This window comes from Emys orbicularis, chromosome 16 (genome assembly GCF_028017835.1).
Source record: "Emys orbicularis isolate rEmyOrb1 chromosome 16, rEmyOrb1.hap1, whole genome shotgun sequence".
Taxonomy (NCBI): domain Eukaryota; kingdom Metazoa; phylum Chordata; order Testudines; family Emydidae; genus Emys; species Emys orbicularis.
In genome coordinates, this window is record NC_088698.1 from 6,225,654 (window position 1) to 6,343,466 (window position 117,813).

General features: G+C 51.2%; 1 protein-coding gene across 1 annotated transcript; it reads left to right on the plus strand.

The window, feature by feature from the left end:
* Window positions 1-4,031: 4,031 nt before the first annotated feature.
* SCARF2 (scavenger receptor class F member 2) lies at window positions 4,032-91,763 on the plus strand. Its single transcript, XM_065417952.1, has 11 exons — window positions 4,032-4,558; window positions 22,944-23,002; window positions 26,839-26,940; window positions 30,021-30,540; window positions 30,766-30,984; window positions 32,178-32,306; window positions 50,567-50,670; window positions 58,377-58,494; window positions 73,263-73,384; window positions 89,240-89,392; window positions 90,526-91,763. Exons 1-11 carry the CDS (start codon window positions 4,032-4,034, stop codon window positions 91,761-91,763), a joined length of 3,291 nt encoding a protein of 1,096 aa, XP_065274024.1.
* The last annotated feature ends 26,050 nt before the right edge of the window (window positions 91,764-117,813 follow it).

The following is a 117,813-nucleotide window of genomic DNA, read 5'->3' on the forward strand; positions in this document are numbered from 1 at the left end:
TGTGTTCAGCTAATTATCCACCGTAACCCCCAAGTCTTTTCAAACTCACGGCTTCCCAGGATAGAGTCCCCCATTCAGTAAGCATGGCCCACATTCTTTGTTCTGTCATCTGCAAACATTATCAATTGTGATTTTATGTTTTCTTCCAGGTCATTGATAAAAATGTTAAGTAGTGTAGGGCCAGGAACTGAACCCTGAAAGACCCCACTAGAAATACACCCACTTGATGATGATTCTCCACTTACAATTACACCCTGAGACCTGTCCATTAGTTTTTAATCCATGTGTGCCCATGTTATTCTAGTTTTTTAATCAAAATGTTGTGCAATACCTAGTCAAATGCCTTTCAGAAATCTAAGTATATTACATAAACATTATTACTTTTATCAACCAAATTTATCATTTGCTCCATTATTTTGCCCAGGATAGATATCAGCTGACAGGCCTAGAGTTACCCAGGTCAACCCATTTACGCTTTTTAAATATTGGCACAACATTAGTTTTCTTCCAGTCTTCTGGAACTTCCCCAGTGCTCCAGGAGTTATTGAAAATCAACATTAACAGTCCAGTGAACACCTCAGCCAGCTCCTTTAAAACTCTTAGGTGCAAGTTATTTGGACCTGCTGATTTAAGAGTATCTAACTTTAGTAGTTTCTCTTTAACATCTTCCTGAGTTAAAATCAGCCAATGGAGTACATTAGTCAAGAAATAGCAGATACCCATATGAAACAAATCAACAATTCAAAGTTTCTGAGTGTGACTGCAGATGAAACAAAAGACAGTGGGGAATAAAGGAATGTCTAATCATTTTGATTTAGATACTTGCACCACCATATACTCAGAGAGAACTTGTTGCAGTTAACAGAAAGCAACGGTATGCCTTGCAGAGACACAGCAGAGAAGGTATTGCCTGAGCTGCAAACTTTAGGAGCTGATGATCTCAATGGATTTTTGGATTTGGGCTTTGATGAAGCTAGTGCAAAGAGCAGATGGTTTTCCTGGAGCTCAGGCACTCAGTTTTCTGTAAGGCCCCAATTTTCGTCTATGCCCAAGTCAGTGGCTAAAATTAGTTATTAGTAAATCGAGTGAGGCTCCTGCAATTCATAACTGTTGGAGTACAATTGCAAAAAGAACAATGTTCAGCCAAAACATGATCTGTCTGGAACATCATGTCGAAGGCCCACACATTCACGGGCAGTCGATGGGTTGATCAGCATGCCAGCACCGTTATCCCCAGAGTTTGGATACTGCGGAGGAGGCCAAAGGTCAAAACGCTCCAGGAGATGCAAATATTCTGCATCATGTTTTACAACATAGAATTTACCATCTCACTCGGATTTCTGGAGGCACCTTTGCATGAGGTAGTATCAGCACTGCACTACAGAGCACCAAGACGGACGTTCGTGCCAGCCACGGCCAACAATCAGACTGAAAAGGTGAAGTGATGCTTCCAAGACTGGCAGCCAAAGGGTGATGAATTCAACGAACTCTGCAAAAGCCAAACAAATAGGAAGGGATGCTGGCCTAGAGCCTTCCATGTCCATGTTGTCAAGTGACACCACCACCAGCAGGGTTTGCTTCTCTGAAGTCTGGGCTGCCACATTACAGACGGTCCCTGCTTCTTCCATTTGTGCTCTACTCACACAGCTAAATAACAAATTTGGAGCTTGTAATAAAACTTTACTTTCCTGCCTATTTATTTCAACAAATACAACTACAGTGAACTTGGGAAATGACTTAGCTACTATATACTATATTTATCCAATGAAAAACATCATGAATAAAATCTGGCCCCACTGAAGTCAATATGAGTTCAGTTCAGCCAGGATGTCCACCCAAGTCTCCACTGACTACCAAGCTCAGCATGACCCAATATTCTTTTGAAGCATCCAAATGTCATAAGAATACTGACTACTCTGCCTGTGACTGCAGCTACTGGGGGGATGTTCTTTTTCTTCCCTTGCTTGCCCAAAAAACTACTGCACCATCACAGTGAGTATCATAGAATCTCAGGGTTGGAAGGGACCTCAGGAGGTCATCTGGTCCAACCCCCTGCTTAAAGCAGGACCAATCCCCAACTAAATCCCCAAATGGTCCCCTCAAGGATTGAACTCACAACCCTGGGTTTAGCAGGCCAATGCTCAAACCACTGGGTCTAGTTGGCCATGTCAGAAAGGTGTGTTTTAACATGTGTTAGCTAACGTGTTAAAATTCTAATGCAGACAAGGCAAACTATTCTGTTAGCACTTTAGCTGGTCAACCCCCCTGTTAAACCTAAACTTTGAACAGGTGCTTGAAAACTCACCTTTTGTTCACCTAGGAAAGATGAAATCCATTGCTCTGAAGGCCAGAAGGAATCATGATGCTTGTCTAGTCTAACTTGTATAGGTTTAGCACAGGCCAGAACATTTCACCCAATAATGTCTGCATCAGGCCAATAACCTCTGTCAGAACTATGACAGATCTTTTAGAAAGACTTCCAGTTCAGGTAATGGAACAACTTCCTTACGGATTGCCAATGGTTAATGACCCTCACGCTGAAAAACGTGCCCCTTATTTCTAATCTGAATTTCTCTAGCTTCAGCTCCCAACCATTGGATCTCACTGTGCCTTTTTCTGCTAGATTAAATAGCGGTCTGCTATCAGAACTGTATTCCCTACGTAGGTACGGGTAGACCGTGACCAAGTCACCTTCTCTTGGCTAAACTAAGCAGAGCCAGCAGGAGTAGAGAGGTTACTTTACCTCTGTATTTGGCACTGGTGTGACCACTGCTGGAATCCTGTGCCCAGTTCTGGTGCCCACCTTTTAAGAAGGTTATTAATACATTGGAGGGGTTCAGAGAAGAGCCACAAGAATGATTAAATGAGTAGAAAACATGACGTATAGTGAGAGGCTCAGACAACTCCATCTATTTAGCTTAACGAAGAGAACCGTTAAGTGATGACTGGATCACAGTCTGTAAGTAGGAAGCTAGGGACCAAACATTGAACGGTGGGCTCTGCAGTGGACCTGGGAAAGTTATAACATGATCCAGTAGTTGGAAGTTGAAGTTAGACACAGGCTGGAAAGAAGGCATACCTTTTGAAAGGTGAGAATACTTAACCATTGGAACAATTTATCAAGGTTTGGTGACTTCTCCCTTGCTGACTATTTTAAATCAAGACGGGCTGTTTTTTCTAAAAGCTCTGGTCTGGGAATTATTGTGGGGAAGTTCTGTGGCCTGCGTTTTAGAGGAGGTCAGACTAGATGATCAGAATAGTCCCTTCCCTGAGCTTCCCTGCCCTCCCCAGGCAGGTTTGCCAGCCCGTGAGGCTCTTTTCGGAACCCTTTCCAACTTTTCAACATCTTTTCTGAAGTGTGGACCCCGCTTAGACATCCAAGGAGTGTGTTTGCCCTTTGTCACGTTCAGAGTCTGCTTTCCAGGGCACAGTCCCTCTTTGTATGGCTTGGCTTTGACGTCTGGAAAGCGCTGGCTGGCTCTCCTGCGATTCACCGTCTCTCACAAAGATGCAGCTAATGTGGACAGTTTATTTGCATGTTGTCTTGCCCCCCTCCCTCGATCTGCGGCTGGCAGTGACCTCCCAAGTCTGTTCTCCAGCCTAAACTCCTAGACAAAGCGCTTCTTCCCCCCCCCCCCCCCCCTCTGAACTTGTACCTCTCCATTACTGTCGGGTCCCGGCTGCCCTTGCTTTCCCACCCCTGCGGGACTGGCAGGCCACCTCCGCTGCGCTCCTCTCCCTCTCTCTTCCCCACACCGCTGCTGCGAGAGCCTTCCCCTCCGCAGCAACGGACCGGCAGCCTCCCTGTCTCTCTCCCCAGCACGCTTCGGACACGGGCTGCGAAGTGCCTCGCTCCGGCTGCGGCGAGGCTGGGTCATTCTGGAAGTCACCGGGCAAGCCCCGCACACCAGCGAGGTCGGACCGTGGCCCCACTGACCCCCTTCGCCCGCTCGCTAGGAATCGCGGCACCCAGGGGCAGCCCCGCTCCTCCCAAGCGACCCTACAATAACAAACGCCCGCGGTGCCCGGGGATGGTGGCGGCCGCTCCCCGCGCTCTGCCCCCGAGCCCCAGGGGGAGAAGGGCTCGGAAGGGGACAGGGCCGTGGCGGGACAAGGCGCTGCAGCCCGGCCGGGCGCAGGGCGGGGAGGCCCCGGGGCGGGCAGGAGGCGGCGGCTCCGCGTCCCCCAGAGCCTGGCCCGGGATCAGGGGAACCAATGTGGAATTTCCTGGCTGGCCGGGCGCCCTCCTGCTGCTGCCGAGAGGGGCGCGGAGGAGGCGGCGGCGGGGCAGCTCCGCGCTCGCACTGCAGCTTCCGGCCGGGACCCCGCAGGCAGCCGCCGCCGGGGAGCCAGGGCGGCCGCGCTCGGGCCGGAGAGCGGAGCGCGCCGCAGCCGCCCGAGCGAAGGAGACGCCGATGGAGGCGCCCAGGGGCCCGGCCGCCGGGCTCCGGGGGCTGCCTCAGCCCGGGCGGGCTGGAGCGCTGCTGCTGCTGCTGCTGAGCTGGGGAGCTGCCCAGGAGCTGCGTCCCGGCGGGAGGAACGTGTGCGGAGCCACCGGGTAGGAGCAGCCGCGGCCCCACCGCCCCCTGCCCCGCCGCGGGAACCCGGAGAGAGCTGCCTCCTCCCGCCGGAGAGGGGCCCTGCCTTGCGCCCCCCCAGAGGGGCAGCTGGGGGCGAGGGTCCCGCTGGCCCTGAGATCCCCCCCCCAGAGGGGCAGCTGGGGGCGAGGTCCCGCTGGCCCTGAGATCCCCCCCCGAGAGGGGCAGCTGTGGGCGAGGGTCCCGCTCGCCCTGAGACCCCCCCCCGCCCGAGAGGGGCAGCTGGGGGCGAGGGTCCCGCTGGCCCTGAGCCCCCCCTCCCCCGAGAGGGGCAACTGGGGGCGAGGGTCCCGCTGGCCCTGAGCCCCCCCCCGAGAGGGGCAACTGGGGGCGAGGGTCCCGCTGGCCCTGAGATCCCCCCCCCGAGAGGGGCAGCTGGGGGCGAGGGTCCCGCTGGCCCTGGCCTGGCCCCCCGGATTGGGGCTGCTGGGGGCGATCCCCAGTGCTGGGCAAAGCGGCAACAGCTGCTGGGGAGCCCGTTCCGGGTGTGTGTGGGGAGGTAACTGGCCGCTAGGGATCGGCGGCCCCTCCGGAGGAGGTTTTGGGTGGCTGGGGTCCCGCCTGTGGATGCGGAGACGGGGCAGGCTCTAGCTAACGGTCCCCGGCCGCCCGACCCGCAGGCACCTGGCCGGGCAGGCTCTGTGTGCCCCTACATCCGTGCACAGCCCTCGGAACCACCTGGGTCCGCGCGGGGGGGGGGTGTCACCTGAATCGCCCCCACTGCCACGCTCGGGCTGGCCGAGCCTGTAACTTTAGTCGCACGTTTCTCGGCATCCCTGCATGGAGTGCCAGCTCAGAGCTCCGCATGCCTCTGGCTTCCCCTCCCTCCTTCCAGCGAGCGCCGCTTTCTGGAGGATTAACCCCAGCGTGGGCTACGGTTCTCGGGATGCGGCAGCTCCCTCTTCCCCCGGCCAAGCCCGAACCCCGCCAGCAACCGTGCGCCGCTCGCCCCAGCCCGCGGAGCGCCCCAGGGCTGGCATTTCTGGGGAGATTCAGACACCCTCGAGGTTCCGAGGGAGAACACGCAGCCCAAGTGTAACCTAAAACCCAGTGGAAAGGAGGCGCCATCTGCTTTAGATTTAAACTCTTGCAAACAAACCTCCTAGACGAGAGGACTTTCCAATTCTGTGGAATTTCTGCACGAGCCCCCCCCCCCCCCCAATGGAAGCATCTGGGTGGGTTTTTTTTGCAGGACAAAGTCCCTTTTGTGCGGTACTGCGGGGCGGTGGGGTCTGACACCACCCTGCTGGGGTGGGGGGCTAGTCGGGGGCTGGGGTGTCTCGTGATGAGCCAAGGCCCATGTTACCCAACAGGCTGTCTGTGGGAAGGAGAGCAATTGTGCATGTGTAAAAAAGGGCACCATCCTGCCCTGCCCTCTGCTGCCCATGAGTGTACAGTACGTGGCGATTGGTGACTCCTGGCGTGGAGGAGACTGTCTCCTCTCTGGGGTCACTGGTCCACTCTTGGGGTTAGATCGCCCATGGGCTGGAGCAGTAGAGAATCAAGGAGACTTTAATTTTGGTTTGAAATGTCCCGACTCTCCTAGTCACTAGACGAGCTGCGGTGGAGCCCACGGGGGCTGGCACGCCGAGGGTTGGCGCTGTTTCCCCTCCAACTGCCTTGCCAGAGCGTCTGACTCCTCGAGCAAGGCCCAGGAACTCCAGGGAGTTGCTAGAGTCCCTGCCTCGCTCTCCAAACAGCTGCTTAGAGGCCACCACTTCCTCCCATTTGATTGTATCCCTGACGCTGCAGATTGTTTTCACAAGCCCAACTGCTCCACAGCACTGGATTTGAAGCAGGGTCTCCTTTTCAGCGTGCGGCTGGAGAGGGAGGAGGGAAGGGGGGCAGAAGAACTGCCAACAAACCAGACATTCAAGCAGCAGGTTGGTTTGTGGGGCAGGAGCTGAGACCTGCTCTTTGCGGGAAGGAAAAGCCCCTCTCTTTTCTAGCCCCTGGCCTGTGCTGGGGGTGGGCTGCTGCCTGGGGACAGGGCATATATTCACCTTTTGTATCAGGGCTTGTGAGGTCAAGTGAGTCCACAAGCTACTACAGGAACAACACACACCTTTCATGGGCTCTCAAGGGGCTTGGATAATGGGCTCATTGAGCAAAACTTCCCAGCTCTAGTGCCCTCTCCTCAAATTACAGGCTGCATTTTCTAGTGAGACAGTTTATGAACCAGAACAGGCTTCAGATCCCAGCCATGTGCTCACTTAGGAGTTGGCCTTCTTGCTGCAGGGGGACTAGAGAGTTTCACATTTGCTATTTAGGGGGGAAACCCTCCAGTTTTCTGAAAAAAACTACAGAGTATTCCCTCCCCCCCCCCTTCAGCCACCTTCATTCCAAAAATGCAACAAAAGCCAGCAGAAAGACCACATCCAGCCCCTGGTGTTTTCCAGACGCACTCAAAGGGAGGGACTTGCCTGGAGCCTGGTTCTAGGTGCAGCAAGAGAACCAGTGCTTGAGAAGTGGAAACAAAATCCCTTCTCCGGAGCAGGCCAGAACTGAGGGAGCCCTGCCTGGCACCTCCCCACTCTCTGCAGGGAGGCCACGTCTCACCTGGTGCCCTTGCCACCAGAGTGAATTATATTCCACAGGATGCCTTGAACGTGACCCTTCCCCACCTTAGCGCCTTATTCTGGTTCTGCCTCCTGGCGGGCAGGGGACGCAGGGTGGATGGGTAGATGTCTCATTTCCTGGTCTCTACAGTGGGGATAACCACTGGAAGCTCTTCTGGGCAAGACCTGTTTATTGCAGAGCCTGTGAAGTGCCTGGTGCCAGGGGCCACAATCTCAGCTGGAGTTTCTAGGCGCTCCCTAATAGAAATAATAAATACAGTAGGTAGGTTGGGTGGGAGTGTGGGAGCGGCGGAGGGGGGGGGCAGCACCCTGGGAAAGGGACAGCTAGTAAATAGTCATTCTCCCCCACCCACCTCTGTAATGAATCCCAATATCCGGTCTGAAAGATAGGAGAGTTGATGGGGGTGTGATGGCTAGGACAGGATAGAGGGAAGAAGGTGGCTCCTCTTCTTCCAATCCAACCTTCTATCCCCCCTCCATGTTCTGCCCTGATCGCCCACTAACCCTCTGCCCTGCATACCCCGTACCAGTGCCTTGCCCCCATACCCAGCCATCCCCCACTCTGCTGCTGCCCCCCCCCCACCTAGTCTACCTGAGAGGGGCCTGATCTGTACATTTTTAAAATCTACTCATCCTAATGTCAGCGGCACTTAGAAACCCCAAGAAGGAGGCATACATTTCCTGGGAGGTTCCCACCCCTATGCACTGTGGTGGTTACTAGTGGAGTTCCTCCAGGATTGGTCTGGGTACCCATTATTCAGTGTTGTTAGTAATGATATCGGCACAAAAAGTAGGATTGTGACAATGAAATTTGCTAATGATACAAAGCTAGGCATTGTCAATACAGAGGAGGATGGGCAGATTATACAGGAACATCTGGATGATCTTGAAGTCTGGAGTGACAGAAATGGAATGAAATTCAATAGTACAACGTGCAAGATCATCCACTTAGGGTCTAATACAAATATCTGCTACTGGCTGGGGGGCTCATCCTTTGGAAGTGACAGAGGAGGAGGAGACCTGGGTGTGTGGGTCGATCACAGGATGACTCTGAGCTGCCAATGTGATGTGGCTGTGAAAAAAGCAAATGCGATCCTAGGTTGTATCAGACAAGCAGGGCCGGTGCTACCATTTAGGCAAACTAGGCGGTTGCCTAGGGCGCCAAGATTTGGGGGCGTCAAAAAGCGGTGCCCCCAATTTTTTTTTACATCGTTCCTACGCCCCCTTCCCGAGCGCACGGTCCCCAATCAGCTGTTTGGCGCCGCAAGCCTGGGAGGGGAGGAGAATTAGAGCAGGGGGCGGCGTGCTCAGGGAGGAGGCGGAGCAGAGGTGAGCTGGGGTGGGGAGCTGCCGCACGGCTCCCCGGGGGGGGGGGGGAGCTGCCGCGGGGGGGGCGCCTCAGGGCGAGGGGGGGAGCTGCCGCGGGGGGGGGGGCGCCTCAGGGCGGAGGGGGGGCGGAGAGCTGCCGCAGGGCGGGGGGGGCACAAGGTGGAAGTTTCGCCTAGGGCGCGAAAGTTCCTTGCACCGGCCCTGCAGACAAGGCATTTCAAGCAGAGATATTGAAGTATTAATGCCATTGTACGAGGCGCTGGTAAGACCTCACCTGGAACACTGTACACTTCTGGTCGTCCGTGTTCCATTCCACATTAGGTGTGTGCACCGTGAGCACAGTCCTGGAAATTTTCCCCTCAGTGGTACCCGTCAGGTTGGCTCTAGCGCCCTCTGGTGCTGCGCGCTCATGCACCGCTATAAGGGGTCTGGCTGACTCCACATCCTCTCATTTCCTTCTTATCGCCCGTGACTGTCGCTGGAACTGTTCTTGTTTTGACTGTACTCAGTGGTCTCTGTTTTACTCCATTTTCTCTGTTTTCGTTCTATCCCAGTTATTTATTTCTTGCTTGGACTATTGTTAGTTTGTTATACATAGTTAGTTGGTGCTTCTTGCTGTGTTAGCGAAGTTTCATCTGTCCCCAGCACCTCATGAGACATGCCTCAGTCTTTGGGCTTCAAGCCCTGAGCCTTCTGCATCAAGGCCAGGCCTATGGGTGACCCACTCTCCAGTTGCCTAAAGTGCTTGGGTGAGACTCATATCAGGGATCACTGTCAGATCTGCTGTCCGTTCAAGCAGTGTATAAAGAAGTGTATAATGGAGGCCAGGTTGAAGTTGCTCCTGATGGAGGTGGTGCTCTGACCCTCTTCAGAGCCGAGTCAGTCGGACTCAACACCAAGTCCCTCCGTGTCGGTGTGGAGTGCTCCTCCCACTGTGAGAGACTCTCAGCGCTGTTCCCCTTCACTGGTGCCGAGAAAGAAATGGAAGAAGCAGCTGGCCAAGAGGTGGCATTCCCAGACTCTAAGGAAGGCCAGGCACGGGGAGTGCAGTGGAGTCTGGCCACTCCTCCGTCCTGCTCCGCGGGCAGTACCATTGATTCCGTCCTGTACGTAGGCTCCGTAGAGTCCGATCCCCATCATCAGCGCCAGAGGGACAGTGCACCCTGGAGGCGTTTAGTGCAGCCAGAGAGTTGCTGGCGCTTTCGGTACCGCTGTTGCCAGCAGCACAAGAGCCGTTGCTGGCAGTGCCGGTGGGCAGAAGGGAGAATGTGCCCCCTGGCCTCAAACCTCGGGCTGGAAGAGGAGGTAGTCAAAGAGTCCTCCCACAGCTTGGTCGATATATTGACTGCGGAGGCCCCGTCTAAGGTGGCTCTACCTCTCAATGAGGCCATCATGGGACCTGTTAAAGCTCTGTGGCAAACCCCATCCTCCCTGCCTCCCACTCAAAGAGGGCCAAAAAGAAGTACTTTGTTCCCACCCAGGGGTATGAGTACTTGTATTCCCCTCCAGACCAGGGCTGCAAGGAGCAACCCCGCCCAAGGCGAAGGACTCAAAGAAACTTTGCCTCTTTGGTAGAAAGTTTTATTCTGTGCGGGCTTTACAGTGCCGTATCTCCAACCAGCCGGCGTTGCCAGGAAGGTACGATTTCACGGTCTGGGACTTTGTCAAAATTCAAGGACTCGCTTCCCCAAGAGTCCAGGCAGGAGTTCTCTGCTCTGGTGGAGGAGAGGAAGTCTGTAGCCAGGGCTTTCTTGCAAGTCACCCTGGACGCAGCAGACTCGGAGGCTAGACCCAGGGCCTCTGCAGTGGCCATGTGCAGGTGCTCTTGGCTCCAGTGCTCCGGCTTGCTGACGGAGGTCCAGCCATCCCTTCCCGATCTCCTGTTTGAAGGTGCTTCGCTCTTCTCAGAGCAAACGGATGCAAAGCTCCATGGCCCGAAGGACTCTAGAGCCAGCCTCAAGTCCCTGGGTCTCTACGCTCTGGCGCTTTTGAGGAAGCACTTCAGGCCCCAGCACTCCACCCGTTTCTTGGCTCTACCGCCCCATCAGGACCTGCACAAGAAACGGATCAGGGATTTTAGACGCAGGCAACTGGCCCCGTCTGCCTCAGCGTCCCTACCCAGCCCGCCCAGATCCTGAGGGGCAGCTAAGCAGAACTTTTGACGGGACGCCCAAGGGCATTATTCCAGTTGCTGAGTCACCGGATCCTGTCTCTCTGCTGTTTTCAGACCGCCTGTCCCGCTTCAGCTCGGCATGGTCTCATATCACCACAGACCACTGGGTGCTGAGCACTGTGGAAAGGGGTTATGCACTCCAGTGTATTTCCACTCCTCCCCTCCATCCTCTCTCCCCATCCCTCTTCAGGGACTCGTCTCATGAGCAACTGCTAGCCCAGGAGGTGCCAGCCCTCCTCTGAGTGGGAGCCATGGAGAAGGTTCCTCAGGACTTAAGAGGGAAGGGGTTTTACTACTACTGTTTCCTAATTCCAAAGGCCAAGGGTGCTCTCCGACCTATTTTAGACCTGCGATGCCTCAACAGCTACCTCAAAAAGCTGAAGTTCCACGTGGTCTCCTTGGCCTTCATCTTTCCCTCCCTGCATCCAGGGGACTGCTACGCTGCCCTCGATTAGAGAGACGCTTATTTCCACATCTCACTTTTCCAAGGCCGCAGAAGGTTTCTCAGGTTTGCTATAGACCAGACTCGCTACCAATTTGCGGTTCTCCTGTTCGGCCTGTTGGCAGCCCCACAGGTTTTTACAAAATGCATGGAGGTAGCGGCGGCCTTCCTGAGAAGATGAGGGGTCCAAGTCTACCCAGACCTTGACGACTGGCTGGTCAAAGGCCGGTCCGAGGCCCAGGTGGAGGCTAATACACCTCTACCCCGATATAACGCAACCCGATATAACACGAATTCGGATATAACGCGGTAAAGCAGTGCTCCGGGGGGGCGGGGCTGCGCACTCCAGTGGATCAAAGCAAGTTCGATATAACGTGGTTTCACCTATAACACGGTAAGATTTTTTGGCTCCCGAGGACAGCATTATATCGAGGTAGAGGTGTATCCACCTCATACAGCCAACCCTTCAAGCACTGGGCCTGCTTATAAACGAACAGAACTCTGCCTTGGCTCCTGTGCAGAGGATAGAGTTTATTGGAGCGGTGCTCGATTCCTCCCAGGCCGGGGCCTTCCTCCCAGAAACCCGCTTCCAGACAATGGCATCATCGACAGAGCAGGTCAAGGCCCACCCAGTCACGATGGCCTGTTTTTGCCTCAGATTGTAGGTCACATGGCCGCGTGCACATACATAGCCCATTCCCCCATGGGACCTAAACCTGGTCAAAACTCACAGGCCCCAATTTGAGCCACTGGCAACATGCCCCTTGTCTTACCTTTCTTGGACGGTGTCCTTTCTGGTGGCTATCACTTCGGCCAGGCGGGTCTCAGAGATCCAGGCCCTTACATCAGAGCCCCTGTACACAGTCTTCTTTAAGGGCAAGGTACAGCTCCGCCCTCACCCCACATTCTTCCCAAGGTGGTTTCGCAGTTTCACAATAATCAGGCTATTTTCCAGCCGGTTTTCTTCCCAAAACCGCACGCGAGGAGGGAGCAGCAATGTCTCCACACACCAGATGTTAGACGCCCCCTGGCTTTCTATATTGAGAGGACAAGACCGTTCCGCAGATCCACGCAGCTCTTTGTGGTGGTAGCGGACAGGATGAGAAGCCTATTTCAGCTCAAGAGGATTCATCCTGGATCACATCGTGCATCCGCATATGCTACAAGCAGGCGCGTGTCCTGCCACTGACTATACTGACGGCCCATTCTATGAGAGCTCAAGCTTCCTCAGCAGTGTTCCTGGTCCAGATCTCAATCCAGGACATCTGCAGAGCGGCGACTTGGTCGTCGGTACATACGTTTTCTTCCCACTATGCCATCACCCAGCAAGCTAGAGATGACACCGAGTTTGGTCGAGCCGTGTTGCAATCAGCATGTCCATGAACTCCGATCCCAGCTCCTATGACGCTGCTTGGGAGTCACCTAATGTGGAATGGACATCACATGAGCAAGCACTTGAAGAAGAAAAAACGGTTACTAACCTTTCCGTAACTGTTGTTCTTCAAGATGTGTTGTGCATGTCCATTCCCCGACCCACTGTCCTACCCCTCTGTCGGAGTTGGCTGGCAAGAGGGAACTGAGAGGATGTGGGGTCGGCCAGACCCCTTATACTGGCGCATGAGCACTCAGTACCAGAGGGCGCTAGACCTGACCCAATGGGTACCACCGAGGGAAAAATTTCCGGCGTCCATGCTTGTGGCGTGTGCACACCTAACATGGAATGGACATGTGCAACACATCTCGGAGAACAGCAGTTACACAAAGGTTAGTAGCCGTTTTTTCTAACTGAAACAGATGCAGAGAAGAGCTACAGGGCTGGTCAGGGTAATGGAGGAGCTGTCTTTTGAGAGGAGATGGGAAGAGCCTGGCTTGTTTAATCTCACCAAAAGAAGGCTCAGAGGGGGGCCGATTGTTCTCTCCATAAATATGTCAGGGGGATAAACACCAGGGGGAGGGAAGAGCTATTGAAGCTAAAGGACAGTGTTGGCACAAGAACAAATGGGGATAAACCGGCCAGGGACAAATTCAGGCAGGAAATTAGAAGAAGGTTCTCACCATCAGAGGGGTGAGGATCTGGAATAGCCCCCAATAGGAGTTGTGGGGGCAAACAACTTAATTGGTTTTAAGAGAGAGCTGGACAAATGTAGGAGTGAGATTGTATGATGGGGTTGCTTATGATGGTGGGGGTCAGGGCTCAGCAGCCCTGGGGCTTGCTTCCAGTATATGCCTTACGTTCCTAAAGCTCATGCTTCAGGGTTTCAGCCAGCGACCAGCAGAGGTCAGGAAGGGATTCTGCCCCCCACCCCCATGTATTCTGTGGGGTTTTTTTAATCTCTTTCCTCTGAAGCATCGGGGATGGCCATGGCTGGAGAAGGGACATAGGATGGGAAGGGCCAGGGCTCTGAGGTGGTACTAAGCATTCTCTCTCGGGTGCTTGGCTAGCTGGTTCTTGCTCGGGGTCTAAGTGATCACCATCTATGGGTGGGTCAGGAATTTCCCCCCAGGTCTGATTGGCAGTGACCTTGGGGTGGGGGGTGTCACTTGCCAGGATTCTCTCAATCATTTCCCTGCCATTGTAGGGACCGCAGCACTGGTGCCCCTCAGTCCCCCCGTTCTCTGCCTGTGGCACATACCAGTCTGCTCTCCTGAGCACTGTGATACTTTGGTCTCATTTCAGTTGTTGGGTTAGTGTGCGGGTGCTGGGTGGGGCTGGTGGCCCATGCAATACAGGACGTCAGCCTGGAAGATGTGGTGGGCCCTTCTGGCCTTTAACTTTGTGACTCAGGCTATGATAAAGCAGGGCCTCACCTGGTCAGGAGATGCCATGCTGTTGTCCTGGACAGTGCATAGGCCGGGTCTACACTACACAGTTAGGTCGATGTAAGCTGCCTCACGTCGACCGAATTATGTCAGTGTGCACACTACAGCCTTGTCCCGCCGATGTCAGTGCCCTACTACACCGACATCATAACTCCACCTCTGCCAGAGGCCTAGCGCTTATGTTGGTCTAGTCGGGGCCACGCAGTGTCCATGTAGACACTGCATTCCTTACCTGGGCTGTTGGCTGTCTTTCAGCTCCATGCCGGCTGCTACCCAAAGGCTCCCTGTTCAGGGAACTGAGAAGCCCAGGTACCTCCCCCCCCTTCCTCCCTCCCTTCCCCCGGCTGGGAGGCGAGAAGCTGAGAGCCCAGAAGGGCAGTTGGACTCCCAGTGGGGAACTGCACGGAGCTGAGAGCCCCCCCCACACAAACACTGCCCCTCTTCAGTCGGTGGAAGCTCTCCTGGTGAGGACGTGCACCACCGGCAGAAGGAGGGTAGTGTGGACCTGGTCAACTTAGGGCTGTAGTGTAGACCTGCCCCCTAGGCCTCTACATTCCTGTCACTTGTTACTCTTTGGTGTTTAGCAGAGGTCCTGTCCACTTCTGCTCATTGGAGGGCCATAGCATCTTTATCGGCTGTATCACGGCAGTGGCTGCTGAGTGTATGCTCTGTGAACCGAGTGTTCCTTCCCTATGTCCGGAAGTTGCTTATTGAGATCTTGGATCCTATGATGCCTTGTTGTTTTCTTTTTCTGAAAAGGAGAATAATGTTGTTTGTAAACCCCCTGTGCCTTTTCCTCAGAGTCAGGGTATTAAACCTGGCCTATCCAAATTCCACCTGGACTGGAGTAGTCACATTCTGCATCCCTAAATTCCCTCTGCAGTTTTAACTAGACCATTTTCCACAGCCTTCTGAATTCCCTGCCTCCTCTCTTGTGTAGCGTTGCAGTGCACTATGTGCAAGGCCACATTCCCCCCCAGAGGTGGCTGTGTTTCAGTGGTGGGTGAGCGATCCCTGGATAAAATATATAGTTCGTATATTGCTTTACGTTAATGAGGTAGCAGGCACTACAGAAATGTAAAGTGTTCCTTCATCTACTCCTTAGGATTAGAACTTCTCCCATAACTGGGGTTTTCTGGAGCATTGTCTTTGAAGTGGGTGATTCTACTGTGGTAGGAACAAACTCTAGTTTTGTACTATCATTAGAGTCCAATTTTCATTATAACAAAACGAGATGAATTTTGGGGAAATGCAGCTAATAATTGGGAGCCGGGAGGGTCATGGAAATTAATCCCAAACCTCAAATCCTCCATGAGAGGGAGACAGCTGGAGTGACTGCGTGCAGCAAGTTAAACACTATCGAGGGGGTATTGTTTTCCAAATAGAAGGGGGCATAATGAGGAGAAGTGGGATGGAAGAGTAAATTTAGTCTGACTATCAGGATAATCCTCTGCTCAGACCGGGGCAGCGCCTGCCTGGGGTTGTGATGGGGATCCTGTCATTTGGAATATTGAAAACTGGACTGATCACAATGCTAGTACGTCCAACAGGGAGCAGTCTTGCACTAGCCAAGTGGGGTGACCTGTATGATTGAGCTCCGACACAGCCTGGTTTGGCAATCCAAGTTATAGAAAACTTTTCACCTTCTCTTCTGCACACACTCTCATGAGACCCCTGCATTCTCCTCACTGCAGGGAGTAACCTCCTGGTTATGGCTACATCTGCTCCCCTATAGGAATGGAGGGTCAAATTGGTCCACACCAGTTAGCCTTACTTCAAGACCAGGAAAACGGGCTCAAACGATAACTAAACGTAGAATTACAAAACATCTGCATGACCATGATATGACAAGGATTAATCTGAACAGTTTCTGCAAAGGAAAATCCTGCCTCACTAATCTATTAGGGTAATAGATTTGCAAAAATGATGTAGTAACTTAGGGCCTTGAGTGACACAGGAACTTAGGTGCAGCATGACAGTGCCTAACTTTTAGGCACCTAGAAAATCACATCACAGGAACACACTACGATTCACAAAGCCTGAGCTCCTGTACAATGAATGGGGGGAGAGAGGTGCCTTAGGGCTAGACTGCACTAGAAGCACTACACCGATGCAGCACATGTCCAGAAATGGGTGATAAATATAATCAGAGGCTGGGAGAGACTTCTGTATGAAAGGAGAGTGAAAAGCAACTACCCTGCTGCAAGCAGAGACTGTTTGATCCTGAAAAGGAGGAAGAGCCAGAAACCCCATGAAGTCCACTCGATTCTTCACTGTTGCTGTTTATTTTTATATTCTATAGTGATGGGTGGCAGGGTAGAACCCTAAGGGAGTGACATAAGTGATTGTGACTGCTTAGTTAGAAAGGAGATGAATAAGAGGGCACATATTAGGGGTATATGAGATAATGAAAGACCTTGAGATAGTAAATCCAGACAAAGGGACGTCCAATGAAATTGAAAGGCAACAAATTTAACACTGACAACTAAATACTCTCTTACACGGTGCATTATTGACCATTGGAACTCACCCCCACAAGATACTGCTAAGGCCAAGAGCTGAGCAGGAATCAAAAGCAGATTAACATTAATATTGGTAGTGCAGACATCCATCAAGTTCCCCTATGGCCAGTATTGCCCACTGGCGGTTTATTGCCCTTTCCTCTAAAGCAGCTGGTACCAGGGCCGGTGCAAGGAAGTTTCGCGCCCTAGGCGAAACTTCCACCTTGCGCCCCCCCAAGCCCTGCGGCAGCTCCCCGCCCCCCTCCTCCGCCATGAGGCGCCCCCCTGCGGCAGCTCCCCTCCCCCTGAGGGCGTCCCCCCTGCGGCAGGTCCCCCCCCCCGGGGAGCCGTGCGGCAGCTCCCCACCCCAGCTCACCTCTGCTCCGCCTCCTCCCCGAGCATGCTGCCCCCGCTCTAATTCTCCTCCCCTCCCAGGCTTGCGGCGCCAAACAGCTGATTGGCACCGCAAGCCTGGGAGGCGGGAGAAGTGGAGCGGCGACTGCGCGCTCGGGGAGGGGGCGTAGCAGAGATGAGCTGGGGTGGGGAGCTGCCGCATGGCTCCCTGGGCCTGGGGGGGTGGGGAGCTGCCGTGGGGGGGGTGCCTCAGGGTGGGGGGGGAGCTGTCGCAGGGCTCCCCACCCCAGCTCACCTCTGCTACGCCCCCTCCCCGAGCACTCCGCCCCCGCTGGCAATGACAATAATTGCATGGAGCAGCCGCTGCGCTGGGAGAGGGAGTTTGAGCCGCACGTGTCAGCGCACCGCCGGCAGCCCAGCCCAGGAACACTGTAAAAAAAAAATTGGGGGCACCGCTTTTTGCCGCCCCCAAATCTTGGCGCCCTAGGCAACCGCCTAGTTTGCCTTAATGGTAGCACCGGCCCTGGCTGGTACTGGCGTCTGTCAGAGACAGGCCACTGGGCTAGACGAGACACTGTCTGATCCTGTCTGGCAATGTCCGTGTTCCTGTGTGTCTACCTCTGCCACTGTCCTGGCCATCCCACAAGTAACTCCTCCAGCAGCAATGGAGGCTTGAGTCCATGCCTCGGATTCTGCGGCACATGGCGCTTCGACAATTGGAGCAGGAGTGAAGCTGACACAGGTCACATCAGATTCCTGCTGCTGCTGTGGAGATGCTGGCACCAGGGAGTCGAATCTGATAAGTAAAGTCCAGGCAACGTTAATGATGCGCTATCGAGAACTGATGTTAGGCTAGAGCTGGCTTATTCTTCACTGCCTGTGCCTTGTATGAGGTATAAACTGCGACAGATCTGGCCCAGAAGGGCCCTTTGAGCCTCATTAAAACAAGCTGTCCAGGTTCTGACGTTTTGGTGTGAGCTGGAGAAATTCCTCCGCTGGCCATGAGGGATGCAGTGTTTCCTGGAGCTCACTCCAGGCCCTGCACTGGTGTGCTGTGTGTGTGAGGAGGGCGGGGGGGGGGGGGGGGGGCTGGTGGTTTAGTTGCTGCATTTGAAAGAGACAGACTTAGAACTGATTTGACATTTTCCTCTCAAAATGTTTTTAACTGAAAAAAACGGAAACAGATTTTGTTTGTGTTGGTCAAAATGTTCAGTTTCTGGTAAAATTTGGGGGTTTTGGAAACTGAAAATATTTTGATTTGTGTTTCTGTTGAAAAAATGAAAAATTATTCATGGAGAACTTAGAAAAAATGCATTTAAAAGTATTTCCTGTGAGAGAAAATTTCAGACCAGCTCTAGAGAGGCTCCTGGTGCCATTAGAGACTGTGCTTCTTCCCACCTCCAAACTAGGGGGAAGAGGGGAGACAGACACTTCCCAGTTGGCTCTAAATCATCACAGCAATATATTTCTGTTCTGTATTTGGGAGCGTCTCTCTGACACTTAAGGTCTGACCTTCCCCTCAGCTGTGCGCAGCTGTGCATGAAAAAAGTGTTGCATCCAACATGGGGGAACTCTATATTAGACCTTGTCTTGATGGATAAAGAGGAACTGATCACAACTAAAAATTAATGGTAGCTTAGATATAAGTGATAATGACTTGAGCACATTTTTAATGTGCAAACAGAATAAAGTCCAGATCAATGATGTATATACTTGGTGCTTTAAAAGGGCCAATTTCACAAAGCTGAAAACAATTATAAGCCAGATCAGCTGAGAGGAAGAATTTAATCAGAAAAACGTGAATGATATTTGGGAATTGTTTAAGATCACTTTACTAGATGCCCAAGAGCCACAATCAAGGAAGAAGGCCATATTGGTTAAAAAATGGCCTGGCTAGGAGGGGAAGTGAAGACAGGTAGGTGTGTGTGTGTGTGTGTGTGTGTGTGTGTGTGTGTGTGTGTGTGTGTGTGTGTGTGTGTGTGTGTAAACAAATGGAAGAATGGAGAAGTTGAGAATAATGAATATAGATCAGAAGTTTTTTGTGACTTTAGATCAGAAGCTAGAATAGTAGAAAATTGATAAGGGAGGCAAATGGACACACAGAGAAATTATGGCCAACAGAGTTAAGGACAATAAGAAGGAATTTTTAAAGTATATTAGGAACAAAAAGAATCCTGAAATGATATTGGTCCATTACTAGATGGAAATGGCAGAATTATCAATAAAAAGCAGAAGTGTCCATTAAATATTTCTGTTCTATATTTGGGGGGAAAACAGATGATGTAATCCTGCCATATGATAACACTCTGTTCCACAAATGTCTCAGGAGTATGTTAAACAGCAACTACTAAAATTAAACTTTTCAGATCAGTAGGTCCAGTTAACTTGCATCCAAGAGTTTTAAAACAGCTGGCTGAGGAGCTTGCTCAACTGTTAACACTGATTTTCACTAAGTCTGGAAGCACCAGAGAAGTTCCAGAAGACTGGAAGAAAGTTCAGTTGTGCCATTGTTTAAAAAGGTCACAGGATGACCCAAGTATTATAGGCCTGTTGGTCTGATGTTGATAAGATAATGGAGGGGCTGTTGCAGGACTCAAATAATAAAGATTTCAAGGAGGATAATATAATTAATGCCAATCAACATGGGTTTATAGAAAATATATCTTGTCACTATCTTGGTATCTCTTTTTAATGAGATTACAAGTTTGGTTGATAAAGGTAATAGTGTTGACTTAATATACTTGGACTTCTGTAAGACATTTGACTTGGTACCACATGACATTTTGATTAAAAAAACTAGAAAGATATAAAATGAGCACAGCACACATTAAATTGATTAAAATCAGGCTAATTGACAGGTCTCAAAATGTAATTGTAAATGGGGAATCATCATCGGATGGGTCTGTTTCTAGTGGGGTCCCGCAGCGATCGGTTCTTGGCCCTACGCTATTTAACATTTTTTATTAATGACCTAGAAGAAGACAACATAATTACTGATGAAGTTTGCAAATGACACAAAAATTGGGGTAAAAAATGGAGAGGACAGGTCACTGATACAGAGCGGTCTGGGTCACTTCCTAAGCTAGGTGCAAGCAAACAATATGCATTTTAATATGCCTACATGTAACTGTATACATCTAAGAACTAAGAATGTCGGCTGTACTTATAGGCTGGGGGACTCTATCCTGGGAAGCAGGGACTCTGAAAAAGATTTGGGGCTCCTGGCAGATAATCAGCTGAACACGAGCTCCGAGTGTGACGCTGTGACCAAAAGGGCTAATGTAATCCTGGGCTGCATAAACAAGGAAATCTCCAGTATGAGTGAAGAGGTTATTTTGCCACTGTATTTGGCACTGATGCAACCACTGCTGGAATCCCGTGTTCAGTTCTGGTGTCCACAGTTTAAGAAGGAGGTTGAAATATTGGAGAGGGTTTAGAGAAGAGTCACGAGAATGATTAAAGGATTAGAAAACCTGCCTTATAGTGACAGATTCAAGGAGCTCAATCTGTTCAGCTTAACAAAGAGAAGGTTAAGGGGTGACTTGATCGCCGTCTATAAGTACCTACATGGGGAACAAATATTTAATAATGGGTTCTTCAACCTACCAGAGCAAGGTATAACACGAGCCAATATCAGGAAGCTAAAGCTAAACAAATTCAGACTGGAAAGAAAGTGTACATTTTTAACAGTGAGAGTAATCAGCCACTGGAAAAATTCACCAAGGGTCATGGTGGATTCTCCGTCACTGACAATTTCCAACTGTCTCTCTTTCACACACAAACACGCACAGTGTATGAGAGCTGAGACAAGGCTGCCAAATGTGTGTGACAGGAGATGTCTCGCACATGGTCTGCAGAACAGAACTTTGCCTGAGAGAGCAACAGATGAGCAACTCCCCCGTGAGTCTCAGAAGGGGAACCTCCAGCTACTCCAGTCTAGCGCTTAGAAGAGCAGCTGGGCTGCTTTGAAATGGCCTGACTGCAGGAAGCTGAGCTAGGACCAATGCAGAAGCTGCTTGTTCGGCTTCTAGATGCCAAGTTTGGATAGGGAGGAAACAGCAGACTGGAGTAGGGAAGTTCTGGGAGACAAGGGGCCAGGCAGAATGGCTGGCTGGCTGGCTCAGCCGCTCCCTTGTAGCTGCTTGCTGCTCCCTTGTACGTAGGCTTGAAGCGGTGAGAGTTCAACGTTCCTGGGGCAGTTTCTGTAACAGCAAGTGGAAGCTGCAAGTGACGTTTGGGCCACAGCAGGAGTTGGGTTTAGTCCAGTCTCATCTTGGTAACGAAGGCCTGGGTCACTGTCTGATGGGCTAACAGAAAATGACTGACCCCTCTCACTAGGTATGGACTCAGAGGGTATGTCTACATTGCAGTAAAACACCCACGGCTGGCACAGGTCAGCTGACTTGGGCTTGCAGGGTTTGGCTGGTGGGGCTATCGAAGTGCAGTGAACACATTCAGACTCAGGCAGGATCCCAGACTCTGAGACCCTGCAAGGTGGGGAGGGTTTCCGAGCCTGGGCTCCAGCCCGAGCCCCAACCTCTATACTGCAAATGTATAGCTCCACAGCCCAGGCCCCGGAAGCCCAAGTCAGCTGCAGGTGTGTTACTGTAGTGTAGACATACCCAGAGTGCCCTCTCCACTGCAGCTGGTCTCTGCCGCGGCTCTAACTTCAGACCTGTGTGACAGACCTTCTCCCCTCCCTGCTGGCTGACTGGAGCTGGTCAAGAAGTAGAAGGAGTCTATGGATCTGGGTGAGGTGAAGACATCTGGGCTCCGGGTGTTCCACAAAGCTCCAGTTTTTCATTATTGTGCGACTTTTTGTAGAAAAACTGTATTTCGTTTTCAAAAGGGGGATGCTGAAAACGAGATGTTTTTGTTTAGAAAGCATGTGACTGAGTTAGCCAATCAAAACAGGCCATGCAGAAAAATGGAAAGACACCCCTCCCCCCCGTTTCATTAGGCCAGGCATCGGGTGGCGTTTCTTCTGAAGTTTCCATTGAATATTTTTCAAAATGGAGATTTCTGAAGAAATGAAACCGTCGTGGTAACTCCATTTTCAAATGGGAAATGTGGATAACAAAGATTTCCTGTGAAGACTGTGGCCCCTCTGTTGCTGGTATCCTCTCCAGCTCCTCCCGCTTCTTCCCCCAACCTAGCATCACTTCAGGCATCTGGATTGGTCCTTTGCCAGCTCACACACCGGCAGGCCCCGTCTCATGCAGACACATGGTGGTTTGTTCCACTGTACCAGCTGGGGCAGATGAGGCCGAGATATGGGTGTGAGCGGTGGTAGCCTATTGAAAGCCTCATCCCTTGCTTATCCTCCGACCAGCCTCATACAATACATCTACACTGCAAAGAAAAGCTCTGTGGAGCAAGTCACAGAGCCCAGGTCAACTGATGCGAGGGAGGGCGTGGAAGCTCCTTTGCTGGAGGTTTTGAAAGGAGGCTGGAGCCACCTGTCTTGGATGGTTTAGACCCAACAAATCCTGCATCTTGGTAGGAGGTCAGACTAGATGACCCTTGCGGTCCCTTCTAACCCTAGGGTTCTATGATGCGGGTTCGCGGGGCTTGTGCAGTGGGGCTGAAATTAGCAGTGCGGCCATTCCTGCTTGGGCTGGAGCCTGGGGTCTGAAACCTGGGGAGAGTCTCGGAGCCTGGGCCCCAGCTCAAGCGGGAATGTGTCCACACTGCTCTTTTTAGCCCCATAAGGGGAGCCCGCGTCAGCTGACTCAGGCTCTGAGACTCCCTGCGGCTGCATTCTTTTGTTTGGTTTGCATTGTAGCCGTCAGCACCCTGCATTGGACAACCCTCGAGGAGAAGGAGATCTGCCCCAAAGTACTCGCCAAGGGGTGGGGGGAGCGGAGCAGCCCACGAGTGAGTGCCCCAGCCCCTGTGTCGGCCAGGACTTGCAGCCGCTGGCTGCAGATATTTGCCTTCCTCTCAAACTGACCTGCCTGCTGGGGTTTAAAGTGGAGGCCTGGGCCTTCCTGGCTCACTTCAAGCCCTTGGGGTAGGGTGGCTCTCTCAGAGCTGTGGCCCCTCACGCAGGAGAGCGAGCTCTCTCCAGAGGAAGGGGAAGCCTTTGGCAGAGGGACCGAGGCACGTGAGAATTGTAACCGGACCTTTGTGTTTTCCTTTGTGCAGCTTCTCTGGGTCTGTGTGCTGCCCAGGATGGAGGCAACAAGGAGACGAGTGTTTGATAGGTAAGCACCAGCATCCCTTCTTTAGACACTGCTTCTTCCTCAGAGCCACCTGTCCTCCCATCCCTGAAGGGCGTTCCCAGCCCCCTTGTATCTGAGTGCGGTTCCCCCAGAGCCTGCCTTGCTCAAAGCTCTGTGTCCAGGGGGTCCCATCTTTCCTTCCTTGATCAGAGATAGCCCTGGGGGCGAGGCAGGGACCAGCAGCGAAACAGTGGATGTCTGCAGGACACCGAGCGCACCCAGGGCAGTGGGCATATCCCAAAACTCCTGTTCACTTGGGAAAGTGGCATTGCAGCCGATGGATTGGAGCTGGGCTCCCCTCAGACAGCTAGTCACAGCTGACGTCCCTTCCCAGCACGGTGCCAGCTGCCTCCGGGAGACAGCAAAGTGCAGATGGCAGTTCCACAAGCAGTGTCTGGCTTCCCCTGCGAGAGGTGGTCCCGAGCACTAGTCCCTGCCCGTCCACCCAGATTTGGGGTCTCCTCGCTGTTACTGCTGACAGCCGTTTACATCCACCGTAAAGCCGAGCCAAGAACACTCCGGGGAAGAAGCCCACAGCAGTTTGTCCTGCATGAATCATTTTGCAGTGTTCCTCATTTTGGGTCCTTGTCACAAACTGGGTTCCTCATTTGGGCCTTGGCAGGAGAATGAAACTCAGCTTCTGGGCTGGCCACTTACGCTCTGTGCCAGGGTTGAGGGGATCTTTGGGGGCAGCCCTTCCTGCCCCTCAGATGCCTCCCACGACTCTGTATCGGCCAGTGTTTGGATAGTCCTGGGAGTAGATTGATGGGTTTCAGAGTGTACTGCCCAGCCCCCGTGGAGAGATGATGTAGCTACCAGAGAGGCCTCATCTCTGAGGGGGGGAAGAGGAAGAGAAGTGAAGGAGGGGGTACCAAGACAGGGGGCTGGAAAGAAAAGGGAGGCCGCATGTGTGGAACATGAAGAGCTTCAGTGAACGTTGCTACAGCTCCAGTGCCTGACGTTCGGCCTGAGCGTGTCTGCAGTGAGTGGAAGAAGCAAGTGATGGGAATTTGGGGCTCTGTTGTGGACACTCTGTTGTGGACACCCCCGTGGAAGGCAAGGCCATAACCTAAAGCACGTCCTAGATATGGCAGGATAATAGTGGGTATTCCACGGCATGCTCTTCATTTCTGAAGGAGAGCTCTGGCCAGGGCTGCTCCAGGGTAGGGTCATCGGAAGGTTCTGTTACAATCAATTGGCTATTGTCAGTGGTTCAAAGCTCCCCTGGGGGCTGACGCTCGGCTTTCAGCGTCTCTGTCAAGTTCAGTTCTGCATGAGTGAGTGTGTGGGGATTGAGAGTTCTTGGAACCTGCATTCCCAGAGCGCGGCTGTGAAACTTTGGGAGGCTATTTTTGGATTCCTGTAAAACTTCCCGCAGTTCCAGCTGGCCCCAGTATCCCTGACTTCCTGTTGTGTGGTATTGCTCTGGGCTGCTCAGCGGCTGCGTGTTAGTGCTGGAGGAAAGGCTTCCTGCCTTAGTGTGTTCTGTGCACAGCCTCGCTCGAATGCAACATTCAGGCTGAGCATGCATCACACGACTCCAGGGAATTCAGAGGTTACGGTTCCTGCAGGAAAATTAAGAGAGCCCCTTTGCATCTCCTGCATATACGAAGGTAACAATATAACAAATCAATACCTCAAGGTTTGCATTTAAGGCTAATTATGATACTTTGTTTAGTGACTTTTATCTGACGCTCTCAAAATGCTTCATGAGGTGGGGGATTCATTAACCTCTTAGTGTCTCCATCTGGAAGCCTCTTTCAAGGTCTCACAGCCGTCGGAGTCAATCAGGAAGGCGATCCAGGTTTCCTCAGCCCTAGGCCTGTTCTCACCACTAGTCTGGTTTATCTAATCTAGCTGTCTCTTTGAGGGCTTTCAATATCCATCACCATAGCATCTGGGAGCTTCCCAGGTAAGATGGACTGTATGGAGTCCCCTGCTCTTCTCCCTTTCCTGGGTGACTGACAACACTTTACCTACAGCTCTCGTGGGCTTCGGCTGGGGCTTGTGAGCTGCGTTGTGCATAGCTGTTGGTCATGGGTGCAGATGTGGTTGCTGAGGTAGCTGGAACCTGGCCTTTTGCTGGCTTTACAGGCTGTGGACAGAACCAGTGGAAGGGACTGAACCCAAGAGAGATGTGCTGACGGCAGCCTGGCCCATTGAGGGACTGCTACCTTGTGTTCAGGCTGCAGCTCTTGCATTTCGCCCACGCTCAGCCCAATGCGCAGCGTGCAGCAGTAATGCAGCCTGGAGGTGACCACCGCCCGGATCGATGCAGCCCGGTCCCCATGCGGGAGGAAGGGCGGAGGTGCCTAGCGAAGGCACACCCGGACTAGAGAGCACCATGGAGTCATGCTGCCCCTTTCTGAGTGCAGACCAGTGAGGTTCTACCCCTGGTCAGGGGCAGGTGGGGCTCCAGCCAGGCCACCTTGGGAGAACAGGAGCCAGGCACAGCATCGAGCACTGGACAGGATACCTGTGCTGCCCCCAGCCGGAGCTCTCCTCAGCCTCGGGCTAGCCCCAGGCAGTGCCACTGCCTCCTTGTGGTGGGGCAGCCAAGGACGGAGGAGGAGCTTCCTCCCAGAGCAGAAGTGTCAGAGCCAGCGCAGGCAGGGAGCGGTCTCCAGCAGAGGACACGGAGAGCCTTTTGCTGACCCTGGCTGCCTTTGCTGGACCCAGGTGGCTGAGGAGAGGTGGCTGACCCACGCCCTGCCCCCTGTGCCAGGCCCCAGCCGAATCCATGTGGTGTGCTGTTGCCAGGGCAAGTGATGCCTCCTGGAGGTCAGCGCCTGTGACAAAGGAGGCAGGCACCCTTCCCCTCCTCACCCTGCGATGCTCCGGGGGGTGGGGGGGCGAGAACCTGGCTGAGTCATCTGGCTCCGGGCTGCCAGGCGCTGCCTTAGCTGTGTCTGCCAGAGGCTGCCTGGCATTCCCAAGGCCTGGAGGCTGGCATCCCCTCATCCCCTGAAGATGACCGGCTGATGCTGCTTTTGACGACTGTGTTCATTTAGGTTTGTAACAGGATTGGCCCTTTCTACCTGTAGCTGCCATGTTCCATCCAGAGTTTTGCAGGTGACTTCCATCCTTCCCTCTTGCAGCACCCTTGGCCTGTCGCTCGTCCAGAGCCAGGGCAGGGCCTCCCTGTCAGCTAGGCCTCTCCCCCTCCCCTCCCCTCCCCTGCTAGATCCCAGAGTGTCATGGCACCCGCTTTTGCCAGCCGAGCCCTCGCTGCGGGGTTTAGTGTGGCACCCGGAGTCCTGTGAGACTGCAGTTGCCCGACTCCAGGGCAAGAAGAGGCTAAGGGGGAGCAGCCCCCTTCTCTTAGACCAGCACCACACCGAGGGTGACCAGAGGGCAAGTGTGAACAATCGGGACGGGGTGGGGGGGGGTCATAGATGCCTATATAAGAAAAAGCCCCAAATATCGGGACTGTCCCTATAAAATTGGGACATCTGATCACCCTGACCGCCCCAGACTGGACTCTTGCCTTCTCCCACCCTGGTGTCCTTGATCTTCCACCCAAAGCACCTTATCAGGTGGCCAGAAGGCAGCAGTCCGCGGAGCACTGAGGCACCAGTTGCTGTTCTGCCGCTGCCTCCTGGCTCCATCCAGGATCCCACCTCCACCCGGGGCCTTGCCCTGGTGCCACTGGCTTCCTAAGGGGAGCTGGGGAGGAGAGCGGTGGTGCTACTTAGTGCCGACTCTCCCAGACTGCTGGAGGACTTCCTCCCTCCCCTTCTCTAGCGGAGAGTGCCGAGCCCCGGCTTTGCCTTTCCCTGCCCCGTCACTGTACCACATCTCCTCCTTTCTCTTGGCAGCCGTGTGCGAGGGGAATTTCACCTGCAAGGAGAACGAGGTGTGCGTGAGACCCAGCGAGTGCCGCTGCCGCCATGGATACTTCGGGGCCAACTGTGACACCAGTGAGTATCGGGCGTCTGTTGGAGCTGGCCTCAGCAGCTCTTACCTCGGTCCTGGCACCGTCCCGTAGCTGAGTGACACAGCCCTGCCAAGCTCGGGTTAGTGCATACGCAGTAAAGTCAGTGAGTGCCAAAGCTCTGCTCCTACAGTATTGATGATAAAAGCAGCCAGGGAGCGCGGGGTTAACTCACCCTGCTGCACACGCCCTCTAAGTGTGTGATGTGGTATTGGCCCTTTTGCATGTTGTGCTTTTTCCTTTAGAAATTGCACTTGGGAAAGATGCCCGCTGACCCCTTTGCTTGGGACTTGCCCAGGCTTGGGCATTACAGGCTGCTTTTAGGGGGTCTCTGTTGCAAATTGTTCTGTTTGCTCCTTGGCTGGAAGCTGACATGTTCTAGCTGGATTGCATCTTCTAAAGAGAAGTATGGAGCAGGGTGGCCTCTGTGCACTCTGGGAGGCCACGCTGGGTCCTACAAGGGCCACGCTGGTGTGTGGGTGACAGCACGCTGCTCCAGCTGCTTACTTATACATGCTTCACTGAGTTACAAGCAGGAGGCTGGAGCCTCCAGGGAGTCAGTCTGGGTCTGAGTGCCCAAGAGTGATCACCCCTACAAACCCATCCCAGGAACTGTGGGCGTAAGGGGTGGCAGGGCTAGAAGTAGCAGTTGGACAAAGCTTTCCCCTTTCGAAATCCTTGTTCCTGCTCCAGCAGGGCCGCTTCCCAAGGTGCAGGCTCACCACAGTGTTTTGCAAAGCTTCAGAACTGTATTTTTCCCCAAACCAATCTGACACTTCGCACAGCAGGCTCACCTCCTCCAGCCGCCCAGCGAAGCACTGGGTCCAGAATGCAAATCACCCAAACTCTCTTTGAAACTGACAGCGCTCTCTACGCGACCAACGGAGCAGCAGCAACGTATTCCTCGCAGGCAGAAGTGGTGCAGGCTTTCCCCCAAATTCCCTGCCCCCCGTCTCCTTCAGGCTGGCACCAGGAATGGAAAGTTTCAAGCCACAAGGGGGATTTCTGGGAAAGCAAACTGAGACGTTCTGCTGGCTGCCGAATAACGACAAGCTTCTCTCTTTCCTTGTCCGTACCCCGGATAATAGAGCACAAGAAGGAGGCGTTAGCTGACACTGTTGGCCCCCCACAGCCTCCTGGGATCCTCATTTCATTTACCTGCTGCCAGGGCTTAGCAAAGTGCAAAGTCTCACAGCCTGCAGCGAGCTGCCCGGCAATTCTAGGGGAATGGTTGGGGCCGAAACATTTTTGTTCATTTAGTGTGGCCAGGAAAGTGACTAATGGTCCCGTCTTACTCCGCAGATCAGCTTCTGCTGGATTTGCAGTCAGTCTGCTCATGCCACTGACGTAAACAGGCTTTGATTCCTCCTTACTCCGGTTATCCCTGTGGAGCCAGCCCAGCCCAGGCCAGGCCAGAGAAGAGGCAGCTGGAGTCTGTTCTGGCTTAGGCATCATCAGTAGCATTGTTAATCGTGTTCGGACCGCATGGGCTAAAGTCTGCTCCCATTAAGGATCCCGTAATTAAACAGCTGGGGCTGGCCCGGGTCAGTTGACTTGGGTTTGTGAGGGTCAGGCTGTGGGGCTGTAAAATTGCTGTGTAGACATTCAGGCTTGGGCTGGAACCTCGCAAGGTGGGGGGGGGGGGGGGTTCCCAGAGCCCAGCATTTCTAAAGAGCCTGGAGGGGCCAGTCACTGCAGGGTTCATTTATTGCTTCCTGCGGGAGAGGAGGAGTTACATGTGAATCAGAACCCTGAACCAGCGGAAACGTCCACGTGTCTCATAACCAGCCTCTGCTGACTCGCTCCTGGTGACAGCTCCAGTGCTTAATCTGTGCCAGGGCTTGGCAGTTCAGAGCCCGGCACCGCTGGGCCTTGGCAGTTCAGAGCCCGGCACCGCTGGGCCTTGGCAGTTCAGAGCCCCGGCACCTCCGGGCTTGGCAGTTCAGAGCCCCGGCACCTCCGGGCCTGGCAGTTCAGAGCCCCGGCGCCTCGGGGCCTGGCAATACAGAGCCCTGGCACCACTGGGCTTGCCACATCAGTTATGAAAATAAAAAAATTGCTTGAGTCCCGGCACCTCTTTCCTTACAAATTAAGCACTGGCCGGCTCCTGTAGCTAAGGAATGGTGAACGCACCAGACCTCTATCCCTGAGCCTACCCGGATTCTGCTGCCTCCTTGTCTAGGCAGGAGGCCTCCTCCCCACCCCTGAGCAGCTGGGGATCAGACTCCGTGTCAGTCATAGGGGAAGGTGTGTTTGATTGATTGACCAGAGGTTGCTTTTGTTACGAAGCTACGTGTGCAGGATGAAGCAGCTAAGGATAAGGACAGAAGTCGTGCAACAGAACAAATGTTCACCTAAATAGTAACAAATTTCTACCAAGGAGAAGAGACACTTTGCAGTGGGAAAGCTGGGAGGGGAGGGGCGGGAGAGGCCAGGCTTTGCCTGTCCTGAGCTCAGCCAGACGGCTCTTGGAATTGTTGCCTCTGGAAGCTGCATCAGGGCTGGCTCCCAGCCCCTTTCCCTGGGACCTGCCCAGGCCTGCGTGTTACAGGGTGCTTTTAGGGGGTTCTGCTGGAAATTGCTCGGCTGTCTCTTTGGTTGGAAGCTGACATTGTTTCCAAACGGAGACAGCTAGAGATGCTGGCACGGCTACTGCGTTCTTGTCTCCCTGACCCTGGAATTGCATGTTCAGTGGCAGCAGCACAGCCAGCGGGCGCTATAGACTCCTGCGGGACCTGCTGGGTGGCTTCCCCTTCCGGGGCAGAGCAATGTGCAGACACAGAGCCAGTGCGCGATGTGCTGGGGAGACGAGCCTGCGAATGATGCCCTGCACTGCTCTTGGCACCGAAGCAGGGCTATACAGACCTACAGTCAGCAGATGAGTGTGCTGGGTGGGGCTCCTTTAAACTTGGGTTTGGAGGTGCAGTCCTCTAAGGAGCTGCAGCTGGTACATAAGCTGACAGGATGATGGCAGGAGGGGCCTGGTGACCGACCCAGGGACTCCTGCCCCCTCCTCTCAGGCTCGGTGGCTGCTCAGTAAGTCCTGGTGTGTTGCTTGTTTTGCAGAATGTCCCCGCCAGTTCTGGGGTCCAGACTGCAAGGAAATGTGCAGCTGCCACCCCAATGGCCAGTGCGAGGACGTCACGGGCCAGTGCACGTGCAACCCCAATCGCTGGGGGCCCAAGTGTGAGAACGCCTGTCTCTGCAAGCACGGCAAATGTGACCAGAAGACGGGCAAGTGCACCTGTGAGCCCAACTGGTGGGGTCCCCAGTGCTCCAGCTCTTGCTACTGCAGTCTCAACTCCCAGTGCGACCAGCAGACGGGGACCTGCCTCTGCCAGCCCGGCTGGTGGGGTCGGGGCTGCAACAACCAGTGCGTCTGCAACAACTCGCCGTGCGAGCAGTTCACCGGGCGCTGCCAGTGCCGGGAGCGAATGTTTGGCCCGCGCTGCGACCGCTACTGTCAGTGCTACAAGGGGAAATGTAACCAGGTGGATGGGACCTGCGCCTGTGAGCCGGGATATCGGGGCAAGTACTGCCGGGAGCCCTGCCCAGCGGGCTTCTACGGACAAGGCTGCAGGAGACGGTAAGTGTGCAGGGCCTTGGGCAGGTTCAGGCTCCCATGCTGCACTGGGCCCTGCCCGCCCGGTTGAGGACAGTCCCTGTTTCACCTGCCTTGTGCAGTCACCGCTTGCTCCAACAGCCGAGTCCTGCCCATGCTGGGGCGGGAGGGAGGGGTGAGCCCCAGGCACACGGGGGTGTTCAAATGATTGCTCACGTTCTGGGTTGTGCTCCCTGTTGGCGTCTGTAGGTGTGGGCAGTGCAAAGGGCTGCAGCCCTGCACCATCGCGGACGGCCGCTGCCTGGCCTGTGAAGCTGGCTGGAATGGCACCAAGTGCGATCAGGCCTGCTCCTCGGGCTTCTACGGGGACGGCTGCGAGAAAATCTGCCCCCTGTGCAAAGACGGCCACACCTGCAACCACATCAATGGCAAGTGCTCACACTGCAATCCCGGCTGGATTGGAGACAGGTGAGTGGAGGCTGCTTTGTGCGGAACCAGGCTGCACGCTCGTATGTTCTTCCCTTGGCCAAAGCGACGTTTGTGGCACTAGCTGCATTAGACACGTGGCCCCCCTGACTCCTAACCTTTGCCTTAGCCACTAGACGATGCTGCCTTCCTCTGAACGCCATTTAAAGCCCTCTTCCGGGATTGGCTCTCCCCTCCTCCTGGGGCATCAAACATGCTGGCGCTTTGCGTAGCGCTCGGTCAACATGCCCTAGTCCTGCCACGGAGCCGCCCCGCTGGAAGCTCTGGCCAGTCACAGGCTGACAACATAGCTGACAACTAGAAGCCAGTCGCAGAGCAGAGCATGGGCAGTGACCCGTGGGGACATCCTGGGGCGCTGGTCTCGGGGCATAGTGTGGGCAGTGGCTGGGGTGATGTCCCTGCGGGCCGGTCTCAGAGCACAGCATGGGCAGGGAATGGTGGGGAAAGGTATCTCAGGCAGAGCATGGTTAGTGAGGTGAAGAGAAGGAGAGTGTCCCAGGACGGTGTCGAAGGCTCTGCCGACTCCTGTCTGTGCTGTGTGGTCTTGGGAGGTGCCTCTCTGCTGCAATCACAGCTTCACCTACCAGATAGGCTGTAATGCCGTAGCAAGAGTGCCAGGCCAGCACTAAAGCTGCCTCCCCCAATGGCCACGGGTCCCACCAGCGATCATGGCACCTGCATCCACAATCTGGAGCTCTCAGAGCGTTTGCGGTGGCCTCGTGCTTTGAATCCCGGCTAGCGCCTCGCACGGGCAGCTCTGTGAGCTGGGGTTGACGTACGCTGCTGCTTTCCCAGGAGAGCCCAGCGTGTGGAGAGAGGCAGCAGAACCTTTCCTTTTGCTGCCTACATACCGCACAAACTGTGAGCAATACGTGACCCCGAGCCCAGCACTCCCTGCACGGAGCCAAGGGTCAATTGGCTGAGGTGGAAAATGGCCTGGCAGCTCCCCACAGCTAAGCTCAGTCCTTCTACCGGCTAAAGGCTCCTGGTGACTCCGTCCCCACAGCCCCTGTACTCGGGACAGGGAGGGACCACACAAGGGCAGTGGCTTTGCAGCACTCAGATGTGTTTGTCTGGAGAGTCCAGCAGCTGCACCAGTGTGGCTACGCCAGCTCCCAGGGCGTGCTCTCCTCCGGTGCCCGCCCTGTGACCTGCTCCTCTTGGCTCTTTCCTAGGTGTGAAACCAAGTGTCGCAACGGGACATACGGCGAGAATTGCGCCTTTGTGTGCAGCGACTGCTTCAACGGGGAGTGCCACTTTGAGACGGGCCGATGCCTCTGCCGGGCCGGCTCTCACGGCACCTAGTAAGTGACTCTTGTGTCTCGCGCTCTGTGCGGCTGGCATGCTGGGTGCATGGGCTGCTCCCGCCATTGCAGACCAGTCTGGATAAACACACCTGGATCTGGGCACATGGGCGGGGCTGTCTCTGACATCCCCAGGAGAGGAGGCTGCGGGGGAGAGCCCAGAGGAGTATGACACTGACCGGTGCTTAATTTGTAATGAAAGACGTGCCAGGGCTCAAGCCATTTACTTTTGTGACTGACGTGGCAAACCCAGAGGTGCCGGGTCTATGAACTACCAAGTCTAGAGGTGCCTTAGTCTAGAGGTGCCGGGGCTCAACCTTAGGAAGCACTGACAGTGTCCCCTAAATAATCTCTTTGGAGCCTGCAGGAGGAGGGTGCCTTTTGATTGGCAGCACAACTCCCTCCAGGGGGAGCTAATTGACTGCTGTTCGTTTTTGTACTAGCTGGGGTGGCAGGTGAGGGCGGCTCTGTCTGTCTCAGATCAAATGAACCCTCAATGTATCAGTGCAAAGTTATTCTTATTTCTTCATTCCTGGCTTCCGTCTGCTTGAGCCCCATCAATGAAATTATCCTGGGCCTGTTTCCTATTTTCAGTTGCAGACCGAGCACTGTCAACTTTTTCATTTTCACAAACCGCCCTTCCCAGGCTGCCCGGTGTTCATCTACCCGGATATAACGCTGTCCTCGGGAGCCAAAAAATCTTACCGCATTATAGGTGAAACCGCATTATATTGAACTTGCTTTGATCCACCGGAGCGCGCAGCCCCTCCCCCCCCTCCCCCCGGAGCGCTGCTTTACCGCGTTATATCCGAATTCGTGTTATATCGGGTCGTGTTGTATCGGGGTAGAGGTGTACGTGGATTTTGTGTGATATTTTCTGTTTGTTTGTTACGCTGGTTTTCACTGTGAGATCCCAAAGTAGAGGGACAAACCGAACACAATTCTTAATACAAGAGAGTAATTGCAAGTAAAGCAAGAGCTTACTTTCCAAACCCCGTCACCTGCCACCACTCCAGAGACAGCTCGGTATTGTTGCACATTCATTATCGTCCTTCATACACCTTTTAAATGTATGACTCGGGAAAGGCCTGGAGTACACCAGTGCCACTTTAGTTCCACCCAGTCCAGGGAAGGTGGGGCTTTTTGTGATTTTCACCAATCAAAAACCAGCCAAACACAAACCCAACAACACAAACCCACTGAGAAACTCAGCGGCAAAGCAAATAAACAAGCAGAACTCTCCGAAGGGTTTTGAAATGGAACAGAAAACACATCCTGTGTTATTCATGTCACACGCGCGTTCATCCCTCAAACATAAACAGGCACACCTCGTTCAACACGAAAAACCTGCCGTGCTGTGAGGAAAACACAAAAAGCCCAGAATCCGCTGGTGTGCTTGGTTTGTAATTAGATCGAGCCAAATTTCTGCTGACACAATGACAGTGGTGTCATGAGTCTGCCAGGTCCCACCCAAAGCACCTTGAATTGCTTAGGGAAGCCTCTCTGTAGAATCATAGAGCCCCTTGCTGTGGAAAATGTCCGCTGTGGTTTTTCTCAAAGTCCTTCTGGTGGTAACTGGCTGATAATATAGAGACATGCTCTTCCTGAGAGTTCAACCAAGAGTCACTGGAAAATTTTCTTGTCCAGTTAAGGAGCCGGGAGGCTGACGGTGATTGCAGAAGCAGGTGTGAACTTCCACAATGTGCTTTAGGAGAGTGCCGGTTGTTTTTTCAGTGCACGGAGTGGTTCCAGCTAAGGATGATTGATCCTGAGCATTCTCTCCTCCCCTTTGTTATATTTCCATTGTCAGCCCGTGTGGTGGATATAACAGCCTTTAGAACAATTCATGGTCATCAATGTTTGCTAATAGTGATTCACTGCATGTTTTAACGGTAGGTAGTAAGTGCTCTAGCCAAGGATCCTAGGAGAGGTTTCATCCACAGGATGAAATTATTACCTCTTGTGGTTTACCAAGCCTGAAGATTACTGGAAATTCAGGTTTCTCTTTCAATTAATTGGTAAGATCTCTGTCTTGGAGAGGCTTATCTTGAACTCTAAGAGCGTTCCCTCTTCCTGTATGAGAGGAGATAGTGATTGGAGGGAGAAGTATGAATTGCTGCACGTAACAGGGAGGGAGAAAAGCCGCCATATTCCTCGTTCTGATGGGAAGAAGGGTTTAGTTGTTATGCAAATGACACAAAAATTAGGGGAGTGGTAAATATTGAAGAGGACTGGTCAGTGATGATTGGGATCACTCGGTAAAGTGGGCACAAGCAAACAATATGCGTTTTAGGTCAACTAAATATAAATATATACATCTAGGAACAAAAAATATAGGATAAAAGATTTAGAAACCCTGCCGTATGAGGAAAGGTTACAACAACTGGGCATGTGTAGTCTGGAGAAAAGAAGACTGAGGGCAGACCTGATAACAGTCTTCAGAGCCGTTACTTACAGGATGGGGGACTCTATCCCTGGAAACAGTGACTCTGAAAGATTTGAGGATCATGGTTAAGGCTATGTTTTAGTCACAAGTATTTTTAGTAAAAGTCATGGACGGGTCACGGGCAGTAAACAACAATTCACGGCCCGTGACCTGTCCATGACTTGTACTATATACCCCTAACTAAAACAGGGGCCGGGGCACCTGAGCTGTCTTCATGTCATTAGTTATTAGCTCTCCTTCCCTGCTAAGTAGAGGACCTACACTTTCCTTTTGTCTTTCTCTTGCTCCTAATGAATTTAAAGAACTCTTCTTCTTACCTTTTATGTCCTTTGCAGGTGTAACTCATTTGTATCTTTGTCTTTCTGATTTTGTCCCTACATGCTTGTGCTGTTCTTTTCCTCCTTTGCAATTCATCCATGTTTCCAGTTTTTGTAGGATTCCTTTTTGATTTTCAGGTCATTAAAGAACTCCTGATAGAGCCATATTAGCCTCTTGCTGTTCTTCCTATCTTTCCTTTGTATTGGGATAATTTGCAGTTGTGCCTTTAGTATTGTCTCCTTGAGAAACTGCCAGCTCTCCTGAACTTCTTTATCCCATAGATTCGCTTCCCATTGGACCTCACCTACCAGTTCTCTGAGTTTGTTAGTTGGCTTTTTTTAAATCCATTGTCCTTATTCTGCTGCTCTCACTCCTTCCTTTCCTTAGAATCACCTTCACATTTGCAACCAATTCCTCCCTGTTGGTCAGAGTCAGGTGTAAAATGGCCGTCCCCCTCGTTACTTCCTCCACTTTCTGGGACAAAAAATTGTCCCCCATGCATTCCAAGCACTTACTGGAAATATTGTATTTTGCCATGTTACTTTTCCAATGGATGTCTGGGTAGTTAAAGTCCACCATTACTACCAGGTTCTTGTGTTTTGGATATTGTTATTTGTTCTAGAAATGCCTCATCCACCTCCTCTTCCAGATTTGGGGGTCTAGAGTAGACCCCTCCCATGACATCACCCCAATTTTCCCCTGCTTTTAGCTTTACCCAGAGACTTTCAACTGGTCTTCCTCTCACCTCCTTCCGGACCTCAGAACACATGTATATATTCTTGACATATAATGCAGTACCGTCTCCCTTTTTCCTTGCCTGTCCTTCTTGAAGAAGTTATACCCCCCTATACCAATATTCTAATCATGAGATTTATCCCACCAAGTCTTTGTGACACCAGTTATGTCATAATTAGCTTATGTACCCATACGTCTAGTTCTTCCTGTTTCCCCCCATACTACTTGCATTTTTTTATAGCAGAAATATATGATGCTGAGCAGATTCCCTCACTGATTTCCCTCTTGATGTTCCTCTGAGCCTCTTGTAATTTTCCATGTCCCCTCCCTACTGCCCGAACATTTAGCTCTCTCTTAAGGTTTTTTTTTTTATGCTTACCTGTGACCTTTTGTCACCTGCCCCCTTTGAAAGTAATTTACAACCCACCTCAGTAGGTTGGCATGTCTGTGTGTGAAGATGCTCTTCCCCTTTTTGGTCTGGGGAATGATTAAACAATTAGAAAACCTGCCTTATAGTGATAGACTCAAGGAGCTCAATCTATTTAGCTTCACAAAGAGAAGGTTAAGGCGTGACTTGACCACAGTCTGTAAGTACCTACATGGGGAGCAAATATTTAATAATGGGTTCTTCAATCCAGCAGCTAAAGGTCTAACACAATCCAATGGCTGGAAATTGAAGCCAGACAAATTCAGACTGGAAATAAGGCATATATTTTAACAGAGTAATTACCCATTGGAACAATTTACCAAGGTCGTGGTGGACTCTCCATTACTGACGATTTTTAAATCAAGACTGGATGTTTTTCTAAAAGATCTGCTCTAGGCATTATTGTGTGGAAGTTCTCTGGCCTGTAGTATTATTATACAGGAGGTCAGACTAGATGATCACAATGGGTGCTTGGAATCTATGTCAGCAGAGCCAGTGCTGATTTTGCTTTAGATTGGAGCAAGTCCAACCCAGGTGGAACCTAAAATTCAAAAAGTTGGAGGTAATTTTTTTTTTTCAATTTTTTTGAAAGGGGTGGGTTTGTTTTTACTTATTTGAAATTTGATACCAGAAAAGGTAATCAGAAATTTATTTATGTTGGGGGTTTTGTTTACCCTCCAGCCTCCCCCGCCACCATTGTGCACATATTGTCTCTCCCTTTCTTCCCCTCCGCTTTTCCCTTTTTTTCCTTCCTTTTTTTCCATTTTCCCACTGGAAAAGGGGGCAAAGGGGAGAAACAACAAACTGAGAAACCAAAAGAGTCCTGGAAAGGTTCTTTCCTTCCCTGCCAAAACTGGCCCAGGAAGTGCTTTCCATTCAATCTAGCTGCGTGAATGACTTGCGTGTCTTGTGCTCACCCCTTTGAGTGAGCTCTGTCACGCAGTGCAACTCTATCGCTCAGGCTGCTGTCTGCCCAGTGAGCAAAAAACGACGGCCAGGTTAGATTTTCACACTTTTCCTAGAGGTTTTGTTTTTCACAGCAAATGATCGTTCTCATGTGTAAGCCTTATGTACTGCACAGATGAGTGTTGTGACCATTTGTCTTGTGTACCCAGCTCACTGCATCTCGAGCAGCAGCTGTCATGAAATCACTTGTTTGTTTCAACTCTTCGTTTTCCAGAATCCCCTTCAGTGATTGATGGAACCGCTAACTTGAGGGAAATTTGCTGTCTGACTAATCACTGTCTGCCTCGCCGCTCTGCTTTGCTTCCTCAAAACCGCACAGCGGTGATTAACTCTGGACAGCCAGGTCGCCAATGCTAAATGCCTCTTGTTGGCCCTTATTAAACAGAGTTGTGTAGCTGTCTCCCTCAAAGGGTCTTATCAGTCAGATTGGGAGATTTACGACTAAACTGAGAAATAGCTGCCAGGATAGAAATAATCTCTCCTTGTCATCACGGCGGCTGCCAGAGATCGGGGGCAAAAGCTGGAGAACTGCCTCCAACCCCAGTAGAGGAGTGTGGGCCATCGTCTCCTCCCTGAAGTGGGGGATAGGGGCTGGTGGGAAGTTGCTGATGGCCTGGCCCAGATCAGTGGGCACACATGCACGCACACCTATGCTGCAGCTTCGCAATTCTGCTTCTCTTGACGTTTGAGGTGTGTGGTCCGGTTTTAGGGCTGGGGCTAAGACACTCATGGCTTCCCAGATGTCCTGCTGGGGCCTGCATTCCCATGTGTCCTGTGGAAACCGTGCTAGCAGTGGGGGAGGGCTGTGCTTACGCTTCCAAGGAGGGCTTTGATAGCTTCCTTAAGGAGCTGGAAAGCAGCTCTGTGATTTGCTGGCTGAGTCCAGCAGGGGGCACTGGAGCATCCCTTTTACAAATTGCACCATGTGGTTCCAACCCTGGCTGCGGAAGGTCAAGGCCAGAGTCAGTGTCTGACGCATGGCCCCTGGCAGGGAGGGCTTTGCAGGGTGCCCAGATGTTCGCTGACTCAGCCTTTTGCTGCTGCTGCTTTTTTCAGTGGAAGGAAAGGGGAAAGCAGTGGTGTTTTTGTGCCAATGCCTCCTGCGGTGTCACCCAAGGGTTCAGGCCCCAAAATCATGAGATTGGCTTAAAAATCAGGCGATTTTAAAACATGTTTTTGGTTTGTTTATTTGCCTTCTGGTCTTAAGCCTGGAGGATTCACATTTTCTAGCTTTCTTCCTGATCCCCAATTACTATAAATGTGCTTTCTGTAAGTGGAAACTTGAGAGTCTCCCATAATCACCTGACTCCAGAAGCTGGGGCTTTAAGCAAAACACCAGCTATGGTGACGATCCTGTTAACAACATAAGAGTTGGTGACGCTGCCAGAGCCTTGTAGGGAAGAGCGTTGGGCTCAGTCAGACGTGCTCCTCCTGGTGTCGTCGCATTGTGGGGGCCCCATTTCCCTAGAACCTCTCCAGCGTACTCAGACAGGCGCAGGCTGCTTAGGGAGGCATGGGACACAGCGCGCACAAGCCGATGCAAGGTTTGTGTGCACACGCTGCAGAGACTTGGTTTGTGTCACAAAGCCACAAGTGTCTCCTAGCTGTACAGGTCCAGGCTACGCTCACTTTAGTGTGATGGGGTGAAAGCAGCTTAGCCAGACTTTCCCCTTCTCCTCTTGTGCACAGAGACGGCCGGGTCCTTTCCCCCTTTCACTGTGCTGATGGCTGGGAAGCAGGGTGGTCTCGTGCTGGGTGGCGTTCCGTGCTGACCCTTCCACACCGTCTGCTCTCTTAATGAGGCAAGAGCTAGTTTTCTTGGTGCTGTTCTGCCGACTCACCTGGGATCTGACCCTCACGGGCTGGGTTTTCTTTGACGTTCCCCCCCCCCGGAGAGTAGGCCCTTCTAATTATAAGAGCATCTTAGACCTGTGTTTCCAGTCAGGCCCACTGATGTGCTGTGTGCTTGTGTCACATGGAGGACTCTGGTAGCTGAACGAACACCCTGACTCCAGAAGAGCCATCCCATCCAGAAGCTTTGTCAGCAGTTTAAACCCCTGCAGACGGGGTAAATACAACTTTGGTCAGCAGTTACTCATTGCCCCTGGCTTACAGACTAACTTCAGAAAGGGACTTGGCTTCACTTTGCTCAGGATAGAAAACTTTGTGGTAACTTTCCCGAACAGCATGTGGGAATTTCTCTGCAGGGCACCCGGTGACGTCAGTGAGGAGTAAGCCTGCATTTATTGCTGACAGTAACGTTAAAGAAATACCAGTAATTACAAGAAGGGAAGCGAGCCGAAGAACAGCTGGAGACTGTTCCACCATCACAATCCCCCTGGAACTGAAAAGCACAGACTTAGGTAAAGGGTGACACCAAGATTACTGCAGGGGTCCCTCAATCTCGCCTGTTGAAACAGTTCCACCGTGTTTAAATAATTAGAGTCCTTGGAGCAGGGGGACTAGACCCGGGGTCTCCCACCTCCCAGGTGGTGCCATAATCAACAGGCTACAGAGTCATTCACTCTCTGGCCCGGTGAATGTTTAACTATTTATCCAGAGTGAAACCGTTTCAACAGGAGAGATGGGGGCAGCCCCACATCAGCCTATCCCATGGCCCAGTGGCAAAAGCGGAGAGACCTTTCTCCCCTCAGAAAGAGGGGGGAGTCCCAGGTAAGCGCTGTAACCATTGGGCACCACTCCTCCTCTGGCCCTTCCGTGTGAAGTAACTTGTTCTCCCCAGAAACGCCTTCGGCGCCTGCCTCCAGGAGAGGGGGCCCGGCTGTGATTGGTACCAGTGGGAGGCACCTCTCCGTAGCCCACACTTAGGCGCCAGTCTCGGGGGGTCTGGGGGGGGGGGGAAACTTAGCACACCCCCCGTCCATTGGCTAGTTTAGGCAGCTCTCTGCCTCGCCTGCTGGCTCGCAGTCTGAGGCACCTACTTCTCCCCATTCATTGGGTAGGAGCCTAGGGACTGAATTCAGGCGTTGTGACTCTCAGTGGTGGTCCTGTGATTTTCTAGGCGCATAAAAATTAGGCGTTGTGATGCATGAGCCCATCCTTTCTCTTCCTGTAACCCCCTGCCTGGGGCGCAATGAACCTTCCAACTTTGCAACAAACGGAGCAGGGGTCCTACAGACAGCAGCCTCCTTCACTGCACAGCCCTGAACAATGCAGAATTCATATGCACAAGCAACCTTAGTCCTGGCATTTCTTGACTTTGCAATCTTACTAGTGTTCTGTTAACAGTTGTGTGGCATTTCCTGTTTGTTTGTTTTTAAAAAGCAAACTGAACAGATTCCATCATGTGGTCTCCTCTTGACACCCACATGGGTCATCAGCGGTGTAGAAACCTTTAAATCCACCACACAGACCTCTGCCACATAAGCTAATGGAGTAACTGATAGCAGTAGTAGGTTGTTATCCTCTGTGTGGACCAGCACTAGGGAGAGATGAGACACTTTGCTAGTGAGTTTCACAGATGTTTGTTGACATCAGAGGAATGGTGAGATTTCGAATCTTGGATTCCTTTCCAGGCTCTGGAGAGGAGTTTAGACTAGTGAACATCCCAGTTCCATTCTCCTCACCTAGGTAGTCCCAGGTGCCACCAGACTCCTTGTTGTTTTGTAGATACAGACTAACACAGCTACCCCCTGATACTAGGTAGTCCCAGTTTCCAATCCTCAGGCATTTCATCCCAGCAATCCCCTTGCCCAGCTATTCCTAGTCCTCCCCCAACACCGACAGCTCCTTGCCCAGCCAGCCCTAATTCCCACCTTTCACCTCTCAATCTAATCTGTTTCTCTACTTCCCCCCCCTCCAGTAACCCACACACCTCACTTCCCCATCCCTTCCGGCTCCCAGTCCCTGTCTCTCTCCCTGGGCTCCTTGTTCAAATCTACTTCCCTTGCCTCCCCCCCCCAGGTCTGGTGCTTGCCACCCCCCTGCAGATTTCAAATCCCCGCTCCAAACCATGGGGTGTGAGAGCTTCTCAAAGAATTTTTCTCACTACAATTTCAGCTGAGCAAAACAATGGATTTTTCACTAGCCTCCTTCTTGGAAATGGCTGAACCACTTAGGCTGAAATTTTCCAAAACAATTCAGCCTGAGGCAGGCACCCAGCATCAAAAATGTCAGCCCGACCAGTTAACGATTGGCACCGTTATGAGCAACTGAAAATAGGGTCTCATAACAGAAATGTCAGGCAAGTTTAATAATAGGTAATGCTACCCGCCTCGTCTGTAATAACAGAGAACAGCGCTGCTTCCAACGGCTGACATCCAATCCCAGACCCAGCTGCTCTGCGTGGATGTGAAGCCTGCACTGACTCTGCGCTAATCCCTGTGTTGTGCCTGGCACATGGTGCCACATGGGCACGGAGCTGGGCCGGGGGAAGCGTTGTAAGTTTAAAAGGCATGAAATGTGCTCGGGCCAGGCTAGCCCAGCTGAATCCCTTTGAGGCCAGACAGCGCAGCAACTGCTGGCAGCAGGCTGGAACGTGCCAGCTACGCTCTGCCTGGTGGAGACAACGGGCCCTGGAGTCTTTGTGTTTTATCATTGCTGAAGGCGCTAGGTTCAAGCCCAGGGACGTGGCGCTGAGAGAGGGCTGGGTTTTATGGTGGGGAAAGCAATAGGGGGCAGAGCCAGACGGTGACTCCCTCAAGCGCATCGTGTGCATCACGTGAATGAGGGCTGTCACCGCTTCAGATCATAGCATCCGGGAGCTCATCCAGGCACAGAGAAGCGGGAACCCTTCGACCAGGGGTGGGCAAACTTTTTGGCCCGAGAGCCACATCTGGGGATGGAAATTGTATGGCGGGCCACGAATGCTCACGAAATTGGGGGTTGGGGTGCAGGCTCTGGGGTGGAGCCAGAAATGAGGAGTTCAGCGTGCGGGATGGGGCTCTGGGCTGGGGCAGAGGTGTGGGTGGGGCGGGGGGTGAGGGCTCCAGCTGGCGGTGCGAGCTCTGGGGTGCAGGATGGTGGGACCGAGGGGTTCAGAGGGCGGGAGGGGGATCAGGGCTGGGGCAGGGGGTTGGGGTGCAGGAAGGGGGCAGGGGTTCAGGCTCCAGGCGGCGCTTACCTCAAGCAGCTCCCAGAAGCAGTGGCATGTCCCTTCTCCGGCTCCTACATGGAGGCGCGGCCAGGCAGCTCTGCGCACTGCCCCATCCACAGGCACCACCCCTGCAGCTCCCATTGGTCGCGGTTGCCGGCCAATGGGAGCTGCAGGGGCGGCGCTTGGGGCGGGGGCAGTGTGTGGAGCCCCCGGCTGTCCCTACGCATAGGAGACTGAGGGGGGACGTGCCGCTGCTTCCGGGAGCCATGGCACTCGTGGAGCGGGGCAAGCTCCGGATCCCACTCCCCAACAGGAGCTCGAGGGCCGGATTAAAATGTCTGAAGGGCCAGATGTGGCCCCCGGGCTGTAGTTTGCCCACCCCTGCCTTAGACACTGGCAAACTTCCCTGAGGAAGGCAGAGCACATGGGCAATGGACAAGCCCAGTGCAGAGCATATGTCTGGAGGGGCTAGCGGACCCAGCATAGAGTGCACTGGGGGCAGCTCAGAGCTCGTGCCCCATCGATTGGCTTGTTGTTTGCTACCCACCGCACCTGTTGCTCTCTAGGCACCGGAATAAGTTCTCACACACACAGATCTGCACAGCAGACAGGGGGTCCCCATCCTCTCCGCATGTCACCTCCTCTGCTAAAGTGCTGGCCCCTCACCCCACCCCTGAAGAGAAGCCTCTAACGTGGCAGGAAGAGCCATAGATTCAGGTTCTGCCAGGCTAGGGCCCAAACCATGACGGATTTATGGCTCCGAGCTAATGTCTTCACTTTCACCAGAAGCAGAGGCAGCCTGTGCAGCAGAGAGGTAACACGTCAGGTTGCCACCTGTAAGATACAAACCCCAGGACATCCGGGATGATCCTGAACTCTTAGAACTGGACAGCCGGCAGCATGTTCTGAGCACCCTGACCGCTTTCTCAGGACAGCTACGTCAAAAGAGGGATGATCCAGGGAAAACCTGGACAGGTGGCAGCCCTAGTGCAGCGCTGCTAATGAGCGGGTGATTGCATCCCATGCTGATTCAGGCTGCAGGAGACACAGGAGCCAGGAGAGGCCATCTTCTCCTTGCCAAGCCCAGGTGCTAAGGAGCACGTTGGGCCACCCCAGCTGTCTGGACACTCGGGCACTGCCTGAGGGCCAGCTGCAAACGTGACCTGGCAAATCTCCACAACACAGTGGCAGCTGCCACCTCTGCTCTTTCCTTGGCTTACTTCCTCAGCTGCGTCTGCACAGAGCTTCAGCCACCTGCTCGCATCTGAGCCCCAGTCTGGGCTTGCAGCAGGGGAAGCTGAGAACCTGCCCCACCTGAGGCGAGAGGTATAGAGCTGAGAGTCTGTCTCCAACTCCTGGCACTTCAAACCCCCCACCCTGAGGCTACAGGTGTGCTGCAGAGAGCAGCAGGTGACAGGGCAGAGCCCTCAGGTGAGATGAGCCACCACCTAACAGAGCCCTTTGGGCTGGTCCTCCTGCGAGACTGGAACAGAGCCACATAAGCACAGTTCTCACCATACAAGCCGGGCTCCACAGACATGGCACCAGCAGCCAGGACACCGTGGTGATGGGCACCATCTGAGGATCTCCATAGGACAGGACCTCACAGTCAGGCTGTCAGAGCCACAGTAACTCGTCTTGGTCCACCACCAGGAGGAGGCCATCTACCGATGAGACCAGCAATCCCTGCTTACCCAGTCCTAAAAGCTGGAGGGATGGGCTCCAGGGAATCTGAGGGCCCCATCTATTGCTGTCGACACCTAAAGGCAACCTGTAATTCCCGGGGAATTACAGACCAGTCAGCTTAACTTCTGTACCTGGAAAGATAAGGGAGCAAATAATTAAGCAATCAATTTGCAAACTTCTAGAAGAAAAATAAGGTGATAAGTAACAGTCAGCATGGATTTGTCAAGAACAAATTGTGTCAAACCAACCTGATAGCTTTCTTTGACAGGGTAACAAGCCTTGTGGATAGGGGGAAGTGGTAGACGTGGTATGACTTGACTTCAGTAAAGCTTTTGATACTGTCTCGCATGACCTTCTCATAAACAAACTAGGGCAGTGGTCTCCAACCTTTTTATGCCCAAGATCACTTTTTGAATCTAAGGGCAACCCAGGATCTACCCCACCCCTACCCCGAGGCCCTGTCCCTTCCCCAAAGCCCTGCCCCACTCACTCCACCCCCCCTTTCTCTGTCGCTCGCTCTCCCCCACCCTCACTCACTTTTGCCGGGGTTTGGGAAGGGGTGCGGGCTCTGGGCTGGGGCCGAGGGGTTTGCAGTGTGGGAGGGGGCTCTGGGTTGAGCCTAGGGCAGGGGGTAGGGGTGCAGGAGGGGGTATGGGGTGCAAGCTCTAGGAGGGAGTTTGGGTGCAGGAGGGGGCTCTGGGCTGGGGCAGTGTGTTGGAGTGCAGGAGGGGGTATGGGGTGCTGGCTGTGGAAGGGAGGTCAGGGCTGGGGCTTGGGGTGCAGGAGGGGGTATGGGGTGCAGGGTCCAGGAGGGGGCTCAGGGATGGGGGTTGGAGTGCAGCCTCCCGCCGAGCAGCACTGACTTCCAGCAGCTCCCGGTCGGTGGTGGGCACAGCAAGGCTAAGGCAGGCTCCCTGCCTACCCCAGCCCCACACTGCTCCTGGAAGGGGCCAACGCGCCGCTGTGCCCCGGGGGGGGGAGGAGGGAGGGCACATGGCTCCAGCCCCTCTGTGCAAGCACTGCCCCTGCAGCTCTCCCGGCCAATGGGAGCTGCGGGGGTGGTGCTTGCAGGCAGGAGCAGCGCGCAGAGGGAGATCCCTCTCCCTCCGCCCCCGGGGCCACAGGGGCGCATTGGCCCCTTCCGGGAGCGGCATGGGGCAAGGGTAGGCAGGGAATCTGCCTTAGCGGCAGTCACACTGTGCCACTGGAGATCGCGATCGACTGGGAGATCCTCTAGGATCGACCAGTCGATTGCGATCAACCGGTTGGTGACCACTGAACTAGGGAAATGCAACCTAGATGGAGCTACTATAAGGTGGGTGCAAAACTGGTTGGAAAACCGTTCCCAGAGAGTAGTTATCGGTGGTTCACAGTCAAGCTGGAAGGGCATAACAAGTGGAGTCCCTCATGGATCAGTTCTGGGTCCAGTTCTGTTCAATATCTTCATCAATGATTTAGATAATGGTATACAGAGTACACTTATAAAATTTGCAGATGATACCAAGCTGGGAGGGGTTGCAAGTGCTTTGGAGGATGGGATTAAAATTCGAAATGATCTGGACAAACTGGAGAAATGGTCTGAAGTAAATAGGATGAAATTCAATAAGGACAAATGCAAAGTGCTCCACTTAGGAAGGAACAATCAGTTACACACATACAAAATGGGAAATGACTGCCTAGGAAGGAGTACTGCAGAAAGGGATCTGGGGTCATGGTGGATCACAAGCTAAATATGAGTCAACAGTGTAACGCTGTTGCAAAAAATGCGAACATCATTCTGGGATGTATTCAGGGCTGGCTCCAGGCACCAGCTTACCAAGCAGGTGCTTGGGGCGGCCGCTCTGGAGAGGGGCGGCACGTCCAGGTATTCGGCGGCAATTCGGCGGACGGTCCCTCACTCTCGCTCCGAGCGAAGGACCTCCCGCCGAATTGCCGCCGCAGATCGCGATCGCGGCTTTTTTTGGTTTGGCTGCTTGTGGCGGCCAAAACCCTGGAGCCGGCCCTGGATGTATTAGCAGGAGCGTTGTCAGCAAGACACGAGAAGTAATTCTTCCACTCTACTCAGCGCTGATTAGGCCTCAGCTGGAGTATTGTGTCCAGTTCTGGGTGCCACATTTCAGGAAAGATGTGGACAAATTGGAGAAAGTCAACAAAAATGATTAAAGGTCTAAAAAACATGACCTATGAGGGTCAAGATTGAAAACATTGGGTTTGTTTAATCACTATGACCCCGATTGAGCAATCACCAAACCATGTGCAAAGGCAGGAGTATGCTGAGAATGGGTTGACTAGTCCCATTGACTTCAATGCGATGCCTTACATGCTTAATTGCATGGCTGGAGGCAGACCTACGGGGAGGCATTGGCAAGCTCAACAGATAACAAAGCCAACACTGGGTCTCCCCACCAGATTTTATCAGCCAAGGAGCCGTGGGTCCAGCCCACATGTTGTGGCCCCAGCTCCCTGAATGCCCCCAGCGCTTTAGTGAGCACTCCAGGAACTTGGACATATGGGAACAGAACGTTCACAACGATCGATCAGGCGAGGCATTTCCAGCAGAGAGAGGGAAGTATTAATACCATTGTACAAAGCATGGGTAAGACCTCCTCTGAAATACTCTTTACATCTCTGGTCACCTGTGTTTGAGAACGATGAATTCAAACTGAAACAGGAGCAGAGAAGATCTAGTAGGATGATGAAGGGAGTGGAGGAGACTGGAAGAGCTTTGCTTTTATTTAGCCTAGCAAAATGAAGGCTGAGAAGGGACCTGACTGCTCCCGATAAATACGTCGGGGGGTAAACACCAGGAGGAGAGAAGAGCTATTGAAGCTAAAGGTCAGTATTGGCACAAGAACAAATGGCGATAAACCAGCCAGGGCCAAATTCAGGCTGGAAATTAGAAGAAGGTTTCTGACCATCAGAGGGGTGAGGTTCTGGAACAGCCTCCCACTAGGAACAGTGGGGACAAACAACTTACTTGGTTTAAGAGAGAGCTGGACAAATGTAGGAGTGGGATTGTATGATGGGGTTGCTTGTGATGGTGGGGGGCAGGGCTCAGCATGCCTTATTATGTTCCTAAAGCTCATGCTTCAGGGTTTCAGCCCCAACCAGCAGGGTTCAGGAAGGGATTTCTCCCGCCCCTCTTCCCCCCCGTATTCTGGGATTGTTGTCTTTTATTTCCTTCCTCTGAAGCAGTTGTTCTCACCCTATTTACCATTGTGGGCTGCCTATGCAGCTCTCTATGTGTTACGTGGGCTGCATCCACACAATAGATATACTACCTGTGTATCTACAGAAGAAAGCATGTTTTGTGTTTGTTATATGACAGCACTGGTTCAAACCGAGCTGGTACCTTCCCTTTCAACACTGGGCTGAGCGTCTGGACAGTGCAGCTGTGGCGCCTGGGAGCCCAGCTGGGGACTGCCCCTCCAGGCCGGGAATGCCCCCTTCACCCAACCCCACAGCAATTATCCCCCCAGCACCCAGGAACCCCCAACGCTGGGCTGGCACATCTGCCTGCCCTGCAGAGACAGGGGGCCTTGTCAAGGGCAGAACGCCCCCCGCCAGGACTGCCCTCGCTGGCAGCCAGCCCCCACCCAGGGGCTGCCCCCCATGCACCCAGCCCCCCACCTAGAGTCTGTCTCCCATGCACCAGCTGCACCCCCCTCCTCAGCCCCCTGCACATTCCTCCCTGCGTCCCCCTGCAGCCCTAGCCCCCTGCACCCTTTCTCCTTACCACAGCCCCCTACGTCCCCCTGCCTGTGCCCCCCTTGGACCCCCTTCTACACACTCACTGGTCTCCTGCCTCAGCTGCACATTGCTCAGCTGTGCAGCCCATCCTGCTGCTGCGGTCCTAGTTCTGGAGAGCTGTGATGCCCCAGGCTGGGGGCTGGTGCCTAGTAGAGTGAGGCAGGGATCTGTGTGAACTCCATTCTCACAGCACCTTCGGTCATGATCAGCAGTGGCAGTAACCAGCACATTCGTGCATTGGCAGGGGATCAGTAAACTGGGAGCTGTTCAGACTCCAGTGAGGAGAGATGAGGAGCCCAGCAGGAATAACAAAGTGGGATTGGTTCTGGAGAAATGTGCGCGATCTCCCGTGAAACACACGGGTGGGAGCAGAGAGCAGCAAGCAGGGAGTTGCAGACGGGGCTCGTGTGATTTGGGGCTGCACAGTGGGGTGGGGGGCGGTTGGCTGTATGAGACTCTGGGGTGACTGGCTTTAAGACCTCTCTGGCTTTAAGATTAAGCTTGATAAGTTTATGGAGGGGATGGTTTGATGGGATAACGTGATTTTAGTCAATAGGTCAATAACGTGCCATCGCTGGTAATTAGTAACAATGGTCAACGATAGGATATTAAAAGTTACTACAGAGAACTTTTTTCCGGAGGGTCTGGCTAGAGAATCTTGCTCGCATGCTCGGGGTTCAGCTGATCGCCATATTTGGGGTCGGGAAGGAATTTTCCTCCAGGGTAGATTGGCAGAGGCTCTGGAGGTTTTTCGCCTTCCTCCGCAGCATGGGGCAGGGGTCGCTTGCTGGAGGATTCTCTGCGACTTGAAGTCTTTAAATCATGATTTGGGGACTTCAACAGCTGAGTCAAGGGAGAGAATTATTCCAAGAGTGGGTGGGTCAGCTTTTGTGGCCTGCATCATGCGGGAGGTCAGACTAGATGATCATAATGGTCCCTTCTGACCTTAAAGTCTATGAGTCTATGAGACTGCACCTGGCACTTTATCTTCAGTGCTGGCACTTGGTTACCAGAACAACCTTGAAGGCTGGAGGAAGCTCAGAAGAAAGCAAGGAAGGACCAGAAAGCTGGCGATTTGTGAGGGGAGATTAAACAGCGAGCTATGAATGAGTAGTTCCTACAGGGGCAGGATACCACTCAGCAGGTAGCATAGCTGAGGGCACAGCGGGGGGCATACAGGCTGCTCTGAGAGGGTCAGCCTATAATAGAAATGAGATGAAAGTGAGAAAAGGGCAGTTTAGGCCAAATCCCAGAACAAACTTTGTGTCATCAGCAGGGATCCTAGAAATCCATTTGCCACAGAAAAACGCAGAATTTGCATTTTTACAGAGAACCTTTAGTTTCTACCTTTTGTGAAAAAATAAGCACATATATTAACCATTAACTAAATTTTAATGAAAGTACCAGTGTCACTTCTTCAATGTGCGCAACCTCCCCCTCTTGTGGTTGATTTTTGAATGCCCATTAAATTTACATCGCTAAACAGACTCCAATAAACTGTTTCCGGCGTATAGAGGTTACTCAATGGCATATAGGGGTTCGTGTTTTAATGCATCTCAAATTTCACTTCAGCCTCCAGGACTAACTCAGAAAGTGAGTAATGTTAATATAAAAGCAATTTTCACTTTATTTTTTGTGCATTTAGAAAAAATCTGAAAATATAGAATACAGACAGAAGTATTTGGAATCTGGAAGAAATACAAATTGCAATTCTATTTTATTGTATTATAATGATTGGTGTCACTGGTAGGCTTCAAACTTGCTTAAAAATTGTAAATATATCAATAAAACGTGTTCAGCTGATACTGTATATATTGTGGCTAGGAAAACTAAAGTTCAGCATTTCATTTTAATCACAGAAAAACAGATTTTTATGGTTTTTTATAGGAGAATTTTGGGTTTTTTATCACGGAAAACTAGGATCCCAGGTCATCATGACCTGGCCCCCTGAGGGACGTGACGGCGTCCCAGCACGAACAGGCAGGACCAAGCATTGGGAAACACCCTGAGGGACCATGCAGTCCCAGGCCCTGCAGAGTGATGCTTTTTCTCTTATTTCTGGCTCATTGCCCACTTTGCCCTTCCAGCACCAGCGACTGGTCTAAGAGAGCCCTAGCCCAGGAGAGCCCCATCATCTCCCGCTAGAGGGAGGTACGTGGTTGCTGCAGGCTGGAGTGGCAATGGAAGCTACCTGCCAACGCCCCAGCTCCAGCCCTCAAGTGTCTGCTCCTTCCCAGGGCAGATGGTGTCCTGGCCCCTGGGACAGCGTGGGGAGCCATGGTCCCTTGGGTGCTGATGGCATCATGGACTGCTGCAGGGGCCCAGAGCACAGCTTCTGGTGGATAAATGCCAGATGTTAAGGGCTGTTGGGTTGTGGCCTGTGGGCTTGGCCCACGCCAGCGATTGTGGCAGGAGCTGGGATCTCAGTCCAGGCCTGTATTCCCATTCCTCATTTACCCTGGGCCATTCCTTCATTGGCCCCCAGGGTGGGTGCCACAGAAGTTAGCAGGGCTTTCCCATCTCTAACCTCCATGGCTGTGGTCCTCTGCTCCCCTGCCCCAGGCTGCTGCAGATGCTTGTGTGTCTGGCCGGTGGTGACCATACAGCTCCTCCCTCTGTCCCTTCCAGCCCGCAGCTCAAGCCTGGAATGGGGAGTGGGGGAATGGCTGGGGCTCCTGGGAAGCCCTGAGCAGCTCCACTTCTTTGTTCCGCACATGTCTCTTGTCATTTGAGCCACCAGGATACGGGAGTTTCCTCCCAGCGCAGCTCCACCCCCAGGCGGAGATCCAGGGCAGGCGTTGCGGCTCCAGGGGGCTGTGGGGAGCCCAGTGGGGGGCTCAGAACTGCTGATGTGGGACTCTCTCTCTCCTCTCCAGCTGTAACCTGACATGCCCAGCTGGTCAGTACGGAGTCAACTGTGCCAAGTCCTGCAGCTGCCATGATGACACATGTGACCCCCTGACTGGAGCCTGCCACATGGGTGAGTGCAGCAGTTGTCTCTGGGTGTGGAGTCGGATGGGGGTGGGCAGGGCCCCTTTCTGCTATATTATCTAGAAAATAGGAGCTGTGGGGGTGGGGCTTTCAGCTATCCCGGTGCTTCTCTCCCCAGGCACTCCAGCCCCCCTTACCCACTGCACCCAATCCTGTTGCTAAGGGGAGCCAGGCCCACTTGCCCCAGACATAATTGAGATGCTCCCCAACTCTTCCTGCACCCGCTGTCCAGGAGAGCCCCCCAGCTTTCTCCCCCCCCCCCCCCCCCGGTTGGCTTGGATCAGGTAGGTTCTCACTGCACCAGACAAGCACTGCATGTGCATCTTAGAGCCACAGCCTGAGCTCCGGCATGCTTCCTGTACGGGGCACACCCCAGGGCCTTCAGTCTCTCTCCTGTGCAGACCTCAGGGCTATTGTCCAGGTTCCATAACCAGAGGATGGCCACTGTGTCCAGGGAGGCTAGGCATTGTAGGCCGCTCGCCAGATGTCAGGTTGGGCACTCTTCCACCACGTTATTTATTGTCTGCAAAGCTGCCCCACCGTCACCGTGTGGGGAGGAAACCAAGACAAGCTGGTGCAGGGTGCCGCAGCTCTGGTGGAGCCAGAGAGTCGCCTGTTGAGCCTGATCCAGGATCTGCAATCAGGCGGACAAGGAAGCAGGTGCAGCGATAGATTCTTGAATGCATTTAGTGTGTTAGACTCGCTTTCCTGCTGATGCTTCGAGTCTGTTCGGACCAGCAGCAGTGAAGATGTTATCAGCTTAGGCTGCCGGGGTGTGTGCAGTGACCACAGCAACAGGAAGTTGTCATGTAGGGAACAGTCTAATTGCATTGTGTATAAACAGTATGGACTAAGCCTGGCTTTGCAGCAGCTTCTCCCCAATTGTTCCACCATTGCCCATAGATCTCAAGCCACAGTGCCCTGCTGTTCTGGTCCTGGGCGCAACCTCAGACATGCACAGAGCTCTGCTGATGCCCCTCAATCCCGACCTACAGCCCTCCTGCTCGGCCAGTTCTATTCCCTCCCAGGCACACAACTCTCAATATCTCTCAGTCCTGACCTGCAAAGCACCTGCTATCCTAGCCCTGGATCTGCTGTGATTGAAATGACCGGTCATGCCAGACTCTGGGGGTATTGTAGCATGAACTCAGACCTATGGGGGTTCATCCTCGCTAAGCAAGGGAGTGGTGTTTTACTGACACGTGTTTAACAGCGGAGCCGTGGGACATGCTGCCGAGTGGTCAGGGCATGTGTGGACCCTGCTTGGATCCACGATGCTGACTGTGCCTTGGCTGTGTCTGGCTGCCTGGTGTCACCTGACCTCGACCTGCCTGTTACAAATCAGCTTTAAACACTATTTAATTGTCTAGTGAAGGGGTGACCAGAAGTGAAAGCCACGTGCATGGGCTCACCCTGGCAGTTCATATACCCCCATCCTGCACCATGGAGCCCGTCCTGTCCCACCCTGCCAGCCCTGCCCAACGTTAGCAAATTGCCATGACCCGGCCCTTTCCCACCATCCTCCCTTGTGCTGTGCGCTGCTCTGCTCCTCCACACCTGCTTCTGCTCCGCACAGGTTTGCACACTGGGAAGCGCCAGGAGAGAACTGGAATATTATACAGGGAGCACTGGATGACCTAGAGGACTGGAGTAGTAGAAATGGGATGAAATTCAATAGTATAAAGTGCAAGTTCGTGCACATAGGGACTAGTAACAAGAATTTTTGCTGTCAACTGAGGTCTCATCAGTTGGCATCGACAGAGAACGCGAAAGAGCTGGGTGCATTCATTCATCACAGGCTGGCTCTGAGCCACCAATGTGATGTGGCTGCGCAAAAGGCAGATGAAATTCTAGGATGTATCAAGCAACAGAGAGTCCTGTGGCACCTTTAAGACTAACAGATGTATTGGAGCATAAGCTTTCGTGGGTGAATGCCCACTTCGTCAGATGCATGCATCCACGAAAGCTTATACTCCAATACATCTGTTAGTGTTCAAGGTGCCACAGGACTCTCTGTTGCTTTTTACAGATCCAGACTAACACGGCTACCCCTCTGATATAGGATGTATCAGGCGAGGAGTTGCCCCTAGAGTCAGGGAGGTATGAACGCCATTGCACAAGGCCCTGGGGAAGAGCTCATCTGTAACACTGGGTACAAGCCATGTTCAAGAGAGATGAAGTCAAACTGAAGCAGAGGCAGAGTAGGGGAAAGGGAGCCCCTAGCACATGAGAAGAGACTACAAGAGTTTGGTTGTGTAGCCTAGCAAAACACAGGCTGAGAGGGGATCTGAGTGCTCTTGTAAATACATCGGGGGGGTAAACACCAGGGGGAGGGAAGAGCTAGTGAAGCTAAAGGACAGTGTTGGCCCAAGAACAAATGGGGATAAACTGGCCACAGGTAAATTGAGGCTGGAAACTAGAAGGTTTCTAACCATGGGAGGAGCGGGGTTCTGGGACTCCCACCAGGAGTGGGGCAAACTGACTTGGTTTTGAGATGGAGCTTGATACGTTTACGAATGGGAGTCTATGATGTGCTGCCTGCGAGAGCAGGGGACTAGACTGTCCTGTGTCCCCCAGCCTGCTCTGTCACCTGCTGGCTGAGTTTTAACCAGGGGCCTCTTTATTTGTGCCTTGTGCAGCACTTTGCCTGTCATCAGCACTGAATCCATTAGGAGTGTGATAGGCAGGAGCATCCCCTGGCAGGAGGGGGCTTCCTGGCCCCTGGCCCTCTGCACAGAGAGCTTCGGGCTGGGCTCTGGGTCAGCCCCCTTGTGCTGGATGCTGGCACCTTTAGAGGAGTCAAGCTCGCTGGGGTGCTGCATTCTCTGCTCTGCATGCCAGGGGCTGCCAGCTGTGCCAAGCTCTGAGCCGTTCCCTTTGATTCTCTCTGGGACGTGGGATGAGGCATGCGGCCTGCCTGAGCCCCCACATCCAGCTGTGAAATCCATGCACACGTGTGAGGAATGGGGGATGCCAGGAGCCAGTAGGCCGTGGTTCCTCTTTCCTGGCAGCTTGGGCAGGCACGTGTGGGGGAGTGCAGCTGGCTGCCCGAGAGGCCTCACGGCTCAGGGCTGAGCTCCAGTTCCTCACGGGCTGGGTGTCCCGATGAGATTGTTCCCATCTCTGAGATAGCAGCTGTTTGCTGTCTCCCCCGGGGGACTCCGGTCAGTCCAGTGGTTGGCACAGACCATCCCATCTGGAATTTGCACAGAGCGGTTCCTTGCACAGGGGCGGGAAGCTGGAAAATCCTCATTGTTGGTCACCTGGGCCCTCTGGCTCCAGCTCCCTGCTCTGATCTGCTTTTCTGTCTCCCTCAAGCCCCATGTGAGAGTCCCTTTGGAGACTGAAAGAAGCCACAGTTGGACTGAGCCCTGCTGGGCCAGACGGCTCCAGATCTCACTTTTGCTCAGGCACGGGGAACCCGTGCTGGACCCCCAGAGAATGATGAGAGAGGCCGTGCTCCAAGGGGTAGTGACCGAGAAGCCTGGCTGAGCCGCCTTGCAAGCAACACTGGGGAACCCAAGACCAGAGATCAAGACGGCCGTGGGTTGAGCAGCATCAGAGCCCAGTCTCAACACCATCAGAGAGAAGCGTAGGAGCAGGAACAGTGCACCATTACGCACAGAGTGTCAGGGATCTGCTAGCCCAGGGCGGCAGAGCCACATTCTGCCTCCCCGCACCAGTGGCTGGGAGATTCCTGTCTTTCTGCATAGCCCCAGCCCCAATGTGAGGGCCATGGCTGGAGAATTGCTGCTCTCCGGCTCTTCCCTGCAGCTGGAAAGGCCCCTTGGGAGCCAGCAGTGGAACTGGCTCCTGGCTGGCTCCACCTTCATCCTCCTTCCTCCCCAGCAGGATCCACACAAAGCGTGGTGAGGCCTTCCCCAGGAATCAGGCCCACCACATCACAGCCACGCCCGGCAGCAGCCACTAGATTGGAGAATCTTCTGTGGCGTTAGGAAGTGAAATGCATGGAACGCTCCAGCTGAAATCCTGCAGGGCCAGGAAATTCCAGTCCGTACGGTGCAGACAGCAGCGCCAGCCTCATTGCACAGCGGGAGCACCGCTCATGCCTGTGTCTCTGTTACACAGATGGTTTAAAGTTATTCGTCTTCCTGTGGGACCCATGAAATGTGCCAGATGCTTTCTCTCCAGTGCCACCCCGTCTCCTGTCTCCCTTTTATCTCGAAACTCATTGAACCTGCTGCTTGGAGTTCCTCTCCTCCAATGCCATCTTCAATCCAGCATCCTCCCTCTGTGCACCACTAAAACTGCTCTCACCAGAATGTCCTCTCCCTGGCCAAACCCAGAGCCAGTGCTCCATCCCCCTCAACCTGCCAGCCACCTTCCATGCCATCAACCAGGCTGCTCTTCTTGGAATGGTGCGCCCCTCGGGTTCGGAGCCTCTTGCCTCTCCCAGGTCCCCTCCTCCCTTTCTCATCACTCTGTCAAGGTTTCAGATGGAGGATCCTCTTCTTACCTGCCCAGGTTTCACAGAGGGTCCCCCAGAGCTCTTCGCTGTCGCCTCCCCTTCTCCCTTTAACCTTGTCTGCATAATCTCATTCAAAAACACGTGTTGACTACTGTCCTTCTGCTGACAATCCCCCGATCTTAGGGGCAGCCCTATGAACTCTCAGGGAAGATTGGGTAGGAGCAGGGAGGTGACATATAGGTTAGATGAGACCATGACTGAACACTGCATCCAGTTCTGGTGTCAACATTCAAAAACAGGTTGACTAAATGCAGAGGATTCAGAGATGAGCCACAAGACTGATTCAAGATCTGGAAAACCTGCCTTATAGTGAGAGATGCAAGGAGATCACTGTATATACCTTAATAAAGAGCAGATTAAGAGGTGACTTATCACAGCCTACAGGGGATGAAGATTTCTGATAGTAGATGGCTCTAAATCCACAGCTCCAGAGAACTTTCATCCAAGAGTTTTAAAAGAGCTGGCTGAGGAGTGTGCTGTACCATAAATGTTGATTTTCAAAAGTCTCGGAATAGTGGAGAAGTTCCAGAAGACGGGAAGAAAGTGAATAGTGTGCTAATTTCTAAAAAGGTAAATGACCCATATCATTATAGGCTTCTCAGCCTGACATCAATCCTGGGCAAGACAATGGAGCAGCTGCCACAGAACTCGATTAATAACTAAAGGGGAGGAATGTAATTCATGCCAATCAGCCTGGGTTTATGGAACATAGATGCTGTCAGGGACAATGGGTCTTGAACACTGGTACACAGGGCTCTTAAGAGCTAATAAGTTCTGACCTGTCACCTTGTGTCCTCTTAATGACCCCCAGAACTACAAGCCCAACGCTGATGGAGAACTCCAGTTCTGGGATCTGATTGGTGGAACTCCAGCAGTCCCAATTAGTCCCCTGCTCTATTTAAACCAGGCAGAGGAATAGGAAGTTGTCTATGCAATGAGGTTTCTCCTATTTAGGATTGCCCCCCCCCCCACCGGAACTACCTGCTTCTACTGCCAGACTCTGGTCTCTTGGTAACATGACCCCGCCTGTCTCATGACACCTGATTCTCTATCTACCCTCTGGCCTGTCTCGGACTCTGATCTCCTGGTGTACGCTTAGCCTGGCCCCGTCTCATGCTGCATCCGCTAGCTCAGACCACCCACATGCTGGTCGTGCCACAAGCTAACTTGAGATTTTCTTTGGAGGAGATTACAGGTTTGGTTGATATAGTGTTCACGTAATAGATTTAGGCTTCTGTAAGGTGTTTGACTCGGTGCTACATGACATTTTAATTAAAAAACTAGAGCGATATAAAATGAACCTGGCACACATTAAATGGATTAAAAACTGGCTACCTGGTAGGTCTCAAAATGTTACGGTAAACGGGGAATTGTCGTTGAATGGATGTGTTTCCAGTGGAGTGCCACAAGGATCAGTTCTTGCCCCTATGCTATTTAGCATCTTTATCAGTGCTCTGGAAGAAAACTTAAAACCCTCATGGATAAAGTTTGCAGATGATACAAACTGGGGGAGAGAGAAATAACAAAAAGGACAGGTCACTGATTCAGAGCACTGTGGATCAATTGGTAAACTGGGTGCAAGCAAACAATATGCATTTTAATATGGATAAAGGTAAATGTGCACATGTAGGAACAAAGAATGTAGGCCACACATACAGGATGAGGGATTCCAGCCTGGGAAGCAGTGACTCTGAAAAACATTTGGGGGTCGGGTGGTTAATCAGCTGAACGTGAGCTCCCAATGGATGCGGTGGTCAAAAGAGCGAACGCGATCCTGGGATGTATAAACAGGGGGCTCTCCATTAGGAGTAGAGAAGCTATTTTACCTCTCTGTTTGGTACTGGTGGGACCACTGCTGGAATACCGCGGCCAGGTTGGGTGCCCACAATCCAAAAAGGATGTTGATAATTGGAGAGGATTCTGAGAAGAGGCCCAAGAATGATTAAAGGGTTAGAAAACCTGCCTTAAAGTGATTGAACTTTGTTTAGCTTAACAAAGAGAAGGTTCAGGGGTGACTTGATGACAGTCTTTAGTTATCTACATGGGGAACAAATATTTAATAATGGGCTCTTCAATCTAGCAGAGAAAGGTCTAAGACAATCCAGTGGGTGGAAGTTGAAGCTAGACAAGTTCAGACTGGAAATAGGGTGTTAATTTTTAACGGTAACAGTAATTAACCATCGGAACCATTTACCAAGGGTTGTGGTGGATTCTCCATCACTGACCATTCTTCAGTCAAGATTAGATGTTTTTTTCTAAAAGCTCTGTTCTACAAATTATTGTGGGGCAGGTTCTGGCCTGTGTGATACAGGAGGTCAGACGAGATGATCATAAGGGATCCTTCTGGCCTTGGAATCCATGAACAATCTGTGTGACAAAGGCAGAACAAGATGTAAGTGGTGGGAGCTGCAGCTAGAGAATTTCAGACTAGAAATAAGGGACACATTTTTAACAGTGAGGATAATTAACCACTGAACAACTCACTCACTCAAGTGCGGTGGATTCTCCGTCACTTGGACTCTTTAACACTGGGATTCTCAAAGGGACATAAAGGCCTGAATTACGATGGGTATTGGGCATCTAACTCTCTGAGAATCCTTTGAAAATCCCAGCCTAAATCAAGATTGGGTGCCTCTTTCTAAGAGATCTGCTCTGGGTGTGGAAATTCTCTGGTCTGTGTTAGAGGGGACGTCAGACTAGACGATCACAATGGTGCCCCTGGGTTTAAAATAACTTGTACGCTTTCGCCAATTTGCCCCACTCACATCTACTCAGAATGATGCTGGCCCATTGCTTTGGCCGTGTCACTCCTCTTTTTGCATCCCTCCATTGGTTCCCCCTTCTCCACCATATCAAACACCAACTGCTGGGCTCACCGTGGGGCAGAGGTGCAGCCCCAGGGCTCAGCGTGGGGCAGAGGGGCAGCTCAGGAACTGTCACCCCCAAAGGGGAGATTTGGGGAGAGATTTTATCATGGTCTCTGCTTGGTGGGGGTGCTGGTGATTGGACTCAGTGAGGGCGTCTGAGCGGCCTGTGTTGAGGCGTTTGGCAGGGAGGGGCAGGAAACAGGGGAGGTGCCTTCCCTCCCTCTTTCCCCACTCCGACTGGCCAGCCCATAGGATCTGGGACATGACTGGGATGGACTCCTGGCTCTCCACCCATCCCCAGGGTAGTGCGTTAATGGAGTGCCTTGTGTGTCTTTTCAGAGGCCAATCAGCGGATGGGGGTGATCGCAGCGGGGGCCCTGCTGGCTTTGCTGCTCATCCTCCTCCTCTCACTGCTCTGCTGCTGCTGTGTCTGTCGCAAGAAGGAGGAAGCTCAGGGGTAAGTGTCTGTGTGCCTTTGCCTCAACCGTGAGAGCCCAGCGTGCGGCCTTCCTGGAGCCGCTGCCGTCCATCCCAGAGCTGCCGGGCTCCCAGCCACCGAGCCTGTCCAATGAAGCAACATGTTCTCTTCAGCTGGAATCTGCCATGGCGTTTTTCAGGTTTTGGATGGAAAAATTTGAGAAAAAAAATAAATTTCCTTCGAGTTTTGGAAACCATCCATAGCCTGAAAACTCCCCCAGGAGACACTATCCTAGAATCTCCCCCAGGAGAGGCTATCCTAGATTAATCCCCCCCGGGAGAGAGATCCTAGAATGTCCTCTCCCCCACCCCTGGCAAAGGGCACGCACTCCTTACAAACTGAGCAGCAGCCAGCTCCGAGGATGGCTTAAGGTATGTCTACACTGGAGCTGGAGGTGCCATTCCCCGCACAGTAGCCATGGCAGAGCTAGCAGCGGGAGGGGCGAGCTGTCCTGAGTACATAGCTAGGATCTTAGACAGGATCGCACCCGGCCAGCTAGCCCCCCCACCCCCTCCCCGCCGCTCATCCAGGTGCAGCTATCCTCTGCTTTTAGTGCTGGCTCGGTCAGGAAAGAGGTGGCCAAATTGGAGAGACTCCAGAGGAGAGTGACAAAAACGTCCCAAAGTTTACAAATCCTGACGCAGGTGGAAAGGTTTAAAAAAAAGACTGACGCAGGTGGAAAGGTTAGAAGAAGACTGAGGTGGGGAGGCTGACAACAGTCTTCAAATATGTTGCGGGCTGCTATAAAGAAGATGATGATGGATTGTTGTCTATGTCCCCTGATGGCAGGACGAGAAGTAATGGGCTTCATCTGCAGCGAGGGAGATTTAGGTTAGATATTAGGAAATCTTGTCTAACTAAAGGGATCATTAAGCTCTGGACTAGGTTTCCAAGGGAGGTTGTGGAATCCCTGTCCTTGAAGGTTTTTAAGACCAGGTTGGACAAACACTTGTCAGGGATGTTCTAGGTTTACTTGGTCCTGCCTCAGCGCTGGACAAGGTGACCCCTCGAGGTTCCTGCCAGGCCTAGGTTTGGGATTCTATGTCTGTTGCAGTGTAGATGCTCTTGGGTGCAGCTGCTGAGCAAAGGGCAGGGAGGTACAATGGGGAAGCTGAGCTCTCAAGGATCTGTTACTACTACGCATGGGCTGAGTTCACTGAAGCCAGGGAGGGCAGGCGTAGAGTTTCCAGCAGTAACAATGGGCCCTTGTTGCCTTTGTGTCCCTGCGGAGCGGCTGCTGGGCCAGCTGTACCCATGGCCCCATTAGCAAGCGTCCCGAGCCCTCTCCTTGTGCAGCGTGCCTGGGCCCCAAAGTGCCAGGCTCTGACAGGCCCGTTTAAATCCCCACCCTGAACGTCACCTCCCTGCAGGTCAGCGTTTATCTTCCTGCCTGAAAAGGAAAAGTGGCAAAGAGCTGGTCCTGCTGGAGTGCGGTCTGGGAGCCTGCCCGGCCACGATGTCCTCACTGCTGTACCCATGCCCCTGAGTGGGGAGCAGGTTCTGAGCCCCCTGCTCTACTGCCCTGGCATCTCCATGGGAAAACTGCACTCAGCGTGGCCATATCAACGCGTGTGCGCGCATGACCTCAGCCTCTGCTCCTCCCACCATCCCCTAGATGGGTCATAGACCCTTCCAGCATGGGCCCAGCCATGCACTGGGGAGTGCCAATCAGCCTCTTGCCACTGACCCCAAGGGGAAGCCTGACCCCCTCATGCCTGCAGGAGCTCAATGGAGATTGCAGCCACTGAGGTCAGCACTCAGGTCAGGCTCTGCCAGGGCCCCGTGAGCCTGCGTTACCTTCCGTCCCTAGTCACAGCTCTTGGCTCAGTCTCTCATTTTATTTACACGGGAGATCATCAAGCGATTCTGACCGCCCCTCGGGATACACGTGGGCGTGCGCTCCTCAGCGTACACCAGACAGGCAGGGACGTGGCAGAAACGGCATGTGTCCGACTCTTCCAGGGCATGTTCCGAGATGGATGGTCTGGTGGTCAAAGTGCAGCGCTGGGGATCAGGGGCTGCGGGGGCTGAGCCTGGGCCCAACGCTGACTCTGTGACCTTAGAGGGGTCTCATCCAGTGGTGGAGTGGTTAAAAAAAAAAAAAAGTGGGTAAATGAACCTAAACTAAACTCCACTTTCCAAGAAAAGAAGCGGATAAACTGTTTACCCAGATCTATGCTACTGGTCTCATCGCCGCTCTGTCTCTCAGCATCGCCATCTGCAGACTGGGGCCAAGTCCCTGCAGGGCATGATAAGGCACCATGCAATAGTGGTTGTAAAGTGCTTTGAGATCCTCCCTATACAAGTGCTCTCAGCCTCTGGCTCATGCCCTAGGCCAAGGGGGCATTTTGGGGCAGGAAGGGGAAAATGCAGCATTGCCAGCAGAGGGAAGATCCCTTTAACCAGACCAAGGTGTTCCCCGACCTGGATGGAAATGGCGCCTTGCCCATCATCCAAGGAACCAAGGAGGTGAATGTGCTCTTTCCTTAGCTATCCCACAAAGCAGCCACCGGTAAAGGGCACAGAACCAGATCAATGAGAAATCTACGCGATGGGCACTGCGCTGCGTGATTGCCAAATGCTCGGAGATCCATCAAGTGGCCAGTTCACACAGGGAGGCAAGAGCTGGCAGAGGAGCTCGTTAATCCGGCGGACAAGGCAGAATGGGATCCGCCGGCTGGGAGCGAATGCTAGGCAAATTCAGACTAGAAACATGGCACAGATTTTTAACAGTGAGGGGAAGTAGCCTCTGGGAGATTGGGACATGGGGAATTGTCTATAACTGGGAGCCCTTCAGTCAGGACTGGGGGTCTCTTTCTAAAGATCTGCTCTGGTTCAACTAGAGGTTATTGGGCTAGAATCCCTGGGTGGGTTCTCTGCCCTGTAAACCCAGGAGGTCAGACTAGAGCAGGGTGGGCACTTCTGGCCTTGGAATCTGCGAATCCATGACAAAAACCCAACTCGAATGGGAGCACTCTAGCCCCTCACCCCCCTCCTCCTTCCATTCTGCTCAGCCCGGTCTCTAGCCACCCCTCCCCCTCCCCTCCTCTGCTGCTCGGCCAGGGCCCCCAGTCGGTGCACTCCCACCCAATTCTACAGCAAAGCTGGTTAAAATCAATGTACAATGTTTCCACCGCAGGGGAGTGCATTTTCCCTCATTCTCTGCAACGACTGAACTACTTTTGCAGACACTTTCCAAACATTTTTGACCTCAGACACAGGCTGAGCCTGGAAAATTTCAACCAAAAAGGCGAAGATTTCTGAAAACTCTGGGTAATTGCAAACAGGTTTTTAGTAATGGCCACTCTGAGCAGCCTTCACTCCCCTGGCTTGGGCCCAATCCCCAGGGCATTGCCATCTGCCAGTGCAGCCGTCCTCTAGTGCAGGAGGACGGGGGGGGGGGTGCAGCCACCTCTGGGCAGAAAGTCCATCTAACAATGCACTGCAAAGAGGCCCTGGGAGTCAGGGATAGCACGGCCGAGCAGAAGTTCAGGGAAATGTAGGTCGGAAGAACATAATTACCTTCCTAGAATTTGGACACGACACCAGGGTCAAACTCGTGCTGTTACAAGTGCCATGAAATCTTTGATGCCCACAAGGGATCAGGTCTGAACCTCCCCAGCAGAGTGACACTGACTTGGAGAAAAGTGTACAACCTGCTGAGTAACTGGTGCCATTGCGCCCTCAGCTTCCCCTAGGGGCTTCCCGACCAAGTACTGGCCTCCTGACTTGATAGCTGCCCGAGTACACACGCATATGGGCAGATGGGCTCACCCTTGGGCAGCACGTGTAGGTCTCTGGCAGCTTCCAGCTGCTCCCTGAGTTCCTGCTGAGTGACCAGATCTGCCACTGCAGGGACCAAGGAAACTATGGGTAACCCTGGGTGGAAACATGGGTGGAAGCCACAGTTGGCAAAGAACCAGGCTGTGTTGGGTAGAGGTGTGGCCCAAATTGTTATAGGCAAATTCTACAAAAGGCAGCAGGGAGACCCAGTCATCCTGTTGACAATTTAAGAAGCAACAGTGGTACTCATGGCAGCGTGAAGCACCTGCAACCCAGACAAAAGCAGAAGGCCCCAAGGAAGCTAGAGAGTCCCCTGAAAGCCTGGTCCAGTCCACAAGGGCCTTCTGTTGGCCTGCTTGACAGCTGCTCTGTCCTGCTCCCCAATGGGGGTCTGATGGAAGGACAGCCCTGCTGCCTGGCTCCAGCTCCACTCCTGGTGGCTCCAGCACCTGCACTCCCCTTCTCATTCCCAGCTACAGCAGTTCCCACGCTGACCCGCCTCTGCGGGCCCCACCCAGTCTTCCCGCTGGGTGAGGGAAAGGGACTACCTCGCAGCCAGGGAGCACAAGGAGCCCAGGGCCAGCTGGAGCCAGGTAGCAGGGCCGCCTTTACAGCGGAGCCCCCAGCTGGAACAGGAAGGAACAGCTGATTCCTGGTGGGCCAAACAGAAGGCCTTTGCCGGTGGCTATGGTACCTGTGCTCCCCTGCCAGACGGCCCCTTTCCCTCCCCTGCAGAGCACTCTCTGAGCCAGCAGATGCCAGTGCTGGACTCGGGCAGGAGACGGGGGTGCTCAGAGGTGGGTCAGTGCAGGAGACTTGCAGTCCAGAACTGGGCAGGGGAGTGCAGGGGCTGGAGGTGCTAGGAGTTCAAGGTGGACTCAGAGGGGGGGGGTCAGAGCTGAGGCGCAGAGCTGCCTGGACATTGGAGCCCCCAGCTGGAGGCACAGGGAAAGGATGGGCTCTAGGGGGAGTCACTCGCTACTTCTCTGGGCTTCTCCCAGCTCCGCCACTACCCCCATCTTCCTCCCAGGCCCAAGTAGGGGCCCCAGAATTGAACTTTTCAGGAGGCATCTATGGGACAAACGCTACAACTGGGAGGTCCTGCTCCGGGATCTGATTTGCCCATTCTGTCTGTCCATAGTGTGAGGATGGTATGCTGATGAGATAAGAAGTGCTATGCTTAGGAGCTTAAAAAACTCATGCCAGAAGTGCGCAATAAATTGCCTCGATCTGACCCAATGGCAGTTGGAAGTCCATGGAGCCAGAAGACATGTTCTGAGGTGGTTGGTACTGTGCAGGAAGGAACAAAATGTGCAATCTTGATCAACCACTGTGCACTACCGAGAATGAGTCAGATCCATAGTGAAATCCAGAGAGACAGTGGACCAGGGCTAGGACAGGTTGCGCAGTGTCTGGAGAAGGTTGAGTGGCTTCACATGTGTGTTTCTGATTCAGGAGCAAAGATCACAAAAGCTAATATATTTCTTGACAGAGTGCTTACCCAGCCACCACAAGGTCCATGAAACTAAGCTCCACGTTTTAGTTTGGCCAAAGTGACCATTGAGAGGTGCATCATGGCAAAGTTTCAGGACTTTGCATCAAGGTAGACGATCAGGGACATAAATGTGTTCCCCATGGTAGAGGAAATGTGAGCCGGGCTGGGTATTTGCATTGTCCAAAGCCTGGTCGATCTGGGTAGCAAATGGGTCATGAGGCAGCCAGGACCAAATGATGGACATTAGGCTCTTTGCCACTGTTCCATTGACAAAATGTGATGGTTTAAGGACTCAAAAGAGGTTCTGTGTGAGATTTGACGTAGTCATCCTTGAGGGACAAGGCATCCACCTTTCCATTTCTAGCACCCGGGCAGTAAGTCATGACAAACTCAAATTGGGCAAAAAATAGTGACCAACAGATCTGACGCTGATTTACGTTTTGAGCCATACAGAAATATTCCAAGTTCTTGTGGCCAGTAGGGACCTGAACCAGGCTCCTTCCAGGAGGTGGCGCCACTCTTCAGTGGTTGCCTTGGTCACCAATAGCTTCTTATCCCAAATGTTGTCGTTCCTTTCTGCCAGGGTTAACTTTTGTGAATAAAAGGCATGTGGATGGAGCTGATTATGTGACCCATTTGTTGCAACAGTATGGCTCCAATGGTGAAATTTGATGTATTGGCCTCCAGAGTAAATGGCTGGGTGGGATCTGTATGGACAAGGATGGGCACCATGGTGAAAGCTCTCGTTAGTTGGTCAAAGGTGAATTGAGCCTCAGGAGACCAGGCAGATCGTTCTCCCTTCTGGAAGAGCGCCCTCATAGGGGCTACCGGGTGGGAAAATTTGGCAAAACCGAGGAATCATTATACCTATTGCACGTCCCTTGGAGCTGCCCACTTGGAGATGGCAGATAACTTACATGGGTCCATAGTCAGCCCTTCGGGCAAAATGGTGTATCCTAAGAACTTGATTGTGCTCTGGTCAAATTCAAACTTCTCTAGTTAAGCATTCTGGTGGAGCCCTTCCAAGACCCGGGTCACATATTGGTCATGAAGGACCTGGGTCTCAGAGAAGATATCATCAAGGAAGATCACAACGATCTGGTCCAACATGTCTCTAAGAATATCCTTGATTAAATGTTGGAACATCGCAAGGACAATGCACAATCCAAAGGGCATTACCAAGTACTCGAAATGTGCGAACTGGGTGTGGAAGGCAGTCTTCCACTCATCCTATTCCTGAATACAGACAAGGTTATAAGCTCCATGGAGGTCCAGCTTGGTAAAGATATTAGCAGAGCGAAGTGTCTCGAGAGCAGTAGAAGGGTATCAATTCCAGATGGTGACCTCATTCAAGGCTAGATAGTCCATGCAGTAGAGGCTTCGGAATCGACTAGTGCTTCTTGACTGGCCAGCATGGCAGGGTGCCGTAGACAAAGTGGAATCTGGGGAGGTGTTGGCTGCTGGTTGGACACTGCAAAAGCCCTGGTGGACAGATGTGGGCTCTGCATGGCCAAATGAGGGGAGGAAAACTGTCCCAGCTTAGATCCCTCTGTCGGAGCTGGGGCATTTCCTGATCAAGGTCGGGCCTTACATGGACAGAATGAAGCAAAATGCTCAGGTTGTCCACAAAACAGACAGAGGTCTTCTGCCTGGCATCGAGCCTACTCCCCTTTGGAGAGGTGGGTCTGAGCCATATCGACCTGCATGGGTTTGGACTGCAGTGTGGGCACGTGAGATTGACTGGTCAGGGCCATCAAAACTGGCATGGCACAAAGTATCATCCACCTTTCTTGGTGGCGTTTGGGAAGGTGGTTGTTAGCTTTCATGCACAGATCAGCAAAAACGACTAGGCCAGCCATAGGCTCTATCCTGCTGCTGGGAGGGAGCAAAGAGGGAAGTAGCAGCTCCTTTCCAACTGAAATAGCTGTGGAAAAAATCTCCCTGCAGTGTGGCTGCATCTCATACTGTCGACTGCTGCAGGAAGCCTCCATTTGGCAGTAGTGCCAATTAAATTCCCAAACCGTACATCTGGTTTGGAGAACGTGTGGTCTGCATCTAATTATTGTGCAGATAAAAGAAGCCACTTCACAAACACAGACTCATTGTCAGAAGTATTTCTCGGGCAAAGTCTCGAAATAGTTTCCTTGGTCCATGGTTTGTTGGGCTCTCTGGCTCTTTGCGGCTGTGCTGGCGCATTGCAGGATGGGGTTAGCTCTGGAAAGCACAGCCTGCTGCTTCCCCAGTGCAGAGCTCCAGGAGGAAATGGCAGCACCCCTGCTAGCAGCAGTGGAATGGCAGAATCTCTTCACAGTGAGTGGGGCGAGTTCAGGTTGTGGCTAATTCTAAACTTTGGCAGGTTTGCCCCATGTTCTGTGCAAAATCCTAGATCAGTGGTCCCCAGACTTTTTATCTTGTGCCCGCCTTACCTCTGTCCGCCCCCCACCATCCCACCAGCGAGGAGCGGGAGACGCAAACGGGGGTAAGGGGGCCCAGCCTGGGGGCAGGAGCAGCTGATGCCGGTAGCTAGGGTCCCACGCACAAGGCCGGCAGATGCAGCCAAGAGCAGAGCCCCGGGCAGAGCACCAAGAGCGTGGGGTCGGCAGCCAGGGCCCTGGGCACGGATCCCCGGGTGCAGGGCTGGCAGCCAATCCCCGGGACCAGAGCCAGGACAGGGCCCAACCACACCCCCACAAACGTTCCTCCACGCCCCCAAGAGCAGCGCACTCCACAGATTGGGGACCTCTGTCCTAGATGAATATGGAGTGTCACTGTTTAGCACCCTCTAATGACAGCATAGTGGCATGACAACATATCACAAGGCAATCAACTGTGGGCTCCTGTAGTTGATGAAAGTGTGGGAGGATTAGAGGGAACTCTAGTGAGCACACAGCCTGTCTTCTGTGCTTCCCTTTCTAGGTGTCTCCTTGACTTTTCAGCCTGTTCACATCACAACGTTATTATGGTTATTTATTTATACTCCCATAGCACCTAGAAGTCCCAGTCATGGAGCAGGGCTCTACTGTGCTAGGTGCAGTACAAACACAGAACTAACTTTGAGTTCATGCACTCATTTCATCTTCATGGGTAATGGAGAGGAGGAATATTAACAAAGTCTTTGTTCTTTGATGTTTCACAATGGTTCATTTGGTTTCTGGGCCTTCTTGGTGGGCAGGACCCAACACCTTGTGTAGGAAGCCAGCATTGTACATTGATTAATGCTTCTTTCCTGTTTGATGGGGGGGAGGGATAGCTCAGTGGTTTGAGCATTGGTCTGCTAAATCAGGGTTGTGAGTTCAATCCTTGAGGGTGCCATTTAGGGATCTGGGGGCATAAAAAAAATAGTTGGGGATTGGTCCTGCTTTGAGCAGGGGGTTGGACTAGATGACCTCCTGAGGTCCCTTCCAATCTTGATATTCTATGATGACTTACACAATTGTAGAGGATTACAATGCAAACATGTAATGTCACATCATAACACAGGGTATAGATGATGTAAGTGAGATTAATACACATAAAGCCTAAACACCAAGCACCTGTGTACAGGCAAGTCTCATCTTACACTGGGGTTACATTCCGCTGTCAGCACATAAAGCAAAAATCACATATAGTCAAAATTACATTGAGTGTAATGGCAGGTGGAATTGCCTGCACTAAAGGTACAGTATTTAAAATGTTATTTTTCTCTTTTTTTGTTTTGTTTTTTTGTTTTTGCCGACCACGCAAAGCTGAATTCGCACATGTTAAATGCACGTAAGATGAGACTTGCCTGTATAACTCTAATACATATTTTAACAACACTAACACACAGGTGAGCCTGAGTGGTTCCAGCTGTGTCTTTGTCATTGTTCAGTTGAGGCCTAGGGGCCTTGGCGTGAGCAAGCACCTGCTCTGCCAGCATCACAATAAGCTCGAAAACATGATTCCTAAAGACTCAGAAACCAGAAGCAAAGAAACAGAACCAACATTTATTATTTTTTAAAATGTCATTATTTGGGGGGCCCAACTCGTGATTTTTTGAACACTTGTGGTCAGTGATGCTGATGGATGCAGCAAGCTGTTCTCCTGGAATTGCCAGGCACCTTATGGTTCCTGACCTGCTTTGAAGATCATGCCAGCTCTGCCCAGCACTGATTCATAAACTACAGAGTCAGAGGGACCATTGTGATCACCTAGTCTGACCTCCCGCATAACACAGGCTGTGGGAGATTTTCACACATGAGCCATTCTTTTTAGGTGGCAAATCTGAGGAACTGTCCCAGATTGAGGGGTCAATGGAGGAGGTTTTGGAACAAATCGATAAATGAATAAGTCACTAGGATCAGAAGGTATTCACCCAGGAATTCTGAAGGAACTCAGATATGAAATTTCAGAACTAACAACTGTGGTATGTAACCTATTGCTTAAATCAGCCTCTGTACCAGATGACTGGAGGATAGCTAATGTAACACCAGTTTTTAAAAAAGGCTCTAGAGGCAATCCTGGTGGTTACAGACCAGTAAACCTAACTTCAGTACCAGGCAAATTGATTGAAACTATAGCAAAGAACAGAGTTATGATTTGTAGAGGAAGAGTCAGTGCATGGCTTGTATTATGCCCCAGCCTTTGTTAACCTGAGTAAAGATTCCACAGACACTCCAGCTAAAACACACTGGTTTAGATAAAACACTGAAACAAGTTTATTAACTGGAGAAAGATGGATTATAAGTAATAAAACCATAGATGTCAGAATTGGTTACAAAAGAAATTAAAGATAAACACACACACTACACCTCTACCTCGATATAACGCTGTCCTCGGGAGCCAAAAAATCTGACCACGTTATAGGTGAAACCGCGTTATATCGAACTTGCTTTGATCCACCGGAGTGCGCAGCCCCACCCCCCAGGAGCACTGCTTTACCGCGTTATATCCGAATTCGTGTTATATCGGGTCGCGATATGTAGAGGTGTATTTTCTAAACTTTAACAAGCTAAATAAGATTTGAAACCAAAAAATTGTTTCTCACCCAAAAGCTTTCAGCAGTCCATACTAACTAGAAAACCTTCCAGCTAGGACCACTACCCCCACTTCAGTGATGGCTCTTTGTCTTTCTAATGATCTTGCTGCCGTCAGTAGAGGTGGGAGAGGAGAAGTGACCAGAACCATTTCCCCCACTCTTTTTATATTCTGTGCTAGAAAAACCCTTGCTAGGTCATGGGGTTAGGCCGTTCCATTCCGTACGTGCTCTACAAACTGTCCTATAGGTGAATTGTAAATACTTGTTTACATCCTTCCTGTCAGAGAATAGCCAGTTGTCTACTATAGTGAGATGTTACTGAAAACCCAAGTCACCATATCTGAGGGTCTACCAATCCCAATCCCAAAGGATCAGACATTTACCCCCAGGTCAGTATGTATCTCAGAGCTTACCCAAATATCATGCTGTCAGCCAATCCTTAGGAAACTAACTAAAGATTTATTAATAAAAGAAGGAAGAGTGTATTGAATAGTTAAAGAATCATATACATATAGATGATTTTCAGTGTTCATAGATCAGGTTCATAGCAGTGATAGAACAGTCTGCTGGTTTGCAAAAGTCTCTCTGGTAACTTCTGAAAGATTGGAAGGGCCTCAGTCCATAGTTCAAAATACTCTATTTAGTTGTAAATCCACAATCCAGAGAATTGGAGTAGGAATGAGGCAAAATGGAGATGTCTCGGATGTCTTTTATATCCTCTGCTATGTGCATGGAAATTTACTGTCCCAAACAAAGCCCACAGCCCCTGCATACAGAAAGTTACTGACAAAGATGGAGTCCGAGGTCACATGTCCACATCACATGCTCTTACATATTTTGCTGAATCACAGGGTTAGCCATTGGCTCCTTTCTGTCTGAGGCATCCTCAGGAAGCGCTATCTAGAGAGTTGATTCTTCTTAATGGCCCATCAAGCTTAAATAGTCCATTCACAAAAGGCTGGCGAGACTGGATACCTTGTGGGTGTCACCCCAAGAGTAAACACATTTGAGATACAAATACATAGCCAATACTCATAACTTCAGATATAGTGAAGATACATGGATTTAACCAGGATACTCATACTTGACAGAGTGTAACTTTTCCATTGACACCTTACATGATATACTTTGTATCATAATTTAGTGCAATTGTACGACAGTGATGGCAACAATGATATACATGGTCATCTTCAATCATACAACATCAGACACAAGATTCATGGTAAAACACTGCCTCTTCCCTCAATTTGGAAGCAAGTTCATTATCTGCAGTGTTTTTACTGTTGCATTTGTTAGATTTGCTGTTCACTCTGCTTGGACACCAAAACTAGACTGGTTGGCTTCACTTTGTGGGTCTCCTGCAGAAGTCCCATACTGTTGTGTTTGGATTGCAAATACTGTAGGGGAACCCCTGCCTGCCCACCCACCTGCCCAGAATACCCTTCCCCCCCTAAAATCTGTATTTTAGAACATTTTTATTAGTGACACAGATCTGAGATCTTGGAAGCATGGACCGGTATACTGAGATGTGCACTGTGGGCACCAGGCTTATTCATACACATGTATCTCTATAAGTGTTCTCTGTGTCTTTGGGAACTAGGAATTGTATTCTACCTCCATGGGGAAGGGTTACAGAGCTTCATGGAGGAGCTAAAATCAGTGGGGGGACGGTGTTATTAGTGCAAATGCCCAGACAGGTGAACAACTCCAGAGAAGTCCCACCCCAGCACCAGGGGGAATTGCATAGACTGGCTCAGATCCAGCAGACAAAGAACAGGCTTTTGGTATAAGTGGGGTGCATGAACTGACTCAAGTCCCTCATTTGGTTCCTATTCCTTTGGACACACCCGCTTGGATAGTCACCGTGAATTGCATGGGGACTGCAGCCTAAAACCCCAATCTGGAGGATGAAGCACATGGGTCCTTACCCATAGGGAGATGACAGGTGGAGGCCTGAGACGTAAAGGGGGGCCCAAGAGCAGACCATGGATGGGGGCAGAGTGCAGTTAGCCCCAGAACGGTGACACAGAGGATAAAAGGGTTTTCTACACAAAACCAGACTGTAGGATGACGGTGATTTATTACTGCGATAGTGCCTAAAGGGGACTGGTGCCCCTTGAGGATGGGTGCTGTACACACAAGTAAAACAAAGACAGTCTTTTTCCCCTGGGAGCTCATAGCATGAGCCATGGCCTGGGCAAGTGTCCCAATCTAAACCAGTAAGGGGCTTTGTCACCACCTGCCCTGCAACCTTGGGTGCCTCCCAATGCTTTGCAGCTCACAAACAGTCTAACAACATGCAGGGCACACCCTGAATGTCTGTGCATAGGCATTCAGAGCCCTGGACCAACAAATCTGACCCCAGCAGCCTGTCAGTCACACTCTGACTTCCACCAGCCTGGGTTACTACTAGCAGGGTGACCCCAACACACTCCAAGTCCTGAATTTCCCCCAAAACATGTGCTCCGCACTGTCCAGCCCTTTCCTGGACAATTCAGATATTAAAGGTCCATTGCCCTTGTAAGGGGTCAAGATTCAATGGCTTGCTACTCTAACTGGAGTGACAAAACAGTTCAGTTTAAACACAACACTGGATTAGTTTCCATTAAAAATAAAACAAGTTGGTTTTAAGTGGGCACTTAATAAGGTACTAAAGTCAGAAATGGTTACAAGAGAAATAAAGATAAAATGCTTCCTAGTAGCTAAAACTTAACAAGCTAGACTTGGTTCAAGGTAAAATCCTTACCGCAGGGTCCCAGCAACATGGCTGGCCAAGTTCTCAGGCAGAGGTGGTGCTAGCCCATTGGGGCCCCTAAGCAGGAATATTTTCCCCAATAATAATAAATAAAAAGCAAATAGTGGGCCCCCTTGAGCTGCTTGGGGCCCTAGCAATTGATTCATCTGCTTATGCCTAGCACCAGCTCTGTTCTCAGGTCAGGATCTCTTCCCAAAGTCAAAAGGCTGGTTCCTTTCTTCTCTTAGGTGAGAGAGAGAGAGAGAACATGGGGTGTTTTTGCCCCTCACTTTTATAGTCCAGCCACCCCTCAAAATGGATTTTCCTGAGGGTTACGCCTAGATAATGTTCATTCCACTTGTGAGGACGGAGCTATGGAGTCTAGTGGTTCCATGGTGGTGTTTGCTAAAATGCTGATGGATCTGTTCTTGCCCCGATTTGTTGCCAAAGAATGGCCATTTGACAGGCGATTGCCAGTCAACTTTGATGGCTAGAGATGTCGACTTGTCCTTCATCTTTGAGAAACTGGTTTACCCCCTCCCCCGACTTGTCTGATAAACGCATTATAGTGATAATGTTGGCTTATGTTCATAACGCTTAATATGCATTTTGTACACACATTACACAACAAGATTGATGATCAGTGTGTCATTCGTTTTTAAATGATACTTCACAAGACATATTTTGCACAAAGATTATGACAATCGTGTGTAGGGTGTGAATACGGGGGTGCTTTCGGTACCAGCGATGACACAGCATGCAGAGGAGGGAGACGGTAAAGGGGATGCACTGGCATACAGGTGTAGTCTCAGCAGCTGCAGGTGGTCCCAATGAAAGCACTGCCAAGGGGTGGGCTTTGCGGTCCCAGCCAAAGCACTGCCAGGTGTTAAGGAGAGGTCTGAAAGAGGACATGAATTAGACATCCACTAAGAGCGTGAATGCCTTCGGGAGTTCCCCCCATGTTCAAGGGGTGGAATGGGAGAGCACACGTGTTTGTGGGAGAAGCAGCTCTCCAGGATGGCACAGCTGCGGCAGAGTTAGTGCAGTAATAAGAATTTCAATTGTACCTTTGAATGGGATTTGTGAGCCCAGCCTGGATTGGAGCATGGAGGCTGGAGGCCTCATGTGAGGTCAGGAACGGTGGATAATGAGAGAGGACGTGGTGGCAGAGAGGAACAAGTGGGAAGAGATTTCCTATAACCCCCAGCAGGCTGTTCTCTGAGGATACAGGTGCCAGCACCATTAGCAAGCTTTGTAGAGACCAGTAAATTACTGAGCCTCAGGTACCCGGCAGGTCAGAATCGCACTTGAGACTAAATTTACCGCCCAAGGGCAGGGCTGAGCCACTGGGACTGCAGATGCCGACATGCACGTCTCACTGTCCAGCCCTGGGCTGCTCACGGCCAAGATCGTAAACCCATGTCTAGTCTGGCACCTCGCTGGCGATGGTTCCCCCTGGGGACCCTGCACCAGGATGAGGTGGTGCTGTGCCCACATTCCCATTCTGTGCTAGTGCGGACCCTGGTCAGCTCAGCTGTCTGGGGACCTAGGGCCTTCTCGGGACAAATGAAGCCACCTTCACCATACACTTCGGTTTGGGGCTCCCAGCATTGGCTCTATGCCCAGGTTTGGCCCGTTTAAAACGGCTTCAGCATGTGGCTGTTGTGCTCTCTATACATACCCCTGCACCCGCTCCTGCTCTGCCAGCTCTCTGACTGATGCACAGTATTTTCTTGCAGTGGGAACCAGGACCCAGCAGCAAGCAAGAAATCGCCAGGGCGCTTGTGTGGCCGGTTCAGTCGAATTAGCATGAAACTCCCCCGAATTCCTCTGCATCGCCAGAAACTGCCTAAAGTTGTCGGTAAGGTGGTAGGGCTCATTAACTGCTCTGGTGTGTGTTTTCCAGCCCCTAACCCAGCGGTGGAAGGAGCAGAAGGCTCCAACCTAGACAACCCACTATCCCCCAAGGCTAGCAACAAGCAAATCAACAGCTAAGGGGCCCTCGGTAATCAACAACCAAGTATCAATCCCAACTCCATTGCCTGCTGCTCAGAGTACGCTCACCCTGTGCGGCACAGGAAACGTCACTGTCCTGCTGCAAGGAGCTATTGGCCCCCCGACTCCAGCTGCTATGGGGCCCAAGTGTGGAATGTGTGCCCTTCTAAAACTAGATTATGCTGTATTTGCTGTTGTGATGTCTGAATGCATGGTATGTATATGTTGAAGGAGGTGTAATGTGTGTTTGTTGTGTTGCGTTGCAATGGATAAACTGATGGGGTTGTATGTGGTGCTGGCTGTAAAGTATGCATGTGCTATGTTGTGTTGTGCTGTGTGTGGTTGTGTGTGTTCCGGAGTATTCCCCTTCTGTACTCCGTGCAAAGTCCCTTCGCCTCCGTTTCAGTCTGAAGAAGAGAGTGCATGGCCGTGTGTGGCAATAAGAGCAGAGAGTTTTGCAATGGGGTTGCAGGGCCATGTGTAGCAGTGAGAGCAGTGAGTTTTGCAGTGGGATTGCAGGGCCATGTGGAGCAGTGAGCTTTGCAGTGGGTGGCAGGGCTGTATGTAGCAATGTGAGGAGTTTTCAACAAGTCTTTAATTTCGTGGAGGTTGCTTGCTGATGCCTTAGCTGTTCTCTGTCCTGGCTCATGTTTGTGCTGGTGGGTTAAAACCTTCCTGCTGTCACAGTGTGGTGGTTCATTTCTGAATCTCCTGCTGCTTCCATCGTGTGTCATGTGTGATGTGGCGGGAGACACAAAGAGGTGCAAATTGTCCATTGGAATGTGCTGTTCGTTGACAATAGTGAGGTCTCGTTTAGAATTTAAATTCTCCAAATACAGACTGGGCTGTCAGCGAAACACCTTGTTCATGTTAAAGATGAAGATCCTGCTCAGCCCTGCCCAGCCACACAGAGGGTGGGGGTGGGAGAAGCCCTGCTCTGGGTGTCCATGCAGAGCTTACCCCACCAAAATCTGGAGCAGGAGAGATGGCAGGATCTGCACACCCAAAATCCAGCGTGCAAGAATCATGATATGGGCTTAAGTATCACAGGATTTTTTAAATAAATGTTTATTTGCCTTCTGGGTTTGAGCCTTGAAGGGTCCCATTTTTCTCCACAGCCCGGACAGCTTTCACATTACACCTTGCTGATGGAACATGCGTATAATGAGTGACGCAGAGTTGATGCACTCAGACGCTATCGTGGCTGCCAAGTTTTGGGCGGCTTCATGTGACGCTTAGTGCAAATTATTCAGTGAGCTTTGCACTGCTCCTTGTACCCATGTTCTAGTAGCAAGGTGTAATGTGAAAGCTGCCATGGCTGTGGAGAACATGTGACCTTAACCTTTGTTAATGCAAGGTGAGATTCTCCTGTAATCACCTGACTCCAGGAGCTAGGGCTTTTAGAAAAACACCGACTATTATGAGATTTGCAATAAAACTGTGATAGCTGGCAGCATTGCTAAAGGCACCCAGAACCTCCAGTTACTCCAGTACCCCCAGGAACTGCCATCACACATTGCAGGAACCCCAGCACCCACCCAACTGCCCACCAGATACCTCCCAGATTCCCCCACCTGCAAACCCATGCACTCACCTACCGCAGCCTCTCCCAGACGCCCCAGCACCAACCCATCTATCCCCCTGAGACCCTCTCCAGAACCCACTCACCTGCTCCAACCACAGCTGCCACAATCTGTGCAACTCAATGCCATGTCCCTGTCACTGCCTGGAAGTTTATGGTCACATGCAAATTATTTGGAAGTCTGCCAAAGAGCTCCCTGAATAATTTGCACGAAGTGTCCCACGGAGCTGCCTGCAGCTTGGCTGCTAGGATAGAGTCTGGGCAACACCAGGCGGTTTGCACACAGCCCGATGGTGTTTGCGCAGGGGGTGGGAACGCCTTCGGGAATGCCTTCTTGTACCCATGTTCCATCCACGATCTGTCCCTGGAGCCTCCTTTAAAGGGGCATATTTCTTGTCATCCCATGCTGTACAATGGCGCTAGAGTGAGGCAGAGGGGACAGGCTGGCTGGGAGTCTTACCTGCAATGCATTTGGGTTGGGTTGTAATAACTGAGTGATTGCCCCTGTGCTGTGGTTGGGGTGTAACTTCCTCCCCCAGCCCCACACTGAAGAAGAGCTGAGCTGCCCCATTCCCATCCCAGCCTCAGTTCCCCCAAAGCCCGGGGCACTCAGGTGCCAGCTCTCAATAAGAGCCCGCGGCACGTGAGCCTTGCTGCTCCCCTCCGCTGCGGGCGGCTGCGCCGATTGCTGCTCTCCTGAGGTGCTGCTTTCTCGTGGCCTAGCTGTAGCTCTAGGACTGTGGCTGGGAGCCAAGGGAACCAAAGCGGGAGGACCATTACCCCGAAACGATAACAAACGCTGTGTTTATGGGAGCGAGTGAAGCAGGCCTTTCTGGGAGAGCGGCGGCTCCGGTGGGGAAGGATGAATGGAGCTGTGTGCGCTTCCTGGAGCAGGCTGCAAATCAGACGTTTGTGTAAACAGGGAGACGGAGGGAGAACTCCTCTTGGGCCCTGGCTGTGTGAAAGGCTGCGCCTTACGGCTGAGCTCCCGAGCGTCACTTGCCCATTCAGCAGGTATTGCCCCGGGCTGACTGGCACGGCTCCTCCCGACCCGTCAAGGGCAGAGTCCCCACTGTCTCTTTGGATGGCTAATGGTCACCGTTACAGGAAGGCTTCTCTGCCCAGGAGCATGGCTGGCTCCTCAGGGCCTGCCGAGCAAAAGGCCAAGGAGCCACGCTCGGCTGTCACACACGGTACTCCCGCTAAGGCGAGGGGAAGGCAGGCAGCCGCAGAGACTGTTTGTGTTGCCAGGGGGCTGTTAGTTCATTGGAATGAAATGCTTTGGTCACAGGCTGCTCTGTTTGCCTTGGCTCGCAGACCTGGCCATGTGGTCTTACTATTATCCTGGCTTCAGAGTGGGCTGGAGGCCGATCCCCCCGCAGCTCCTCAGCAGGATGAAGGGGAAGTGCCAGGAGTAGAAGTGCAGCCTGTCAGGAGGAAGGGGCAAACACGCCCTCCCATTTGGGAGTCTGGCTTCAGCCCCTCGAGGAACAAGCACAAATCCAGTCCGAGGTTTGGGAGCTCCGGGAGAGGCTGGGCGCTAAACCAGCCCTGTCGCCCGACCCCCACTGGGATTTTGAACACAGCCCAAGCAATGCCCGTTCGTGAGCCTGCAGCGTCCAGTTGTGCCTCTTGCCAGATCCAGCTTGGTGCTGTTCTTCATCCCCGTGAGTGGAGAAGGGCAGAGCCTGTGTCAGTCAGGGGAAGGCCGAGGGTCAGATCCGAGCTGGCTGTAGCCATTGGCACCTATGCGCAGGAGTGCAAGGCACTCCCATTGTGGTGCAGTAGCGTTTTACACCTATTCTGCACTGGAGTGAATGAGTCCACAGGGGCCAGCAGGAAAAAATAGAGTGATTCTAGCAGGGCAGGAGCTAGTGAACAGGAGCAGCGAACAGGAGGTTGCGAGTTAGTTCTCCAGGTGAAGGAGGCACGTGGAGTGAGTTTGTTGTCCGCAAGTTTGCTTGCCGAGGGGCTGCTTGATTGAAGTTTATAGTGTGGTCTGTCTGGGGGGCCGTGTGCTCAGCCTAGAGTGACCAGACAGCAAGCCTGAAAAATCGGGACGGGGTGGGGGGTAATAGGAGCCTATATAAGAAAAAGACCCCAAAATCGGGACTGTCCCTATAAAATTGGGACCTCTGGGCCACTAGGCTCAGCTGAGAGCTTCCTGACCAGGCTCTAACCTGCTTCCTTTGATCCCCTTTAGGATCCCAGACGAAGGAGGGGGGCTAACTCAGGGAGAACAAGGGTTTTTAAAGCGACCAGAGGAGCAGCAAACAGTGGAGTTTTGCGGGGGCATTTAGTGAGGGAACGTAAGAGCCAAATACGCCTAACAAACATTCTCTAAACTTAGGCCAATAGCCCCGGCCCCCCAAAGAAACACACACACAGAAACAAAAAACCACACAAACAAAAAGAAACCCTGCAGGAGTAAAGAGAATGCAGGCAGAAGTCCAGCAGCAGAGTGGGGGCTATGCAGGTTATTGCACCGAATGCAGCATGTAGGATTACCTGCCTTGTGGGCTGGTGGCGTATGTGTGTATTCAGTGTAAGCGGCTCCTGGCCCTCAAGAGACACAGTATGGGCTCTGGAGACCAGAGTGGCTAAACTGGAGATGCTAAGGGAGGCAAAGAGGTACATAGAGGAGACTTTCCAGGACACAGCACCCCCAGTCTGACAGCCTCTGTACTGTAGAGGAGGATGAAAGTCTCAGGGAAAGAGAACATTAAGCTGGAGCGGAGGGAAGTGATCCCATAGTCGGGCTCCTCCTTCCAAATGATGTCATGGTCTCCTCTCACACTGAGAACACCTCTCTGAGGGAGGGGACCCCAATTATTAGGAAGAGACAGGTAATAGTAATGGGGGATTTGATCATTAGAAATAGAGATATATGGGATTGTGATGACCAGGAGAACCACCTGGTGAATTGCCTACCAGGTGTGAAGGTTGCAGATCTCTCAAGATGTATGTGAGGTATTGGGGAGGAGCCGGTGGTCGTGGTACATGTAGGTACCAATGACATAAGGAAAGGTAGGAGAGAGGTCCTGGAGGCCAAATGTAGATTGCTAGGTAAGAGATTAAAGTCCAGGACCTCCATGGTAGCATTCTCTGAAATTCTTCTGGTTCCATGTGCAGGGCCAGTTAGACAGGCAGAACTGCAGGGTCTCAATGCGTGGATGAGATGATGGTGTACGGAGGAGGGCGTTAGGTTAATTAGGAACTGGGGACCTTTTGGGAAAGGCGGATGGGCGCCTCTGAAACCAAAATGGAATCAGGTTGCTGGCATGTCAAATTAAAAAGGTCATAGAGGTTTTAAACTAAGAGCTGGGTGAAAGCTGAGAATGCAGAGGAGCACACGGTTCAGAGAGAGACATCCCTTAGGGGAAGATCTATTAACAAATTCTCTATATCCTAGTACTGTAAGGAGGAAAGGATGGATGTTGATAAAGTACCGGTAGGAACTGAAGAGAAACAGTCAAACAAAAAAAAGTCCCATTGAATTACATCACATGAAGGCAAACAACTAAATATTGACAAATTTTGTAAGTGCTTGTATGCAAATGCAAGAAGTCTAAATACTAAGATGGGTGAACTTGAGTGCCTGGTATTAGATGAGGATATTGATATACTAGGCATCACAGAAACTTGGGGGGAACGATTATAATCAATGAGACACGGTAATACCAGGGTACAAAATATACAGGAATGAGAGTAGATCCTGCTGGTGCGTGAATGGCACTGTATGTGAAAGAAAGCACAGAGTCAAATATAGTAAAAATCTTAAATGAATCAGACAGTACCATAGAATTGCTATGGACAGAAATTCTGTGCTTGAATAATAAGAGGATAGCAGTAGGACTATACTACTGACCACCTGACCAGGATGGTGATGGTGATTGTGAAATGCTTAGGGACATTAGAGCGGCTACAGAACCAGAAAACCCAATAATAATGGGGGATTTCAGCTATCCTCTTATTGACTGGGTACACGTCACCTCAGCACAAGATGCAGAGATAAAATTTCTAGTCACCATTCATGACTGTTTATTGAAGCAGCTAGTCCGACTCCTGGAACCCACAAGGGGAGAGGCAATTCTTGATTTGGTCCAAGAGGTGAATATATATGAACCACTCGGTAATAGCAACCATAATGTAATTACATGTAACATCCTTGAGAGTAGCATTTAACTTCAAAAAGGGGAACTACACCAAAATGAGGAGGCAAGTTAAACAGAAATTAAAAGGAACAGTCACGCAAGTGAAATGCCTGCAAGTTGCACGGGAACTTTTTAAAATACCATAATAGAGGCTCAAACTAAATATATACCCCAAATAAAAAAAAACAATAAGAAGACCCAAAAAATGCCACCACGGCTAAACAAAGTAAAATAGGCAGTTAGAGACCAAAAGACATCTTAAAAATTGGAAGTCAAATCCCACTGAGGAAAATAGAAAGGCACCTAAATTCTGGCAAGTCAAGTGTAAACGTATAATTGGACAGGCCAAAAAAGAATGTGAAGAGCAACTAGCAAAAGACACAAAAACTAACAGCATCAGAAGCAGGAAGTTTGCCAAACAATCAGTGGGGCCACTGGATGACTGAGGTGCTAACGGAGCACTCAAAGAAGACAAGGCCATTGTGGAGAAGCTAAATGAATAATTTGCATCTACTGTCACTGCAGAGGACCTGAGGGAGATTCCAACACCTGAGCCATTCCTTTAGATGACCAATCTAAGGAACTGTCCCAGATTGAGGTGCCAATAGAGGAGATTTTGGAACAAATTGATAAATTAAACAGTAATAAGTCACCAGAACCAGATGGTATTCACTCAAGAATTCTAAAGGAACTCAAATATGAAATTGCAGAACCACTAACTGTAGCGTGTAACCTATCACTTAAATCATCCTCTGTACCAGATGACTGGAGGATAGCTAATGTAATGCTGATTTTTAAAATAGGCTCCAGAGGTGATCCTGGCAATTACAAGCCAATGAGTACTAACTAAATTACCAGACAAATTGACTGAAACTATAGTAAAGAACAGAATTATCAGACACATATATGAACGCAATATGTTGGGGAAGCGTCAGCACAGCTTTTGTAAAGGAAATCATGCCTCACCAATCTATTCCAATTCTTTGAGGCTGTCAACAAACATGTAGACAACATCGATCCAGTGGATATAGCGTACTTAGACTTTCAGGAAGCCTTTGACAAGGTCCCTCACCAAAGGCTCTTAAGCAAAGTAAGCTGTCATGGGTTAAGAGGTAAGGTGCTCTCATAGATCTGTGTATAAACAATAGGGGGGAAAGGATAGGAATAAACAGTCACTTTTCACAGAGGAGAGAGGCAAATAGAGGGATCCCTAAAGGAGCTGTACTGGGACCAATGCTGTTCATCATATTTGTAAATGATCTGCAAAAGGGACAAAATTTGCAGATGATGCAAAATTACTCAAGATAATTAAGTCCAAAGCAGACTATGAAGAGTTACAAAGGGATCTTCCAAAAATGGGTGACTGGGCAAAAAAATGGCAGATGAAATTCAGTGTTGATAAATGCAAAGTAATGCACATTGGAACTTATACACAACTATACATACAAAGTGATGGGGTCTAAATTAGCTGTTAGCACTCAAGAAAGAGATCTTGGAGTCATTGTGGATAGTTCTCTGAAATCATCCACTCAATGTGCAGCAAGAATGAAAAAAGCTAACAGAACGTTAGGAACCATTAAGAAAGGGATAGATAATAAGACAGAATATATCATAATGCCACTATATAAATCCATGGTATGCCTACATCTTGAATACTGCTTGCAGTTCTGGTCACCCCATCTCAAAAAAGACATATTAGAATTGAACAAGTACAGAGAAGGGAAACAAAAATGATTAGGGGTATGGAACAGCTTCCATATGAGGAGAGATTAAAAAGACTGGGACTGTTCAGCTTAGAAAAGAGATGACTAAGGGGGGATATGATAGAGGTCTATAAAACCATGACTGGTGTGGAGAAAGGGAATAAGGAAATATTATTTATCCCTTCACATAACACACAAACCAAGGGTCACCCAATGATATTAATAGGTGGGAGTTTAAAACAAACATGAGGGAGTACTTCTTCACAGAACACACAGTCAATCTGTGGAACTTGTTGCAAAGCGATGTTGTGAAGGCCAGAAGTATAACTAGATTTAAAAAAAATTAGATAGGTTCATGGAGAATAGGTCCATTAACGAAGATGGTCAGGGAGGCCACCCCATGCTCTGGGTGTCCCTAAACCACTGATTGCCAGAAGCTGGGACTTCACTCAATAATTGCCCTGTTCTGGTCATTCCTCCAAAGTGTCTGGCACTGGCCACTGTTAGAAGATGGGATACTGGGTTCTATGGACCATTGGTCTGACCCAGTAGGGCCACGTTTCTCTTCATATGCTAGAATAAGCCCCTCAACTGCTCTCTCCGACATTGTATCTGCCCTCCCTTTTGGGTGTTTCCAGAGGATAGGATAAAACCTAAACCCTCCTGCTTCAGGCCTTGAGCCACCAACCACTGATAGGGCTAGGGAGAAATTTCCCCTCTGCACGTGCAATTCCAGAAGTGTCTGGTAGGGGGTTCTTACCCCTTCCTCTGGACAGCTGGGTGTGGCCACTTTCGAAGATAGGACACTGGGCGAGGTGGAACCTTGCTGTGACCTGGGCTGTACAGGGCCTGTGTTCCTATGACAGCCCGTGACAGACATTAGCACTTCAGTGCAGGATCACAGATGAAAAAGCTGTGCAAGACCATCCAGTCTGCCTGCTGGGGGGGGGGGGATAGCTCAGTGGTTTGAGCATTGGCCTGCTAGACCCAGGGTTGTGAGTTCAATCCTTGAGGGGGCCATTTAGGGATCTAGGGCAAATATCTGTCTGAGGATTGGTCCTGCTCTGAGCAGGGGGTTGGACTAGATGACCTCCTGAGGTCCCTTCCAGCCCTGATATTCTATGATTCTATTCTATGTTCTGTATAGAAATTAAAGATGGAAAAGAATTCCTAAGCCCAGGCCAGAAGGGTCCCTACTGGCCTTCTCTAGAGTCTTGTCCAGGGTAATTTGAAGGTCCCATGCGAATGCATCAGTTCAGGTGGAGTTCCTGTTTCAGGTGCAGGTCAGTGCTGGGAGTGCACAGGGGCACCTTGCAGGGGCCTTAGAATTAAAACAAACACAAACACTATTCAAACCCCAGGAAATACAGTGACAGGTGCACGTCTGAACACGAGGCACCTGGCCTAATTCTGCCCTCTGCCCCAGGGGGATTGTCTGGTGACTTGTGCTACAAGTGCAGTTGTAACCCCGCCTTGCCTGGGTTTCCAGTATTTGTGTGTTTTTCCTGTTCTTGGAAGGTAACGTGTGCTCACCCTACTTGTCTGTGCCAGCAACCACAGCCAAGTTGGTGTGTGAGAATTTCCTCAGGGTTTGTTTGTTTTTCAATGGTCCTCAGTCCCGCTGAAAATAGCCCTTCTCGGCTTCTCCTGCAGCCTCAGAACGCAGTGGTCCATGGAGGTCCAAAGGTAGGCAGTGCCTGTGGGTCTGCTGGCCAAGCACGGTCCCTTGTGGCATGCAGTCCTTGTGCTGCAGATCTCCTGTCTGCAAATGGGAGTCTCAGTGCTGCAAATCTCTGTAGGTCCTGACGATTGGGGCTCCTGTCTTGCAGTTTAGTTTGGAAAAGAGAAGACTGAGAGGGGACATGATAGCAGTTTTCAGGTATCTAAAAGGGTGTCATAAGGAGGAGGGAGAAAATGTTCACCTTAGCCTCTGAGGATAGGACAAGAAGCAGTGGGCTTAAACTGCAGCAAGGAAAGTTTAGGTTGGACATTAGGAAAAAGTTCCTAACTGTCAGGGTGGTTAAACACTGGAATAAATTGCCTAGGGAGGTTGTGGAATCTCCATCTCTGGAGATATTTAAGAGTAGGTTAGATAAATGTCTATCAGGGATAGTCTAGACAGTATTTGGTCCTGCCAAGAGGGCAGGGGACTGGACTCGATGACCTCTCGAGGTCCCTTCCAGTCCTAGAATCTATGAATCTATGAAGCTGAGGAGGACGTGTAAGAAGCAATTCCTGCCCATTGACCTTTAAATGTTCCACGCAAGTCCCCTGCTCTCTACAGGGTCTGTGTGTGTGTCTAGGGGAATGCCCAGGTTACAGAAGGGAGGAGGATCTGAGGTATGTGCGGGGATACAGGAAGGAGGAGTTTAGGGTGTGTGCAGGGGGGTGTACAGGAGGGAGAGGGAACTGGGGCATACACCGCAGTTGCTCTATATTGCTTTAGGTGATACAAAGCAGTGTGCACCCACCGAAGTGGCCTTATGCTATGGCTGCATTGTGCTGCTCCAGAGTGGGGTGAGCAGCCAGAGCGTACTAGTGAGTCTGGCCCTGGAAGTTACAATAAATACGACCTGAGGTTTACACTTCATATAATCACATCATTAAAAATAAACCCTGGGGACATTCTCTGGGAGTTTCTTGTTTCATGGATGAAATTTTACAATAAAAGAACCCAAGGAAATTCCCAGAAAAAAAAATACGTTAAGAGGAGTTAAGGCTGCGAGTCCATGTCAGTAAGACAGGGTAATATACAGTGCAGGGATATTGTGATAATCCTCAAAACAAGCCTTATAAACCCAGGAAAATAAAAACTCCAAATGTTTTAAGATAAGCAAGGCACAGTGAGGGCCAGTCGCTGGTCAGAAAGGGTAAGTATTTGCTGCAGAAAAACTAGAAAGTGAGAGACGGCGCAGAACCGTTTACAAAGTGAAATGCACTTTGGGATTGTCTAGACTGGGTTTGTCCAGCAAGACGCGTGCGAATGTTCTCTTAAACACCGCTCAGCACTTAGTGTAGACGAAGAGAGAGTGATGTATAAAAATGTGTTACATGGTTGTGGTCAATCCGGGGGGTCTCCTCAATAACACACAACCCTAATTACAACCTCAGCAAATACTCAGTGCTGAGAGATGTGCAGAGTCCGGGTTCCAGTGGGCTCCATGTTTGTGGGGGGAGCACGACGTCCTCGCTAAGAATCGTGCCATGCTGCGGAGGGGACCAATGCGTGGTGTGTAGCGGGTTTCCTTCGCTGGCAAAGTTCTGTGGGAAGAGGTGGTGTGTCGCTGCTGGTGGAAATGTACCATGAGCCCATTAGGGTCTGTCCCACGGCTTACCGTTCCCTTGCTTCTACAGGGGTCACTGGGGGATGTTGCACTTACTGAACCTTCATCCTGGCTGTACAAAGTGTTTGTTTATGTGACTTCCTAGGGTTTCGACACGGTGACTGTAGGAGGGTTTGGGGGGAGGCATGTAAGGGGGACAAGGAAGCCTGTTTCATCCCCTGTGGTGTAGAGATATGGCGATAGGAGGAATGTCTGAGCAGGTGCAGGGGAAGGTGACACAGTGTGGTGGTTGGTCTCTACCCTCTTTAACTCCCAGAGAATGGTGCCTGAGCCTGCCAAGTGCCACAGCGGCTCCACAAAGGTAGCCACAGGTCCTCAGAGCACAGGAGCCTCACCTAAAGCTTCACAGCCCCCGCACAGGGGCCTGTAGCTCCAATATCTAGGGAACCCCAGCTGCAACTCCTCATCTCAACCGCGGTTTGTGGTACAAAATGTCTCCTCGCAGCTCGACAGGGCACCACAGTGTAGCTGAACCAAGCCGTGATCTAAACACCTTTGGCTTAGGGAAAGGTGGCCTGAGCTGGAGAGCGCGAGTTCAAATCCCACCTCTTCCTCGCTGCTGGAATCGCTGGAGGAGCATGCCAAACGTTCAGGCTGTGAGCCCAGCTGCGTAAGATCCTGACCCTCTGGAACCACAGCAGCCTTTCCCCCCGTGCTGTCCCTTCAAGAGAAGCACCACCAGGGCCAGTCTCAGAAACCTCAGAGCTGCTGTTTTGAGAAAACTCGCCTAGTTCAGTCTAGACCATGCTGCCAGCAGCTGGTGCCAAAAGAAAGGTTCCTGGGGCCTCTGTGCGCATCTGCTCTGCCGTGGGGTCTTTTGTTACATACAAATAGCACCAGCCCCGAGACACACTCCTCAGCACGTGTTTATTTCACAAATAGGCATCACGCCTCAGGCTAGTTGGGGCCTGGCTTGGCTTGGCGCGCCTCTCGCCCCTGCAGCTGCTCACAAACGCTCCCTCTCACCGGCCGGGCTTCATTTCCCTGTTTGAAATCTCTGGACGTTTAAACAACCATGAAGGGAGAATTTCATTCTGTCACTTCCTGGGACTGAACAGGGGGAAAGGAATGATCTGAGAACAGCCGGGAGCTAAGAATACTCCGCTCTGCGAGCCAGCTGCTGCTCAACACTAGCCCTCTGGAGTCCATCCCAGCCTTCCTCTCCGTGGGCCCGGCACTGCTTGGAGGAGACTGGCTTCGGTATGGGCAGCATCCTCCAGCTTTGAGGATGTTTCGGTTGTGAGTAAGTCTCTGTTCACCCAGCCGCTGGGAAAGCTGCTTTGCATCCCGGAGTCATCGCTGCTAAGCTGATCCAACGGGGCTCTCTGGGACTTTGCCACAGACGCAGCTTCATTCCCCAGGAGGCAGGGCCACGCTACTGCTGGCTTTTCCGTGTGCCGCGAGGAATGTGAAGAGTGGACGGAAGCTGGGCTGCCCTGGGCTCAAAGGGAGCCTCCTGTGTGCCACATGGAACCACGCATCAAAAGAGCAGCTGGGGCAGGGATCTGCCTTTGCCTTCACTTCCAGTCCTGATGCAGGGCTGGCCTGGCCTCCGCGCAGCCTCCTCACAGGCTATGTAGGAGTTCAGTTGGGATGGCACCTCCTGGCCCGAACACGTATGACTCCATGAGCAGCAAGGGAAATCCCAGCAAACCTTTCCTCTCACTGCCCTGCCTGTGCCCCACAAAACCTGCCCTGCCTAGGAAATCAGCAGCAATACTTGGCATTAAAATACAGGAAGTATTCAACATCCTCTGCACTTTCCGCCCCCCTGCATACGCCTCTCTGTACACACTGACGTCCTCTCCCCAGACCTGCACTGCCCTCCCACCTCCAGACTCAACCCCGGGGCCTGCCTCTTCACGCGGAAATGTGCCAAGCGCCGCTTTGTGTCCTTGCTCCTCTGGCATGTCCCACCTGAAGATCTGAAAGTGCTCTGTAAACATTAATTCAGTCTCAGAACACCCCCTCCCACGCCCACATGAGGACTGCAAAGTAAGAAATATACAGCGATCATGTCACCTGCCACTAAAATGCAGCCGCCGCAGGAGCGGGACTCGGCAGCTATGTTCCACTACACAGCCGTTTAGGAGAGGAAATGAAGGTGAATACCACAGTCCAATTGCTACTACAGGGAAAACGTACAGAGGCCGGGTGGAATTGCCTGAGTAGGCGTTTGGCCAGGACGTTCGCCACAGCACCCTGGCTCTTACGGGAGTCTGAATGGGCTCACAGCCTTTCTTCTCTAGATTTTGCAAACTTATGCCTGCAATTTTTGTGCCCAAAAACTGAGAGTGCAAAAAGGGAGGCCAGGGTGAAAGCCGAGCCCCATCAAAGTCAGTGGGAGCTTTGCCACTGCTTTAATGGGACCAGGAGTTCTGAAATCTGCCCAAAGTGTCATGGGACCTTTAAAGAGAACACCTTCTAGCAGGTTAGCACTCCCGTGTTTGCCACCTGGATGATATTCAGGTGAAACCTCTAGCACCTCCTGGGAACTACGGCAGGAAAGACCATATAGCACAGCTGGCCCCTTGCCTCGGGTGAGCGGGGAACCTCAGTGCTGCTGTACTCTTGGAGCCTAAGCGGGAATTCAGTCTGTGTTTAGTGACTGAACCTCCAGCAGCGTGGAAGGAGCCCCTAGGAAGTGGCCAGCTTTCTCCCAGCCACTGTCAGCCTATGATTTATCTGAAAGTCACCCTGCGCCAGATGTGCGAGCCAAACAGCGACAGGAAACGCTGTTCCCTGGGGGTTTGTTCTGGCACTGCACAGCCTGCCGGCTCACTCCCAAGGCGGGGCGCAGTGTGTCAAGGAGCCAGCTACTCACAGGTTGCACTCTGGTGAGCTGCTTTCCGCAGCCATTCCCTCTTCATTGAGCCTTGCTCTCAGGCACTCTTCAGTTGCTTCAGAGGCAGGGGCAAGAACACCTGCAGTTGGCAATGACGGGAGACAGTGGGCGCGTGGGGAGTTCCTCCTGACCCCCATCACTTAGGGCTAGGTTATTTTTATCATAGCTCATCTTATTTGTCTCCTTTCAAACAATCCCCATCATTTTAATCTCTCCTTATCTGGAACTTTTTCCATGCCTCTAATCATTCTTGTGTCTGAACTGAATCGATTTCCGCAATATCCTTTTAGAGCCGCGTGGACTGGAACTGGGCACAGTGTTCCATGGGAGATCGGACCATCGAATATCTACACTGGCATGCCGAGATTTTCAGTTTTATTCTCCATGCCAGTCCTTACGCACCGAAACATTTTGTTTGTTTTCTTGGTCGCTCTTGCAAATGGAGCAGAGATCTCCACAACAGTGCTCAGGTCTTCTTTCTTTGGCGCTGGTGTGGCCAGTTTTGGTGCCCACAATTCAAGAAGGCGGTTGATAAATTGGAGAGGGTTCAGAGAAGAGCCATGAGAATGATTAAAGGATTAGAAAACATGTCGTATAGCGATAGCCTCAAAGAGCTCAATCTGTTTTGCTTAACAAAGAGAAGGTTAAGGGCCGACTTGATTACAGTCTATCAGTACCTACATGGGGAACAAATATTTAATAATGGGCTCTCCAGTCTAGCAGAGAAAGGTCTAACGTTATCCAATTACTTGAAGCTGACCAAATTGAGACTGGAAATAAGGTGTAAAATTTTAACTGTGAGAGCAGTTAACCATTGGAACAATTTACCAAGGGCTGTGGTGGATTCTCCATCACAGTCAATGTTCAAATCAAGATTGGATGTTTTTCTAAATGTTTTGCTCTAGGAATTACTTTGGGGCAGTTCTCTGGCCTGTGACAACAGGAGGTCAAACTAGATGACCACAACGGTCCCTTCTGGCCTTGGAATCTGTGAATCAAGGACCCAGTGAGGTGTATGAGTGGTTTGAATTATTTCTCCGGATGTAAATTACCTTGCATTTCAATACATCTTTGGTAAAAATAGTCAAATGAATAAAATATTGTTCTGGTTTGAATTATATAAAAAGGAAACAACTTCAACATTTTGAAAATTTTCACATTGTTTCTCTTCTTTTTGATCAGCTCTAGCCATTGTCCATACGCCAGTAAATCATTAACACTGGGCCTGTGTCTGGCTCCAACCCAGTGGTGTCCAGTGTAGCTCAGTACCAAAAGTACATTCTGCAGATAGTTACAGCTTGTTCTTCCCTCACTATTCCAAGCGGGGGGGAAAGGGTATGCATTTTCATAGCATAATATACAGGGCTTCACTATATATAATGCAGAGAGCATTCGATATATAAATTCATTAACATCATTAATATCCACAATTGTTCTCTCATGACTAACCTAAATAATGTGTAATCTGCAAATTTTGCCACCACCCTTCTTCCCCTCCCCATTTCCAGACCATTAATAAATCTATTAAATAACACAGGGCCTAGTATGGAGCCTTGCAACACCTCCGCTTAACCACTTTGGTTGAAAATTGACTGTTTATTCCTACTCTTTGCTCTCTGTCTTTAGATTAGTTTCTATCCATGACAATATTTCACCTTGCAACTCATGACAACTTAGTTGTCTTAAAACTTTCACATGAGAGACTTTCTCAAAGGCTTTTTGAAAGCACAAATAATTATGTCAGCAGGTTCTCCCTTTACCAGCTATTTTTAGTGACACATTCAAAACATTGTAATAGACTGGAGAGGTATGAGTTTCCATTTTAGAAGCCACCCTGGTTAGTTCAGATCATACCATGATCATCGAGATGTTTTACTATTTTATTTTTAATTATTATTTCAACCAATTTCCCTGGTATGTAGCCCCTATTGGAAGTGCTAGGATGGCTCTGGATGGGCACTCTCTGGAAATTGAACTGGCTCTCTGGGAGTGGGAGTCTCTCTCTCCCCCAAGGTTGTACAAGGAAGATTGGAGTGCACGTGGGAGGTGATGTGAGAGCGCTGCTCTAAACTCTCCGCTCTCTCCCGTTGCAGTGGCTCACCATGACCTGGAGAACACCATGAACTGCAGTTTCATTGAGCCACCATCGGTAGTGGAGCAACCGTCTCCCTCCTGGTCCTCCCGGGGCTCCTTCTCCTCCTTTGACACCACCGACGAGGGACCAGTGTACTGTGTACCCCATGAGGGTGAGTGGACGTTGGGCAGGGTGGGCAGAGCCAGGAGCCTGATAGTGCTGCTGGATAGGATGATCCCCGTTGCCACTGCTAATCAATCTGGGCTCTCCAGCTCTGAGTTGTTCCCCTGGCACGGCAACCCCTGTGATGCAGGGGGGTTACATGCCTTCACAAGTGGGGAGTGATACAGAATGTCTGTCAGTGCACACTGGGATTGGCACCAGCCCACCCATCCGCCGAAAGACAGCCCTGCCCAACAGATGGGAGCTCAGCAGAGATGCTGCCCCGCCTGCCCCCACTTGCACTCTTTCCTCCTCTGTCTAGTTGACGTCTCAGAGGCACGCTGCCAAGGCTCATCCTGGAGGTTCCTCTGCTCTTGAAGCTGTCCAAAGTGTGTGCAATGCTTTGTGTGGTTCTCCCAAGCCAATGGGATGATTCTTTCTCCTTCAAAAATAAAGGAACCAAACCAACACCCCGACAACGCCAAAGCCGCTCTAAAATAAAAGCCTTGGTTATTTTAGCAACCAAGAGAACAAATGTCTCTGCTCAGAATGGACCCTGTTCCTGCAGATCCTCATTCTGGGACACTGGGCCCAGGACTCCTGGATGCCGCACCAACCTTTAGGAGGGCCAAGCATTTCACCTCGTGGCAATCCATGTCTCAGCAGGCTCTTGTCCCAGAAGCATGATTTTCTTGGACCTTAGTTGTAGGTTGTCAGCCTCCAGCATGTGGCCTTGTTATTGTACTGAGGGGTTTTGAGCTGTGTTCTGGCTGCTCCATTGCCCTAGGTTGTCTGACCAACCCCTTCAAGAGAGCCAACCCCAACATACAAACGAGGCTGCTCTGCTCTGAGGGGGTGTCTGGTGGGGACGGTATGGCAGGCCCATGTGAGGGGGTGGGTATGAGGCCTATGGGACAATGGATGTGTGTGGGTATATAACAGGACTATGGGAAGGGGTATAAGGTCCATAGGGCAGTGCATAGCAGGGACAGAAGGCCCATGGGGGTAGTATAAAGCATTGCCTGATTATAACTTGTGTCCCAACCCTTTCCTCCCGTCCCTTCGCTGTGGGGCCCTCATGCCCCATCCTGTCTCCTGTGCACCATGGCACAGTGTAATGTATCTGTGCTTTCTCTTTTGCAGAGGGTGTGGGTGAAAGCAAAGAGAGAGGCCCTGCCTGCAGCCTGGTGGAGAAGCTGGCACCCCCAATCAGCGCGGAGGAGGCTGGAGAGTATACCTTCTTGAAAGAGACGGGCTCCGTCAAGGCCTTCCAAGCAGACAGCAGCGAAACACCCCTGCTCAAATCCTCCGACAGCGAAAGGTCGTCCTGTGGCTCCGGCTCCACCAGCGGAGCCCTCTATGCCAAAATCGCCCGCCTCTCCAAGCAGTCCAAGGACGAAGATGAAAATACAATGGACACCAAAAGCCCTGGAGTGAATGGTAAATCCCCCTCCCCGGAGAGAACCAAGCCCCCTCCCCCTGATCCCTCCACAAAGCCGAAAGTGTCCTGGATCCATGGGAAGTACAACTCCAACCAGTCCAACTCGCTCCCTGCTCCCAGCAGGTCGCCCGAGAGAGCGGCCATGCAGCCTGATTGCTCTGAGCACCCTCAGGCCAAGAGGAAGAGAAGCCCGAGTGAGACCTCGGCCGGCCTCCACGGGAAAGCCGATGACAAGGGCAGCGCGAGGAGCAAAGAGAAAGCGCAGAAACATCTGAAAGAGCTGAGCTTCCCAGAGGGCAAAGCCTCTTTCTCTGGGGAGCCCCAGTCACCATCCAAACCCAAGCAGAAGACCAAGGCCAGTTCGGAGCAGATGGAGAACATCAATGGGGCCGTCCAAAATGCTCTGAAAAAAATGGGAAACTACCACCCAGACAGGAAAGGAGGGGAAGGCAGGGAAGCCCCCCGGAGCCCCAGTCACAGCAAGCCACGCTCCGAGGCTGTCCACCCCCATTTGTCTTCGGAGGCAGCCACTTTACTGGCTGCTCAACTGAAGGAAAAGACTCAAAGCCTCAACAAGGGCGATGGCAGCGCCCGGCAAAATGGGGTGAGCCCTTTGCAGCCCCAGAGGGAGAAACCCACCCCTCCGCAGAAAGCCAAGCGCTCTGTGGCCACCAGCAGCAGCCAGAAATCCAGCAAGCCGGCGCTGCCAACCTCCCCCAACCTGCAGAAACTGATCAGCCCCGTGTCGGAGACCACGGTCAATGAGGCCAAAAGGGCAGAGAAGCAAAATTCCAGCAGCAGCAGCAGCCAGGAGCACGCGCCCCTGAGTGACCAGACCAGCAAAAAAACACCCATTAAAAAGCCCCCTAGGAAGAAGAGCAGAGAAGCCACCTTGGAGCAGCCCAAAGCAGCCATAATGCCCCCTCAGACAGTTCAGTAGAGGAGTCCCGTGGGCCCCAGGTGCCGGCCTGGTACTGCACCAGACAAGTGTTGGCAGGCAGAGGAAGCCGCTCTGCTCTCAGCAAGTCTGCAGGAAGGGTCAGTGGAAATGGAGGTCTGAACTGGGAAGTGGGCTCTGGAGAAGCCTCCGAGCCATCTCTGTCCTGCACTGGGGCCTCGGACTCTTTGCCCATCACAGACGCCCACCTCCAAGCTGCGCTGTGCCCTCTGCCATGTATCTTCTCCTCACGGGGGCCGGAGCAGCTTGCGTCCCCCGTTTCTTTTGCAGGGAGACGGACCGCATGGAGCTCCCCTGATGTGGAAGGGTTGGCAGGGTTGCATTGGCCTGCCCTGAGTTCTGAGTGGGGGCTGCATGAGACTCTGAGCAGGGCCTTTGTCCTTTTGTAGCAGTATTATTGGTTGCATAAGCAGTGCTTGTTTACTAGAAATCCCCGTGTTGTATTCTGCAGTAACGGATTAGCTTGCTTCCTGTATCCTAATCCGGTCTGTCGCATTCACATTGGCAAATGGCAGCCAGAGGCCAAGGCTCTTGCTCCGTGTATTAGAGGGGCAGACAAGGCCAATGCCAGTCTTCCCTTGTTGCTAGCCATGTGCCCAGGGCCCCTGTGTGGTCCATCCTGAAGTCCATCCTGTGTGGTCCATCCTGGCAGAGAGGAGCCGGCTGTGGATCCTGCGTGATCCAGAGCAGTGGAGCACTGGGACCAGCGGTGCTCACTGTCTTGGGTTTAGTTTGTGTTTCTTCCTTGCCATTTAGCTTTTTATCTTCTGAAGATGTCAACTCCCCCGGGCATCACCTTCCTCTGCAGGCACGCTGCTTCGGTCAGCGTGAGGTCGAGCTGGTTTCGACTGATGCCCCCTCTGGTGTCTGAGGATGTTGCTGCTGGTGGTGGCTGTGAAGAAAGTACTATTTATGGCCTGACGCCATTCAGAGAGGCTGTCCCGGTTAAGGGGGTCCATTCCACTGGAGCTGTGTGGCGTGATTGGTACTACAGAATTTGGCACATCTGCAGAAAGCTTTCCTAATAAAAGTGTATTTCTTCTCTACCTTTGGTGCTTTCTCCTCCCGTGCCCTCTGCCGATCACTGCCTGCTGCGTGGCTGCATTAAGGTTCTCACCGGGCTCCTTTTGTTTTATTTTAATGCTTAGCGGTGTGAGCACCCTGCCCCTGGACCCAGCCCTCCTCCCTCTGGAGGGGACGTGGAGTTCCTTGCAGATGACAGGGAGGAGCCATGCACCTGCAGAAGAGACCTTCAAATCCAAATGTCTCAATGACACAAACCAAGTCCCCGCCTGGCACCCCTGTGCAGGGCACACTGTATTAAATGGCTGCCCTCTCCCACCCCCAAGGTGGCTGCTTTTCAGCAAGGCCCAGTTATGGGAATGGTATAAGCTATTAGCATTATCATTCATGTGCTCTGTCACCTCAGCCTCAGGGCCTCTGAGCTGGTTGGACTGAACCTGAAGCTGCTTCTCGGCCCACTCAGGCCACGGCCTAGCCACCGATAAGTCCTTCATGTACAAAACAAGCCCCATATCGAAAAGAGGAAGCCAATAAAAGGGAAATGGGGCTGGCCCTGTATTGCCAGCCTAAAGCTTCCAAAGTCATGAGCTGGGCCCCAAAAATTCATGCGAGCCAGAATTTTCAAATGAGCTAAGCAGGTAGGTGCCCAAATCTCTCGAGTGGTTACAGATGGTATAGCCATGTCTGACAAAGCCCCTCTTTGGGGTCCCAGCAGGGATGGAATCCTGGACCTCTGGATGTAAAATCATTAAACTAACTCTACTGAACCCTAACTTACAACTAGAAACTGTCTAACTGCAAGAAAAACCAGAAGGCTGAGCAGTCTAGGGGGACATGCTAGGGCTCTGGCTCAGGCTGAGGTGGGAGCAAAGGAACTGAGGGCGTTTTGCCTGTGCACCCCTATAATAGCCTCGGTGTCTGCCGTGAGGAGGCATAGGGTGCCTACGTGAGCCAAACAGGCACTGCTAGCTAGACTGCACCAATCAAGGGCTCGAGGCACAGGCACGCCTGAAGTGGAGCACCCATAGAGACACGACTTGAAGAACCAGCTGTTAGCGTGGAGACAGTCGCAAAGTCAGAAACCGCTATATGCAGTATAGCCACTAGAGGGTGACACAGCCACACTGTTAGCAGGGGTTGCACAAGCACATAATTTGGCACGTTCCTTCTGAAAGGCAGTGTGGCAAAGTAGATGAGATGTGGGTCTGTTATGTTAGAGGCCTGTGTTCCATCTTCATCGCTACCATTAGTGACATTGGGCAAGCGCTCGTTTTTGTAGCTGGGAAAATAGATGAGCTATTGTTCTCTCCCCTCAGACAGCAGTATGAGGCCTTGGTTAATAAGAAGCGGAGCAGATATATTATCAACTGGCAGTGGAAGAACTAGGGCTACCACTCATGATCTCCTGACTTGTATCTCACCACATCTGCCCCTAGGCAACCAGGCATTCACTCATGCTGTGTTTGATGGTAGGAGCTTTTCATGAGAGCTCCTGCAGCAGGGGCCAGAATCACAACACTGCAAGAGTTAGCAACGCTGTGACGCCCTCCTGAGGTGCAATGGGACGGCTGTAGCCCTTGTATAAGCGCAGCAGGGAAGGGAAGCAGATGAGCCACAAAGCTGTGAGCTGGGCTAGGTTGGTGGGCTTGCCTTAGCTTCGGTGGGCCTTTCACAATTTCACCAAGGCAGAAGAGCCTGAAGTAGCCCCCAAGTCCCTTGGATAACTGGGGAGGCAGTGGACACAAACTGTGCCCTCCGTCTTCAAGAGACTCCTAGGCTGGCTCCCTCAGCAGGCCCCTTTCAAACTGGTTTAATTCACCCCTGGCACCGGAGGACAGTGAGGCTAGCCAGGAGGCCCACAGGACCAGATTGGTAAAGGTATAAAGTGCCTGAGGATGCTTTTGGACACCTAATGGGATTTGCAGAAGTGCCTAAGCACCTAGTTCGCATTGAGTTCCACAGGAGTTATGCTAGGTAATAATGGCCATCTCACAGCCTAGCAACAGCTTTAGGAGCCTAAATCCCTTGAAACATCCCGCCCTGACTGCTCGCTCCACAAAGAGGACTGCGGCGTTGCAAGGCCCAGTTCCTAGGCACCCTGCACAACACCAAGTAAGGCACCCAGGCATTATAGGGGGCGAGTGAGGTGCCCAAGAGAGAGCTTCACAGGAGCGGGCAAGCTGAACAGGGAGCCGCTTGCGCTAGCCTGTAGGAAATGTAAAGGACAGGGGCAGAGCCTGGGGTCCAGATTCACAGAGATATTTAGGGTGTGTCTACACAGCAATTAGAAACCCAGGGCTGGCCCATGCCAGCTGACTCGGGCTCGCAGGGCTGTTGAATTGCAGCGTAGATGTCTGGGCTTGAGCTGGAGTCCAGGATCCTGGGAGGGGGCTACACCGCAGTTAAACGACCCAGCAGCCCTTGAGACCGAGTCAGCTGGCACGGGTCAGCTGCGGGTGTCTAATTGCAGTGTAGACGTACCCTTAGGCACATGGCAGGCTGGAGGGAAGCCACGAGCTCTGTGGAGGATGCTCAGCCTCAATCCCTCTCGGTGCCAAAGCCAGGTCAGTCTGTCCCCGGCGTAGCAGCCCGAACCCAGCCCCAGAAAGCGCGCGAGCGCCACCTAAGTAGCGCAGTGGTCGTTAGGGCACTGGCACGGCGGGCTTACTCCTGCCTACGTTCTCGCCCCCAAACGGCTCGGAGACCCCTTGTGCGGTTTATTTACAGCGTTCGCTCCCGCCACCTCTACAGCCTACGCAGCATTATAGCTACAGTGCCCCAGAGTGCCAGGGACAAGGCAGGGCGGGGAGCGCGTGGCTGTGGCTGTTCCTCTCTTTCACATCCTTGTGCCTTTGGTACCTCTGGGCTAATGAGTTCATTCACCTTTTACCTCTCTCCAGCCAATGCCGAGCTCTCAATGGGGCGCAGTTCCCATTGTGAGGTGTGCACGGGGGTCCGATCTGTGTGCTGGCTCAGCTACTGCTGCCCAACTCTGTCACACACCTCCCCCCTCGCCTGACACTCTCCCTCGCTTACCGGATGTGACACCCTGTGGGAGTCTCGCTCCAGCCCTAGGGTGATCAGCTCGGTCGGCCACTCATTCCCACCCACAGAACTCTCACGTGATGGCTAGGCTGCCCCCACAGCTCTGGTTTGGCAGTGGATTGAGGACCCTCCACTCACCTCCCTGATTGCTCCAGGCCTGGGATTCTCCCAACTCTCCAAAGAGAGCCTGCGCTTCTTCTCCTTGGGAGTGCAGTGGGGTGGGGCACCTCCACGGGTCCCTCGACCACTCCGAAGGAGCCTGGGGTGTCTTTCTCCACTGTCCCTGCTTCCTTAATTATTATCTGCTCCCCCACAATACTTGGCTGGCTCTCTTTTCCTCCCCTTTCACCTGAGTTAGGCTCTGTTGTCTAGGGGTCTCTACGTCTGCCCCCTCTGGTTTGGGGTTTTCCTTCCCATCAGGCTCCATTTCCTCCTCTTGGGTTTTCTGTTTCCCCACCGCCACCTTCTCCCAGTATTGCCACTCACGCAATTGGATCGGGATCCTTGGTGCTTCTCTTAAAGCCCTGCCCTGCTTCTAGAGCCCCAGCTTCCACTACAAACAAAACTGACCAGCCAGCCCTCGTGGTTGCAGAGACAAGCTGGAAAACACAACCCCTAAAGCCGAGGTTCTCAAATGTTTTTTGCTGGGACCCCCTTTGAAAATATTTCAGGGCGTGATGACCCCACCCCCATACCAAGCCACCCTTACTCCTGCGCTGCTGCTGACGGCGGCGCTGCCTTCAGAACTGGGTGCCTGGCCAGCAGCTACCACTCTCCAGCCCCCCAGCTCTGATGACTGCACAGAAGTAAGGGTGGCAATACCACAACTCCCCTACAATAGGCTTGCGCCCCCCCCCCTTTTGGGTAGGGACCCCCAGTTCGAGAAACGCTGCCCTAAAGGTTCAAAGACCAGCCAGAAAATGTACTTATCCCACAATGTTATTGTTTTAAATCTTGTGATTTTTAAGCCAGGCTCATGATTTTTGGGGGGGGCCTGACTTGGAGTTGGTAATGCTGCCTTAAACCAGAGCTTTGGAGTGTCCTTGCTCTCTCTCACCCTGGCTGGCTCGGTGGGACTCCTGGTTCTGCCTCTCCTCCCCTCACCCTACTCTGCCTCTCACTGCCTCCCCAAAGAGCCCCTGTCTGCTCTGACCTGAGAGCATGCGGTGGGTAGCATAGGCCAGGGAAAGCTGTGCCTCCCCAAACAGCCAGGGCCGCCCAGAGGATTCAGGGGGCCTGGGGCAAAGCGGGGGAGCTGCGGCGCTTGTACTCACCCGGCGGCGGTCTGGGTCTTTGGCGGCATTTCGGCGGTGGAGGGCCCTTCAGTCGCTCCGCGTCTTCGGCAGCACTGAAGGGCCCCCTGCTGCCGAAATGCCGCCGAAGACCCGGACCGCCGCCAGGCCAGGGCTCGCAGCTGGGGCGTTGCTCGCAAGGCCCAGGGCTGGGGGCGCTGTGGCTGGGGCCACACTGTGCCACCCACCCAGCCACCCAGAGCTGGGGTTGGGGACACTCCAGCCATGCTGCCCACCTGGCACTCCGGTGCTGGGACCGTGGGGGTGGGGGCAGTGGCCACAGGGGAGGTGTGTGCTCTGGGCTGTGGCAGGGGAGGGGGTGGAAAGGGAGGGGAAGGGTGGGCCCTCAGACAGAGGGGGATGGGCTGGGGGCTAGCCTCCCCCAACGTTCACCCGCGGGCCATGGCTGAGAGAGAGGCTCTGGGCTCCCATTTGCTTAGCCCCACCTCAGCAATTATTGTTTTTAAAAGGTGCCTAGGGACAGGGACAAGCCAGCAAACAAGGTGGCGGCTTAATCTTGCTTTCTGCAAAAGGGTTGGTATAAATTCAGAACACATAAGATTAAAAAAAGAGCAAACCAGCCTGAATCCACATAAATAAACCCTGGATGCAGTGTCGCCAACTCTCATGATTTTGTCATGAGTGTCATGATAATTATTTATTTCCTTAAAGCCCCAGCTCCTGGAGTCATGTGGAAGTATGATGATTTCAGCCTTTGTTCTTTAAAAAAAAAAAAAAAAAAAGTAAGCTTCTAGCCCTCGTGACTGTGGAGAAAGCATCAAAAATGTGACCCCAGCGCATCCTAAAGTCTCAAAAAGCAGCGGGGAAATAACAAGAACAGCAAACCTATTATTTTTACATAATCTCATGATTTTAAAGCCAAGCTCATGATTTTGGGTGAGCCTGACTCATGATTTTTGACCAGTTGGAGTTGGCAATACTGTAGATATGAGTAGCCTCCAGTGGAGACAGCGTTGAAAAGTATGAAAAGGAGAAAGGTGGTGAAGGCTGCTGGTAGATCCCCTATTTTGATAGGGTTATACCAACAAAGGAATATAATTAAATGGAAGTTGGTCTGTATCACACCCAGCCACTTCATATTGTTACAGCATACTCGATGGGTATAAAATTCTCATTATTTTAATGTTGTGGTTCCTAGGCTTTAATAAACAAAGTCAATAATAATTTAGCACGGGACCCAGCTCTCTTCCAGTGCGGGCAGCTTGATTTTAGATCTATTCATAACAGAATATTTGTAACGGTCTTTGCAGAAGGGTCACTTATGGTGGGAAGTTTAAGAATAAGTGAGCTCAAGATTTTAGAACAGCCTTGTAATGGCATATGTTACAAGAAGTTTTGTCAAGTTTGGGTTTTTCTTAAGTATCTAGATCATTCCTTGATCATTAGCTACTAATGATAAAGGTCAAACATTTAAAAACATTGACTGGGATGCATATAAAACAGTAATTTGAAGGTAATTGATTCGTCTAGCATCCTGGGGGTGCGGAGACAGAAAAATCAAAATTAACATTTTAAGGAGACTGAAAAAACCTGCAAACTTTGCATAAAAGAATGGGACATGCATTTAAACCCCTCTCCTTCCACAGAGGACCAGTACATGCCATACTTCTAGAGAAACCTGAAGAGGTCTTTAGGTGAAATAGAAGTATTATGAAGGGGAAATAAGGCTTATAGATAAAGAAAACAGAAGGAAAAGAGTCAAATAAATACACACACAAAAAGTAAAATTTAAAACCAGAGAGATTGTTGAAGAAAGCAGGAGGTTTTATACAAATCTTTACGTCTCCATCAATAAAGAGCCTATGGGGAAGAGAATGGAATATATTAATCAGTCCAACATACCAAAGTTAACTCAGGATCAGCTGAGGAAGAGGAGGTTCTGGAAGTGATTGAACCAATGCCAACAGGAAAATCCTCAGGACCGGATGGGATCCCAAGAGAGTTTTGTAAGACGACATTAGATATCACTGCAAACAAACTAGCCACTTTATTTAATGATTTTGTTAGTGAGGAGATTCCCCAATCAATGAAAGAGGTGGAGAAGGTAGCAATACCAAAACCACAAAAGGACAAGCTACTGTGTGGCTTGTACAGTCCAATCCCATGTCTTAATGTAGACATGAAATTATTTTCAAAGACTGCTGACAGAAGACTAGAAGCTGTCCTTCCTCAGCTAAAGCAAATTGATGATATACATAATAGACAGCACATATGTAACAGACAACTGGCTAATAACATTAGACAAATCATAGGAATAAGTCATAATAAGCAGAATAAAAGAGGTCTATTGCTGTCCTTAGACAGCGAGAAAGCCTTTCCTAAAGTAGACTGGCCTGTCCTAAAAACACCGCTGTCAGAGATGGGTTTTGGCTAGAATACAAATTTAAAGGGGCACACGCCAAAGAATTTCAAAGAGGAACCAGACAAGGGCAGCTGGTACAAAAAGATACATATCAGCATAACAGCATGGCAGAAGTTACAGTTAATAGAACACAATATTGTGCTGTATGCAAATATGATACTGGCGGCTACCAATCCAGTACAATGATTTACATCCGGAAAGAAGTTAATGAATTCAATGGTATGCCAGGCTATGAAATGAATTTCATTAAATATAACATTAAATATAGGGCTGGAGGAATCTATGATCAAACAGCTTCAAAACACATTTGAGTCTGTGTGTCCTTAGTGGTCAATATTTCTCCTAACCTCAGCTGGCTCTATGAAATTAATGTTCATCCTGTTATTTAAAAGTGAAAAAGGAGTTGTCGGTCTGCAAAAAACGACGTTTGGCTTGGCTTGGCTGTGTAGCAGTGGTAAAAACAAATTGGTTGCCAAAAAGTCATTTTCTTTTTCAGGTCCTACCAAAAAGCACTCTAGAGGAAATTCAAACAAGAATTATTAAATTTGTTTGAGACAATACGTCCCCTAAAGTAAAGAAGAAAACTCTCATGTGACCCATTCGGGGCGGGGGAATGGCAGTATCAAGATTACGAGCGTATTATTGGGCAGCTCAGAGCAGATTGCCAACAGCCTGGCAGCATGGCGACCCCATAAACATTAGGTGACAATCAAACAACGGGATTTAAAATATACTGATTTTTTACCTACAAGATTTAGACCAACCCAAAGGCGTCAGAACAACACTTTGGGTATGGAATCTGACCCAGGTGAAAGGTAGTGCCCTCTCCTCTCCACTTGCAACTATCAAAATCAATACAGAATTGCAACCTGGATTGCCTCGTCCGTGATATGATGCGGGGGAGGAGACAGTGCATGCACACGTCAGGCAGCTGTTCTGTAATGATGACAGAATACACGTTTGGTTTTTAAAGGCTCATTTGGGGTTGTTAGTGGCCATGCCCTGCCCTTTTGTGCAGCCCAGGCGGGGCAGGACAGCACTAAGACAGGAGCATGATGCCTGGAGTAATTCAACTGGCATCAGTAAAAGAGAGAGACCCTTGGCCATTCACGACAGTAGAAGGCCACCTAAAGAAGAGACACTGGCGGCCCGAGGACAGCAAATAGTGAACTCTGCTGCTCCCCGCCACTTTTCTCTGAGAGGTATGGAGGCTCTGTCTGCTTCCTTGGAGCTCCCCAGTGGTACAGAAAAGGCCCCCAAAGTCCACAAGCAATCTCCTGCAATCCTAAAGGTGGCTCTTGACTTCCATCAAGCCATTGATTTGATGTTGGGCCTCCAAAGAAAGTGTTTCCTCCATTGCTGTGTTCAAACGCGGTATGGGCTCCATCAGCCAGTCACCCAAAGCGCCCGGCTAAGATGGTTTACAGTTATTCCTTCCTACGTTCATCACCATAGTAACTTGTCACCTCATCAGAGTCCCCGGAGTTCATCCTACTGTCATATTTTAGCCTAAACAAATGATAAAAACCAATAATAAATATTTTTTTCCACAGGCTTTTCCATTGGTGCTTGTATTTTCCAATATCTCCACACAAAAATGTTATTGGTCAAACTAACAACTATTGCCCACTTAACTTTCTATAAATGGTTTCGATACAAGAGCTACAGGTGAATTTTCATTTAGTCATTGACCTACATAGCCAAGTATCACGAAAGAGTGCGATGCATTTTTACAAGCACTAAATTGTTTAGCCTGGTGCATGTCAGTATTATTCACTCGTTTTACAGCTAAGGAAATCAGTGAAGAAAGGAGGCTGCTTAAGGTTACAAGCGGACACTCTGGAAGGCACCTGTCTTACCGTATGTCTGGCTCTGCATTCTGGGGCTCTGCAATGGTGGAGTTTGCTTCAGACCTGGGCTCTAGAGCTGGTCCCAAAACCTGCTTTCGCCCCTCGAAAAATGTCAAATGAAAATTTTTCATTTGAAATTTTTTGTTGAAAATGTTTCAATTTTACCTGGGGCAATTTCAGAATGAAACAAAATGACTTTGTCACTTGGTTTCAATTCAAATAACAATTTTCATTTTGATTCAGTTGTTATATTCAGAAAAAATTTATTTATTTTTGTCCGCTCCGCCTCCCTTTATTCCACTCAGAGCAACAAATTCAATCTCTTCGGAGTACGTGTGTGGGGGGTGCGGGGTTCACTTTTTCCTATTGCTGCGCTGTAGCTTTTCAAGTTGGAGATGTTTTGAAAAGTTACAGCGTGTAAACAATTCCAATTTGAAATTAAACAAAACGAAAATCGTTCTCCATTTTTGGGTGGGAAAATGTTGCCTACTGTAATTCCTACAAAACTAGTCTGTTAATTCTGAGGCCTCGCTTACGGTTTAAGGGGCCATTCCTCTACCCCATGCTTCTTTCTTTGCGTCACCCAGGCTGTGATACAAAGGGAGTTGAAACCACCCACAAGACTCCTGCTGGGGATTCTTCTGACATGGGGAGTCCCCGATGGACATAGGGCCACCATAGCCAGCTCCTACCCCATCCTCCTTACAGCCATTGGTACAGGGGAAAATACTGGAGGCAGGTGTAGAAGATGCTGTTCTCTGTCTATGCCTGGCTGGCGTTTGGTCCCCCGGGACTGTCATAGTCACAAGGCAAAATGGGCTTTTGACCCTTTTAGTCCCTCTCGAGTGCATCACTCTTGTGACAGGTTTCCTTATCTTCACTCCTCTCTGGGTGGAACCAGACGGTTTTACGGATCCTAGATTGGTTTTCTGGTCTGCGGTCTCTCTGGATACCAACCATGATAACATGACAGGCCCAATCGGGTTTGGCACCAGGATGCCCTCTTCCTCTGGGAGCCTGTGACCAGGGGGGCTGGAACAATTTTTTATAGTGAGGGTGCTGAAAGCCGTTTAATCAAACTGCAAACCCTGTATATAATGGAAACCACTTCAAGCCGGGGGGTGCTGCCGCACCCCCAGCACTCCTAGTTCCAGCACCTATGCCTGTGACCAGCATCCTCAAAAGCAGCATCCTCATATTCTTTCCTTGCAAGTTTTAGCTAAATTCCACTCAGCCCAGACAGCCCCTTCTCCTGGCCTGAACAAGCGATGCAGCCCCTGCCACGTCCTGCCAGTGTCGCTCTGTCAGAAACTCACCTGCAGCTGCTGCCTATTCACCCCCCCCCCCAGCCCACACACACACACACGTCTTCTCAAGGCCTGGGATCTTTTAATGGTTTAGTATTCCCTCTAATCCTATACTTGGACCTGAGAAGAATACACCTTGCTAGCCTGGCTCCAGCCAGCCAGCCAGGTGGGCATTTCCCAGTTAAAAGATTCCCCATTGTTCCCTTATGATACTTTACGTCTCAGCAGGAGTGGTGGTGGGGGGGAGGGGAGAGAGATAATATCAAACAGGTAAACTGAGGTGCCTATGATATTCATAACAATAATACAGAGATCTCCCTCAATCTCCATAGGCAAAGGGAACAAGTTAGAGCAACCCCAAGGCTGTTCAGAACAGAGAATCAGGGAGTTGTAATTGGCTCCCTGACAGCGTCTCACACACACATACACTTGACTGCACATAGTGGAAGCTGGGCACAGCAGACGATCTGGTTCTATGAGTCAACATTAACTATTTCACTTCTGAGTTTCTTAGCAGAAACATCCAGCTAATGTGTTTTCCCTCCAATCCCAAACTGCCTCCTACACTGTGCTGATTGTTTGAGTCCTTTTCATAGTTAATTCAACAAAAACTCTGTTGTTTAGTTCACTTCAAGCTGCCACAGGATTTCCAGTCTGCTGCATGGAGGAGCTGCAAACAACAGGAGAACCTGCCACCTTGCTGTGGAGTGCAGGGGCCTTGAATATCACTGAGCCACTGTCTGTATGAGATTGGAAGGGGTGTGTGGGCAAACTTGCTGGTTGAGGCTCAGTCCAGTTCAGACAAGATGTTGGTAGGATGAGGCGCTACCTGGACATTTGGTAAGGGTTATAGAAGCCACCCGTTGATGAAGTGCATCCACCTTTTGCGCCATTGGCTCACGTCCTGTGGCTCATGTTAGACCCAAGGGCTGCTTATGGCTGAGCACAGATAACTGCAATGCCTGGAATGCCTTGTCTCCTTTCTGCTTGGTGAGAAGGGTGGCTCATCTTCTTTCAAATGTAGAGGTATCTCTACAATTACAATTACCCAGGCCTTTGTCATCTTATGATTAGACTCCTACAACGCAAACACCATGAAACCACCCAGAAGCCAAAGTTAAGTGTAGAAATTAGCTACCCCATTACGCAGCTGTGATCCAGGCAGAGAGCACATTACCCTGTGCTCCAGAATCTGGACTGGCTGCCTAGTGCCTTCTGGTTGGGATTTAAAGAGTTGGTTTTAAGCTACAAAGTCCTAAGTGGTTTGGCCCTGATTACCAGGGATTCTAGTTTTCCGTGATAAAAAAGCCCAAAATTCCCTAAGTAAAAAACATAAAAATCCACATTTTTCTGAAGTTAAAATGAAATGCTGAACTTAGTTTCCCATGCCTTCCAGAGCTGGGTGGCCGGAGAGCAGCGGTTCCTGGCTGGGTGCCCAGCTCTGAAGGCAGCACCGCCACCAGCAGCAATGGAGAAGTAAGGGTGGCAATACCATACCATGCCACCTTTACTTCTGTGCTGCTGCTGCTGGCGGCGGCGCTGCCTTCAGAGCTGGGCACCCAGCCAGCAGCCACCACTCTCTGCTCTGCCTTCAGAGATGGGCGCCCGGAGTAAAAACTAATGATTCTCTGTAAAAATGCACATTCTGTACTTTTCTGCATTTTTTAGGATCCCTGCTGATTACCTGAGAGACCTGCCTCTCTCTGGAGCTGTTCAACCCCAGATGCAATCAGCACAGATGCTTGAGCTGTAACCCCCTCAGTCGGACAGAGCCCAGACTTTTTAACCTTCCAGGTACATTGCAAAGCCCACCTTTGTTCTGAGGCTTTGGAGAGGGGGAGGTTTGACACTTAGATGTTGCTATATAATTATGGGTGACCAGGACTGCGGTCTCTAGGTTTTATATATGGGCAGCTCACTTGTCTTTTTTGTTTCATTTGTTTGTTAATTGGTATATTTTGTGACTATTAATGCTGTAGGGGTTAAGCTTTGTAAAGTATTTAGAATCTGGGATTGGCGTTCAAAATAATAAATCAATAAATACATGAGCTGTTTCTCAGGAGAGGCTTTTGTTTGATGAACTGAGGAAGCATTTGTGGAACAGACACACGGCACGCAGGCGGTTCTCAGTAATCACATGACGATGCAATGCTTTGAGCAGCACTCTTCACAGGGGCTGATGTTCATGAAGTCGTCTTTTCTATTGTCCACAAGTATTCGGACAACGCCATTTAATTCATGAAAATGGTCAGCAATCACAAAGGCTTCGGGTGTTGGCACGTTCCATATAGACAATGCAGAAGTCACTATTCATTTTTCTTCTGTTTTAAAAGTTCTAATAATCCAATAAGGAAAAGGAAGCAATACTATGTGTCTTAGATGACAATTCATACCCCACCTGTAATGGACCAATCAAAGTAAAACAACTGTGGAGTGAAAGTTGTTTGCATGCACTGTTCTGCCAACTCTTATAGTGAATAGATTAATACAAATCAGGGTCTATAAACAGATACCAGAGGCAGGATTCTTTGCAGCCCTGTAAAATATAGTGTAGAAAAGATATTTTGCCTAATATTTGCATTGATCTGCATTTGCCTCTCATACACCAACTTGAGCTGCTGCGAAAGACACACACTGAGGCAGAGAATGAGTGTCTGTGTCCCCACTCCTGATTTATATTTGCGTCTGCGCTCTCCTGGCTACAGCACAACATATAAAGCTCCTTTGCTTGTTTAGTCTGCATGGAAGCGCAAATCACAGCACTATGTCATCACTCCTCTAGCGTCTGGATTTCATTAGGAGCTGCTGCTCACGCCTGGACCTCTCGCTCTCCAGAATGTAAATATTCTGCACAGGATACAGGGGCAACAGAGCCTCACACACAACCCTGCCTGTGAGGCAGCGGTGAATGGACTCCTTGTCCTCGAGTGAAAATCAGCGGTGGCTCCCCGACTCCAGCTCCACTGCTGGTTGGATTTAGCTCCCAGACCTGCAGGAGCGAGTTCTGTACCTGGCAAAGGAGCAGAAGTGCAAAGGGACCGAGGCACCGGAGGCTCTGCTCTTCGGGGGGTGGGCAGGACTGGTAAGCCAATGGAGCTCTGCCAATTTACATCAATAGAGAGTTGGGCCCACTGTGCTCACTGTTGTATTCTCAAAGAAGCAGGGAGTCTCAGGTTTCAGGGAAATGTTTGCATTTAACTCTTACGTCCACAGCATAACGGCTGAAACCAGACACAGAGAATCCCTACACTCTGTGAGCCTGATTCCCAGTGACCCTGCGGCCCTTTTCTGCCACTCTGGCAGTGTAAAGAAGCCTTAAAATGGGTGTAAACAACCCCCTGAGAATTCCCCCAGTAGTGGTGAGCTGGGGTAGAGCTCAACACTCCTGGTTCCAGCTTCTGGCATGGGGGGGTGAGCTGGGGATGTACTGGGGTGTGACCAGTGGCTAGTCTCTACTCTCACAGACCAAAGGACTATGGAAAGAAGAATGTAAGTTGGAGCAGCCCCTGAGGTTGCTCTAACTTACACTGGGGGCTGGGCAGACACCCGCACAGCCCAAGAAAACAGGGAACATAAAGGTGGCTTGAACTCACTCTAACACCACCCTCACCTCCTTTGTCCCTCCTCAAGCACAGGGCTGGGGTAACTGAGAATAAGGCCTAGTGTAACTTCATGTTGTTCTAGCGTATTTCCTCCCATCTCTGCACTCTCTGTTAGAGACAGGCAGCATCCTCAAGATGGCAGTATGCCACATTCCTTATTTTGAGATGGGTGGGGAGCTGACTTACCCATCATTAAATCAAACAGGCCTTTTCATAACTCTTCCACTCGTAGCAGTGGCCCAAACACAAGGATCTCCTATGTCCAGACCTCAAAACCCAGCTCCTGAATCAGAACTTAAATGAGTTCTATCCTGGCCGTGCATTCTTGTCTCCTTCCATGGAGTCATTGTCTGGATTAAAGTCAGAAATCACTTGTTGAACTCTTTTCAAGTGGATGTTGTGAAGGCCAAGACTATAACAGGGTTCAAAAAAGAACTAGATAAGTTCATGGAAGATAGGTCCATCAATGGCTATTAGCCAGGATGGGCAGGGATGGTGTCCCTAGCCTCTGTTTGCCAGAAGCTGGGAATGGGTGACAGGGGATGGATCACTTGATCGTTACCTGTTGTGTTTATTCCTTCTGGGGCACCTGGCATTGACCACTGTCGGTAGACAGGATACTGGGCTAGATGGACTTTTGGTCTGACCCAGTATGGCCATTCTTATGTTCTTTTGAGGGAGGCCTCAGATGCAGGTTCAGATGGTGTTCAGCTCAGAGGCTCAGCTTTGTGAATCAAAGCATGAACTCATTATCTTACACTGCCATGTGGGCAGGGGACTGGACTCGATGACCTCTCGAGGTCCCTTCCAGTCCTAGAATCTATGAATCTGACAAATTTCTGATGAAACATTGCTCATTTTTGTAGGTCGAGTTCAGCCTTCCCAGGCCTGTGGTACTGGCAATATGGGACATGATCTTCAATTCATTAATCATCTAGGTCCGCAATCAGCATCTTGTTTAATCTTTTCTATATGCACTTGATGCTGTTCAAGCACATTGTCCATAGATAGACAACTGCCCACAGATAAATTCTCTGCAGTTTGGCGGTGAAGCACAGAGACTTCACAAGACAGAAATAGGGTTGCAAGAGTTTCACCTTGGGCTCTATACACAGTTGATCAGGGCCATTAGGATTTTTGGCAACTTTTCCAGTTCTTTGGAGGCTTGTTTCAAGAATGACGAAAAGACTTTATCTTTTAATTATTCTGGGACATTTGGGGGAAGCTCTTATGTGTTTAAATCCAGTTTATAAAGAATTTTTCAATGCAATTGCTCAAACCACTTCAAAGGGGTATCCATAACATGCAGACTGCCTCATGTGTCCTTCCAAAGGTGGGTGATGGAATCTCTGTGATTAGACTCGAGGTATGATGGGTCATAATCAATCATGATAATATTGTTGAATAAATCCAACCAGACCCATATCTAGTTTTATCCACAGCCTGTGTAGTAACATTTCTTCTCAGTTGTTCAACAGCCAAGACAATGTTTGGGCAAATAACTTGCATCCGAAGAAGTGGGCTGTAGCCCACGAAAGCTTATGCTCTAATAAATTTGTTAGTCTCTAAGGTGCCACAAGTACTCCTGTTCTTTTTGTAAGCTTCTTTCAGCCAGTACCCCCCTCCCAGAACTAGTCTGGAGGCTTCTCCCAGGCTTCCGGCAGCTACTTGGCTTTCTTTCTCTGCTTCTGCGCCTGGCTGTCCCTGTGTGTCTCTCCGTGTGCGCTCTCAGTTTTTGGTTGTACTTCAGCTTGTCTATACCCTCACACACACACAACTGGTCAAACAATATCCACTGGGATCCTCCACCCTTATGGTGTTAGTTTCTAGGCAGACTCCATTATGCCTTGGGCTCATTAACTGTCTCTTCTAGCTATCGTAAATGAAGGGCACGCTTACACTCAGCAGTTTCAATGAAGTTTTAATCCAACCCATTACAGCAAAGTTTAACTCAACCCATAATAATATCCAGGGTAGATAGTTCATTGCAGCTGTATGAAATGGAATAAGATTATCTTGTATTAGATTTGGCAGTGTGATAAAGTTAATTGAAGAGACTGTCTTGCTAAGACCCAGTCTTTAATTACTCCATAATGTTTCCAAAACTGCTATACATACTGACACTGTCTTTCACACATAGTCTTCTGTTATTGGGCCAGACAGAGTATCCGGAAGCAGAAAGCATGACAAAGCACCGACAATATTGCTTTTTCCTGGGATATGTTCAATAGTATAACCACATATATGAAATAGTCACCCCAGACGCTAGATTCCATGGTAGATTTGCTAGGATTCAAGATGTGAATTAGGGGCTTATGATCAGCCACTAAAACAAATGTACATCCCCAAACATACATATTAAAATGTTATATGGCTCACACACAGCCAAGAACTTCCTGTTCAGTTTGGGAATAACATTGTTCCATAGTAGTTAGCGAAAAAATGAATTATGCCACAGATTTCTTAGAGCCATTATTTTGCATTGGGAGCAACACTGCACCTAAACCACTTGATGATCAACACTGGTGCAAGACCTGGATCTTTCATTAAAACATGTTTTAATATCTGAAGAGCGCTGTCTGTTTCACCCCAACTCTCATATTTTGGGGCAGTTCTCTGACCTGTGTTGTACAGGAGGTCAGACTAGCTGATCACAATGGTCCCTTCTAGCCTTGTAATTTAGGAATCTATACAGCACCTTTTCTGATCCGTCATCAGTTCTGAAATTGTCACATAGTTTGACAAACACTTCATTAAAAAAAATCACAATTTCCCGTGAAGGAATGCAATTGTCCCACTTTTTTCTAGTCTTGGGGATCTAGGAATAACTTCCATTTTCTTTGGGCCAAACTCAATACCATTCGCTGTTACTAAATGTCTTAATATGTGTATTTCATTAACTCCAAACAGTTATTTCTATAACGTTTCAGTCCCCTTTATTGGAATCAATTACAAACTTTTCTTAACAGACAATTCATTGTGTTATGCACTGTTGTTGTAGCCATGTTGGTCCCAGGCTATTAGAGAGACAAGGTAGGTGAGGTGATATCTTTTATTGAACTAACTTCTGTTGGTGAGAGAGACACTCTTTCGAGCTTACACAGAGCTGCTCTTCCTCCTCCTCCTTTTCTTCTTCTTTGGTTCCCTGACCTGAAGAAGAGCTCTGCGTAGCTTGAAAGCTTCTCCCTCTCACCAAGGGAAGTTGGTTCAATACAAGATGTTACCTCACCTACTTTGTCTCTCTAAGTCATTGTCTTCTAAGACAGCTTGCACCTTCCTACTTCCCTTTCGGGGCTGCTTTAGGGCAGAATTTCTGTGTCCAATCCTTTTGATTATTTCCTTTCTTTCTGCAAAGAACACAGGGCATTCAAGCATACCAGGTTTTATGGAATGTTCCCCATTTGAGCTGAATAAGGCTCCCTGTGCTGCTGTTCCACTAAGTCAGACAATGTTGAGAACAGGAGAGAGAACAGCTTCCCGACCCAGATGCCTTGTAGCCCCACGATGGTGCACTGGCTAAAAGAATTGGGGAATCTGCCTGTATAGCTATGAATCCTGGTTGAGACTGTGAAGTTGTTATCATGAAAATTGCTCTATCAGTGAATACCTCTATGTAAAGGTGGAATCCACCACGGGCTGGCAGGGCCTATAGCACATAACCACCATACTAGGTACAATGCAGAGTAGTCAACCATAATCACTGTACTCTGACTATACAATGGGAAAGCTAAGGAGATTGGTTGAAGCCAGGGGCGGTTCCAGGCACCAGCGCAGCAAGTGCGTGCCTGGGGCGGCAAGCCACGGGGGCGGCCTGCCGGTCGCTGTGAGGGCGGCAGTCAGGCGGCCTTCGGCGGCATGCCTGCGAGAGGTCCGCCGGTCCCACGGTTTCAGCGGCAATTCGGCGGCAGGTTCGCTGAAGCTGCGGGACCAGCAGATCACCCGCAGAAACGCTGCCGAATTCGCGTGTCCACAGACCACCCGCAGGCATGCCGCTGAAGGCCGCCTGACAGCTGTGTTTGGGGTGGCAAAAAACATAGAGACGCCCCTGGTTGAAGCCAGCAGACTCAGGAATCCAGCAGCTGGTCCCCTCACAGCAGTCTGATGAGTGACCAAAAGGGGGAATCCAACTACTGTAGATCTGTGACAGACCTATCTCTGCTCAGGATTCTCAGCCACGACCCTCTCCTGGAGTCAGGTGCCTAAGCCAGGTCAGCCCTTCCTCAAGGGAAAATAAACTGAGTAGGAGCTATCACTTCCTCGTACCCCAGGGAATATTTTACCTCTGTATTTGGCACTGGTACAACCGCTCCTGGAATACTCTGTCCAGTTCTGGTGTCCACAATTCAAGAAGGATGTTGATAAATTGGAGAGGGTTCAGAGAAGAGCCATGAGAATGATGAAAGGAATAGAAAACCTGCCTTCTAGTGACAGACTCAAGGAGCTCAATCTATTCATTTTAATAAAGAAAAGGTAAAGGGGTGACTTGATTACAGTCTATTAGTACATACGCGGGGAACAAATATTTAATAATGGGCCCTTCAATCTAGCACTGAAAGGTCTAACACGATCCAATGGCTGGAAGTTGAAGCTAGACAAATTCAAACTGGAAATAAGGCGTACAATTTTAACAGTGAAGGTCATTAACCACTGGAACAATTTATCAAGGGTCACAGCAGATTCTCCATCACTGACCGTTTTTAAATCAAGATTGGATGTTTTTCTCATAGATCTGCTCTAGGAATTATTTTGGGGAAGTTCTCAGGCCTGTGTTATACAGGAGGTCAGACTAGATGTTCAAAATGATCCCTTCTGGCTTTGGACTCTATGAATCTAAGCCCCTGGCCTGATTCGGGCAGAGTGGGGACTTGAACATGGGTTTCCCATATCCAGCATCAGTGCTCTAACTATTAAGAATAAAGGGAGTACCACCACTTTTGGCTTCATGCTGTAGAGGGACCGGTGCAGTAGGTGTTCTGTTTGGCAGCCTCTGAGCGCACCTACAGGACTGGGGCCCATGGATGGGGGAACCCCCAGCTCATGAATCATCCTACGGGTTAGATCCCCAACATCTCGGCAGCGTCAGGACCAAAGTGGTTGTGTGCCTGCCCAGCAGAAGACATTGATGTTCTTTGGGGACTTTACCAGTGGAAACTAAAGTGTCTAGGGATTTTAGGTGCCTACAGGGTTAGGCAGCAGCTGAGCGGTGGTTTTGTGAATGCCAGGGATGCCTAGATGCTGGATTTAAGCACCTAAAGGGGCAGTTAGGCACCTAAGTCCATTTGTGAATCCAGCCCCATGTCTCTAACGTGCCTAATTCTTAGTTATTTGCAGTTTTGCTGTAGCCGTTTCGGTCCCAGGAGCTTAGAGAGACAAGGTGGAAGAGGTATTATTGGTTATTGGACCAACCTGTGTTGATGAGAGAGACAAGCTTTCGAGCCACACAGAGCTCTTCTTCAGGTCTCGGCGAAGACCTCTGTGTAAGCTTGAAGTCTCTCTCACCAGCAGAAGTTGGTCCAATAACAGACCCCCATCTTGTCTCTCTAATTCTTACGTACTCAGCCACATTGCTTTTCCAACTAAATGCATTATCCTGTCTCTCACTACAGCCAACCAATCCCCTCCTACAGCCAGGGATAGAGCCCAGGACTCCTGATCTCCAATATTTCACTGCTGTCTAGCAAACATTTTGTAATGCACTCGCAAAACATGTGTCAAGTCCCCCTCTAGTGGCTGATTGACACAGAGGATAGCAGTTACTCACAGTTCAAGGGGTAGATGTTGATCCTAGAGCTCTGAAAGTTCTGATGATGGCCAGTGTGGGTGGCTGCATGTGGGAGAATTTGTTTTTCCAATTTTCTTTTTAAAAACTAATTTATTTAATCCAATCAGAAAATATCCTGCAAAATGGGCTTGTGAGTTAAAAACCATTGTGTCTGTCAGTTGTGGTATGACACACAACAAAACACGGGTGCTCCACACTTTGGTCATTTGTCACACATTTTGATTGCTAGCGTCACAACTGAGCAGGTTTGGAAGTTGAGAGGCACACTGCCAACTCTAACAGAGGATTCCTTTATTTTTATAGCATATACTCCTCTACCCCGCTATAACGCGACCCGATATAACCCCGGGCCCTTTAAATCACCGTCAGAGCCCTGCCGCCCCTACCCCGATATAACGGGGTTTCAGCTATAACGCGGTAGGGATTTTTGGCTCCCCACGACCGCGTTATAGCGGGGTAGAGGTGTACATCTGACGTACCCCACCACACCTTTATCTTTTGAACCTGTAGACAGTCTTCAGCAAGAGCTGATAGTATCATTTACAATGGTAAAATCCGTATTTTGGGCATATGCTGAAACAACATTTTTTTTATTCAAATGATTGTTAGCTGTCCAGTAAAACTGCATTCTGTAAATACTCCTATCTGCAGATACAGCAGAGAGAATGCTACATTCTGCTCAATCATTGCAACTGCTTTTCCTAGGTTAAACCCTGCTGTTGCAAGAATCTTTCATGCAATGTTTTGCACACACACATCCCCATAAGAAGATGTCAAATAATTTCCAATTGAAATGTGCTAGACTAACACAGTTATTAGTTAATTCCCATCATGTATTTACATACTAGTCAATTGATTCCTCAAGCCATTTGCATTCTCAATCTGAATTTGCACTGCTCGTGGATGCATAAATTTTCAGCCCAGAAGAGACCACAAAGATCATGTAGTTTGACCTCCTGCAGGAGAGAAAGGTATTTTTGAACAGGCAAAAGTGGCCATAGATGCTTATCTTACCCCCACAGAACTGTTATTACCAAAACTGGCCATACGTAGGGATGTAGTGGATTCTCCACCCTCTAAAGTCTTTATATTATGATTGGGAGTCTCTAAGGATAGGTCTTCACTGCAAAGTTAACTCAGGTGATCTGCACCAGAGTCTGCACACTGGATTAGCTTAGCCGGGGCGTGAGCAGCCATGCTCCAGTTACTGTGTCCTCACTGTTCATGTGCTCCCCGATGTATGTCACTAGGAATTCTGGGCTCCGGTGAGCTGATTCTAGGATTCTTTCCCACTGAATTGTGGGAGAAGTTGTCTTACCTTCTAGGCACCTGAGAGAATTGTGGGAAAGCACCGGAGAACTTCCAGCGCTAGAGAGGATGCTAGAACTTCCAGCATCCTCACTGTAAAGTAGACAGGTTACCAGTCCAAGTGAAAGCAGCCCTTGCGCTCTAACCCACAGCTAGCACGGGTTGAAAGCACCACTAAACTTGGTGAGAGGGTTTGTGTGTGGACAGGCTGGGGGCTAGGGGAAACACCTGAGTAAGAGCCCAGGTTAACTCTAGCTCACCCAGAAGTTATTGGGATCCTGGCAGGAATCACTGGGTGAGGTTCTCTGGCCTGTATTATACAGGAGGTCAGACTGCATGATCATAATCGTCCTTTCTGACTTTAACACCTAGGAATCTATGAAGCCCATATCACTATAGAGCCCCATTGAGCTCTGCTGTCCACCACCGAGAATAACCTCCACTACATCAACATTACAAAGTTACTGGAGTTTGTTTTGGGCTCTGTGCGAGCCAACAAGACAGGCTTGCCTCATAGCTACACTGCACAGCTGACAGAGAGACACACAGAAACCTGCCCTCCCACACAGTACCCTCTGACGTAGGGAAAGAGACCTTGGCTTGGGAGCCAGAAGATCATGTCATCAAGTCTCTTTTTCCATTGACAACTGTTAATATTTCTATGCATTGCACAAGCACATACTATGACCCAAGGCCTCAAGTCTCTGTCCTAGGGGGAGACAGCTACCATTCACCTCATGCTGCAGATGGAGATGACTGGGAAGTTGCACGTGGTCATTTCTGGTAGGGCTGGGACTTGAACCCACATCTCTAATATGGCAGACCCAAATCTCATCCATGAAGCTTTTGAAATTAACCTGCCCCAGTTGACATGCCCTATGTCAGGAGTGTCCAACCTTTCCAGACAGCAGCCAGACCTATGTTCATTACAGGTTGTTAATACAAAACTCTGGCACAGCGAACATTTCAAGGCACAATATCCAAGTCCAGTACCGCCCCCTTAGTCCTGCTGAGCAGGGCCTTGTTTTGCAAGTGATGCCATGTCAAGCAGTGGGACGATTCACACTGGCGGCACTACTGAGTGTAAGAGCCACATGGCCCAGCTCCTTGGCTGTCCCCTGTATATGCTGGCTGCAGCCGACATGGAAGGACCTCAAAGAAGCTGGTTGCAAAGCCCTGATCTTGGTACTAAGCCAGTCCTACTCCTTGGGGTACCCTGATCTATTTGGGCTGACTATAGCCTCCCAGGAGCTGTCCAGAGGAATTGCCAGAGTGCGCCTTCCCTGTCCCCATGCAAGGGGCTGGTGGAGGAGCTAGCTATGCCAGCTCATCCCAGCTGGGGGTTCCCCCACACTGGGGAGGTTCAGGCAGACTATGGCCCTTGGTGCATCCCGAGAGACTATTCTGCTGCTATTATTCATTGACGCATCGTTCCTTTTACTGCAATAAAACCTCCATTTTCTATATACTTGAAGTTGCCACATGATTGCCAGCTGCCCCACAGAGTGCCCCAATCCCAGGGAGCTGTGCCCCAGAGTTCATGGGGCCCGCCTTGGAGTGTGTTGAGCCAGCCTAGCACCCCTTCCTTGGACCATGTCACATCATTTGAGCCACCAACAGTCCTCGACCAGGGCTGTCTAGTGTGCTGCTTGGTCCAGCCCAGACAGTTTACCTTGGACCATGCATTGAACCACTGCTGCTTGTGGCACCCAGTCCCCTCTGTCCGAGAGCCCCCTCAGACCCCAACTTGTGACCGCACCTTGTGCTACTAGAAACCCTCCCCGTTCAGTACCATGCTAAACATCACTATGGCCCCCTAGGCCCTCCCATTTCGGACCATGCCTTGTGCAAATGGAGCCCCTTGGGTTCCCCACATTTGGGACCATACCCATGATCATGGTACCCAGGCACATGCTGCCTGCCAGCTTTCTCAATGCTTCCACTCACGTTGCATTCTGGGTAAACTCAGGGACAGGGGCTGGGCAGCCCCTTTGCAGAGTTAGTATTAAAACAGTGGTTTTCAACCCTTTTTCATTTGCGGACCCCTAACAAATTTCAAATGGAGGTGTAGATCCCTTTGGAAATCTTAGACATAGTCTACGGACCCCCAGGGGTCCATGAACCCCAGGTTGAAAATCACTGTATTAAAAGACCCCAACTGACTTTTAGTTCTCTGGGCTTGTCTCCTAGACCTTGTGGCAACCGACCTGCATGTACCTCATGTGTAACGCTTCCCTCTTCCCACCCCACCACCCTGCAGTGGGGTCACACATGTACAGTCCCTGTAAGTACACACTGTACCCCAGGGTACATGGGCTGCTTTTCATGGGCCCTTTCTACATGCAGGAAATTTACAGGGGGTAACATCATACATATAGTCCCACTGGTGCAACCCTGTAGTGGAGGCTGGCTGCACAGACCCAGTGTGGGGCTGACACTGGTAACCAGGGGCGGCTCCAGGCATCAGCGCACCAAGCGCGTGCCTGGGGCGGCAAGCCGCGGGGAGGCGGCCTGCCGGTCGCTGTGAGGGCGGCAGTCAGGGAGCCTTTGGCGGCGTTTCTGCGGGAGGTCCGCCGGTCCCGCGGCTTTGGCGGCAATTCGGCGGCAGGTACGCCGAAGGCGCGGGACCGGCGGACCTCCCACAGGCATGCCGCCAAAGACCACCTGACTGCCGTGCTTGGGGCGGCAAAATACATAGAGCCGCCCCTGCTGGTAACACACCACAATCGGGGTTTCATCAGTTCAGAACCTCCGCACTGAGTCAATTCCTTCCTGCACCAAGGGCCCATGCCACACATTCAGGCCCCAGTCGCGAAGGCAGAGTTTGCTTCATTTAGCTACTCTAACGTATCCTGCTCCTTGCCAAGCTAAATATCTGTGGGCACCGCCAGTTCCCACAGTAAGCTCAGCCTTTCCAAGATCCAGCCACTGAGCCCGGGAGAATGCGGAGTCCTGAGCCTGCCAGGCTAATTAGAAGAGCATGGGACGCACATCTGGTAGCTATTGAGGGAGAAAAGCATTGGGAACAGAGGAAGCAAAGATTTCCTGCAGCTCAAAGCAGGCGAGAGGAATGTCCCACTTCAGAAAGAGGCCCCAGGGCACTGGCCTGTCCCATACACAGAGGCCCCACCATGCTGACCTTTCCCTCCACTGGCCCCTGGGGCACTAACCTGGCAACCAGGCACAAGCAGCAGCAGCCTCTCTCCTCACCAGAGCCCCTAGGACCAGCAGCCTTTCCTGCCTCTTTCCTTGCACCATATGGGTCTTCAGGAACCAGCTTCTCTTGCCTAAGATGCAGGCCCCAGCATGCAGGGGTCCCCCTTCCCACATTCAGACTCTGACACTCCCCCCATATGCACCCAGAGGCCCTCAAGCCCCATCCCCACCCTACTGCGAGCTCAGGCACTTGAGTCTCCATACTGCAGAAACATCACCATGCCAGTCACTGTGGCGCCCCCAAAACATCCCTCTTTTTAGACTGCGTGATCAATGAGCCCAATTCAGCCCTGTGAGATCACCTACACCTGGACACAGTGGGGTAAATACTACTAATCAGAATGGGAGCATTTGTTAGGCCTCTTTGCACTCCTTTGTAAACAAGCACCCCGGATGCCAGACCCAGGGTTGCTTGGAGGAAAGTCATGTACAAACACATGCCCATCTTGTCCCTTTGCCTTGTGAACTTCCATTCCCTGCGACGCTTCTCCGTGCTTCCACTTGCGCTCCAGGGCCCCTTTGCCAGGGTCGGGGAGAGCTGCACGGGCAGCTGTAGGAGCCTGGGTGCCTCCACCTGGGTGTCGCCACCTCAGGCAGGGGCTCCCCCCCCCCACACACACACACTTTTGGGAAGGCTCCAGTGCCCTTGCCCTGGGCTGGGGTTACCTGGGGCCGGCCTGCAGCCAGGGACTCTGAGAGGCTGGAGCCATTGCTCGTGCCGCCCGCCCACCCAGCGCTATGGAGCTGGGAGCCGTGTTGCCCGCCCACCTGCCACTCCAGGGCTCAGGCTGGGGGCCACGCTGCCTGCCTGCCCGCCCGCCCGCTCGCCAGGTGCTTCGGGGCTGGGGTTGGGGGCTGGCGGCGGGGGCCTCTGGGCTCCGGTGGGGGAAAGGCAGGATGGGTGGGGCCCTAGGAAGAAGGGGCTGGCCGGCCGGCTGGCCAGGGGCTAGCCTTCCCAAGCCTGCGGTTCACCCGCCGCCCGTGAGCTGCTGTATTTTCAACCGTTTTGATCTGTTATCGCTGAAACTGCGGAAGTGGGAACACGGCAGCATCTTTAGCTGGACACCAGAACTTTTAACATGAGATTTCCCCATGTATTGTGGTAATAATGCAAATCTATAGACCCACGTAAAAAAGGCCCCGGCAGATTAAATTATTTTTCTGGCAACTGGCAAATCCATAAAAAAACCAGCCAGGCCGGTCAAATACCAGCCAGGTAGTAAC

Bases quoted from the DNA above. Each gene is read 5' to 3' on its own strand.
- SCARF2 (XM_065417952.1), top strand. From the start codon at position 4,032: ATGGTGGCGGCCGCTCCCCGCGCTCTGCCCCCGAGCCCCAGGGGGAGA. The intron at 4,559-22,943 runs GTAGGAGCAGCC...TCCTTTGTGCAG, and splicing joins AACGTGTGCGGAGCCACCGG to CTTCTCTGGGTCTGTGTGCT. The intron at 26,941-30,020 runs GTGAGTATCGGG...CTTGTTTTGCAG, and splicing joins CGGGGCCAACTGTGACACCA to AATGTCCCCGCCAGTTCTGG.